The sequence below is a fragment of the Tachyglossus aculeatus genome, chromosome X2 (assembly GCF_015852505.1).
Source record: "Tachyglossus aculeatus isolate mTacAcu1 chromosome X2, mTacAcu1.pri, whole genome shotgun sequence".
NCBI classification, from domain to species: domain Eukaryota; kingdom Metazoa; phylum Chordata; class Mammalia; order Monotremata; family Tachyglossidae; genus Tachyglossus; species Tachyglossus aculeatus.
The window spans coordinates 209,560-338,759 of NC_052100.1; the positions used below are offsets into that span (position 1 = coordinate 209,560).

The 129,200-nt window shown below is 55.9% G+C and overlaps 5 protein-coding genes and 1 long non-coding RNA gene across 15 annotated transcripts; 3 read left to right on the forward strand and 3 right to left on the reverse strand.

The window, feature by feature from the left end:
• Window positions 1-3,777: 3,777 nt before the first annotated feature.
• Window positions 3,778-15,687, forward strand: DNAJC27 (DnaJ heat shock protein family (Hsp40) member C27). 3 transcript variants are annotated; one of them, XM_038770997.1, is made up of 8 exons: window positions 3,778-3,864; window positions 9,424-9,506; window positions 10,799-10,868; window positions 11,965-12,129; window positions 13,169-13,291; window positions 13,624-13,784; window positions 14,149-14,242; window positions 15,366-15,440. In XM_038770997.1, the coding sequence occupies exons 1-8, from the start codon at window positions 3,778-3,780 to the stop codon at window positions 15,369-15,371; spliced, it is 789 nt and encodes a 262-aa protein (XP_038626925.1). In that variant the 3' UTR covers window positions 15,372-15,440. The 3 variants fall into 3 exon arrangements, with proteins under 3 accessions (XP_038626925.1, XP_038626924.1, XP_038626923.1); XM_038770996.1 differs by lacking the exon at window positions 14,149-14,242 and having other exon boundaries at window positions 15,366-15,687; XM_038770995.1 differs by lacking the exon at window positions 15,366-15,440 and having other exon boundaries at window positions 14,149-14,303.
• Window positions 15,688-17,959: 2,272 nt separating this feature from the next.
• On the reverse strand, window positions 17,960-19,872 carry LOC119949277. Its single transcript, XR_005457184.1, has 2 exons — window positions 19,684-19,872; window positions 17,960-18,416 (listed from the first exon to the last, which is right to left on the reverse strand). It is a non-coding gene; the product is annotated as an uncharacterized LOC119949277 (long non-coding RNA).
• Window positions 19,873-28,036: 8,164 nt separating this feature from the next.
• Window positions 28,037-54,758, forward strand: ADCY3 (adenylate cyclase 3). Of its 3 annotated transcripts, none has more exons than XM_038770895.1 (22): window positions 28,037-28,067; window positions 28,343-29,121; window positions 42,497-42,646; window positions 45,996-46,126; window positions 46,415-46,526; window positions 46,868-46,995; window positions 47,093-47,251; window positions 47,438-47,609; window positions 47,750-47,878; window positions 48,377-48,519; window positions 48,677-48,838; window positions 49,025-49,112; window positions 50,661-50,777; window positions 50,948-51,195; window positions 51,380-51,448; window positions 51,767-51,848; window positions 52,299-52,457; window positions 52,631-52,777; window positions 53,283-53,402; window positions 53,523-53,646; window positions 53,737-53,861; window positions 54,115-54,758. In XM_038770895.1, exons 2-22 carry the CDS (start codon window positions 28,411-28,413, stop codon window positions 54,298-54,300), a joined length of 3,462 nt encoding a protein of 1,153 aa, XP_038626823.1. In that variant the 5' UTR covers window positions 28,037-28,067; window positions 28,343-28,410; the 3' UTR covers window positions 54,301-54,758. The 3 variants fall into 3 exon arrangements, with proteins under 3 accessions (XP_038626823.1, XP_038626824.1, XP_038626825.1); XM_038770896.1 differs by having other exon boundaries at window positions 51,383-51,448; XM_038770897.1 differs by lacking the exon at window positions 28,037-28,067 and having other exon boundaries at window positions 28,558-29,121; window positions 47,750-47,890.
• Window positions 54,704-61,249, reverse strand: CENPO (centromere protein O). The gene is given in 8 exon segments (XM_038770898.1): window positions 54,704-54,948; window positions 54,950-55,059; window positions 55,107-55,214; window positions 56,086-56,257; window positions 57,363-57,622; window positions 58,696-58,825; window positions 59,677-59,855; window positions 61,171-61,249. Coding segments are annotated over 8 exon segments (1,086 nt in total). The 5' UTR covers window positions 61,202-61,249; the 3' UTR covers window positions 54,704-54,852.
• A 1,891-nt stretch (window positions 61,250-63,140) lies between these two features.
• On the forward strand, window positions 63,141-69,845 carry PTRHD1 (peptidyl-tRNA hydrolase domain containing 1). Its single transcript, XM_038771542.1, has 2 exons — window positions 63,141-63,379; window positions 68,295-69,845. The coding sequence occupies exons 1-2, from the start codon at window positions 63,170-63,172 to the stop codon at window positions 68,463-68,465; spliced, it is 381 nt and encodes a 126-aa protein (XP_038627470.1). The 5' UTR covers window positions 63,141-63,169; the 3' UTR covers window positions 68,466-69,845.
• A 1,002-nt stretch (window positions 69,846-70,847) lies between these two features.
• NCOA1 (nuclear receptor coactivator 1) lies at window positions 70,848-119,485 on the reverse strand. 6 transcript variants are annotated; one of them, XM_038770844.1, is made up of 22 exons: window positions 119,305-119,485; window positions 109,708-109,821; window positions 94,653-94,758; window positions 93,483-93,649; window positions 92,244-92,341; window positions 89,557-89,734; window positions 89,082-89,273; window positions 88,468-88,563; window positions 87,039-87,179; window positions 86,075-86,222; window positions 84,163-85,489; window positions 82,405-82,585; window positions 81,247-81,376; window positions 79,732-79,900; window positions 78,664-78,993; window positions 78,159-78,260; window positions 77,468-77,861; window positions 74,691-74,841; window positions 74,410-74,578; window positions 74,006-74,092; window positions 71,362-71,416; window positions 71,195-71,281 (listed from the first exon to the last, which is right to left on the reverse strand). In XM_038770844.1, exons 3-21 carry the CDS (start codon window positions 94,739-94,741, stop codon window positions 71,372-71,374), a joined length of 4,194 nt encoding a protein of 1,397 aa, XP_038626772.1. In that variant the 5' UTR covers window positions 94,742-94,758; window positions 109,708-109,821; window positions 119,305-119,485; the 3' UTR covers window positions 71,195-71,281; window positions 71,362-71,371. The 6 variants fall into 6 exon arrangements, with proteins under 6 accessions (XP_038626767.1, XP_038626768.1, XP_038626769.1 ...); XM_038770839.1 differs by lacking the exon at window positions 71,362-71,416 and having other exon boundaries at window positions 70,848-71,281; XM_038770840.1 differs by lacking the exon at window positions 71,362-71,416 and having other exon boundaries at window positions 70,848-71,281; window positions 109,704-109,821.
• Between the last annotated feature and the right edge of the window lie 9,715 nt (window positions 119,486-129,200).

Here is a 129,200-nt window from a genome sequence, read left to right on the forward strand (position 1 = left end):
AGATTCTAATTCCGCCTCCACCACTTGTCTGCTGTGACCTTGGGCAAACCACTTCTCTGGGCCTCAGTGATCTAATCTGGAAAATGGGGATTGAGACTGTAAACCCCACGTGGGGCAGGGATTGGGTCCAACCTGATTTGCTTGTAACCACCCCAGCCCTTAGTATAGTGCCTGGCACACAGTAAGCATTTAAGAAATATCACTACTTTGAGTGCTTAGTACAGTGCTCTGCACACAGTAAGCACTCAATAAATACGATTGAATAATAATAATTGTGGTATTTGTTTAGCACTTACTATGTGCCAATCACAGTTCTAAGCGCTGGGGCGGATACAAGGTAATCAGGTTGTCCCATATGGGGTTCACAGTCTCAATCCCCATTTTATAGATGAGGTAACAGGCACAGAGAAGTGGTTTGCCCAAGGTCACAGCAGACAAGTGGCGGAGGCGGGATTAGAATCTACATCCTCTGGCTCCCAGGCCCACGCTCTTGCCACTAATAATAATAATTTTGGTATCTGTTAAGGGCTTATTATGTGCCAAGCACTGTTCTAAGCGCCGGGGTAAACCCAAGAGAATCAGGTTGTCCCACGTGGGGCTCGCAGTCTTAATTCCCCTTTTAGAGATGAGGGAACTGAGGCACAGAGACGTTGACTTGCCCAAAGTCACACAGCTGATAAGTGGCGGAGAATTAGAACCCACGACCTCTGACTCCCAAGCTAAGCCACAGGAGTATTCATTCAGTCATTCAATCATATTAATTAAGCGCTTACTGTGTGCAGAGCACTGTACTAAGCGCTTGGGAAGTACAAGTTGGCAACATACAGAGACGGTCCCTACCCAACAGCAGGCTCACAGTCTAGAGAAGCAGCGTGCCTCAGTGGAAAGAGCACGGGCTTTGGAGTCAGAGGTCATGGGTTCGAATCCCTGCTCCACCACATGTCTGGGTAGGGACTGTCTCTATATGTTGCCAGCTTGTACTTCCCAAGCACTTAGTACAGTGCTCTGCACACAGTAAGCGCACAATAAATACGATTGATTGATTGATGTCTGCTGTGTGACCTTGGGCAAGTCACTTCACTTCTCTGAGCCTCGGTTACCTCATCTGTAAAATGGGGATTAAGACTGTGAGCCCCACGTGGGACAACTTGATCCCATTGTATTCCCCCCCCCCAGCGCTTAGAACAGTGCTTTGCACATAGTAAGTGCTTAACAAATGCCATCATTATTATTATTATTATTAGAAGGGGGAGACAGACAACAAAACAAAACATATTAACAAAATAAAATAAATAGAATAAATATGTACAAATAAAATAGAGTAATAAATCCGTACAAACATATATACTGCGTGGCTCAGTGGAAAGAGCATGGGCTTGGGAGTCAGAGGTCATGGGTTCTAATCCCGGCTCCCCCACATGTCCGCTGTGTGACCTTGGGCAAGTCACTTCACTTCTCTGAGCCTCAGTTACCTCATCTGTAAAATGGGGATTAAGACTGTGAGCCCCGCGTGGGACAACTTGATCCCATTGTATTCCCCCCACCCCCGCGCTTCTAGACTGTGAGCCCACTGTTGGGTAGGGACTGTCTCTATGTGTTGCCAGCTTGTACTTCCCAAGCGCTTAGTCCAGTGCTTTGCACACAGTAAGCGCTCAAAACTGTGAGCCCACTATTGGGTAGGGACTGTCTCTATGTGTTGCCAACTTGTACTTCCCAAGCGTTTAGTCCAGTGCTCTGCACACAGTAAGCGCTCAATAAATACGATTGATGATGATGAATAAATACGATTGATTGATTGATTGATTTGAACAGTGCTTTGCACACAGTAAGTGCTTAACAAATGCCATCATCATTATTATTATTAGAAGGGGGAGACAGACAACAAAACATATTAACAAAATAAAATAAATATGTACAAATACAATAGAGTAATAAATCCGTACAAACATATAGACAGACTTTTAGACTGTGAGCCCACTCTTTTAGACTGTGAGCCCACTGTTGGGTAGGGACCGTCTCTATATGTTGCCAATTTGTACTTCCCAAGCGCTTAGTACAGTGCTCTGCACATAGTAAGCGCTCAATAAATACGATTGATGATGATGAGTAACTCTGCTTTCACCGTGACCCTGACATGAGATGACACCCAACGTGTATATTAAAGATTCTCTGGAAGTGTCTTTGCTGAATATTAATGCAGTTCTTAGTGGTGTGCTTCTGTTTATTTTCGTTTTACCTCCTCCAGGAGGCCTTCCCAGACTGAGCCCCTTCCTTCCTCTCCCCCTCGCCCCCTCTCCATCCCATCTTACCTCCTTCCCTTCCCCACAGAACCTGTATATATGTATATGTTTGCACATATTTATTACTCTATTTATTTATTTTACTTGTACATATCTATTCTATTCATTTTATTTTGTTAGTATGTTTGGTTTTGTTCTCTGTCTCCCCCTTTTAGACTGTGAGCCCACTGTTGGGTAGGGACTGTCTCTATATGTTGCCAATTTGTACTTCCCAAGCGCTTAGTACAGTGCTCTGCACATAGTAAGCGCTCAATAAATGCGACTGATGATGATGTACAGGTGCTGCGGGGAGGGGGAGGAGGCGGCCCTGGGGGCTGACGTCACGAGCCCCGCGGGCCCCTCTAGGCTGCGGGCGGCTCCTCCAGCCGAACTCTATGGCCCGCTCGGGAGACGAGGGGGGACGCCAGGCGCATGCGCGCCTCCGCCCCAGTCCTCATTCATTCAATCGTATTTATTGAGCGCTTACGGTGTGCAGAGCAGTGTACCAAGCGCTTGGGAAGTACAAGTTAGCAACATATAGAGCCAACAGTGGGCTCACAGTCTAGAAGGGGGAGACAGAGAACGAAACAAAACATATTAACAAAATAAAATAGATAGAATAAATATGTACAAATAAAATAAATACATAGAGTAATAAATGTGTAAAAACATATATACATATGTACAGGTGATCAGGGGTTTGCCTCTGGGGTGGAGGAAAATATCATCATCATCAATCGTATTTATTGAGCGCTTACTATGTGCAGAGCACTGTACTAAGCGCTTGGGAAGTACAAGTTGGCAACACATAGCGACAGTCCCTACCCAACAGTGGGCTCACAGTCTAAAAGGGGGAGACAGAGAACAAAACCAAACATACCAACAAAATAAAATAAATAGGATAGATATGTACAAGTAAAATAAATAAATAGAGTAATAAATATGTACAACCATATATACAGGTGCTGTGGGGAAGGGAAGGAGGTAAGATGGGGGGATGGAGGGGGGACGAGGGGGAGAGGAAGGAAGGGGCTCAGTCTGGGAAGGCCTCCTGGAGGAGGTGAGCTCTCAGCAGGGCCTTGAAGGGAGGAAGAGAGCTAGCTTGGCGGATGGGCAGAGGGAGGGCAAATAGGCAGTCCTTGGAGTTTACCAAATGTCCTGATCACATTTCTTTCATTCACTTTAGAAGCCCTGATTCTGAAAACTTTTGTCTCTTGGTTTTCCTGATAAATCCCAAATCTTTTCAAGGCAGGAGTTCTCATCTGTGAAGCTCAGGACTGAGCGCAGTTCTAGTCCTCGCGAGAGCTCCCGAGTCGGGGCGTCCCCGCGCGCGCACGGTGGCGCAACCGCCCGCCGCGGGGACCGTGGCGTGGCGGGGCGGAGGGTCGGGGGCCTGAGGGGCCGGGCCGGATCGGACCGGACAGGACCGGATCGGACAGGACCGGACCGGACCGGGCCGGAGCGGGGGCGTCGAGCCCCGCACAAGCCGACTGACCGCATGGAGCCCAACGCGCCGAAGCGGAGGGAGCCGCGAGGGGCCCTGCGCATCAAAGTCATCTCCATGGGCAACGCCGAAGTGGGCAAGGTGCGCGCGCATCCCGGAGGCGAGGGGGCGGGGCCCGGTCGCGTCATTCATTCATTCATTCATTCATTCATTCATTCATTCATTCATTCATTCAACCGTATTTATTAATCAATCAATCATATTTATTGAGCGCTTACTATGTGCAGAGCACTGTACTAAGCGCTTGGGAAGTACAAATTGGCAACATCTAGAGACAGTCCCTACCCAACAGTGGGCTCACAGTCTAAAAGGGGGAGACAGAGGACAAAACCAAACATACTAACAAAATAATAATAATAATGTTGGCATTTGTTAAGCGCTTACTATGTGCAAAGCACTGTTCTAAGCGCTGGGGGGGATACAAAGTGATCAGGTTGTCCCATGTGGGGTTCGCAGTCCTAATCCCCATTTTGCAGATGAGGTAGCTGAGGCTCAGCTATGTACAAGGCACTGTTCTAAGCGCTGGGGAGGATACAAAGTGATCAGGTTGTCCCATGTGGGGTTCGCAGTCTTAATCGCCATTTTACAGATGAGGGAACTGAGGCTCAGAGAAGTTAAGCGACTTGCCCAAGGTCACACAGCGGACATGTGGCGGAGTCGGGATTCGAACCCAGGACCTCTGACTCCAAAGCCCGGGCTCTTTCCACTGAGCCATGCTGCTTTATTGCGCGCTTACTATGTGCAGAGCACTGGACTAAGCGCTTGGGAAGTCCAAGTTGGCAACATAGAGAGGCGGTCCCTACCCAACAGTGGACTCACAGTCTAGAAGGGGGAGACAGAGAACAAAATAAAACATATTAACAAAATAAAATAAATAGAATAAATATGTACAAATAAAATAGAGTAATAAGTACGTACAAATATATACAGGTACTGTGCGGAGGTAATAATAATGGCATTTATTAAGCGCTTACTATGTGCATTCATTCAATTGTATTTATTGAGCGCTTACTGTGTGCAGTACTCCTCCCCCTCGCCATCCCCCCACCTTACCTCCTTCCCTTCCCCACAGCACCTGTATAGTAATAATAATAATAATGATGGCATTTGTCAAGCACTTACTATGTGCAAAGCACTGTTCTAAGCGCTGGGGGGATACAAGGTGATCAGGTTGTCCCATACGGGGCTCGCAGTCTTAATCTCCATTTTACAGATGAGGTAACTGAGGCCCAGAGAAGTTAAGTGATTTGCCCAAAGTCACACTGCTGACAAGTGGTGGAGCCGGAATTAGATATATATGTATATATATATATATATATATGTTTGTACGTGTTTATTACTCTATTTATTTTACTTGTACATATCTATTCTATTTATTTTATTTTGTTAGTATGTTTGGTTTTGTTCTCTGTCTCCCCCTTTTAGACTGTGAGCCCACCGCTGGGCAGGGACTGTCTCTGTATGTTGCCAACTTGGACTTCCCAAGCGCTTAGTACAGTGCTCTGCACACAGTAAGCGCTCAATAAATACGATTGATTAATTGATTGATTGATTAAGCGCTTACTGTGTGCATTCATTCATTCATTCACTTGTATTTTATTGAGCGCTTACAGTGTGCAGTACTCCTCCCCCTCTCCATCCCCCCGCCTTACCTCCTTCCCTTCCCCACAGCACCTGTATATATGTATATATGTTCGTACATATTTATTACTCTATTTATTTTACTTGTACATATCTATTCTATTTATTTTGTTAGTATGTTTGGTTTTGTTCTCTGTCTCCCCCTTTTAGACTGTGAGCCCACTGTTCGGTAGGGACCGTCTCTATATGTCACCAACTTGGACTTCCCAAGCGCTTAGTACAGTGCTGTGCACACAGTAAGCGCTCAATAAATACGATTGATTGATTGATTAAGCGCTTACTATGTGCATTCATTCATTCATTCAATTGTATTTATTGAGCGCTTACTGCGTGCAGTACTCCTCCCCCTCTCCATCCCCCTGCCTTACCTCTTTCCCTTCCCCACAGCACCTGTATATATGTATATATGTTTGTACATATTTATTACTCTATTTATTTTACTTGTACATATCTATTCTATTTATTTTATTTTGTTAATATGTTTGGTTTTGTTCTCTGTCTCCCCCTTCTAGACTGTGAGCCCACTGTTGGGTCGGGACCGCCTCTATATGTTGCCGACTTGTACTTCCCAAGCGCTTAGTGCAGTGCTCTGCACACAGTAAGTGCTCAATAAATACGATTGATTGCAGAGCACTGTACTAAGCGCTTGGGAAGTATAAGTCAGCAACATATAGAGACAGTCCCTACCCAACAACGGGCTCACAGTCTAGAAGGGGGAGACAGACAACAAAACAAAAGCCCCGGGGAGGTTACAAGGTGATAGAGAAGCAGCATGGCTCAGTGGAAAGAGCCCGGGCTTTGGAGTCAGAAGTCATGGGTTCAAATTCCGATTCCGCCAATTGTCAGCTCTGTGACTTTGGGCAAGTCACTTAACTTCTCTGTGCCTCAGTTACCTCATCTGTAAAATGGGGATTAAAATCGTGAACCCCCCCCCGTGGGACAACCTGATCACCTTGTAACCTCCCCAGCGCTTAGAACAGTGCTCTGCACATAGTAAGCGCTTAATAAATGCCATCATTAGTATTATTATTATCAGGTTGTCCCACAGGGGCCCCTGTGGAGAAGCAGCATGGCTCAGTGGAAAGAGCACGGGCTTTGGAGTCAGAGGACATGGGTTCAAATGCCGGCTCTGCCAACTGTCAGCTGTGTGACTTTGGGCAAGTCACTCAACTTCTCTGTGCCTCAGTTACCTCATCTGTAAAATGGGGATTAAGACTGTGAGCCCCACGTGGGACAACTTAATCCCCGTGGATAGAGCGCAGGACTGGGAGACAGAAGTACTTGGGTTCTAATCCTACCTCCAGCACTTGTCTGCTGTGTGACCTTGTGCAAGTCACTTCTTTCAGTCAATCGTATTTATTGAGCGCTTACTGTGTGCTGAGCACTGTACTAAGCACTTGGAAAGTACAATTCAGTAATAAAGAGAAACGATGCCTGCGCACATCAGACTTACAGTCTAGAAGGCGGGGGGGGGCTGCCATCAAACCAAGTAAACAAGCATATAGTAAATAGAATTATAAATATATAATAATAATAATGGCATTTGTTAAGCGCTTACTATGTGCGAAGCACTGTTCCAAGCGCTGGGGGGAGGAGATACAAGGTGATCAGGTTGTCCCATGTGGGGCTCACAGTCTTCATCTCCATTTTACAGATGAGGTGACTGAGGCCCAGAGAAGTTAGGTGACTTGCCCAAGGTCACACAGCTGACAAGTGGCAGAGCCGGGATTAGAACCTATGACCTCTGGCTCCCAAGCCCGGGCTCTTTCCACTGATCCATGCTGCTCAAAACAAGAAAACAGGCAACTTTTCTTATGAGTAAACTTCTCTTTCCCTCTCCCAGCCCCACAGCATTTATGTACATATCTGTAATTCTATTTATTTGTATTGATGACTGTCTCCCCTCCGTCTAGACTGTAAACTCGTTGTGGGCAGGGGATGACACTGTTTAGTGTTGTGCTGTAACTTCCAAAGAGCTTAATACAGTGCTCTGCTTATAGCAAATGCTCAATAAACACGATTGAATGAACTTCTCTGGGCCTCAATTGCCCCATTTGTAAAATGGGGATTGAGATTGTGAGCCCCACGTGGGACAGAGACTCTGTCCAACCCAATTTGCTTGTGCCTTCCCCAGCACCCACTACAGTGCCCAGCACATAGTAAGCGCACAACAAATACCACAATTATTATTATCATTATTGTTAATTCTGACTCTTCCATTTGTCTTCTTTGTGATCTTGGGCAAGTCACTTCACTTCTCTGTCCCTCAAGTTACCTCATCTACAAAATGGGGTTAACACCGTGAGACAGGGACTGAGTCCAGCCTGATTAGCTTGTGCCTTCCTCAGCGTTCAATACAGTGCCGGACACATAGTAAACCCTTAACTAATACCATAAAAATGGGCCAGGAGGCAGCCAAGTGGTAGCAGGAGCAATGCGGCAGACCAGGCCCCGGGAAAGTCGAGCAGAAGTCCAGTCCAAAGAGTTAGGGGCCGGGGGTGGCAGGGGGGGAGGACATAACTCTGCCTAACTTGCAGATAAGCACAGGTGGCTGAGGATGAACAGGAATAAATACACAAATACCAAGGCCGCCTGCTGCTGTTGTGGGGCTTTCTGTTTTATTTTTGAAGTGGTATTTGCTAGGGGCTTACTGTGTGTCAGGCACTGTGGATACATGCTAATCAGGTTGGACGCAGTCTCTGACCCACATAGGGTTTGTAGTCAATCCCCATTTCGCAGATCAGGTAACTGAGGCACAGAGAAATTAAGTGACTTGCTGGATGTCATTCAGCAGACAAGGGGTGGAGCCAGGTTTCGAACCCCAGTCCTTTTGACTCCCGCTAAGCCACGATGCTTTTTTCCTCCTTCTTGCTGCCCTCTCGCTTCAACCATTCCCCACACATTGGGATCCCAGCCCACACTAGCAGTGGGGGGTCAACTTCACCTTCTCAGGTGCTGCTGCACTTAAGTATAGCATCGTCTCTGGATGGGCAAGGTGTCCTAAAGATGTGCAGAGTGCTGTACCCCATGCCTGCCATGTGCAGAGCGCCGTGCTGGGTGCCTGCGGCAAGCAGAATGAGCCCTGACTTTTGAGCACTGGTTGTGTACAAGGTCCTGTCCCAGACGCTGCTGCATGCTTGGTGCAGATATTTTTTTTCTGGCTGAACAAACATCTTTGTTTGTTCAGAGAAGCAGCGTGGCTCAGTTGAAAAGAGCCCGGGCTTTGGAGTCAGAGTTCATGGGTTCAAATCCCGGCTCCGCCACTTGTCAGCTGTGTGACTTTGGGCAATCAATCAATCAATCAATCGTATTTATTGAGCGCTTACTGTGTGCAGAGCACTGTACTAAGTGCTTAGGAAGTACAAGTTGGCAACATATAGAGACAGTCCCTACCGAACAGTGGGCTCACAGTCTAAAAGGGGGAGACAGAGAACAAAACCAAACATACTAACAAAATAAAATAAATAGAATAGATATGTACAAGTAAAATAAATAGAGTAATAAATCTGTACAAACATATATACATATATACAGGTGCTGTGAGGCAGGGAAGGAGGTAAGATGAGGGGGATGGAGAGGGGGATGAGGGGGAGAGGAAGGAAGGAAAGGGCAAGTCACTTAACTTCTTTGTGCCTCAGTTACCTCCTCTGTAGAATGGGGATTAAGAGTGTGAACTCCCCATGGGACAACCTGATCACCTTGTAACCTCCCCAGTGCTTAGAACAGTGCTTTGTGCATAGTAAGCGCTTAATAAATGTCATTTATTATTATTATCTTCCAGGAGTGATGCCTTTAGTAGTCAGAGAAATGAGGGAACCATCTGGAACCCACTATCCCCAAGGTGGTATTTTCATCTATCAGTGGGTCAGGGAAAGCATTGCGTTGTCCGGTTTATCATTTCTCTATCAGTCTTGTGGTGAGCGGCCCAGACCCAGGCGCGCCGGACCCTCAGGTGTTTGAGCGTGTTGGGGCAGTTCACTCAGGCTGTTTCTCCTTCAGAGCTGCATCATAAAGCGGTACTGCGAGAAGAGGTTCGTCCCCAAATACCTGGCCACCATCGGGATCGACTACGGCGTCACAAAGTAAGTGTCCCAGGAGCCTGCCAGCGGCCCTGGGACTGCCTGTCCAGGGACACAAGGGGATGGGAGTAGAGAAGAGGGTGGGGCCTCCTGGGGATCCCAAGTTCTGCCCTCACCAGAAAAATTCACTTGGATGCTCCCCTTGGGGTGTGGGTGGAGGGGTGCAGATTTCAAACACACGTTGGGACGTTCCTTGGAATCCAGAATGTGGTGCGAAAGCTTCTACACCACGTGTGTGCCAACCATCCATCCCCAATCAGCCTTCTGCCAACCAGCCATCCATCCATCCATCCATCCATCCAACCAATCATCGAGCCGCCAACTGATTGTCCAACCATCCAGGAGCATTTACTGAGTGCCAGTATGTGCAGAGACCATAATATGTGCTCAGGAGAGTACGATAGAATTAGCAGACACAATCCCTGCCTTCAAGTAATTTACGATCTAGCAGAAGAGACAGAGACTAAAAGAAACTATAGAGAGAACGGAGTAATAGAACGTGTAAGACGTGGGCATAAGTGCTACGTGGGTGTCGTTAATTTATAAGTGCTTAGATGGTATGGGAGTTCTGAACTGAAGGTGGGAGCCTGGGGGAAGAAGTAGGGTTGGTCGATTAGAGATTAGGTCAGGCTAGTACACCTGGAGGAGATGTGATTTCAGAAGGGCCTTGGAAATAGGGAAAGCAGTGGACAGTGGATTAAATAAGAGGGAGAGACCTGGGTAGCCTGAAGCCAGTAGTGAGGAGTGGGAAAGAATGGGCAGGCTTTGGAAGTTTTTAGGAGGGAGGAGATGTGGGCATAATGATCTAAGGGCACCTTCCCCACTGACGCAGTGCTCCCCTGAGGGTTGACGCACTGTCTGTCTCCTAGCCACCACTGTTGACTGTGGGCTGGAGACTCCGGGAGGGGAAAGGAGTGGGTGGGCGGTGTGGGGAGGTGAGAGGCAGGGCATAGTGGGGCATGGCAGGGAGAGCAGTAGGTGGAGGGTGGACTGTTTCCTAATCTAGTTGAGTATGTGCCCTGGGCAGCACCAGGAATGGGCAAGGTCACCGTGTGCCCAGGGAAAGAGGAGCTTATGCCCTGAGTCAGGGCACTCTGCATCCAGATAGCAAAGCATGTACACACCCGACCTTGGGGCCAGTTCCACTTCCATTGCATCCTTTCTAAAGAAAGCCAGCCCGGTGCTCAGTGACCCTTCGGGGTCCGACAAGGGGTTTCCAGCGGTCCGGCGCCACGACCATCCTCTGGAGGCGGGGGGCAGCGCTCGCCCTTCAGGTCACCTGTTGTCCCTTTCAGGGTGCAAGTCCGAGACAGGGAGATCAAAGTGAACATCTTCGACATGGCCGGCCACCCCTTCTTCTATGAGGTGAGGGGTGTCGCCAAGGGGAGGACCCTCTTTGGCTGCCCAGTCATCATGGCACCGCGCGGGCACCTCATCCATTGAGTCGCCTCTCGGGTCACTGCCCCCTTGCCCCTAGCATGCCAACAGGGAGTTTGTTTTGTACCTGGGGCCTGCTGTTGTCTTGTAGAGGCACAGCTCCTCTCAGGAGAAATAGGAACTGTAGAAAACGGATGTTCTGAGTGCCCACTGAGGGCAGTGCTCTGTACCGAGAGCATGGGAAAGTGCAGCAGAAGCCCTGAACAAGGCCCCTGCCCACAGGGAACTTCCATTCTAATGGGGGAAACTGGCATAGAAATATTAACACGTGGAATATGTTTGTGTGTTTGTACGTGTGTGTTCATACCAAGAATGGGTATAAATAAATAAGTACCCAGGATATTGGGAATTAATCGGGGAAGATTTACTGGAGGAGGTGGGATTTCAGAGGGCCTGGAAGATGGGGAGAGCAACTGTTTGGCTGATTTGGGGGAGGAAGTTCTAGGCCCAGGACACAGTGGGAGCGAGGGAATAAAGGCGGGAAAGTCGAGAACTCGGTACAGTTACAAGTTTAGCTTGGGAGGAATGAGGAGAGCGGGTTGAGGAGCTGCTAGGTGAGACACCCCGTGCTCACCCCCAGATGGAAGCTATAGGCTCAGCCTCCCCTCTGAAAAGTCCTTGGGGGAGTGGGCCGAGGGGTCACCGAATGCCCCGCCATGAATCAGTAATGACCACGGGGTGGAAGAGGGTTGGTCTCTCTCCTCAATCCCCACCCTCTCTCAATACATGGTGGCCCAACTGCTGGTCAGCTGTGTCTCCTGCCCCCATCTGTGGACCCTTGGGGGACTGGGCAAACCCAGGCTCTGTTTGGCTAAGGAGAAACCACCTTCTTTTCCTCCTCTTCCCCCTCCTCAACCGGTGATCAGGAAGGGGATAGCTCGGGAAAGGGGCACCAGGGCCTTGAGCAGGGTGTGGGGCTGGAGTGATCTGACACCTCATGGGAAGTCTAGAACTCCTCACGGGACCTGAGGAGACACACGTGTTCCCCTCCTCATGGGGCCTGAGGACACACGTGTGTTCTCAGGTCCGCAACGAGTTTTACAAGGACACGCAGGGGGCCGTGCTGGTCTACGACGTGGGGCAGAAGGAGTCCTTTGATGCCCTGGAGTCGTGGCTGACGGAGATGAGGCAAGAACTAGGGCCCCACGGAAACATGGACAATGTCATCTTCACAGTCTGCGCCAACAAGGTACCGGGACTGGGTGACTGGAGTGGCCAGAGCCTTCAACATCATCACCGTCATCATTAGAACAATATCAGTAAAAATAATCACAGTATTTAATAAGGGCTTACTGTTGTCCAAACATGGTGCTCCCTTCAAAAATATCAGACCCAGTCCCTGCCCAACCTGGGACCCAGAGTCTAGGAGGGAGAGTAGGGATCTTTTCTCCATTCTGTGTAGGAAACTGAAGCCAAGAGGTTTTCTGGGTTTTTTCAAAGTGGTATATTGTTAAGCTCTTACTATGTGCCAGGCACTCTATTAAACGCCGGGGTTGATAAATCAGGTTGGGCCCAGTCCACGTTCCACATGAGGCTCACAGTCTTAATTCCCATTTTACAGATGAGATAATTGAAGCACAAAGAAGTGAAATGACTTGCCCAGGGTCCCACAGCAGACAAGTGGAGCTGGGATTAGAACCCAGGTTCTCGGACTCTTGGGCCCGTGCTCTTCCCACTAAGCAACTCTGCCTGAACCGGGACCGTGGCAGTGACACCACTGCTTTTTTTGCCGTGCCCAGCAGTTGAGCCAGAGCAGAAGTGGTCAAGTTCTTCACCCAGGGTTCCTACTGCCGCCTGGGGGCACGGCCCCCTCTCCTGCTCAGTGATTGCTGTGGGCCAGCTCCCTGGGGGGCACAGGCCCTCGCTCACCTTGCCCTCTGCCTGGCACTGCCGTGTCCCCTAGAGTCCACTGCAGGCCTCCTGGGCACCAACCAAGACAAGGGGACTAAAACCCCTGAAGGTGGGTCAGGTCCATTGGGTCTGGTACCGGTCTGCGAGCCAGAGTCCCCAGGGGCATGCCCAGGGCCAGGCTGGCGCTGTATGAGCTCGGGACCTGTTCAGGGCAGTGGCAACAGTGAGGTGTCCGTGTCGGCCTCGAGGGATTGAGGGTACCCAGGGGTGCTAGCCAAACTTGCCTTCCGGTCCGCACATCCCGCTTTGGGCTCAGGGCATGAGGAGGCATCCGGTGGCCTTTCATTAACTGCACTGGCTTCCCTGCTCTCCTTTAGATCGATGTCTCCAAGCACCGCTGCGTGGATGAGAACGAGGGCCGACTCTGGGCTGAGAGCCGGGGCTTCCTGTATTTCGAAACGTCTGCCCAGACCGGGGAGGGGATCGGTGATATGTTCCAGGTACCTGGGGACACCGGGGGACGGGCCGCGTGGGCTCAGTGTGAGATAATCCGTGGCCCTGAGCGGCTGGGCCTTGGCTGAGGACAGGTGTCTGGACCTGGAGTTTACTGCCAGTCACAGCCCGGTTCCCACCCAGCAATCCCAGCCTCTCAGCTGAAACAGCCCGTGGGGCGGGAAGGCCTGTGGTTGGGGGGCCCGGCCCCCATTGTAGATGCTGCTGCCCCCTTTGAGGGTGTGTGGGGGTGGGACCGGGTCTCCCCTTCTCCCGGATGGGCTCTCGGCAGCTGCCGCCAGAAGACCTAACCTGTTGGGGGGGCGGGAGGGTCCCACAGACATTTTTCAGCGCCATCGTAGACCTGTGTGACCACGGCGGGAAGCGGCCGCCAGCGAGCCTCAGCGTGGGCTTTAGCAAGGAGCAGGCGGACACCATCCGCAGGATCCGCGGCAGCAAGGACAGCTGGGACATGCTCGGGGTCAAGCCCGGGTCCAGCAGGTGGGCCGGCATGGGGACTTGGGAGGGAGTAGCTGGGGCCCCTGGGTGGGGTCCAGGGGGGCAGCCATTCCTCGCCAAACCGCAGGCGTCGGCCCCCAGTCTGGCCTGCCGGTGTACGGCGGGGGGCCCCCAGGGGACCAGTCACCTCCTCTTCCTCCTCCTGCACCAACTCCTGCTCCTGCATGGGTGAAACCCGGGCCCTCATCCACCCGTGGCAGGAGTGACACCCACCGTCTCCAGCCTTACCATCCTGGAGCAACAGGCCAGGACGGGGAAGGTATTGCCCCTGCCTGAGGGTGATGGGCTGTGCCCGGCCAAGGGCCAGCTTTGGCCTGACCAGGTCCCTCCTCCTGCCTGTCTGCAGGGACGAGGTGAACAGGGCCTACCGGAAGCTGGCCGTTCTGCTACACCCAGACAAGTGTGTGGCTCCCGGCAGTGAGGATGCCTTCAAAGCCGTGGTGAATGCCCGGACCTCCCTGCTGAAGAACATCAAATAGCGGGAGGCCGAGCGGGAGTTGGGGTGGGAATCGGGGGGTGGAGGGAGGGAAACCGGAGCCAGGAGCTAGGGAGGGATGGGGGTAGGGAGCGAGTTTCCCGGAGACTTGAGGTGGACCTGAGATTTTGGCCTGCGATGCCTGCCCGCCAGCCTCACTGAGCCGTGGTGGCCTTGAGCTGCGGCCCGAGGACGGATCACAGATGGGCTTCTGGTGCCCGGCTGGTGCCTCTCTGCATTTGGCAGCTGGAGCTCACATCCTTCCACCCATCTGTCCATCCATGTGTGTGCAGTGAGTGGGCTTTCCCCTGGGTTTGATGGTCAGTTTTATGGCGTGGGGACAATCGGGCTGGCCGCCTCTTGGCCGGGATCCAGATCCGTTCGGTGTTGAGCATCCTCGGGTCAGGCCTCCAGATAGCTGGCCGGCTCCCCGTGCTGGCACGGTCAAGCTGGACTCGTCCCCACCCCTTGTCTTAGGCTTGGCCCTGGGCGGGGTGCAGGAACTAGGCAGGGTCTGGAGAACAAGAGGGCCATGGAGACCAAGACCTGGACCGGGAGGGGTCTGGGGAGCACAGGGGCTGATTTGGGCCCAGTATTTGCCCAGGGCCAAGTCTGCTGACTGAAGCAGAGAGGATTCCTCTGTGGTGCCAAGTCTCTCACTTCTGTGCCATTTCCCTGCAGCGGGACCACCCGGCGGCAATGCCCCAGGGAAGGCACCGCTGCCAGGCCGACCCCTTCCAGGGTCTCTGCCCCCACTCCCCATCCCCTGCTCTGAGCCTCTTCCACCACCCTCACTTTCTCCTCCCCCCACGCCTCTGCCCATCTCAGCCCTGAAAATGGTTTGTTGGCATGGCAACAGGGGCTCTCTGCAGCCTCGGCCTCTGGCCACAGGAGCAACACCTCCATGCTGGCCAGCATCCAGGCCAAACCAAACCGTGGCCAAGCTGGAGCTGGAGACGAGGGAGGGGAGGCCTAGAGCAGCCCCACGGGCTGGGCCTGCTGCCCAGACCCCCACTGCCACCCGCCTGGACCCCCCCTCCTCTTTTCTGGCTGTTGCCTGTGTCAAGTCACCCTCTTCCCAATAACAGACCTGATGTGGAAGAGTGGGCTGAGTGCTTGTGGAATCATGTGCCCGCGAGCCTGGGCACCACCAAGCTGTCTGATGACAAGGAGTTAAGCCGCCTGCGCTGAGCTGGGTGAGGTGGATTCAAGCCACAAGAGCCAGATCGGGCAGACGGTCACATCGGATAGCCTCAGCACCCTGATCCAGCCGAGTCCGCGTGGAGTTTCCTGAGGATGGCCGGCACCTCTGCCCCTGGCTGAGAGGTCTGTGTGGTGTTATACATGGCCCTCCTTCCCTCCTGCCTTGCTGTGTACATGTCTTTCATTGAAATGAAAACGTTTAAACCACCAAGCGTAAACATGGGCTGCTTGCGTCCTTGCACAGCAGGGCGGTGCCGCCACAACAGAGAATTCAACTAGGGGTGGGGGTCTGGAGGGGAACCTCAGGTGAGGGGCCCAGCAAGCTCTGGGGTGTAATTGTGATATTTGCTAAAGCCTTACTATGGTGCCAAACACTGTACAAAGTTCTGGGGTAAGATACAAGATAATTAGAACTTGTCTGCTGTGTGACCTTGGTCAAGTCACTTTACTTCTCTGTGCCTCAGTTACCTCATCTGTAAAATGGGGATTGAGACTGAGCCCCACGTGGGAAAGGGACTTTGTCCAACCCGATTTGCTTGTATCCACCCCAGCACTTGGTACAGTAAGCGCTTACCAAACCACCATTATTGTTATGACAGATCCAAGGTCCCCAGTCGCCCCACCAGCCTGCCCAGACCTTGCCCTGCCCTCACTCACTGGCCACGTTTCTCGTGTGTCTGCCACGGGCCTGCTGCATGACCTCAAGACACAGGTGGTCTCTAGGCCTACCTATATCTTCTAAAGGGGGGAGGACGCTGCAGGCCCTGACCCTCTGGGTGACCCTTACCCACTCTTCCTCCCACCGTCCATCCCGGGGCAGTTGTAAGTTAGGGTGACAGGAGAGGGCCACTCACTTCTCCCCCCGTGGGGATCCGCCCGCTTCAACCTCCAGCCTGCAGCCCCAGGGTTGTGGCTCTGGGAAGTGATAACGGTAGTGGGATTTATTCAACGCGGGGCAGGGCACCCCCTGGATTCCAGAGGAGCTACCGGGGGGCGCCAGCTGCCAAATGACCGCCTCTGGCCCCGGCCTATGTGTCCAGCGGGCCGGCCAGGGTCCCGGCCCCAAAATCACTCCCCCCGGGCTCCCAGGCGGCCCGGCCGGGCACCAAGAGGCCGGGCCCTCCAGGGCCCTGGCCAACCACCGCCCCAGGTGGTTCTTCTCCCTTCTCCCTTCTCCCCTGACCTAGGGGGTCGGGTTGGTTTGAGTGGGCTGGGGGCAGCAGCGGGAGCTGGCAGGACGTATCCAATTTCCAGCATCCAGTTCTTGGGGCTAATGGAAGGGAGAGTCTGAGCTCTCCCAGCCTGACGGAAAAGGACAGTAATCGGGTCAATCAATCAATCTATCGGTGATATTTACAGTGCCTGCTATATACGGAAGGACATACCTTTCCCCTCCCCGACTCCATCAGTGCCTGAACATTGTTCACCTGAGAGGGCAGAAGACCCGAACAAGTGCCCAAGATGTGTGCGACCGTCCAAGGGATTCTCCCATAGGAAGGCACACTCACACTCGTGGCTGCTTTCTTGCCAGTGGCAGCGCCATCTCCACCAGCCGCCTGACTCTACTCACTCCACTCTTTTAATAGTAATAATTGTGGTTTATGTTAAATTCTTTCTGCGTCCTAGGCATTGTATTAAGCACTGGGGTAGACACGAGGTAATCAGGTCAGACGGGACCCCTGACTGAAATGGGGCTCAGAGTCTAAGGGGAGGAAGCAACATGGGCTAGTGGAAAGAGCACAGGCTTGTAAGCCAGAGGACCTGGGTTCTAATGTCAGCTCTGCCATTTATCTGTTCTGTGGCCTTGAGCAAGTCACATAACCTTTCGATGACTCAGTTACCTCATCTGTAAAATGGAGATTCGCTCCTGCTTAGACTGTGCCCAACTTGATTATCCTTTATCTACTCCAGCACTTAGTACAGTGCTTGGCATATAGTAACTGCTTAACAAATACCATTATTATTATTTCAGTCCCCATTTATGGATGAGGAAATTGAGGCACAGAGAAGTTAACAAGCAGTGTGGCATGGTGGAAAGAGCCCGGGCTTGGGAGTCAGAGGTCCCAGGTTCTAATCCCGGCTCTGATTAGAACCCAGGTCTACTGGCCTCCAGGCCCATGTGCTTTCACAAGGCTACATCACTTCTCACCTACTGTGTGAAGCACTGCATTAAGATTTGGGAAAGTAAAGCCGAGGTAAAAGGCCCAATCCCTACCCTTCAGGGGCTTACAGTCCAATAGGTCACCAGCCTCGAGGAGAAACTCCTCCGCAGTACAGTACAGCGCTCTGACCCCAAAGAGTGTTCAGTAAGGCCACTGATCTGCAGGGATGGCCTCCATCCGTCAATCAATCATATTTATTGAGTGCTTACTGTGTGCAGAGCACTGTACTAAGCGCTTGGGAGAGTGAAATATAACAGAGTTGATAGAACCATTCCCTGCCTACAGCGACTTTACAGTCTAGAGGAAGAGACAGACACTAAAATAAATAAATACTTTATGCATAAGTATATAAATGCTGTGGGACTGAGGGAGTGGTGAATAAAGGGAGCAAATTCAAGTGCAAAGGCAATGTAGAAGGGAGTCGAAGAAGAGGAAATGAGGGCAACAGTCAGAGAAGGCCTCTTGGAGGAGATATGCCTTTGGTAAGGCTTTGAAGGTGGGGAAGAGTCACTATCTCGGTCTTCCAAATGTGAATCTGGGCCGGGAAGGGGAGAGTCAGGAGTGTTGGAAGGTCCAAGATGGTTCACCAGAATAGTCAGAGATGGAGAGGGGAGAGTCAGAGGCGCTGGCCGATCCATTTCCAGCCACGAGGGTGGGTGTCCTGCAGGATTCTCCAAGCATCCTGGTGCCCTCGTTGGAGACAGAGTCCTGGGCTGGGGGGCTGGGAAGCTGAACCAGGCAGCGTCTTCCAGGACTAAGGGTTCTGTAGCAGTTCTGTAGTGGGCGAGGCAGACAAAGAGGATGGGGGGGGAGGGTGCTTCAGCTAGAGGGAAGAGCAAGAACAGCAGCTGGGATGGGCGGGAGGGCGGGTAGACTGGGCAGAGGTGGAGTGCGGGGTTCAGGCAGCTAGCAGACCACAGCTCCCCCAGTCTTCAAAGCCCTTCTGAAATCACATCGCCTCCAGGAAGTCTTCCCTGATTAATCGCTCAAATCTCCACCCTACATCCCCCAGCGACTGCCATTTGGCCCTTCCAAAGAAACTCCTCACCATTAGCTTTAAAACACTCAATCACTTTGGCCCCTCCTACCTTAGTAATCTCCCTGGTTTCCTACTACAACCCAGCCCGAATGCTTTGCTCCTCTAATGCCAACCTACTCCACTGTACTTCGTTCTCAACTATCTCACCACGGACCTCTCACCCACACCCTGTCTCTGTCCTGGAACGCCTCCTTCTTCATATCTGACACGGTCATTCACCCCACGTTCAAAGTCTTATTGAAGGCACATCTCCTCTAAGAGGCCTTCTCCAACTAAGCCCTCATTTCCTCTTTTCCCACTCCCTTCTGCATCACCCTTGAACTTGGATTTGCACTCTATAGCCCTCACTCACTCCACGGCACTTATGTGCATGTCCGTCATTTATTTATTTATACTACTGTCTGCCTCCCCGTCTAGACTGTGAGCTCGTTGTGAGCAGGGAACGTGTCTACCAACTCTGTTATACTGTACTCTCCCAAGCACCTAGTACAGAGATCTGCACACAGTAAGCGCTAAATAAATAAAATCGATTGATTGATTCCTCAACATCTGAGCACTTGTTATCTCACCCCAGTAGCACTTTGATACCTATTTTATGTCTGCTGTAGACTCTGTGGTCCGTACTGAACCATAGAGAAGCAGCGTGGCTCGGTGGAAAGAGCCCGGGCTTTGGAGTCAGAGGTCATGGGTTCAAATCCCGGCTCTGCCAATTGTCAGCTGTGTGACTTTGGGCCAGTCACTTAACTTCTCTGTGCCTCAGTTCCCTCATCTGTACAATGGGGATGAAGACTGTGAGCCCCCTGTGGGACAACCTGATTGCCTTGTAACCTCCCCAGCGCTTAGAACAGTGCTTTGCACATAGTAAGCGCTTATTATTATTGCTGGTAACCTTGGCATTATCCTCAACTCATCTTTCATTCCACCCCGCACGTACAGGCTGTTACCAAATCCCCTCATTCCTACCCTCTCAACTCGCCCTTTCCTCTCCAACCAAACGGTTACCTCGTTGATCCACGGCGCGTATCCTATGCCACCTTGAGTCCTGCATCGGCCTCCTCATTGACCTCCCTGCCTCCGGTCTCTCCCCTCTCCGGGCCTTACTTCGCCCTTCTGCCCGCATCATATTTGACGAAAGGACGTTCCCCACTCCTCCAAACCCTCCGGTGGCCGCGCATTCATCTCTGCATCGCGCGGAAACTTCTGGGTGCCCCCTCGGACCCCCGGGCTCCTCCCAGCCCCGTCCCCGAGGCCCGGCCCCGCGGGAGGGGGGGGGGGGGGGCCTGCGGCTCGCTTGTCAGCCTAGCAACGCTCCGTTCGGTCCTTAGCAACGGTGTTTGCGCAGCAGAGGCGGCCTCTGGGAGATGCCCAGCCCAAATGCTTAACCCTTCGATTGCCGCGACTCCCCACCGACCCCAGGGCTGTGCTCAGCTCAGTCCTTCCATCGCCCCGGGGGGAGAACGGTGGCGGGCGGCAAGGGAAGGGAAGGCCCAGCCTGGGGCTGCGGGCACTCACTCATTCATTCATTCATTCAATCGTATTTATTGAGCGCTTACTGTGTGCAGAGCACTGGACTAAGCGCTTGGGAAGTACAAGTTGGCAACATATAGAGCCGGTCCCTACCCAACAGTGGGCTCACAATCTAGAAGGGGGAGACGGAGAGCAAAACAAAACATATTAACCAAATAAAATAAATAGAATATGTACAGTCAATCCATCGATGATAATAATAATAATCTTGGCATTTATTAAGCGCTTACTATGTGCAAAGCACTGTTCTAAGCGCTGGGGAGTTTACAAGGTGATCAGATTGTCCACGTGGGGCTCACAGTCTTAGTCCCCATTTGGCAGATGAGGTAACTGAGGCACAGAGAAGTTAAATGACTGGCCCAAAGTCACAGAGCTGACAAGTGGCGGAGCCTGGATTTGAACCGATGACCTGTGACTCCAAAGCCCGGGCTCTTTCCATTGAGCCACGCTGCTTCCATATCGATGATATGTATTGAGCGCTTAGTGTACGCAATCAATCAATCAATCGTATTTATTGAGCGCTTACTGTGTGCAGAGCACTGTACTAAGCGCTTGGGAAGTACAAGTTGGCAACATATAGAGACAGTCCGTACCCAACAGTGGGCTCACAGTCTAAAAGTGAATGCAATCATTCGGGAAGCAGTGTGGCATAGTGGATAGAGCAGGAGCCTGGGAGTCAGAAGGTTGTGGGTTCTAATCCCGCTGCACAACTTGTCTGCTGTATGACCTTGGGCAAGTCACTTCGCTTCCCTATGCCTCAGTTACCTCATCTGTAAAATGGGGATTAAGACATTAAGCTTCATGGGGGACAGGGACTGTCCAACCCGATTTGCTTGTATCCACCGTAGCACTCAGTACAGTGCCTGCAATATAGTAAGCGCTTAACAAATACCATGGTTATTATTATTACAATGAGTTGGTAGACACATTCTCTGCCCGCAATGAGCTCACACAGTCTAGATGGGGAGACCGACATTAATATAAATACATAAATTACGGAGTTGTCCTCGCAGGCTCTGCCCCGTCTCTGGCTTCGGGGCACGTTGCGGGGGCCGGGTCACAGGGCAGAGGGCAGCCCCGAGAGGGGGGGAGGGATGTACTGTTGGCATGGCCCAGCGGAGAACGGCTGGGGAAGCCTCGGAGCCGACTGTATATATGTATATATGTTTGTACATATTTATTACTCTATTTATTTATTTATTTTACGTGTACATATCTATTCTATTTATTTTATTTTGTTAGTTTGGTTTTGTTCTCTGTCTCCCCCTTTTAGACTGTGAGCCCACTGTTGGGTAGGGACTGTCTCTAGATGTTAACAACTTGTACTTCTCAAGCGCGTAGTACAGTGCTCTGCACACAGTAAGCGCTCAATAAATACAATTGATTGATTGACTGACTCTGGGAAAGCGTGGGATAACGGACAATGAGCAGGAGAAGCCCCACCAGAAACCTAGTGGCCTGCCCGGTGTGGTCCCCCGGTGAACTCGGTGTCGGGGAGTGGCCCGGATCGGGGGTCTGGGGGCTTGTGACCTCCACAACAATTTCCGGATCCGCCTGCCCCCCGCCCCCTCCACTATAAAGCTGGTCTAAACGCTCGTCACATCAGCGTGGCTCAGTGGAAAGAGCACGGGCTTTGGTGTCAGGGGTCATGGGTTCGAATCCCGTCTCCGCCACTTGTCAGCTGTGTGGCTTGGGGCAAGTCACTTCACTTCTCTGTGCCTCTCAGTTCCCTCATCTGTAAAATGGGGATTAAGACTGTGAGCCCCCAGTGGGACAACCTGATCTCCTTGTAACCTCCCCAGCGCTTAGAACAGTGCTTTGCACATAGCAAGCGCTTAATAAATGCCATCATCATTAGTATTATTATCCCAGTTTGACTACTGCATCAGCCTCCTTGCTCATCTCTCTGTCTCCAGACCCTCCCCTCTCCAGTACAAACTTCACTTTGCTGCCAGAATCGCTTTTCTGGAACATCGTCTACACACCTCTCTTCGTCTTCAAAAACCTCCAGCGGTTGCCCTTTCCCCTCTGCATCGAGCAGAAACCCCTCGCTAACATTAAGGCACTCAAACCGTTCTCTCTCCCCCTTCCTTATCCACTTCCTTCTCCCACTATACTCCAGCTCGCACACTTCACTCCTCTCAAGCCGATCTACTCACTGTGCCTTGTTCTCATCCCGCCCACCTCCAACCCCCGGCTCACACACTCCCTCCTAATAATAATAATAATGGCATTTATTAAGCGCTTACTATGTGCAAAACACTGTTCTAAGCGCTGGGGAGGTTCCAAGGTGATCAGGTTGTCCCCCGGGGGGCTCACAGTCTTAATCCCCATTTCGCAGATGAGGGAACTGAGGGACAGAGAAGTTGAGTGATTTGCTCAAAGTCACACAGCTGACAATTGGCAGAGCCGGAATTTGAACCCATGACCTCTGACTCAAAAGCCCGTGCTCTTTCCACTGAGCCACGCTGCTTCTCATGCCTGGAACTCCCGCCCCTTTCATATCCAGCGCTTAGAACAGTGCTTTACACATAGTAAGCGCTTAATAAATGCCATCATCATCATTATTATTATATCCCAAGCGCTTAGTACAGTGCTCTGAACACAGTAAGGGCTTAACAAATACGATTGAATGAATGAATCAGTGAATGAATATCCAGTAGACCAGCTCTCCCTATTATCAAAGCCCAGCTAAAATCACATCCCCTCCTGCATTCCTTTCCCAGTTAATGGTTCTTCTCTCCAGATCATGTTCCCCTTTAACAAGCTCAGGACTTCTGCACAACTACGCACTTTTGCACTCCCAGCCACCCGTGGTGGTTCTGTACATCTCGATTTACACACATGACTATTTACTCACTAACTCATCTACATTCCCCTTTTTCTTTAAATGATTTTGCGACTGTCCCTCCTGCTAGGCTGTAAGCTTCTCGAGGCCAGGGATCTTGTCTACTAGTTAACACTAATAATAATTATTATGGTATTTGTTAAGCGCTTACTATGTGCCAAGTACTGTTCTAAGCGCTGGGATAGATACAAGGTAATCAGGTTGTCCCACGTGGGGTTCACAGTCTCAATCCCCATTTTACAGATGATAGAGATATAAGAGAAGGTAGTCCTCTTATACCCTCTTTAAATGCTTAGTACTAAACTCTGCACCCAGCTAGTGCTCCATAAATACTCTTGATTGATCGGTTGATTTTTTTTTTTAATGGCACCTGGTAAGCACGTACTGTGTGCCAGGCACTGTTCTTAGCGCTGGGGTAGATACAAGCTTATCAGGCTGGAAACAGTCTCTGTCCCACTGGAGGCTCGCAATCTTACTCTGCATTATACAGATGAGGTAACCGACATACTACTACTACCACCACTACTACTGATTACCTTGTATCTACCCCAGCGCTTAGAGCAGTGCTTGGCACATAGTAGGCGCTTAACAAATATCACAATTATTATTATTATTATTACTACTACTTCTCTGTTCCCTGCAAACGTGGAGGCATGATAAATAGCCATACTTTACAGCATGTTTTCCCTTTGCCTTACACGCTATCAATTGGGATTTATTCCAGAACCTCAGGAATAATAATGTGAAATTCCTTTTTATGTCATATATAGTTATGTTTAACATCTCTAAACTTCTGCTTAAAGCTTTGTTAAATACATTCAAAGCAAAACATCACCCTATTACCCAAATGAGGAGTTGTAGTTTGATTATGAGTTTTTGCAGGAGGCTTCAGAATTAGAAGCTCATTCTTCTGAGGAAGAGATTTGCCAGCTTTAGTGAAGCATTTACCAATTTAAATTGAACATCAGCCTTTTCCTTGTCTCTACAAAGAGCCCTGTAGCAGGCCAACTCCTTCTGAACCCCTCTTCACACCTCTAAACTCCTCTCTTCATGGGTCTTCTTCAGTCATATTTATAAATTCACCTGCTTTCTTTAAAATCGATGCAGATCAATACATACACATATCTAAATATTATATATTATAATTTATTTATTTATATTAATGTCTGTCTCCCCGTCCAGACTGTGAGTTCACTGTGGCCAGGGTATCTACCAACTCTGTTGTAATTTACTTTCCCAAATGATTAGTTCAGTGCTCTGCACACAGTAAACACTCAATAAATACCATTGATGAAAATCTTCTTTTTTGCCCAAATCACAGTTGTTATGGGAGAGACCATAACTTATTCACCTGTTGTGATATCTTCCAATCAATCAATCAATCAATCAATGGTATTTATCGGGTGCTTACAATGTGCAGAGCATTGTACTAAACTCTTGCATTGTACTCTCCCAAGCGCTAAGTGCTCTGCACACATTAAGAACTCAATAAATACCACGGATTGATGGATTGTTAAGTACAATGCAATAATGTTGCAGACACGATCCCTGCCCACAAGTTGCTTACAGTCTACAGGGGGAGACCCAGTTATGAAAATAACCTGCAAGCCAGGGAAGTAACAGAGTATAAGACTATATACATAAGTCCTCTGGGGGTGAAATGAACATCAAAATGATAGGGGTGTCTGCCACTTGTCTCTCTGTGGTCTTGAGCAAGTCACAACTTTCCTGTGCTTGTTCCCTCACCTGTAAAATAGGGATTCAATACCTGTTCTCCCTCCCACTTGGATTGTGAGCCCCATGTGGGACAGGTACTGTGCCCAACCTGATTATCTTATATTTACCCCAGCGCTTAGTACAGTGGTTGGCACATAGTGGGCGCTTAACAAATGCTATTCTTCTTCTTCTTCCATTCATTCAATCGTATTTATTGAGCACTTACTGTGCATACAGCACTGTACTAAGCGCTTGGAAAGTACAATTAAGCAACAAAGAGAGACAATCCCTGCCCACAATGGACTCACAATCTAGAAAGGCGAGACAGAAATCAAAACAAGGAAACAGGCATCAATAGCATCAATATAAATAAAAAGAATTAAAGGCATGTACACATCAAAATAAGTAAACAGGAATTAATATAAATAGAATTATAGATATGTACATATATACACAAGTGCTGTGGGGCGGCGAGGGAGGGTAGAGGAAAGGGAGCGAATCAGGGCAATGGGGAGGAGAGAGGGATCTGAGGAAAAGGGGGGCTTAACCTGGGAATTAGATTATGCAATTCCATAGGCAATGCAGAATGATGGAGAAATGGGGGGTGATTCAGTGAAGGCTTTCTGGAGGGGATATGATTTTAGTAGGTCTTTGAAGATGGGGAGAATGGTGATCTGTCAGATATCAATCAATCATATTTACTGACACACTGAGCGCAGAGCATTGTACTAAGCTCTTGGAGAGTATAATACAATAGGATTAGTAGAAAGGATCCTTGCCCTCAAGGGACTTAAACACTAGTGGGGGAAATAGACATTAAAATACATTAATTTACAATAAATTAAAAAAATTAATTAAATTTAATTAATTAATTAGACTGTGTCCAATCCAAAAAGCATGTATCTACCCCAGCACTTAGTTCAGTGCCTGACACATAGTAAGTGCTTAACAAATACCATAAAAAAATTAGAACTAGGGGAAGCAGCAAAGTATAAGCCTATGCACAAAAATGCTACAGTATCAAAGTACTTAAGGGGTACAGGTCCAAGTGCACAGAGGACTCAGAAGGGAGGGTAAATGAGGGTGGGAAAGGAGAGGTTAGAGGACATGAAGGGGGAGGGAATTTGAAGTAGGAGGGAGGGCCTAAACCGGGGGTTAATTGTGAGCAAGAGAGACGAGATCGAGATTAGTACCTCATTGTGGGTAGGGAGTGTGTCTATTTTTCTATCGTACTCTCCCAAGAACTTAGTACACTGCTCTGCTCACAGTAGGTGCTCAGTAAACACAATTGATCAGTAAGTACTCAATAAATACTTCTGATCGATCGATCAAGACAAAGTAAGTCGGTTGATGTTAAAAGAGTGAAGTGTTTGGGCAGAGTTGTGATTAATCAGTCAATCAATCGATTGTATTTATTGTATTGTAGTTGGAAAGAGCAAAGATAAGTAGGAGGGTGAGAGGTATCAAACCTTAAAATATACTTTATCTCTCTCTCTCTCTCTCTCTCTCTCTCACACACACACACACACACACACACACACACACACACACACACACACACACACACACACTAGACTGTAGGATCCCTGAGGGCAGGGACTTTGGTCTACTAATTCTATTGTGTTTTCCGTAGCATCTAGGAGAATACTGTGCTCACTATAAGGATCCAATAAATACAAACAGACCATCTGGGGGTCAGTCAGTCAGTCAGTCAGACAGACAGACAGGCGGATTGAGGGGAAAGTCAGTCAGACGGAGAGGTGGTCTGGGGGAAGTCAGTCAGATGGGAAGCAGCGTGGCTCAGTGGAAAGAGCCCGGGCTTTGGAGTCAGAGGTCAGGGGTTCAAGTCCCGGCTCCGCCAATTGTCAGCTGTGTGACTTTGGGCAAGTCACTGAGCTTCTCTGGGCCTCAGTTACCTCAACTGTAAAATGGGGATTAAGACTGTGAGCCCCCTGTGGGACAACCTGATTACCTTGTATCCCCCCAGCGCTTAGAACAGTGCTTTGCACATAGTAAGCGCTTAATAAATACCATTATTATTATTATTATTATGGACAGGCGGTCTGAGGGGAAGTCAGTCAGACGGACAGGCGATGTGGAGGAAAGTCAGTCAGACGGACAGCTGGTCTGAGGGGAAAGTCAGACAGACAGACGGGCGGATTGAGGGGAAAGTCAGCCAAATGGACAGGCGGTCTGGGGGGAAAGTCAGTCAGACGGACAGACGATATGGAGGAGAGTCAGTCAGACAGACTGGCGATCTGAGGGGAAAGTCAGTCAGACGAACAGGCGGTCTGAGGAGAAAGTCTGTCAGACGGACAGGCGGTCTGAGCCGGACAGGCGATGTGGAGGAAAGTCAGTCAGACGGCCAGGCCGTGTCGGGGGAAAGTCAGTCAGACGGGCAGGCGATCTGAGGGGAAAAAGTCAGTCAGACGGGCAGGCAGGGGGCCTGGGGGGGAATCGGTCGGCCAGGCAGTTAATCAATCAATCAATCAATCGTATTTATTGAGCGCTTACTGTGCGCAGAGCACTGGACTAAGCGCTTGGGAAGTACAAGTCGGCAACACATAGAGACAGTCCCTACCCAATAGCGGGCTCACAGTCTAGAAGGGGGAGACAGAGAACAAAGCCAAACATACTGACAAAATAAAATAGAATAGATATGTACAAGATAAATAAATAAATAAATAGAGTAACAAATATGTACAAACATATATACATCTATACAGGTGCTGTGGGGAAGGGAAGGAGGTAAGATGTGGGGAATGGAGAGGGGGACGATGGGGAGAGGAAGGAAGGGGCTCAGTCTGGGAAGGCCTCCTGGAGGAGGGGAGCTCTCAGTAGGGCCTTGAAGGGAGGAAGAGAGCTGGATGGGCGGATGGGCAGTCGGTGCGGAGGTCAGTGTTCCGGGCAGACAGATGGCCGGCGGGCCCGGCAGCCTCCAGCGGGGCCGGGGCCGGGGCCGGGGCGGTCGGGGTTTCCCCTTGGTCCTTGGTCCCTGGTCCCTCCCCGGAGAAGGCCCCGCCCCGCCCCGGGGGCCCCGGAGGCCCCGCCCCCGCCGGGGGCCCCCGCCGGGGGGCCGGGCCGGGCCGGGCCGGGCGCGGGAGCGCGAGTCCCCGCTGTTGTCCCCGTCGGGCGGCCGGTTAGGGGGCTCCCAGGGCCGGGCCCCCGGCGGGCGCTAGGCGGCTCCGGCTCCGGTCCCCCGGCCGCCCCCTACCCCTCCATCTCCTCCTCCCCCTCCCTCTCCTCTTCCTCCTCCTCCTCCTCCTCCTCCTCTTCGCCACCGCCGCCGCCTTAGGTAAGCAGGGCTCGGGGCCGGGACTGCTCCCCCCCGCGCCCCCCACCGCATCCCATTTCCGACCGGGGATGAGGGGGCTGCGGGCGGGCCGGGGCCCGGGCCGGGCCGGGTGCGGGGCGAGGGGAAGCGCCAGGGGCCCGGAGACCCCCGACCCCTGCGGGGGCGGCTCCGGCCCCCCTCCCCTCCATCTGCCCGCGGGCGCAGTGGTCCAGCAGGCCGGGCTGTGGCCCCCCCTCCACCTTCCAAGTTTCAGCCCCGCGCTTTCCTCCCCTTAGGCAGGTCCCGAGGGACCCCGGAGTCCGGAGCTCCCCGCCGGAGGGGCCGAGGGGGCCTCCGCCCCGGGATGTCGCCGCCCCGCGCCTTCCCGGAGCCCGAGTATTCGGCCGAGTACTCGGTCAGCCTGCCCTCCGACGCGGAGCGGGCCGGGGCCGGGGCCGGGGCCGGGGCCGGGGCCGGGGCCGGGGCCGCCGGCTCCGCCCGGCCCCACGAGGTCACCGCCCGCGGCTCGGGCCCCTGCCGCTGCCTGCCGCGCTTCCTGCGGCTCACCTTCGTCCCCGCCTCCCTGGAGCACCTCTACCAGACCTACTTCAAGCGGCAGCGCCACGAGACCCTGCTGGTGCTGGGCATCTTCGCCGTCCTCTTCGACTGCTTCGTCCTGGTCACGTGCGCCGCGGTCTTCTCCCCCGACAAGGTGGCCCCCATCGCCGTGGCGGGCGGGGGGCTGCTGCTGGCCGCCTTGCTGCTGGGCCTGTGCCGGCGGGGGCTCCGCGGCGCCGGCGGCGCCCGCCGGGCCGTCCCCTACCTGCTGTGGCTGCTCATCGTCGCCCAGATATTCTGCTACCTGGGCCTCGCCTTCTTCCGCGCCCAGGCGGCCAGCGACACGGTGGGCTGGCTGGCTTTCTTCGTCTTCTCCTCCTTCATCACGCTGCCCCTTGGGCTGACGCCCCTGCTGCTGGTCTCCGGGGCCTCCTGCGCCGTCCACACCTTGGTCCTGGGTGTCACCGTCGCGCAGCGGCGGCGAGAGCGGCTGGACTGGGCCTACCTGCTGAGAGAGGTGAGCCGGGGCGGTCGCAGAGTGGGCCGCGGTCCGGTGGCGAGACTCGGGTCGGGCCCCCCCGGAGCGCTCCGAGGTGCCGGGCGCCCATCCCACTTAGGCTCTTGCTTCCGTTGCCCCTTGCTTCCGGCTTTTCCCCGGGCAGGTGGGCTTCTTGGCCTCCTGACACTGCTGTGTGAACACCGCCTGTAACTGACCACCGTCACCCATGCCTTCGCCCCGGGCGTGCCCTCCCAGGACCATTCCGTGAACGTTCCACTATAGGTGTACCAAAAGCCAAAGCCACCGGTGGTAACGAGCAGCGTGGCTCAGTGGAAAGAGCGCGAGCTTGGGAGTCGGAGGCCGTGGGTTTGAATCCCGGCCCCACCGCTTGTCAGCTGTGTGACCTTGGGCAAGCCACTTAACTTGTCTGTGCCTCAGTTACCTCATCTGTAAAATGGGAATGAAGACCGTGAGCCCCATGTGGGACAGCCTGATTACCCTGTATCTACCCCAGCGCTTAGAACAGTGCTTGGCACATAGTAAGCGCCTAACAAATACCAATGTTATTATTATCCATCCGCAGGTGCATGTGGGAAGCAGCGTGGCTCAGTGGAAAGAGCCCGGGCTTTGGAGTCAGAGGGCATAGGTTCGAATCCCGGCTCCACCACATGTCTGCTGTGTGACCTTGGGCAAGTCACTTCACTTCTCTGAGCCTCAGTTCCCTCATCTGGAAAATGGGGATGAAGACTGTGAGCCCCCCGTGGGACAACCTCATCACCTTGTCACCTCCCCAGCGCTTAGAACAGTGCTTTGCACATAGTAAGCGCTTAATAAATCCCATCATTATTATTACTATTATTATTATTATTATTATTATTATGTGGGTCTGAAACACCGGGGCATGCGGGTACAGCACAGTGCCGGGCACCGACGGCGAGTGTGGCATTGACCCCGTCCCCTGAGAACAGCAATTGGGAGTCAAAGACCCAGAGCCTGCCCTCAAGGGGCTCCCGGATGTCACCCCCTGGGCTGGGAGAGAAGCCAGGGGATGATTTGGGGCCTCCTTTCTGTCCTGGGGCTTTTCTGCTCCTGTGCCCTTAGTCAATCCATCATGTTTATTGAGCTCTTACTGTGTGCAAGGCACTGTAATAATAATAATAATAATAATGGCATTTATTAAGCGCTTACTATGTGCAAAACACTGTTTTAAGCACTGGGGAGGTACAAGATGATCAGGTTGTCCCACGGGGGGCTCACAGTCTTAATCCCCTTTTTACAGATGAGGTAGCTGAGGCACAGAGAAGTTAAGTGATTTGCCCAAAGTCACACAGCTGACAATTGGCGGAGCCGGGATTCGAACCCATGACCTCTGACTCCAAAGCCTGTGCTCTTTCCACTGAGCCACACTGCTTCTCTATACTGTACTGCTCTACTAAGCACTTGAGAGAGTACAGTATAGCAGAGCTCATAGACACGTTCCCTGTCCACAGCGAGCTTCCAGTCTACAGGGACTGACCCTCAGGCCTGACTTTTCCAATAGCATCGATGTCCAAGCCGGGAGCCCCAAGCTGCACCTCCCCTGGGGCCTCCTCCAGGCTCCATCCAACTGGCCTCCTTCCCTCCCTGGCTCTTTCTCTTCCTCTCTCCTTCTCTCCCTAACTCCTTCACTGTCTCTCTCCTTCCCTCCCTCCCTCCCTTCCTCCCTCCCTTCCTGTCTTCCTCCCTGCCTCCATCCCTCCCTGCCTCCCTGTGCTGCAGGATAATGATTGGCCTCTGGGGCCCCTGTTTGGGTTAATGAGTCAGTGTTTGTAAGGCCTGCGTGAGCTGTTCAAAACAGGGGCCCTCCTGGGTCCTCCTCTGAAGCCCTGCTGCACTTCCCCCCCCACCCCCCACCCTTGCACTGGGCAGAGAGGGCCGGGGCCATCAGCGGTGGGGAAGGAGGACCAGAGGGAGGGAATGAGGGATCAAGAAGGATCAGGGAGGACTGCAGCGTCTTTTGAGCCTGTCGTGCCCCCCACTGGATTGGGACGTCCCACCCCGCCCAGCCACATGCCCTCCTCGTGTGTACACACTCACGGTCTCTGTAGCTGTACAGGAACTTCCTCCTTTGGCCTGTAAGCCCCCTGAGGACAAGGCTGGGCCTCTTGCTGCTGTTGTATTCTGCCAGGTGCCCAGTGCCCTGAATAAATACCCCTGACGATTGATCCCATGGGAAGTTGTTTGGGCTGGGACTGTTGCCAAGATTTGGGGGTGGAGGTGGAGAGGCGGCCCGGAAGGGAGATGGGCTGGGCCGAGAGGGATTGAAAACCGGAATGGCCAGGCCTCGGGCTTCTCCCTGGTGGAGGGGGATTCAGGCAGGAGAGGACTCAGGGAGGCTGCCCCTTTGGCGGAGATGGGCATGAGCAGAACAGGACAGAGGGTCCTGCTCCTATAGACGGGAAGCATTCCGTTAATTCTGGAGGGCTGGAAGGGTCATCTTGTCTAGCCCCCAGGCTGCGGGCAGGGTGCCCTTGACCACTCCTCCGGGGAAGATGACTCTACAGTTCTCTCTGCTGTTTGCTCCCTGCCCAGATGCTTCTCCCAAGGCCTATCGTGCCCCTCCGGCTCTGCGCTCTGGCAGGATGCCCCTCAGCCTTCTCTTCCCCACACAGGAGAGCCCTGGCTTTGTGCCCACCTCATGGGGGTGGAAAGGGACAGGGGGTGGTGGCAGGGGGCCTTTCCTGATCCTCAGTTACCTGCCTTGGACCCCCAAGACCCCTTTGCTCCCCATCCTGAACCTCAGCGCCCGACTCATGTGTCGCACCTGTTGAGCGAAGGCCCGAGCGGGCCCCTCCCCATCCCACCACAGATGTGATGGGGCCCCTCTGAGGTGGGAATCGGGCTGGCGATGGGCCAGGGTCCTGAACAGTGGTCCGGCAGCCATGGGAGGCCCAGGAAGGGAAGGGACCGTGGATCTGAAGTCAGGCTTTGGCCAGTGGGAGGCTCCCGAGGGATGGTCAGTGTCCCAGGCTCATCACTGTGGGGACGCCGGCTCGGCCTCGGGGTCACCCCCAGCCCACTCCTGCTGGTCCTGCGCTCCCTCCCTCTGCTAGCCCCCACCAGGTCCTCTCTGCTCCTCCCACGCTCAACTCTTAATTGTGCCTCGCTCTCCCCTCTCCTGCTCAGTCTCTCGGCTCCCGCCTTTCCTCCGGCCTGCATCTCCCTCCCCTCCAAATCTGCCAAAATCCCCTTCCTCCCCACCCGCCTCCACAGTCTCCTGTGTCCCTCTGGGCCACACTGGGGGAGGACAGAGTCAGGAGGGGCAACTCAGCTTGCAGGGGCCGGGGGAGGCAGTGAGGGGGTGGGGGGAGCTGGGCATGGCCCAACCTGTGCTGCACAGAGTTGGAGTTGGGCGAAGGAGGCTTTGATCCCAAGCTGGGCGCAACCAGGAGGCAACTGAGAAGGGCAATGGGGGTTGAAGAAGCGGCGGCAGGCCGGGGAGCCAAGGAGCTGGGAGAGGTGAGGTGAGTTGAGGAGAGGAGAGCACATGGCTCTCAATAAATCAATATGATTGACCGATTGATTTCCTGAGGCAGGCCGAACACTGGGATGCCTCAACTAGGCCTGGCTGGGGGGACCCCTAGAGTTGGGTCACCCAGAGGAGGTGGGCATGAATCCTCGCAGTCTCTGAGCGCTCTGGAAGGGCTGAAGGCCGACTGCCATGGCCTGGTCCGGGCGGTAAAGCAAAGTTCTCCCCCAACCCCAGTGCTTCGGGGCCGAAACCCAGGCCCACCTGGGTTTCCGCCTGCCCGCCCACCCTGGGGGCTCCAGAAGGGATGATCCAGGGGCTGGGCTGACAGCTGCAGGGGGCTTCACCAAATCCCTCAGGCTGAGGTGGGGAGGGACCCCTGGCCCACCCCCAGGCCAGGCTGGCCCCAGCATCTGGTGGTTCAGGCAGGAGACTGGAGAGGGTTTCCCCAGTATCTGACTAGCTGCCTGCACTGGACCCTGTCTCCGGGTCTGCCTGGGCTCCCTTCAGCGCCTCCCCACGCCCCTCCCTCCTCCCTCCCCCCATACCCCAGCCCTGGGAAAAGAGAAATCAACAAAGGTCATCCATCCCAGACCGTGAGAGAGGGCTTGGGGACGGGTGGGTCGGCGGGTGGGGGCAGCAGCAGAAGGGCTCAGGCAACCGGAAATCCTTTGCCCTAAGGGACCCAGAAGTATCTTGCCCTTTGCTGGAGAAGGAGGGGAGAGGAGGAAGGGGGTGGGTGGGGGTAGGTGGCGAGCCCTCCCAGCAGGCCACTGAGCCGTCTTGTGCTGGTCCCCTGAGGCCACCCCCTGCCCCTGGGAAGGTGGGCTTCTCGGAAGACAGGAAGCAGGAGGTTCCAGGGGGGTGAGTTTGGAGGGATTTTGTCGGTCCCCCCCTGCTCTGACCCGTAAAGGGTCACACTGCCTGAATGGGGGTTACCATGGCAACAGAGTAAGTGGTTAAAAATAGTTGAGTTGGGAACTGGTGAGGGGACTGTCCCGTCCCCCCCCAGGGGAATCTCCCCTGGAGCCAGTCAGGGTTCCCTCTCCCACCAGGCCATGGCCCTTTCCTGGCAACTCTGAGTCAAGCCCTGGCCCTGCCAAGTTGGGGAGGGGCTGGGTGGGCAGCGTCGTGACTAGGGGTGCCATTCCAGCAACCTCAGTCGGGGCAGCGTGGGGGTAACTGGACCAGGGGGAACAGAACCCGCAGCCACCCGCCCTCCCCGCTGACCAGCAACCAAGAGCAGCAGCAGCGATCGGGCCCGTGGCCTGCAGCAGGTTGGGGCTACACAGCCGAGGAGGATGGGGCAGGTCTGGAGTCCGTCCTACTGCAGGCAAAGCTGGGCTGGGGGCCTGCGGTGGGAAGGGCCGGTCTAAGGTCCCGCTGCAAGTAGGGCTGGACTGTGCGCCTGAAGCGGGCAGGGCAAAGCGGAGCTGGGCGCCCGCCACGGTTCGAGTCCCCCTCCAAGGTTCTCGGAAACAAGTGGTCAGAGTCAAAGATGCAGGCAGGGACTCCCAGTTTCACTGGGGACATCAGAGATCGCACATGGCCAAATCAATCAATCAGTCAATCAATCGTATTTATTTAGCGCTTACTGTGTGCAGAGCACTGTACTAAGCGCTTGGGAAGTACAAGTTGGCAACACATAGAGACAGTCCCTACCCAACAGTGGGCTCACAGTCTAGAAGGGGGAGACAGAGAACAAAACCAAACATACTAACAAAATAAAATAAATAGAATAGATATGTACAAGACAAGTAAGATAGATAAATAAATAAATAAATGGAGTAATAAATATGTACAAACATATATACATATATACAGGTGCTGTGGGGAAGGGAAGGAGGTAAGATGGAGGGGATGGAGAGAGGGACGAGGGGGAGAGGAAGGAAGGGGCTCAGTCTGGGAAGGCCTCCTGGAGGAGATGAGCTCTGTGGCAAGGAGAAGGGGAAGACCAGAGGCCTACTGGAACACTAATAATAATTATCATGGTATTTGTGAAGCATTTACTACGTGCCAAGCACCATTCTAAGCACTGGTGAGGTAGATAAAAGATAACCGCTCGGACACAGCTCCTCTTCAACGTGGGGCTCATGCGTATTAAATCCCCATTTAACAGATGGGGAAACTGAGGCCCAGAGAAGTTCTGTGACTTGTCCAGGGTCACACAGCAGGCAAGTGGAGGAGCTGGAATTAGACCCCTGGATACAGTGGCTACCAGGTCCACCCTGGGTACATTGCTTGCCAGCAGGCCACTAACAAATGATAGGTGGGTGGGGCCGGTGGGCCTGGTCCCCGCTTGGCCAGGACACCCCCAGAGGTCCCTAAAGTGGCAGAAGCTTCAGGGGAGACCTCCCTCCTCCGGTCCCACCCAGGAGGTGAGGGGGACAGAGCCCTGTTAAGCCATTACATGTTGGGTAGGGACCGTCTCTATATGTTGCCAACTTGTACTTCCCAAGCGCTTAGTACAGTGCTCTGCACACAGTAAGCGCTCAATAAATACGATTGATTGATTGATTACACCGGGTGTCTGGCCGGCAGCCCGTTTTCCAGGACCGTAGTGCCCGGTGAGGGATCCAGCTCTGCCCTTGATCCCAGGGATCCCGACAGGACGCTGAGGTCCGTAAGGTGCTGGGAGAGCCCTGCCAAGACGAGCCTAGCAGTGAGGCGTGAACGTGAGATCTTAGTATTGGTGCCCGCCCCTGGCAAGGAGGCAGCCTGCCGTTCACCGACATCGGCCCACACATGGATTCTTTGAGCGCAGCTGCTGGCCGCTCAGCTTGGTTCTCTGCCACTGGCCCGCCCGTCCACTCCTCCCTGAGCCACGGAGCTGATCCTGGTGGGCGAGCGGGGAATTCTGTTCCCCAGATCCCACCCCACCCACACAAAGGGAACCCAGTGTAATAATACTAATAACGGTTGTGGCATTTGTTAAGCACTTATTATGTGCCAAGCACTGTCTTAAGTACTAGAGTGGATACAATCCAATCAGATTGGAGTCAGTCCCTGTCCCACATGGGGGCTCACAACCCAACGGGGAGGGAGAATAGCTATTTAATCCCCATTTTATAGATGAGGTAACACACCCAGAGATGTTAAGTGTCTTGACCACGGTCACGCTGCAAGCTAGGGGTGGAGCCAAGGACTAAAACACAGGTCTCATCTCCCAGTGCTGGGCTATTTCCAATAGGCCATGTTGCTGTTTTTCCATTGGAGCTGGACTACGGCAGGTTCAGAACTTCAGAACAAGCATCAGGAATCGCTTCTTCCCCCAGCGGGGGTGAGCGCAGGGAATCCTTTCCCAAAAGGTGCCATGCAGCTGGGATCACCAGCAGATTCCAGAAGGGTTGGGGAGATCCATGGATGAACATCCATGCTGGGTCATTGGAGGGTAAATTAGGGACAGAGAGGGGAGAGTCAGGGATGTGAGGTGGTCCATGCCGGGTCACTGGGGAAGAGTCAGGGATGTAGGATGGTCTGTGCTGGGTCACTGGGGAAGTCAGGGATATGGGAAGGGATGAGGGATGGTCTGCGCTGGGTCACTGGGGGAGAGTGGTGGATGGAGAGGGGAGAGTCAGGGGTGTGGGATGGTCCATCCTTAACTATGAAGGTGGATGTCCAAGAGGGCAGCCAGCACCCGGTTTCTTCCGACATCCCATTGCTACTGGTGGAAACTGAGTCCGGGGTGGGTGGGCCGTGGGGCTGGCCAGTAACAGCCTGGGGCCCGGTCTCCATGGAACAATGTGGGTCCGGGCCTCGGAATTTGCTTCCAAGACTGAAGGAATGGAGGGTGTCGTTCCCTCCCATAGCTGAGCTAATTCTGAGCCAGATGCTGGTGGCCTGTACGCAAAGACCCACTGCCCCAAAGAGGCCCACTGCCCCACGGACTGGTGGTGCAATCCTGCCCCAGAGAGTCCTCAGGCCGTAGTGGGGGGTCGTGACCCCCTGCCCAGATGCAGGGGCAGTGGGAGAGGGAAGGAGTCCGCTCTGCCCTTACATCCCCAGGATTTCCAGGGTCTTGGATGTCTGGGTGTGAGCCGGGCTGGGGGCTGGGGTGGGCTTGGACTGAGAGTGAGGCAGTTGGTTGCCTCTTTTCTTGGCAGGTGCCCCCATCCCCTCTCTTGACCTGTTGCTTTCCCGTAGCCTCCCAGCAATTTCCCTGCAGCCTCTCTGCAGCCTCCCTGCAGCCTCCCTGCCCCTTGCTCTCACAGGGCCAGAGAACTGTCTCTGGGGCTCTTCCAGAACATCCAAACAAGTTTTAATGATGATAGTTTTGATACAGCCTCCCTTGGGCCACATCTCTGATGAAGCCAAGCATGTGCAAGCAGGCACCAGGGGAGAACAGATCAGAAATCAAGGCCTGGAGAGTCCCATGCCCCTGATTGTCCCACCCCTCTACCTTGGATCACCCCACATCTCTAACTCTCCCCTTCCTACCTCTGACTTCTCCACAGTGGCGTAGCACAGACCATCCAACACCCCTGATTCTCCCTTCTCCATCCTTTCGTCTCCACCGGAGACCCAGAGCAGACCATCCCACACCCCTGACAATCCCCTCCCAACCCCTGAGTCTCCCCGCAGTGACCCAGCATGGACGGCCGTCCATGGATCTGTCCAAACCCTTTTGAACCTGCCAGGGTTCCCGGCTGTCCAGCTCCTGGTGCAACGGATTCCCTATGCTCATCCCCGCTGGGGGAAGAAGTGTTGTCTTCTTGTTCAGCCCTCTCCAGCTTCAGTTTATAAATAACTATTGTCTATTATTTCTATACTAAAGTAGTTCATGAATATCATTTGACTAGTAAATGAAAGAACTTATTTTGATGACCCTTTTTGTATTTCGACAGACTTTTACCTCTGTCCCCCGCATTAGAGTGTAAGCTCCTTGTGAGCAGGGAACAGTTTACTAACTTGTTGTTTTGTACTTCTGAGGCGCTCAATAAATCGTATTACCACGATGGGTCTAGGGGGTGCCTTCCACCCTGGTTGCGGGAAGAGTTCTGGGGACTAGCAAGCCTGTGCCTGCCTTGTCCATCTCTTTATTTTATTTCATTTTTTTAGTTTTTATGGTATTTAAGTGCTTACTCTGTCTAGATAAGGAGTTTATCAAGTTGGACACAGTCCCTATTCCACATGAGGCTCAAAATCTAAATTGCAGCGAAGAGGATTTAATCCCCATTTTACAGATGAGGTAACTGGTGGCCTGAGCAGTTAAGTGACTTGCCCAAGATCACCCAGCAGACAAGTGAGGGATTCAGGATTAGAACTCAGGTCCTCTGATTCCCAGGCCCCTTTCTCTTTCCACTAGGCCGCGCTGCTTCTCCTTCTGCAAGCCCCAACCCTGCCCCTGCCAGCCTGGCTCTGCCCCCTCATTGTGATCTTGCTGGGAAGCCATTTGGCCCCTGACAAGCTTCTAGTTCACCGTGGCACTGCTCTGCCCCTTCGGAGTGGCGGTGAGCTGGTGTCGCGGGCGGGCAGGAGGGCAGGATTTGTAGCGGGGCAGGGCTGGGGGGTGGTTGGTTCTTGACCCGGATCCGGCGGCAGGCCTGTAGGACAGGGTCGAGGACTCCACCGGACCCTTCGCCCGACCACCCGCCCCCAGAATCCGATCCTCCTTCTCTGCGTCTTAGGCGATTCAGGCGGTTAAGGGCCTGAGCCTGGGGCTGGATCGCAGGGGCAGCTGGGCAGTGCAGGGTTGGGTGAGCCGTGGTGGGCAGGGCAGTGTAAGCCAAGGGCAGGGGGCAGGAGTGCTGAGCTGGGCAAGCAGGTGGTGGTGGACGGCTGAAAACTAGGCCATGGGAAATGAGAGGGGTCGGGGGAAGAGTTTCCCAGGGTGGCTGAGGGCCCCCGGGTGTATGGTGGCATGCCCTCCCTGTGGACCGGTACCAGGCCCGGCTCGGGGCTGAGCAGGGCACAGCTGGTGACCTGCTGGAAGCGAGCGAGGGAGGGAATCCCAAGCTTCACGTGCTGCCCGCTCCCGCTGTGACCGCCCGAAGCTCACTCCCTTCCCCCGCCCCCATCGCAGGCTGACTGCATCGCAGAGTCTGAGCTGGAACCCCCGGCCACGCACCGCACCTACCCTTTCTCCTAGGGGACCCTGAGAGTGGAGTGGAGGGGGTGAGCTCGGGCCTACACTCTGCCGGCGGGCTGGGGAGGGCGGGTCACGGGCCGCAGAGTAAAGCGTCCTACCAACACCGTAACCACAGTAGCAGTGGTGTTAGTACACACTGAGCACCCTCTGGGGGTAGTGCAGTCAATGTGTCAATGGTATTTATTGAGCACTCGGTGTACGCAGAGCATCGTACTGAGCTTTTTGGGAAGAGTACAGTGCAACACAGTTGGTAGACAAGTTGCCTGCCCATAATGAACTTACAGTCTAGAGGGGGAGGCAGACATTAATATAAACAATTTATAAACATGTCCACAGTGCTGCGGGGCTGAGAGTGTGGTAAATACCAAGTGCCCAAAGGGTACAGATCCCTGGTGTACCAGATGGAGCCTGGGCCTGGAGTCAGAAGGTCATGGGTTCTAATCCCAGCTCTGCCACTTGTCTACTGTGTGACCTTGGGCAAGTCACTTAGCTTTTCTGGGTCTTGGTTACCCGATCTGTAAAATGAGGTTTGAGACTGTGAGCCCCAAGTGGGACAGGGGGCTGTGTCCAACCCGATTTGCTTGGATCCACCCCCAGTGCTTAGTACAGTGCCTGCCACGTAGTAAGTGTTTAACACATACCACCACAGTCCCGGAGCATAGACGAAGCAGAAGGAAGAGGGAGTCAGGGAAAAGAGTGCTTAATCAGAGAAGGGCTCTTGGAGGAGATGTGACCTTAATAAGGCTTTGAAGGTTTGAACAGGAATGGGAGGAGAGAGATGGGGAGATAGCTGCATGGTGCGGTGGGGTCAAGAGAAGGCTTTTTAGGGTAGGGGAATTGTGTTCCAAAGTGGTGACTGTGAGCCCACTCTTTTATACTGTGAGCCCACTGTTGCGTAGGGACTGTCTCTATATGTTGCCAACTTGTACTTCCCAAGCGCTTAGTACAGTGCTCTTCACACAGTAAGCGCTCAATAAATACGATTGATTGATTGATTGATTGGTGAAGAAGGAGCCATCTGAGAGGGAGCAGTTGGAAATGGCTGTTAGGGAGGGGAGAAGAGTGGGTATCAGTGAAGGGATGGGGTCAGAAGCATTTGGTGGAGGGGGTAGATTTTGAAAGCGGATGGGAGACCTCCAGAGATGGCTGGGAAAGATGAGAGTGTTTGTTGAAGAGGGAGAGAGCTGGGGAGATGAAGGGAGTTTATGCTCGATGGTTTCAATTTTGTTAAAGTAGTTGGCAGGGTCATCCGGGGTGAGAGAGGAGAGTGTGAAAAAGTCGGGAATCATTGGTGAGGGCAATAGGTAATGGAGTCGACCCAGGAGTAGTGATGTTGCTGGGGCTGTCGGGGAAGAGGGCAGAGTTAAAACGGGGTGGGGGGGGGATTAATTTAAAGGGGCCAAACTTATGCCAAGAGCACTCTGCAGCCTGGGCCCAGGAGCCGAGAAAGCCTTCCGAAGAGGGCATGCCGGGATGGGGACTGGCAGCCCAAAGTCAACGGCGGGGGGAGGGTGTGGAGTTCGGTTGAGAGGGGCGAATTGAGGGTGTGGATGTGTGCTCTGTCTCTTTTGCCCACTCCTCTACCTCCCGCCCCCTCACTGTGCCAGCCCCTCAGGGCTCAGTCCTGGGTTCCTGTCTAGTCTCCATCTACACCTGCTCCCTTGGAGAACTCATTTGCTTCCGTGGCTTCAACCACCGTTTTCATTCATTCATTCAATCGTATTTATTGAGCACTTACTGTGTGCAAAGCACTGTACTAAGCACTTGGGAGAGTACAGTACAACAACGGACACATTCCCTGCCCACAGTGAGCTCACAGATTAGAGGGGAAGACAGACATTAATATACATAAATAAATAAATAAATCTAGGTGGATGATTCCCAAATCTACCTTTCCAGCCCTGTCGTCTCCTCCTCTGCAGAGGAGGAGAGGACATAAATAAATAAATAAATAATGCATATTTCCTCTTACCTTCAGGACATCTCCGCTTGGATGTCCCGCTAACACCTCAAACTTAACCTGTCCAAAGCAGAACTCCTCATCTTCACTCTCAAAACCTGTCCTCTCCCAGACTTCCTCCTCACCACAAGCAACACCACCATCTTCCCTGTCTCCCAAGCCTGTAACCTTGGTATTATCCTCAGCTCATCGCTCTCATTTGAGTCACATATTTAATCTGTCACCAAATCCTGTTCTACCTTCACAACACTTTTGGAATGTGCCCCTTAGTCTCTTCTTCTCAAATGTTACCACACTGATCCAAGGACATATCGTATCCCTCTTCGACTACTGCATCGGCCTCCTCGCTGACCTCTCTGCCTCCTGTCTCTCCTCACTCTTGTCCATGCTTCACTCTGCTACCCAGATCATTTTTCTATATTTCATCCAATCATATTTATTAAGCGCTTACTATGTGCAGAGCACTGTACTAAGTGCTTGGGAAAGTACAATACAACAGCAAAACTGTTCAGTCTATGCCTTCCCCAGTCCTCCAGGGCCTCCAATGGTTGCCCACCCACCTCCACATCAAATAGAAACTCCTTACTGTCCACTTTAAGGCACTTAATCAGCTTTCACTCAGGCAGGTATTTGTTAGGTGATGACTCTGTGCCAGGCACTGAACTAAGCACTGGGGTAGATACATATTAATCACGTTGGACACAGTCCCTGACCCACTTTGGGCTAACGATCTTAATCCCCATTTTTCAGATGAGGTAACTGAGGCCCAGAGAAGTTAAGTGACTTGCCCAAAGTCACACAGCAGACAAGTGGTGGAGCGGGGATTAGAACCCAGGTCCTTCTGATTCCCAGGCCTGTGCGCTATCCACTAGGCCAAGCTGCTCCTCACTGATCTCCTGCTTCCACTCAACTTTGCTTCTCTAATGCCACCCTACTCACTGTACCATCATCTTGTCTGTCTCGCCACCGACCCCTTGCCCACATCCTACTTCTGGCCTGGATCTCCCTCCCCCTTCATACCTGACAGACCACCACTCTCCTGAAAGACCTTCCCTGAGTAAGCCCTCATCTCTCCTCTTCACCCCTCTAAGTATTTGCCCTCCCTTCCGAGTTCTCTATGCAACTGGATCAGAATCCCTTAAGCTCTTGATATTCACCCCACCCCCAGCCCCATAGCACTTATGTCCGTATCCTTATACTCTCCCATTTCCCCTGTCTGTAATTTATTTTTAATGCCCATCTCCCCCTCTAGTCGGTAAGCTCCTTGTAGGCAGGGATCATGTCAACCAACTATTGAACTCTCCCAGGCAGTACTATTCTCTGTATACAATAAGTGCTCAATAAACACCATTGATTGATTAAAGAAAGGCGCCGTTTGGAAAGGCGTCCAAATGGGGCATGGTGGCCTAGGATAAACAGAAGAGGCTAAGAGAGCAGAGCTTTGTGAGCAGGGAGAGGACCCTATTGCGGGGAGGGGGTGTAGGAGAGGAGGAGGAGAAAAAGCCCCCTCAGTCAGAAAAGCTGAGGAGGGGCTGGGGGCCGGGGAGCGCGATACATGAAGGCAACTAGCAGTGTCGAGGGTGGCATAGGTGGATGATGTGGGTTTCAAAAGAGAAAGTGAAAGGTGGAAGGGGTGGAAGGGTGGCAACTTTCCCTGCCGACAAAGAGCTTCCACTGGTGGTGTGGTCTAACTGGTGCCCCGGGCTGGCTCCCGGCCGGGGGCGTGGACTGGTTCCCTTCAACCCACTGAGGCCCCGCAGCCCTGGCTCGCGCCCACTTGCTCTCTCTGGGCGTGGGACTTCCCTGCTGCCCTTCCCTGTCTCTCCTACCGCTCCAGGTCCTGGCCAATGTGGTCGTCTACCTCTGCGCCATCGCCCTGGGCATCATGTCCTACTACATGGCTGACCGCAAGCACCGCAAGGCCTTTCTGGAGGCTCGCCAGTCCCTCGAGGTCAAGATCAACCTGGAGGAACAGGGGCAACAGCAGGTAAAGGCCCCCAGCCAGGGGCCACAAACCACCTGGGCATGGGGGCGATGGGAGCTCCGGGTCCCCGACCCCACCTGCCTTGTCCTTCATTTGCTGCTCTTTCTGTCCCTGGATCCCTCCCCACTGTGCCCTATCACCCTGATGCTGGCTAACTCCCCCTCCCAGAGCCCTCACCTCTCGTGGCAACACGATGGCCACTTTTGCTAAGTTTTCTCCCTGGGTCCATCCACGGCCTGGGACAGGGAGGGGTAGGGCCCACCGTGGGGCTGGCTGGGAAGTGGTCGGAGGAGGAGCCAAGAGGGCTTGTTGACCCTCTACCCTGAGCCGCCCTCCTGTTGCCCTTCCTGCCCACATTCACCCACCTGGACCAGGAGAAGGGTCCACGGTGGCTGAGGTCTGTGCCTTGCTACCAGTTTCCAAGGCAACCTGGGTCAGCAAGTCCAGGGCCCCCCGACACCCGCCCCCATTCCCGAGATTTGGAAATCTGGATTTTGTTTGAGGCACAGAGAGGGAGAGTGACCAGCCCGAGACCACACAGCTAGGAAGCAGGGCTGGGCAAGGGTCTGGCAGGTCGTGTATGTCATCCTCTAGACTGTGAGGGACCGTCTCTATATGTTGCCAACTTGTACTTCCCAAGCGCTAAGTACAGTGCTGTGCACGCAGTAAGTGCTCAATAAATACGATTGAATGAATGAATGAATGAGTCCTCCCCCAGCTGTGAACTGTGACGCCCCCCAACCCTGGGTGGGTATTTGTGGTATTTGTTAAGCGCTTACTGTGTGCCAGGCCCCATGCTAAGTGCTGGGGTAGGTACAAATGAATCGGGTCGGACACAGTTCCTGTCCCACAGGGCTCACAGTCTTCACCCCCATTGAATAGATGAGGGAGCGGAGGCCCAGAGAAGCGAAGTGACTTGCCCCAGCTCACACAGCAGACAAGTCACGAAGCCGGCATTAGAACCCAGGTCCTTCCGCCACCCAGACCCGTGCGCTCTCCATCAGGCCGAGCTGCCCCACCCGATCCGCGCCGCCAAAGGCCCGCGGGCGGGGAGCGGGGGGCGGGGGGCGGGGGGCCGGGGCCCACGCATTTGGGGTCGGGCCCGGCGAGGCCCGGCCGCCGTTTCCCTGGAGCCGGAGGGAGCGGGAGGCGGGAGGCGGGAGGCGGGAGGCGGGCGGCGGGCGCGGCTCAGCCGGCCTGGGCCCCGCCCCCGGCCGGTCCACGAGGATGCCCGTTGCTAGGCATCCGCGGCGGAGCCGGGAACAACGCGCCGCTGACTCACGGGGACCCCTCGTCCCCCGCCCGGCGGGGGCGCTGGGTCTGCGGGAACTGGGGGAGGGGAAAAGGAAGGGGAAGCCGCCCCGGGACCCCCGGCCCCGGGACCCCCGGCCCCTCCCGCCAGCTGTTGGCGCGGCCGGCACGCCACGGCCACGGCCACGGGCCGAGGGGTGCTTTTCCGGCTGCTTTGGACCCCTCGTCGTCATGGCGACAAGAGGGCCTGTGCCGTTAGGTTTCCCTTCAGCCACCCTCCCCCTGCAACGGCTACGCCTCCCACTAGCGCTTAACAAGTACCATAATTATTATTGTTGACCCTTTTTCAGGGCCTCAGTTTCCCCATCCCTCCACAGATCTCCCACGTTCCCCTCAAGGGGCAGCGGCGGGGGGTGAGGGGGTGACGGGTTGGGGACAGAGCCGTCCGTCCATCTGTCCATCCAGGGGTCTGGGGGAGAGAGAGAGAGAGAGAGAGAGAGAGTGTGTGTGTGTGTGTGTGTCTGTCTGTCTGTCTGTCTGTCTGTCTGTACTGGCCCGGCCCTGAGCCAGGAGGGGAGCAGGGTACCGACCAGCTGGGGCCTCAGCAACAACACATGCTAGGCACACAGGCACACGTGTAGGCCCACATGGGCAGGCATATGCAGGCACAGCCCGCCTCCATGCACCACCGACAGGCCCCTTCCATGCCTACAGGGACTGGCATGTATCCATTGCATGCATAGAAAAGCAGCATGGCTCAGTGGAAAGAGCACGGGCTTTGGAGTCAGAGGTCATGGGTTCAAATCCCGGTTCTGCCAATTGCCAGCCATGTGACTTTGGGCAAGTCACTTAACTTCTCTGTGCCTCAGTTACCTCATCTGTAAAATGGGGATTGACTGTTAGCACCCCGTGGGACAACCTGATCACCTTGTAACCTCCCCAGCGCTTAGAACAGTGTTTTGCATATAACATAGTAAGCGCTTAATAAATGCTATCGTTATTATAAACTCGTGCACACGCGTGGGCTCTCTCCCATCCCCGTTGTGCCCTGTCCACCGGGGACCAGCAGCCCCATGGTCCACTGAGTCCCTGCCCATGCCAGCCATACTGCCGACCGAAAAACCCCCTCGGGGTCCCGGCAGCCTTAGGCCAGCATCCCGCTCTCCTTGCCTGGCCCTGCCCTGGTCTGGATCCATGCCCACCAGGGCGGGGTTGGGCATTTGTCCTCTCATATCACAGGAACGCACAGGCCCAGAGGGGCTTGTATGGCCCTCCCCCTATGGATCTCCCCCCTTAACCTCCCTGGAGGTCTCACCATTGCACACAAGTTAGTTGTGGGCCAGGAACGGGCCACTCCCATTATTCTGTACTTTCCAGGCGCCTGGTCCGGCGGGCGCTCAGTAAAAGCTCCCGCTACCAGATTCCGCTCCCCGAGAGAGTGCGGCCGTGGAAACAACCAACCCGCCCACGGCCCGGGAAATAGAGGAGCCAGGCAGATAGTGGGCCAGAGTCACTGCCCACCTCCCACGCCTCGGCCGCCTCCTCGTTCCCCCCGCATCGGCAGCCGAGCCTCCCCCCGAACCCCAACGTGTGGTCCATGGGTCTGGCCTGTGGGCCCCTGGTTCACGCGGCCATTCATTCATTCATTCATTCAATCGTATTTATTGAGGGCTTACTGTACTAAGCGCTTGGGAAGTACAAGTTGGCAACATCTAGAGACGGTCCCTACCCAACGACGGGCTCACAGTCTAGAAGGGGGAGACAGACAACAAAACAAAACGTGTGGACAGGTGTCAGTTCGTCAGAACAAATAGAATTAAAGCTAAATGCACACGATTAGCAAAATAAATGGAATAGTAAATATGTACAAGTAAAATAATAGAGTAATATGTACAAACATATATGCAGATGCTGTGGGGAGGGGACGGAGGTAGGGCTGGGGGGATGGGGGGAGGAGAGACCAGTACTGGACCCCCTCCCCAAGGCCCCAGGCTCTCTCCCCTCACCCCGGGCTGACCCCCTCACCCGACTGTAGGCTGAGTCCCCCCCCCCGCCCCAGGCCTGAACCACCTCCCCCCGGCTGAGCCCGCTCCTGTTCCAGGAAAGCCTGATGCTGTCCATCCTGCCCAAGCACGTGGCAGACGAGATGCTGAAGGACATGAAGAGGGATAAGACGCAGCAGGAGCTGCAGCAGTTCAACACCATGTACATGTACCGACACGAGAACGTCAGGTACCGCCGCTCTGGAGACCCCCACCCCCCACTCTTCCCCCTCCTTCCTGGAGCCTCCGGGGCCACCCCCTGGAACCTGCCCCTCTCACCGAGTGGGAGAGCCTTGCGCTCTCTCGCTCCCTCCCTGTGACCCACTTCCCAGCGGGGAGGGTGGGGGGGGGGGGCAGGAGGGGGGCTGCGAGCCCGGGCGAGGGAGGAGGGGGCTGCTCGGAGAGAGGGTCAGGGGTCCAGGCAAGGGTCCCTCCCCCTCGCAGCTGATGTCATCCTATTGCCTTCCCTGGGGCCCAGCATCCTGTTTGCGGACATCGTGGGCTTCACGCAGCTGTCTTCCACCTGCAGCGCCCAGGAACTGGTCAAGCTGCTCAATGAGTTGTTTGCCCGTTTCGATAAGCTGGCGGCCGTGAGTGACTCCGAGCCCCCCGACCCCCCAACCCGCCCCAACCGCCGGCCCCCCCGGCGGGGACCGGACTCACGGCTGGCCCTGCCCGGGGTCCTGGGGATTAGCCGCAAAACCTCCCGAGGCCTCGGTGTCCCCTGCCGCCTGCTCCCTCGTCGCCGTGCCCACCAGTCCCCCCCGGGTCGTCGCCTTGTGGGGCGGGGCGGGGGGGGCACCGAGGGCAGGAATCCGGGACACTTGGATGGGCAAGGCTGCCCCTGTCCGGACTCCGTTTCCCAGTATCTCGCCGGTGGCCCCCGTGGGGGAGGGTGTGAGCCTTAGCTGGCTGCCCCGCCCGCCCCCAGAAATACCACCAGCTGCGGATCAAGATCTTGGGCGATTGTTACTATTGCATCTGTGGGCTCCCAGACTACCGAGAGGACCACGCCGTCTGCTCCATCCTCATGGGGCTCGCCATGGTGGACGCTATCTCGTACGGGCACGGAGCGGGACGGGCCCGGGGGCGGCGGGGCGAGCGGGGGGCCGCGGGCCGTTGGAGCTGTGTGTTCCCTCCTCCCCGCGGCCAGCAGGTATGTGCGGGAGAAGACGCAGACCGGGGTGGACATGCGAGTCGGGGTGCACACGGGCACGGTGCTGGGCGGCGTGCTGGGGCAGAAACGCTGGCAGTACGACGTCTGGTCCACAGACGTTACCGTCGCCAACAAGATGGAAGCCGGGGGCATCCCGGGGTGAGTCTCCCGGGAGCCGAGCGCCAGCCACTTGGCGGGGGGATGAGGAGGCGGCGGACCTGCCCGGGCCCACCCCGAGTGGGGCACGGTGGGGAGGGACTCGGCCCCCCCCCCCGGTTGGCACCGGCGGGGGCGGGGGCGGGGGGGGGGCACCGGTGGGCTAGCGCCAGCCTGTGGGTGCCCCAGGCGGGTACACATCTCCCAGAGCACCCTGGACTGCCTGAAGGGAGAGTTCGAGGTGGAGCCGGGCAACGGGGGCAGCCGGTGCGACTATCTGGAGGATAAGGGGATCGTCACCTACCTCATCTGCGCGTCCGGGCCCGCCCAGCTGCAGGCCAGGAGCGGCGTCAACGGTGTGGTGAGGGACCGGCCGGGCCCGGGGCGGGTGGGGGGCGGATGGGGGCTGGGGGGCGGATGGGGGCCGGCGGGGGCCCCCGCTCCCACCGACCTCTGACTCGGGGTTCTTTGCCCCGTCCCCCGGCGGCCTGGCGGGGCCAGAATGTAGCGCTGCCATCCTCGCTGCCCAGCTCCCCGGCCCCGTTCGACGCCACGGAAGCCAAGGAGCAGAACGGGAACGTCAACACCACCTGTTCCAGCCCCCAGAAGCGGGAGGAGCTAGATGCCCAAGTGAGCGCTGAGGTGGGGACGGGCACGGAGGGGGAGGCCACTTCCCTACCCCCAACTGGGGGACGGGACACCCCCCCCCAACACACACACACACACTCACACACTATACTGGATGAGGGACAACCGGAGGAGGACATGTGATTCCTCGCCTCAGCGGGCTGCCAGTCCGTCCAGGGCACAGGAAAGGACTGGGGACACGCAGACACACACACACCCTCCCTCTCTGCTGTACGCTGGGGAATGGCAGAGAACAGTTATGGTCCCAAAGTGACCACTCTCCCTTCAGACCACCAGCCAGGGGGAATGGACAGTGGACACCCCGGGGGCCCTCTGGTCAGGGGCTGAGGGTAGCCCTCGGGCCTAGGGGCTCCTGGCCCCCCGGTCTGGGAGTTCGGGGGCACTAGGAATGGCCCAGGGTGAATTCAGTTGACCCTCAGGGGACAGTTTCCTCCGCAGCCCCCGTTCTCCTGGCCTCTGACCCTTGACCCTCCCCCGCAGGTGGTTAAGCCTTCCTTCCCCAATCCCCGTCGGCGCCTGCGCCTGCGAGACTTGGCCGAGAGGGTGGTCGACGCCTCAGAGGACGAAAACGAGCTTAATCAGCTGCTCAACGATGCTCTCCTGGAGCGGGAGTTGGCACAGGGGTGGGTGGGTCATTCGGGACCACTCCAGGCCCCGCTGCCTCTTCCCGCTCCGTGAGAGGTCGGATGGGCCCAGGGAGTGTGGTCCCTGAAAGGCTGTGGGGGTGGGAGGGGACCCGCTGGGAGTGGTTCCTGACTGGCCAGACTGTCCCTCCGGCAGGGCAAAGGACAGGACCACCTTCCTGCTGTCCATGCGCTTCATGGATCCGGAGCTGGAGACCCGCTACTCTGTGGAGAAAGAGAAGCAGAGTGGGGCTGCGTTCAGCTGCTCCTGCGTGGTTCTCCTCTGCACGGCCCTCATCTGGGCCCTCCTGGACCCTGGGTGAGGACCCCGCTGGCTCTGCCCCAGCGCCATGGGAGCCTGGGCGGGGCGCTACCATGGCTGGGTGCAGGTTGCCTGCTTCTGGCACGCTGTGGGGCCGGCCCCAGCCGAAATCCGGGCTGCGGGCCCGGGTGGGACCACTCCAGAGACAAGTCCCCTGACCCCCCCCCCCATCTCACCCCCCAGGCTGATGGCCAATTACGTGACCTTCGTGGTGGGGGAGGGCCTCCTGCTGATCCTGACCGTGTGTTCCCTGGCGTCCATCTTCCCCCGGGTAAGTCCTCCTCTGAGCTCTTGCAGAACGGATGGTCCAGCCCAAAGGTGGTGGCATTGCCTCCCACACAGTGTGTGTGTATGTGTGTGTGTGGGGGGGGCAGCGGGACTTTGGTCCCCAGATTGGGCCCCTGCCCCATCCAGCCCGGGACTCTGTCTCCAGGCGGGACACCAGTGCACCGAAAGGAACTATGAGCCGGGCACCCTTCTGGTAACCTGCCTGATGGTTGGAGATGGGCACGTCGCCCCTGACTCTTCCCTTTTCCATCCCCAACTCTCCCCTGTGACCCAGCATGGACCGTCCAGCACCCCTTGACTCTCCCTTCTCATTCTCTGACTCTCCCCAAGCACAGGCCAACCAACACTCCTGACTCTCCCTTCTCCAACCCTGACTCCCCCACTGACCAAGCATGGACCATCCAACATCCCTGGCTCTCCTTTCTCCATCCTCAACTCTCCCTAGACTAAGCTCATTGTGGACAGGGAACGTGTTTTCCAACTCTGTTTTATTGCACTCTCCCAAGTGCGTACTACAGTGCTCTTGCTCACAGTAAATACTCAAAAAATATGATTGACTGATCTCCCCGTGTCCCAACATAGACTGTCCCCCACCCCTGACTCTCCCAGTGACCTAGCACAGATCGTCACACAGCCCTGACTCTCCCCTCTCCATCCCTGACTCTCCCCCGGTGACTCAGAATAGACCATTCCACACCCCTGACTCTTTCCCAAGTGACCCAGCATGGACCCTCCAACACCACTGACTCTCTCTGCTCCATCCCCTCTAGATTGTTAACTCACTGTGGGCAGGAAATGTTTATTGTTCCGTTGTACTCTCCCAAGTACTTGTTACAGTGCTGTGCACAGAGCAAGCACTCAATAAATATGACTGACTGACTGAATGAATGAATCCAGTGACCTTTAGGCCACAGCTCCTGTTGGCAATGAGGGATGGGGGAGCTGAAGCCTTCCATCCCGCCCACGGCCCCTCTTGGGGTCCCCAACCAGTAGCCGCTCCCTTCCCTTGAGCTATGCCTAGACCTCCTGGGACCTGGCAAGACTGTAAGTCTCTTGAGGGCAGGGAACTGTTTTTTGTAATTGTACCAAACTTTCCAGGCATTTAGTACAGTGCTCTGCATAGAGTAAGTGCTCCATAAATGCCATTGATGGATGAAGGCAGCGCCCTTGCTGAAGCAGCTGCAGCAGACCAGTTCCTGCTGGGACATTGGGCAGTGGGCAGTGGACAGGACTTAATCTCTTCCTACTGCCTGGACGCCCCCTCCCCCCCCCGCAATCTAACTGTGACCCAGGCTGCCCTGCTTCCCTCCTTTCTTATTCTCTCCCCTTCCCAAGAGTGCATGGGTGGAGGAGTTGCAGGGTGGGGAGGAGGATGGGGACAGCCCCTGGGGCTGTTTTTAGAGCAGGGGCAGGACTCTGGGCCCTTTCCCCCTAGCCTCCATCCCCCGCCCCCGCCAGCTTACTGCCTGGGGGGGTGGGGGCGATGGGCATGTCCTTGGGTTCATCTCTCCCCAAACACCTCCCTTTCCAGGTGTTCTCCAAGAAGCTGGTGGCCTTCTCCACCTGGATCGACAGGACACGCTGGGCCAGGAACACTTGGGCCGTGGCGGCCATCATCATCCTCATCATGGCCGACCTCGTGGACATGGTGAGCCCCCACCGTGGTTTGGGGGGGAGCGAGCACCCTCACCCCCCCCCCCCATCCCCAAGCCCCACGCCCGATCTCCCTCTCCCAGAGCTGGACACCGGGCAGGCTCCGGGCCGGTGGGCTTGGGCGAGAGGGCGTGCTGCCGCCCTCACCTCTGCCTGTGCCCCCAGCTCAGCTGCCTGCACTGCTCCGGGGATCCCGGCAACTGGACGGCGGCAGGCGGCTGTGCCGCCAACCCCAAATACTCCAGCTACGTCGCCATCCTGACCCTGATCGCCATCGTCATGCTGGTGCAGGTCAGCCACATGGTCAAGCTCACCCTCATGCTGCTGCTCTTGGGGGGCGTGGGCGTGGTCAACATCTACGCCTGGCACCCCGCCTTCGACCAGTACGACCGCCAGCAATTCCAGGAGCACGAGTAAGCCCACCCCCAGCACGGGCACTGCCAGGCGGGTGGAGGGGCAGGAGAGTCCGGGGCCAACAGAAGGACGGGGGCGGTGGTGCGCGGAATCATATGGGGCCGGAGGGTTGTGGGTCTCATCATCTGGCCCAGTTGTGCCCCCCAACCTCGCGGACCCCTGACCGGCCGGCGCCTGCCCCAGCAGCTCGCCCCACCTCGTCAGCCCGGAGAATCGGGTGCCGTTTCCCGACCTGCTCAACGGCACCAGCAGGTGAGGGTTCCCACCCCAGGTGGCAATGCCGGCCGGACGGGGGTGGCGAGGTCACTGGGGGTCAGCTCTCCCGTTCTCCCAACCAGGGAAGGCTTCCTGGGACGGGGGGGGGTGGCAATTGGGGTGACCCAGAACAGGACACCTCAGGGGGAGGGGCTGGCCGAGATGTGCCAAGGGAAATATGAAGGGGAGGCAGGGGACAGGGAAGAGGGAGGAGGGGCTGCCCGACTGTCCCCACCGGGGTCCCCCGGAGAGGGAGCAGGGAAGGGAAGGGGAGGAGAAAAAGGAAAGAGCTGACCTGCCTGCCCCCCGCCTCAGCCTGCCCCTGGTCCCTTCCAAGTACTCGATGACAGCGATGCTCTTCGTCATGATGCTGAGTTTTTACTATTTCTCTCGCCATGTGAGTCTCCCACCCAATCCCGGCCCCGACTCCCATCTCTTCCCTCTATTTCCGTAGCCCGAAATACGGGGGCGGGGGCGGGGGCGGGGGCGGGGGCGGCTGTTCTCCTCCCTGCCGCCCCGGGGCGCTGCTGAGCCCTGGGAACGGAGCGCGGCGGCCCGGGGCCAGGGCTCGGGCGCCACCGCGTGGCACATCGCCGCAGCTGCAGGGACCCTGCCCGTCGACCGCGTTGGGAGCCCGGGGGACCAATCAATCATCAATCGTATTTATTGAGCGCTTACTGTGTGCAGAGCACTGTGCTAAGCGCTTGGGAAGTACAAGTTGGCAACATATAGAGACGGTCCCTACCCAACAGTGGGCTCACCCGGGAGGGAACCCGGGGCCGGGAGGGGCTCCTGAGATCCCAGCCCGAAGTGAGCGGGGCGGGGGGCGTCCCGCCGGGGCGCGCAGGTGGAGAAGCTGGCGCGGACGCTGTTCCTGTGGAAGATGGAGGTGCACGACCAGAAGGAGCGCGTCTACGAGATGCGGCGCTGGAACGAGGCCCTGGTCACCAACATGCTGCCGGAGCACGTGGCCCGCCACTTCCTGGGCTCCAAGAAGAGGGATGAGGTGACGATCCCCCCACCGAGGGCCGGGCACAGATCCGGTCCCGCGGGGGTGGCGGGCGGCTCCCGTGCTCACCGACACAAGCCGGGGTCTCCTGGCGTCGACAAGAGCGCCAGAATTTCCCGCAGCCCCCCGGGACCTTCTCATTCTCGCTCCCGTGCCCCCCGCCCCCGCAGGAATTGTACAGTCAGACCTACGACGAGATTGGGGTCATGTTCGCTTCGCTGCCCAACTTCGCCGACTTCTACACGGAGGAGAGCATCAACAACGGCGGCATCGAGTGCCTGCGCTTCCTCAATGAGATCATCTCTGACTTTGACTCCGTGAGTGCCCCCCGACCTCCGGGGCTGAGGCCGAGAGAAGCGGGTGATGTCCTAGGACACCCTGGGGCAGGAAAGAGATCCCCCCCCAAAGCCACCTCAGAATCCCAGGCCCTGACCCACCCTCCTCACTCAGCGGGCACTGAGTGTTCACTCTATGCACTGCTATACTGCACTGCGGTGTAGCTTAGTGGAAAGAACACGGGCCTGACAGTCAGAGGTAATGGGTTCTAATCCCAGCTGCATCACTTGTCGGCTGTGTGACTTTGGGCAAGTCACCAAGGTTGCAGACTTCTGAGACGGAGGGCAGAGTGGTTTTGTCGATGCACGTGGGAAAGCTGGGTGGTGGGGAGGAATTGGTAGGCATTTGGTGATGGACATGCTCAGTTTGAGGGGCTGGTGGGACACCAAGTAGAGATTGTAGAGTCGGGGCGGGGCGGGTGGTGGCAAGTGAAACATGTAACCTTCCTGGGAGAGGCCCGGCTAACGGTACCTCACCCCGGCCCAGCTCCTAGACAACCCCCAGTTCCGGATCATCACCAAGATCAAGACCATCGGCAGCACCTACATGGCCGCATCCGGGGTCACCCCAGAGGCCAACACCAATGGCTTTACCAGCGCCAGCAAGGTATGACCCGGTGCTGCAATCCATGGACAGTGTGAGCCACACTGGTGGTGGCTGGGGTTGGGTGCGGGGGGGCCCTCAGTGCACAGCAGCAACCTGACCGTCCACCCCCGCCGGCCCCAGGAGGACCAGTCGGACAAGGAGCGCTGGCAGCACCTGGCCGACCTGGCCGACTTTGCCCTGGCCATGAAGGACACGCTGACCAACATCAACAACCAGTCTTTCAACAACTTCATGCTGAGAATTGGTGAGGTCCAGCGCAGCCGGGCGCAGGGCGGGGGGCGGGGCTTGGGGGTGAGACAGCTGGCTCCACCCAGCCCCTTCCCCACCCCTACAGGTATGAACAAAGGCGGGGTTCTGGCGGGGGTCATCGGCGCCCGCAAGCCCCACTACGATATCTGGGGGAACACGGTTAATGTGGCCAGCAGGATGGAGTCCACCGGGGTCATGGGCAACATCCAGGTGGGTGTCGGGGCCGGGCTGCCCTTCCTTTCTCCAACAGGCCCCGCTCCTCGGACCCCATCACCCCGTGGGTAAAAGCAGCAGCATTCCTCGAGGGTCGTTTGGTGCGCTGCCCCGACCTAGGTGCGGGGGCGGCCAGAGGCCACCACGGACCCTGCTCCCCCACCGCAACCCGACGGCCACACCTGCCACACGCGTGTGCCGTCCTTGTCCTCCCCGTGCCCCGACACGGCTCGGACGCTCTTCCCCGCAGGTGGTGGAGGAGACGCAGGACATCCTCCGGACGTACGGCTTCCGCTTTGTGCGACGCGGTCGCGTCTTCGTCAAGGGCAAAGGGGAGCTGCTGACCTTCTTCCTCAAGGGGCGGGAGAAGGTGGCCCCTTTCCCCAACGGCAGCTCCTCCGTCACCCTGCCGCACCAGGTGGTCGACTGCTCCTGAAGGCACCGCGCCCCACGCTCACGCCCCCACGCTCTGCACCAAGGAGCTGAGACCAAGTCTCGTGCTGCTGTTGCCGCTGCCGTCGCCTCTTAGTTGCAGCTGCCCCCCTCTCCTCTCCCCGCCCCACCCACCCCCTTTCCTGGAGGAGGGAGCTGGAGGCTGCCACTCGCCCAACCCCCGCCTGCCCTCTCGCCCCAGGGCGGTGTGGCGCGGGGCAGCCGGGGAAGGACGCGGGGCAGCTCTATCTGCTGCCGGACCGGGTCAGGCCGAGCCTGTGGTCCCCGCAGTCGGCATGTGGGAAGGCCGGGGACCGTGGGGGTCGGCTGGCTGCCGGGGCTCGGGCCCGGCCCGGCTCCCACCGGCCGACGCAGGAGGAGAGCGCGTGTGCAATACTTCCTTTCACTTGGAGAAAAAATAACTGTGTATTTCAAGAAAAAAATATATTCTATCTACAAACAGATTCTCCCACATTTCATTTCTCACGGCTCACCACGAGCGCATCATCCGCCGGCCCCTGTCGCCACTTGAGAAGAGCTGACTGGGTGACTGGATTCAAATCTCGACCCGAGCGCGTGTGGCGTGCTCTCCCTTGGGCCCGGGGAAGGGAGGGCAGGGCACCCCGCAGCCGGCTGTCTCCCCGCTGGATCCCCCTCCCCATCCAGCCCCCGGGCCCCAGGTTTTTAAGCAGGAGCCCGGAAGATGGGCCGTCTTGGGGGCCGAGGCCCGGGATCGCTTCCGAGACCCCTTCCAGCCTTCCCCCTGGGAGGAGACCGTAGGTGGGCGTCGGCGCAGTCAGGCCTGGACGCCGTCCAAGCCCAGGCCGGATAAGGTGGCGAAGGCTCGGTGCAGAGGCTCCTGCCGGAACTGGGCCACGTGGGCCGCTCGCTGCTCCTCTCTCAGGGCAGAGGGGGTTCCTGGTCCAAAAGAGGCAGTGGTCATCAGGGTGGCCCCGGGAGCCGGGTGTGCCGTTGCCCACGGAGCGGGGCCGAGGGGTTGGGGCCGAGTGGCATCCCTACCCGTGGGCCTGGCCGGAGCTTGGCTGGAACCCGTGCTACAGGAGTCATGGGACGCAGAAGCATTCGCCAAAGCAGCTTGACCCCACTCACCTCACCTCACCTGGCCTGGCCCACCCTCTCCATGGGCAAAGCCTAGAGTTAGCTACGCAGGGACCGTCTCTATATGCCGCCGACTTGTACTTCCCAAGCGCTTAGTACAGTGCTCGGCACACAGTAAGTGCTCAATAAAGACGACAATGAATGAATAATAATAATTATGGTATTTGTGAAGCACTTACTATGTTGCAGGCACTGTACTAACTGCTGGGCGGATACAGCAAATTGGGTTGGGCACAGTCCTTGTCCCAAGTGGGGCTGCTCACAGTCTCAGTCCTTCTTTTATAGATGAGGTAACTGAGGCCCAGAAGAGTGAAGTGACTTGCCCGAGGTCACACAGCAGATAAGTGGCAGAGCTGGGACTCCCAGACAAATGCTCTACCCACTATGCCATTCTGCATGGTTTGACATCTGTAGGTGACTGGACTGGGATGGTGGGGTCCCAGGAGATCACAGGAGTCTCTGTCTCTCGATGTCTCTCTCTCTCTCCCTCCCCTCCCCACCCGGGTGGAACCCACAGCCCGGCTCAGGTGATCGTGCCCAAGATCAGGCAGCTGCCGGGCAGGGGGACGCGACGCAGGAAGGGCGTTGGCCCTGGGGAGAGCTGTGTCGGGACCGGACCGGACCGGCCTGATCCCTCCCCGGCCCGTCGGCCGCCCCGGCGGGCTCCTACCTTGCACCGTGACAGTGACGTCAGTGGGCAGGCTCCAGGTGGGGTCCGCGTAGGCCAGCTTGGCGGCGAAGTGGAAGGACTGCCCCTCCTGCTCCAGGTGGTAGGTGAAGGACAGCAGGTTGCAGGCCGAGTTCCTCTGCATCGGGCCAGTCAGGCAGGCGGCGAACCTGCTCTGTGGGGCACGTGGGGGCAAGCGGGATGGGAGGCCAGTTACCCTGACGGTGACCACGACAGACACCAAGGCACCAGTGCGTAGCAACTCAACCTCTGCCTCTAAGGCACTGGTGTCCATTTTCTCCCGATCCTTGGCACTCGGGTAGGCAGCGGTAATCGATCGAGCGGGCAGTCATTTAGTCTGATCCTAAACCGGCAGGGTACAGCCCTGGGAAACTCACAGCCTGGGCTCTGTGGAGGGAAGCTGGAGGGAACGGAGCAGGCTGGGAGAGGGATTTGCCGGTGGGGGGACAGGATCTGTGGGGAGAAACTGGGGAGGCGGCTGGCCTTTCTGGCCCAACCCTGCACTCTCCGGGGTCACCTCGGCCCCCAGCCCTCCTGGACCTCGCCAGAGCCGCAGCAATGGTATTCGGGGAGCACTTGGGAAAATTCCCCACATCACCTTCGAGCTCAGTTCACCCGCTGCTCCCGCGGCTGGCTCTCCTCCGGCAGTTCAGCCGTGACCCATTCTCGCCTCTCCCATTTCCGTCCCCTCACTCAAGCTGTTCTCCTGGCCCGGAACTCTCTCCCCCACCAATCTGACCACAGCTTGCCCCAAGTTCAAAGCCTCCCCGACTCCCGATTCCTCCAACAAGCCCTCTCCAATTAACTCTCAAAGTCCTGATGCGTAGCAACTCAACCTCTGCCTCTAAGGCCCTGGTGTCCATTTTCTCCCGATCCTCGGCACTCGGGTGGGCAGGGATAATCGATCGAGCGGGCAGTCATTTACTCTGATCCTTCCTCGTGTTCAGACTCCTATGTCTGTCACCTCGCTGCAGTAGCTGCTCATTGTGGGCAGGGATCGTGTCCCTACAGGGCTTGTACGGCAGTTTCCCCGGCGCTCGGGACGGAGCACCAGCCCCAGAGGGCATTCAGTACATAAGGCTCTGTGGCCGCTAGCCCTATGGGTGGGGGCTGAGGGAGTCTGTGCCCAGCAGTCAGCGGAGTAGAGTTCCCACCCCACCACCTCCAGTCCCTGCACCGCCACTGGGCTGGGATGGACTGGGAAGGTCGGGGCCCGGGGCCCCCCGTGTCGGGTTCTCCCTGAGCCCCATCCCGGGTACCTGGAACTGGTCGGCCTGATACTTCCTGCTGGCGTAGGCGTTGAGGTGCCGAGAGAGACAGAAGAGGAAGCCCCGCATGTCTGCCCGCAGGTAGCGGGCGGCGAGCTGCTCCAGGGGGATGAACGGGGGGATCGAGTGGCGGCGGATGCGCGGAGGGTCCCGGCCCACCAGGTCCACGTAGTAGCGGTCTAGGAGGGTGCCCTCGAAGGCCGTGCCGATGTACAAGCAGGCCCCGGGCTTGGTCTGCTTCCCGCTGATTCCTGTGGCGGAGGGAGCCGGCCCCGGTGGGGCGCCCTGCCTGTGAGGCTGATGGACGGCGTGGCTCGGGAGAGGCCGGGGCTGGCGGCTGCTGCCGGGGCGGTGGGGAGTCCTGGCCCCTTTGCCCCCATCCAGGGGCAGAGACGTTCCAGCCGACTGGGAGAGATGCACCCTCGGAACGAACTTTGGGGAGATGGCTCGGGGCAGAGAAGCAGCGTGGGCTCAGTGGAAAGAGCACAGGCTTGGGAGTCCGGGGTCATGGGTTCAAATTCCGGCTCCACTGTCAGCTGTGTGACTGAGCAAGTCACTTAACATCTCTGTGCCTCAGTTACCTCATCTGTAAAATGGGGATTGAGACTGAGCGCCCTACGTGGGACAACCTGATCACCTTCTATCCTTCCCAGCGCTTAGAACAGTGCTTTGCACATGGTAAGCGCTTAACAAATGCCATCATTATTATCACTATTAGAATGGCAGGGATGGCAGATGGGGCACTGGAAGTTGCTTACTTCCTAACTGACCTTTCAACCCTTCCTTCTGACCTCCCCTCAGCTCGACTCCTGCCCTGTGATCGGCTGAGCTCCAGCTCATTTCAGCTGGGTGGGTCACTCCCTGGACAACTGCCAGGTCAGCAAGATGACCTCCGCCCTCCGGGGGTCAGGAATGCCCACAGCCTAGCTGGCGGACCTGTTGCCTATGACCGACTGCCTCACGCAGCCTCTGCTCCCACAGAGGTCCGAAGGAGACAGTGACTGGATTAAGTCCAACGGCCATCCCTAGACACCACTGAGCGTGGAGGCGATGGGGCCCAGTGTCTCCAGGCTGTTCTGGGGCCAGAGTCCCAAACTCTTTCCCTGCCTCAGCCACTAGGAAAGCATAGGGCAGACCAGGGGCAAGCCAGGCCTTGACTTCCCTGAGGCCTATCTCAGCCTGGGAGTTCCCGGATTCAGCCATCTGGATTCCCCGACCCAACTTGTGGGGCCCCAGGGATCGCCCCAGGGGGTCGGCTAAGACTGGAGGAGGAGGAGGGGGGCGGTGCCCAGAGGGTACTGTTGGGGCGCAGCAGTGGCGCTACCTGTCCAGCGAAAGGCCTCCAGGACGGCTTGGGTGTGTTCCAGTCGCATCTCCAGAAGTGCCTTCTCAGTCAGCTCCCTCGACGGGGTGGGATCCAGGCTCCGGCTGGAGGCTCCGGCCCGCGGAAGCCGCTGTCAGTGAGGGAGAGGGATCAGGGCGGGCAGGGTCCCGGACCAGCTCGGGGACTGAAGGTGGCCACCGCGCCCTACTCCTCCCGTGCCAGCCGGTGGCAGATGGGCCGGGAGGCCCAGGGCGGGACGCGGAGCAGAAGCGGGGCCCCATGGAGTGGGGGTCCAGTGCCTGGCTCCGTGTCAGGCAGACAGGGAAGCAGCCAACCTGGGCCCCAGCAGGGACTACTTTGCTGAGCAGGCTGGAGAGGGGAGGAGAAGGGAGGGGAGAGAAGTCGAGCCACTCAGACCCTGGGAGACCCTCCGGGCCGCATTACCCTGCTCATGCCAACGGCTGCCCCAGCACCCCGCTGCCATCAGGGTGGGGGCGGGTCCCGATTATCCCACAGTAGGTGGCACCCCCCCAGGCCCTGAGACCCTCCCCTCTCTGTTCTCTGGGGCCTGGCTCCTCCACGGAGCAGGCACAGCCCCGAGCCGGGCAGCGGGGGAACCTCTCCCGGCTGTAGCGCTCAGGGGCCCGGGGCCTCCAGACCCCACCCCGCCCCTGCCAGCAGTGTTGTGGGAGGAGGCCGACGGGAGGGATCCGGGGCCCACCCCAACAATGGCCCTGAGGAGCCACAGAGCCTCTCCCTCCTGCACGGCGCTCGGCCAGCGGGCGGGGGACGGGGGTCACTGAGCCCGGCTGCCTGGGCCCTCCTGGACCGTTGGCATGAAGTAGGGAAGGCAGGTGGTGCCAGCTCTCCCCTGGGTAATGTCCGGGGGCACTGCCACACTACGATGCCAGCACGGGGAGCCGAGGGCCCGGTCAGCAGCCGGTCTCGACGCGGGTCCCGAGGCTGATCCGGGCCACTCACCTGGGTGCGCCGCGCCTTGGCCTTGGCCCTGAGCTCGTCCCTCTGGCGTTTCAGGTCCCGGATCTTGGCGCTCAGCACTTCGAGGCGCTCCTGCTGCCGGCGCTGAGTCTCCCGGGCCTCTTGCTGGCGGGCCAGCCCGACCGCACGGGCCTCCAACGTTTCCAGGTGAGATAACACACCTGGGAGAAGGGGGGCAGGGGGAACGGGAGGTTGGGGGGAGTGGGCGGGATGGGGGGAAGAGCAAACTCAGCTCAAACAGCACCCGGGGCAGAGAGAGAGGAATGGCTCCCACACCATCCTCTCCCCCAGCTTTTTTTTAAAAAATGGTATTTGTTAAGTGCTTACCATGTGCCAGGCACTGTACTAAACATTGGGGTAGAAGGGTAGATCTCATCAAGCTCATCAAGTTGGACACAGTCCATGTCACAGTCTTCTAATCCTAGCTCTGCCACATGTCTGCTGTGTGACCACGGGCAAATCACTTAACTTCTCTGTGATTCAGTTATCCCACTTGCAAAATAGGGATTAGATCCTACTCCCTCCTAGACTGTGACTCCCAAGTGGGACAGGGCCTGTCCCCCAACTAATTAACCTGTATCTACTCCAATTCTTGGCATAGTGCTTGGCACACAGTAAATGCTTAGTAAGTCCCGTAATTATCATCATTATTACCTCTCCTCATTCCTCTCCTCTAACATCAACCTAACCCTGTCGTCTCCCCCTCCCTCCTGCCTGGAACTCCCTAACCCTTCCTTCACAAATGACAGACCACCACTGCCCCCCAACTCCAAAACCCTACTAAAATCACCCCACCTCCAGGATGCCTTCCCTAACTAACTTTTCACCTCCCTAACCTATTCTCCCTCCCTACATAACCCCGCAAGCACTTATTCGTTCTTTCAATTGTATTTATTGAGCGCTAACTGTGTGCAGAGCACTGTACTAAGCGCTTGGAAAGTACAATTTGGCAACAGATAGAGTCCCTACCCAACAACGGGTTCACAGCCTGGAAGGGGGAGACAGACAAAACAAAACAAGGTACCCACCTTAACAAAACTTAGACACCCACCCCCCATCTCCAGCACTTTCAAAACACTATAGACTAAGTGTATAGAGGTGGACGCTTAGATTGAGAGTCCCATGAGAGACAGGGACTGTGTCGGACATGCTTATCTTCGTCTCCCCCCATCTTACCTCCTTCCCTTCCCCACAGCACCTGTATATATGGATATATGTTTGGACATATTTATTACTCTATTTATTTATTTTACTTGTACCTATCTATTCTATTTATTTTATTTTGTTAGTATGTTTGGTTTTGTTCTCTGTCCCCCCCTTTCAGACTGTGAGCCCACTGTTGGGTAGGGACTGTCTCTAGATGTTGTCAATTTGTACTTCCCAAGCGCTTAGTACAGTGCTCTGCACACAGTAAGCGCTCAATAAAGACGATTGATTGATTGATTGATTGACTGAGGGGGCGGCCCCGGGACTCACCGTCCCGCAGGAAGGCGGTCACCGGCTCCATCTCCCCGCCCGGACCGGACCGGACCGGACCGGACCGGATCGGAGCGGATCGGACCGGACTCTGGCGCCCGGCCCAACCGCCGCCTCAGCCGTCTTCGACGCGGGCGTGCGTGCGCGCGCCGTCCCGACGTGCCCCGCGGGTCGTTCCGTACAACGACATGGCGGCGCCCCCGTCCGTACACCCACCGCCATGGCGGCGCCCAGTTCCGCCCTCCCGTGACTGAGGGGGCGGGCCCAGGCGCGGCGGCTCCGGGACTCACCGTCCCGCAGGAAGGCGCTCACGGGCTCCATCTCCCGGATCGGACCGGACCGCCGCCGCCGCCGCCTCAGCCGTCTTCGACGCTGGACTACTTCCCGTCTGGACTACTGCGTCAGCCTTCTCTCTGATCTCCCATCCTCCCCACCTCAATCCATACTTCATGCTGCTGCCCGGATTATCTTTGTCCAGAAACGCTCTGGGCATATTACTCCCCTCCTCAAAAACCTCCAATGGCTACCAATCAATCTGCGCATCAGGCAGAAACTCCTCACCCTGGGCTTCCAGGCTGTCCATCCATCCCCTGGCCCCCTCCTACCTCACCTCCCTTCTGTCCTTCTCCAGCCCGGCCCGCACCCTCCGCTCCTCCGCCGCTCATCTCCTCACTGTACCTCGCTCTCGCCTGTCCCGCCATCGACCCCGGGCTTGGAATGCCCTCCCTCTGCCCACCCGCCAAGCTCGCTCTCTTCCTCCCTTCAAGGCCCTACTGAGAGCTCCCCTCCTCCAGGGACCGTCTCTATATGTTGCCAACTTGCACTTCCCAAGCGCTTAGTACAGCGCTCTGCGCGTAGTAAGCACTCAATAAATACGATTGATGATGATGGGTAGGGACCGTCTCTATATGTTGCCAACTTGTACTTCCCAAGCGCTTAGTACAGTGCTGTGCACATAGTAAGCGCTCAATTAATACGATTGATAATGACGGGTAGGGACTGTCTATGTTGCCAATTTGTACTTCCCAAGTGCTCAGTACAGCGCTCTGCGCGTAGTAAGCGCTCAATAAATACGATTGATGATGACGGGTAGGGACTGTCTCTCTATGTTGCCAATTTGTACTTCCCAAGCGCTTAGTACAGCGCTTTGCGCGTAGTAAGCGCTCAATAAATACGATTGATGATGACGGGTAGGGACTGTCTCTCTATGTTGCCAATTTGTACTTCCCAAGCGCTCAGTACAGTGCCCTGCGCGTAGTAAGCGCTCAATAAACACGATTGATGATGACGGGTAGGGACTGTCTCTCTATGTTGCCAATTTGTACTTCCCAAGCGCTTAGTACAGCGCCCTGCGCATAGTAAGCGCTCAATAAATACGATTGATGATGATGGGTAGGGACTGTCTCTCTATGTTGCCAATTTGTACTTCCCAAGCGCTCAGTACAGTGCCCTGCGCGTAGTAAGCGCTCAATAAATACGATTGATGATGATGAGGGGTAGGGACTGTCTCTCTATGTTGCCAATTTGTACTTCCCAAGCGCTCAGTACAGTGCCCTGCGCGTAGTAAGCGCTCAATAAATACGATTGATGATGATGGGTAGGGACTGTCTCTCTATGTTGCCAATTTGTACTTCCCAAGCGCTCAGTACAGCGCCCTGCGCGTAGTAAGCGCTCAATAAATACGATTGATGATGTTGGGTAGGGACTGTCTACGTTGCCAACTTGGACTTCCCAAGCGCTTAAGGCAGTGCTCCGCGCGTAGTAGGCGCTCAACGAATGCGATTGATGACGATGATGATGACGCGGGCGGGCGGGCGTGCGCGCGCCGTGGCGCCGTGCCCCGCGGGCCGTTCCGTACAACGACATGGCGGCGCCCACTTCCGCCCTCCCGGCGCGCCCCGCGGCGGCCCCTCCCTCCCTCCCTCCCTCCCCCTCTCCTTCCCTCCCTCCCTCCCTCCGTCCCCCGGTCGGTCGGTGGGTCGGTGGGTCTGTCGGCGGGATGTCGGTGCCGCGCGCGGGCCCCCGGGTGCTGGTGCAGTACGTGGTGCTCCGCGGGGACCTGTCGCGGGCGCCGCTGTCGTGGCCGCTGGGCGCCCTGGTGGCGCAGGCCTGTCACGCGGCCACGGCCGCCCTGCACGTCTACCGCGCCCACCCGGACACCGCCGCCTACCTCGGGGACCTGGGCTCCATGCGCAAGGTCGTGCTCGAGGTAGGGACCGGGGACCGGGACCGTTTGGGGGGGTCGGGGCGGCGCGCCAGAACCGGCAGAAGTGGCCCGGCGGCAAGAGCAAGCGGACTTCGCAGTCGGAGGGCCCGAGTTCGAATCCCGCTTCTCAGCCGCGTGCCCTCACTCCTCTGGGCCTCGTCTGGAAAATGGGGGTGAAGACCGTGAGCCCCCCCCCCCCCCCGTGGGACAACCCCATCCCCTTGCATCCACCCCCGGCGCTTAATAAGTGCCGTTATTATGACATGTTACCAACTTGGACTTCCCAAGCGCTTAGTCCAGTGCTCTGCACACAGTAAGCGCTCAATCAATACGATCGATGACGATCTGGAAAATGGGGATGAAGACCGTGGGCCCCCTGGGGGACAACCTGGTATCCCCCCCCCCCCCCCAGCGCTTAGAACAGTGCCTTGCACATAGTAAGCGCTTAGTAAGTGCCATTATTATTATTATTATTACTATGCGCAGAGCTCTGTTCTGAGCGCTGGGGAGGGGGGGACACACACAAGGTGATCGGGTTGTCCCACGTGGGGCTCACCGTGTTAATCCCCATTTTACAGAGGAGGTCACTGAGGCCCAGAGAAGTGAAGTCAATCAATCAGTCGTATTTATGGAGCGCTTACTGTGTGCAGGGCACTGGACTAAGCGCCTGGGAAGTCCAAGTTGGCAACATAGAGAGACGGTCCCCACCCAGCAGTGGGCTCACAGTCTAAAAGTGAGCGCTGGGGGGGGGCGGGGGACACACACAAGGTGATAGGGTTGTCCCACGTGGGGCTCACCGTCCTAATCCCCATTTTACAGATGAGGTCACTGAGGCCCAGAGAAGTCAAGTCAATCACTCAGTCGTATTTATTGAGCGCTTACTGTGTGCGGGGCACTGGACTAAGCGCTTGGGAAGTACAGGTTGGCAACATAGAGAGACGGTCCCCACCCAGCAGTGGGCTCGCAGTCTAGAAGGGGCTCACAGTCTAAAACTGAAGTAAATACCACTGATTGGATTGATTGCTGTGTGCGGAGCAAGCTTTATTTTGTGAGTATGTTTGGTTTTGTTCTCCGTCTCCCCCTTTTAGACTGTGAGCCCACTGTTGGGTAGGGACTGTCTCTGTATGTTGCCAACTTGTACTTCCCAAGCGCTTAGTACAGTGCTGTGCACACGGTAAGCGCTCCATAAATACGATTGATTGATTGATTGAAGTGACTTGCCCAAGGTCACACAGCAGACACGTGGCAGAGCTGGGATTAGAACCCATGACCCCCGGCTCCCAAACCCGCGCTCTTTCCGCTGAGCCCTTCAAGGCCCTACTGAGAGCTCCCCTCCTCCAGGAGGCCTTCCCAGACTGAGCCCCTTCCTTCCTCCCCCCCATCCCCCTCTCCATCCCCCCATCTTACCTCCTTCCCTTCCCCACAGCACCTGCATAGATGTAGATATGTTTGTACATATTTATTACTCCTCTATTTATTTTACTTGTACTTATCTATTCTGTTTATTTTGTTCGTATGTTTGGTTTTGTTCTCTGTCTCCCCCTTTTAGACTGTGAGCCCACTGTTGGGAAGGGACCGTCTCTATATGTTGCCAACTTGGACTTCCCAAGCGCTTAGTACAGTGCTCTGCACACAGTGAGCGCTCAATAAATACGATTGTTTGATTGTGAGCCCGCTGTTGGGTAGGGACTGTCTCTATATGTTGCCAACTTGGACTTCCCAAGCGCTTATTACAGTGCTCTGCACAAAGTAAGCGCTCAATACGATTGATTGATTGAGCCACGCTACTTCGCATTCAGTCAATCCTGTTCGTTGGGCGCCTGCCGTGTGCCGAGCACTGTACTAAGCGCTTGCAAAGTACAGTTCAGCAACAAAGATAGACATCAAAACAAGTAAACGGGCGTCAATGGCATCAATATAAATAAATGGAATTAGAAGTGGTGGGGGGCGGAGGGGAGGGGGATTTCAGGGGTCCCGGCCCCGGGGGAACCCAGCTTGGGTTGGAAACAGCAGGAGCAGCATGGTCTAGTGGATAGACTACGGGCCAGCGAGTCAGAAGGTCATGGGTTCTAATTCTGCCTCCATCACTGGTCTGCTCTGTGGCCTTGGGCAAATCACTTCACCTCTTTGGGCCTCAGGGACCTCATCTGTAACATGGAGGTTGAGATTGTGAGCCCCACGTGGGAGAAGGAGTGCCACCCCGATTTGCTTGTATCCACCTCAGCTTTAGTAGTAATAATAATAATGATAGCATTTATTAACCGCTTACTATGTGCAAATCACTGTTCTAAGCGCTGTGGGGTTCCAAGGTGATCAGGTTGTCCCACGGGGGGCTCACAGTCTTCATCCCCATTTTACAGATGAAGGAACTGAGGCCCAGAGAAGTGAAGTGACTTGCCCAAAGTCACACAGCTTTAGTACAGTGCCTTGCACCTAATAAGCGCTTAAGGATGATGATGATGGCATTTATTAAGCGCTTACTATGTGCAAAACACAAATCCCATGATTATTATTCATTCGTTCAGTGGTGTTAAGCGCTTAGTACAGTGCTCTGCACACAGTAAGCGCTCAATAAATACGATTGGTTGATTTACTGAGCGCTTACTGTGTGCAGAGCACTGTACTAAGCGCTTGGGAAGTACAAGTCGGCAAAATATAGAGACAGGCCCGACCCAGTAACGGACTTACAGCCTAGAAGGGGGAGGCAGACAACAAAACAAAACAAAACATATTATTATTGAACTGACGCCTAGCTCCTGCCCGGAACCTGAACGCTCAAAACAGCGTGACCCAGATCCCAAGTTGCGCCCCATTCATTCATTCGTATTTATTGAGCGCTTACTGTGTGCAGAGCACTGTACTAAGCGCTTGGGAAGTACAAGCCGGCCCCATGAAACATAGCTGCCTGGGCTTGCGGGAGAAGCAGCGTGGCTAAGTGGAAAGAGCACGGACTTGGGAGTCATAGGTTGTGGGTTCTAATCCCCCCTCCACCACTTTCATTCATTCATCCATTCAATCGTATTTATTAAGCGCTTACTGTGTGCAGAGCACTGTACTAAGCGCTTGGGAAGTACAAATCGGCAACATATAAAGCCGGTCCCTACCCAACAACGGGCTCACAGTTTAGAGGGGCCGTACATATATGCCAGTATCACGTAACCAAAGCAATCGTGCATATAACTGGAAAAGAATAAAAACCATCTTAATTTAATGGCTTCTGCAGTGATAAACAGTTTTTAGCTGAATCACAGGGACAGATGTCTTAAAAATAATTTGAGAGCATTTGGAATTTTCAGTTTCAGTAGATTCTCAGATCACCCATGAGCAGCAAAAGGTGAACTGCCCTTTAAAAATGGCTTTAAATGAAACACAGAGATAACCAAGAGCGAGAATTGCAGCAGCAACTCAAAAAACGATACAGAACTAGTTCTAAAGAAATAGCCGCCGGCCAGTACAAATAATCTGAGGTGCAAAACCAAAAATAAAATCTAAAAGTTTAAAACGTCAGCCGTGTGACTCCGGGCAAGTCGCTTCACTTCTCTGTGCCTCAGTTACCTCATCTGTAAAATGGGGATGAAGACGGTGAGCCCCAAGTGGGACAACCTAATGACTCTGTATCTATCCCAGCGCTTAGGACAGTGCTTGGCACATAGTAAGCGCTTAACAAATACCAACGTTTTTAGACTGTGAGCCCACTGTTGGGTAGGGACCTGTATATATGTATATATGTTTGTACATATTTATTACTTTATTTATTTTACTTGTACATATCTATTCTATTTATTTTATTTTGTTAGTATGTTTGGTTTTGTTCTCTGTCTCCCCCTTTTAGACTGTGAGCCCACTGTTGGGTAGGGGGCTGTCTCTATATGTTGCCAACTTGTACTTCCCAAGCGCTTAGTACAGTGCTCTGCACACAGTAAGCGCTCAATAAATACGATTGATTGATTGATTGATTAGGGACTATCTCTACATGTTGCCAACCTGTACTTCCCAAGCGCTTAGTACAGTGCTCTGCACACAGTAAGCGCTCAATAAATACGATTGATTGATTATTATGACTGTGGGGCTTTACTGCGTCTACCCCAGTGCTTAGTGCAGAATAATGCAGTTAACACGTAATAATCATAACAATAAATGCTAATTGCATGTGTTAAGTGTTTGCTAAGTGCTGTGGTAGATATAAACTAGTCAGGTTGCACAGTCTCTGTTCCACATGGCGCTCACAGTCCCAAGCCCCATTTTACAGGTGAGGTAACAGACTCAGAGAAGTGAAGCGACTTGCCCAAGGTCCCACAGCAGACAAGTGGCGGAGCCAGGACTGGAACCCAGGTCCTTCTTACTCTCAGACCCATGCTCTACCCCCTAGGCACACCGCTTCTCAGGGTTAAAGAGAGGGAGGGAGGGAAGGAGGGATCAATCAATCAATCAATCGTATTTATTGAGCGCTTACTGTGTGCAGAGCACTGTACTAAGCGCTTGGGAAGTACAAGTTGGCAACATCTAGAGACAGTCCCTACCCAACAGTGGGCTCACAGTCTAAAAGGGGGAGACGGAACAAGACCAAACATACTAACAAAATAAAATAAATAGAATAGATATGTACAAGTAAAATAAATAGAGTAATAAATCTGTACATACATACATATATACAGGTGCTGTGGGGAAGGGAAGGAGGTAAGATGGGGGGATGGAGTGGGGGACGAGGGGGAGAGGAAGGAAGGGGCTCAGTGTGGGAAGGCCTCCTGGAGGAGGTGAGCTCTCAGTAGGGCCTTGAAGGGAGGAAGAGAGCTAGCTTGGCGGATGGGCAGAGGGAGGGCATTCCAGGCCCGGGGGATGACGTGGGCCGGCGGTCGATGGCGGGACAGGCGAGAACGAGGTACGATGATGGTCAGTGTCCTCCCCGTCCCTCCCGCAGATTCCGGATGAGGCGGCCCTGAAGGCCCTGGCCACACACCTGCAGCAGGAGAGCGTCGACCACACGCTGTGGCTGGAGCAGCCCGAGAATACGCCCACCTGCCTCGCCCTCCGACCCTACCCCAAGGACGAGGTGAACTCCCACCTCAGGAAGCTCAAGTTGCTCAAGTGACACCGGTGGGCTGACCTGAGGGACCCCCGGCTGCCTGCCCTGCCCCGCCCCCCCACCCCATCTCCAGATGCCGTCCACCCTCCCCCGGCCCTGGCCGGCCAGCTCCCCTCTCCGGCTGGTGGCTCCAGGGGCATCGGCCAATAAACCGCCCTCCACCCCCACAGCGGGCAGAGCCGAGTCAACAGCGGCTCCTCCTCTCCCCCCGTCACCAGGCAGCTGGGGTGGAGCCTGCCCCAACTTCTGGTGTCCCCAGTGTGACTGCTTCTAATTCTTGTCCCAACTTTCCTGGGAGGGCAAATGGGGCTACCCCCGCCCCTTTGCCCGGCTCAGTCAGGCTGGCGGTGCCCAAGAGGGTCGGGGGGGGGGGGGGTTGCCCAGAGTGCGAGAGGACCAACCTGGCATAGGGTTCAGTCCGGACAGGATGCTACGTTCTGACGTTATCACTTAGACCCATCCAACCAAGAACCCACTGAGGAGGGTGGGCATGGACATGGGGCCGGTTGCAGGGCCCTTGATTCCATGACCGCCTGGCCAGGCTACCCTACCCCATCGCCTGCCCGACTCAGGCAAATACTCACTGATGTAGCAGAGGCAGCAGGGCTCAGCCGGTAGTAGTCTTGGGCTAGACTGGTCCCGAGGGAGGCAGAGCCTTGTGACAAGTTGACTGAAGAAGGGGTCCCGGTGTTGGAGGTGAGGGGAGCAGGAAGAGCCGCGGGGGGGTGGGCTTCACACATTTACAGATGGGTAAACTGAGGCAGCTGCCCAACACCGGCTGGGGAGGAGGTGGTGGTTTAGGTATCCGAGAGCGGATGATGGCTGGCAAAAAGACCCAAGTAGCAACTCCTCACTCGGCTGAACTCTTGACCCCCTGACCCAAATGAAGAAGTCCACCGGGCTATTTGACCAGGCCCAGACCAGGGGTGGTTACTGGGGCCTCAACCACGGTTCTCTGGCCCCCTATTTAGAGAGCAACCAGTGGCGATGGATAGTTTTAGAAATCGGCCAGTGGGGATGGATGGTTTCTCTTAGCAGGATCTGGGCCGGAAACAACCAGGCACTTGCCTCTTTGGAGTGTAAGCACCTCGATAGCAACTTCATGTCTTCTACTGCCATCACGGGTCCTCAAATGTCTGATACAGTGCCCTGCACACCGTAGAACCACAACAAAACCCCTTACATACAGTAGGCTCCCACGTATGCAAGAAGCAGCCAGTACAGTGCCGTTGGTGACAATAAAATAACGACGTGACATTTTCACTGATAAATGTTGACGTCACCTGGACGTTTGCTCCCTCTCTGCCTCCTCCAGCCCAGCAGGTCTGGTCCAGGGAACCTCTCCTTACCCTTATAATAATGATAATAATAAACTCATAATGGGCAGGGAACGTGTCCGCTGATTCTGTTGTACTCTCCCAAGCGCTTAGAACAGTGTTGTCTAGTAAGCGCTCAATAAATGCCATCTATTGATTGCAATTTAAGCACCTACTGTCTGCCCAGTAGGTAGACAAGGTCCTCAGGTTGGTCCCTCTCCCTCGTGGAGGTCCCAGATTAGGCGGGGGCGATGGGTGTGCATCGGGATTCTGGGCCGGCCGGCGGCTGCCCCCCAACCAGACTTTCATGCCTGAGCGGCAACTGGTCCCCTCTGAAGTCGAGCCTCAGGCGCGGGCCTTGCTGAGGGAGGGGAAGGCCGCCTTTCCCCCGTCCCCAGACCACTGGGAGTTTAGCTCCAACCTGTTGGCTGGCAAGGAAGGGCCTGGAGACTGGTCCTAGGGGGAGGCCGAGCGTGCAGGCCCCCTGCCACCCGTCCTCGCGATGGGGAAAGGACTCGGATCCGTGGTGCCCTCTGACCCCACCCAGGCTGCGCCCAGCAGAGAAGGGGACCGCAGGGTGCAGACAGAAGGACAGACGGGCTGGGGTGGTCGAGGCTGGAGGGGGATTACAGAACTGCCACCTGCCTGGGGCGGACGTTGGCCAGACTGGCCGGGTTTCCTCGGGCCCCAGCCAGGCGGGCAGAGGTCCTGAGAACGCCGCCACCACCCTGGACCGATGCAGTGCGGAAAAGCCCCGTGTGGGGTCACGGCATGGAAGCAGCGGAAATCGGCACTGAAAGAAAGAAGACGGCCTGATCGTAGAAGTGACTTTTATTTTAAATAAGTCGAGCTACCTCAGCTGTTAACACAATAAAAGCAGGAAGAACCGACTGCTGATTTTGCCATATTTAATCAGAAAATCGTATCTACAATCGGGCGGACTCTGGCTCGCCCTCCCCACCCCCTCCCCACCCCCCGTCCCCGGGCCGGGCGTTAGGGGCCTCGGACCGGGAGCCCCGGCTCCGCTTCCGGCGACCGGGGTAGACTGAGCCCCCTCCCCACCCACCCCCGACCGTCACGAGAAAAAGCTGATTGTCCGCGCGAAGCGCCCCCGGGGCCCAACCCCGGAGGGCAGTGCCGGTGGCCAGCTCGGCCCCCGGGTGCCCGGGCCGGGCGCGACCGCCGTCTTGGGCGGCGCACGGGCCGAGGGCCCAGGCGTCCGGTCCCCAGCCGGCCCCTCCTCGCTCCAGAGCCCGGGGCCCGGGCAACGGCCACAGGCGGAGGCCCCGAGTCCACGGAGGAGACGGACCTCTACCCTCGCCGGGATTGAGTGCCGCTCGCCCGGCGTCCCCGTGGCTACTACTCGGTCAGCAGCTGCTGCAGCAGGCTCTTCTGGACCTGGGACGACGGGGGGCCCAGGGGCGCGGCCTGGCCGAGGTGGTACGGCTCCCCCCCCACCACGTTCACCGTGCACTGGACGTCCGCAAACACCTGGACCTGCTGCATCTGCGGAGACACAGACGCGTGGGGTCAGCGAGCGGCCAGGCATCCCCGGAGAGGCACGACTGCGTCAAGTGGAAACTCACTAGAGCTCCTCTAGTCTGTAGCCAGCACACAGAAGAGCTCTTCTGTCTTCTTGCCCTACAAAAAGAAAACTGATGCATTCACTGTGCTCCGTCACGCTCCCACGCTCTGTCATGCTCCCACGCTGGTCCACGCGCTCACACACTCTTCCTCAGGCGCTCCCGGGTTCCCACGCTCGCTCACGGGCTCACGCTCTCAGGCTCTCACACCCTCTCTCCCGGGCCTCTCGGTGGACGTGCCCGTCGGGGCCCTTGCTTGGCGCGAGGGGGCCGCCCCGTGGGGGCACAGGCTGGAACCGACTGGGCGCCGCTGAGGCATCCTGTGCCCGGTGGGTCGGACCCGCGGCCCCCATGGGATGCAGAACGAAGGCTCCTGGCCAGCGCCGGGAGGAAGACCATATGCACCGGGCCCCGGCGGCCAACCTAAAGGGCCGGTCATGCACCCCGGCATCTCTTGCTCTGCGCCAAGAAGGAATGTCTCTCCTTTGGGACCCCCAGGCTGCGCCCCACCATCCCCCGGAGAGGCCTCCAGAGCCACCACTCTTCCCTCACTCCAGGCCCATTCCCCATCCTCTGCACACCCGGAGACTGGCATCCACACTGTAGCCCCTTCTGCCTGGCAGGATGCCATCATATGAGGCTGGCGCAGTAAAGAGACACACATACCCAAAAGGCAAGGAGAGTGAGGGTTGGGGCCACAGCCGGGCACAGAAACCCCTTGGGCCAGGCCCTGGTTTGCCCAAGGCCAATCACCTGATGAGAGGGGGCCGGCCTCCTGGCAGCGGAGGGAATGATGTCTCTGCCTCCGTCATCGCCACCCCAGAGTTTAGTTTAGTTAGGGTGCACAGGAGGGGGGGGTGGTGGTTGCTTGGGACCATATCAGTTCTGGGTGTGGCCAGCGGGAGCCCTATGGGGCTTGGCTCAGCCTTAGCGGGTGCCAGCCCTGGCTGGGATGACAGAGCCACCACTCGGGGTGGTGCCGGACCTGGCAACTGGGCCGCTGAGTGGGGTGGGGTCACTGGGAAGGGCAACTGGGCCATTGGGGAGGTGCCTGGCATAGCCAAAAGACCACCATGGTGGCACAGGGCGTGGCAACAGGGGTAAAATCACGGTCACCTAAGGGGCTCCAGATATGACGACAGGCACGACATTGGCACCGCCCAAGTGGTGCAGGCAGGGCATCAGGACCACGGAGGTGGTTCTGGGCATGATGATAGGGCCACGCAGGCGGTACCGTGGGTGATGTCTAGGCCATTTTGGCAACTCAACATGGGTACAGGACCCCTGGGGTGGCACCCAGAGTGACCAGAAGCCCACTAAGGGGACACCAGGCACGATGTCAGGGGCAGTGCTGGGCAGGCGCGACATCGGGACCACCAGGGTGGCGCAGGGCACGTCACGGTCACTGGAGTGGTGCTGGGGGTGATGTCAGGGCCACCTGGGTGGCAGAGATGTGACATCAAGACCACCGCGGTGGCTCCAGGTGGGACATCAAGACCACTGGGGTGACTCCTCGTGTGATATCAGGACCACCGAGGAGACGCTGTCACCAAGTCCCTGCTGACCATGAAGGCTCACTCGATCTTTCCCTAAACCCACAGGGCCTCCACCGTCGGGTCTCACCCCCATCCCGGGGAAAAGCCAAACCCCGGAGTCCTGAATCCCAGCCCTTGCCCAACTCCAAGTTCTTTCTCACTGATTTTCTTTGTTCTGGCCCTTCCTCCCCAGGGAATCTGGGCATCTTGGCTGAGTGCGCATCTGTCGGTACACTCCGTCAGCTGTAAACTCCTTGTGGGCAGGAGTCTTGTCTACCGACTCTGTTGGACTGTATTTTCCCAAGCACTTAGTACAGCGCTCTGCACGCAATAAGCACCCAATAAATACCACTGATTGACTGAGGTGTGTGTGAGGACGTGTATTTTCAAGCTTGCATGCGAGCGTGAACACGTGCGAAGGAAGGTGGCCCGGCCCTTCTTGCTGAGCCATCTGCTCCGTGGGAGGGGTGGGTCTGTCCGTTCTCCATTTTTCCCACCATTGCATCCCCTCCCCGCAGGGCTCCGGGGTGGCAGTAACCACCCCCGCCCCTGAAAGGTCAAGGGCACCGGGAAACGGTCCAGACGCAGGCGTGTCCCCTGGGACCAATGATCCATCTGGAGACAACCAGTAGCAGCGTGAAAAGCATCGTGGCCTAGTGGGTACAGCACGGGCCTGGATAGAGTCACAAGGACCTGGGTTCTACTTCTGGCTCTGCTGCTTGTCTGCTGTGTGACCTTGGGCAAGTCACTTCATTTCTCTGTGCCTCAGTAACCTCATCTGTAAAAGGGGGATTAAGATTGTGAACCCTCCGTGGGACCCTTTTAGACTGTGAGCCCACTGTTGGGTAGGGACTGTCTCTATATGTTGCCAATTTGTACTTCCCAAGTGCTTAGTACAGTGCTCTGCACATAGTAAGTGCTCAATAAATACTATTGATTGATTCATTGACTGACAGGGAGTGTCCAATCTGATTACCTTCTATCTACCCCAGCGCTTAAAACAGTGCCTGGCACATAGTAAGCACTTGAACACCATTTTCAAAAACAAAGGAAAAAAACCTCAGTGACCCCCACCTGGGCCGGGGCGCCCCGGCCCCCAACATCTTACTGACCTGGGCCCCATCCGGGTCTGCTTTGAGAAGGTCGGAGGGCAGCTGGCTGCAGTACAGACTTCCGGGCATCAGCGTGGGGTCTGCCACCTGCCAGGAAATTCCGGCCTGTTCAGGGCCGCTTCATCGGGGTTCCGGGGCCCCGGGACACCGGAGCCCTCCTGCCCCAGGTCCCCACCCACCCCCGTGACTCCCAGTTCTCCTGCCGCATGTCCCCGTCTCTCCGGCCCCGTTTCCCAGGTCCCGGGCCCCCATGCCAGGAGGACTTTTCCAGGGACTTCAGCGGGAAGACGGAGGGGGTTAGGGTCGACGTGTCTGTTATTCCCGGGGACAGCGGGCAGTCCACCGGGGACGGCGGGAGGGCGGCCTGGCGTGTGCGGAGCCGGGGAGGGGCCCCGAGCACTGACCTGCTCGGCACACACGGCGGCGGCGGCGGCGTTCAGCCCGGACAGCGAGCCCATCTGCACGTGGCCGTTGACGGGGTTCAGGGCCTGGACGCCGGGGCCGGCCATGGCCACCGTTATGCTCATGTTGTTGTACAGGGCCTGCTGGCTGGCCGCGGCCTGGCCGAACATGCTGCGTGCGAGCCCACGGGGGGAGAAGCAAGGGGACTGGTTAGTCCCGGCCCCCCAGCCGCCGCCGCCGCCCCCGGCCCCTCGGTCCGCCGTCCCCGGCCGGCCCCACTTACTTGCTCGCTCCCAGTGCTCCCTGCTGCCAGGGCTTCACATCAGGGGACTGGTATCCGGGGCTGGGCTGGGCGGCAGCCATCTGCGGAGACCCCGTGGGGCTGCCGGGGCTGAGCGCGGGGGCGAAACCGGCCTCTCCCGGCTGCCCCATCCCTGCAGGGAGGCAACCCACCTCAGTCCCACTACCCCTCCCCTGACCCGGACGGAGTCCGGTCGGGGTCGGGAGTCGGGCTCTGCGGCCCCCTGCCCCTCTCGATTCCAGGTCTGGGCAAGGAGCTGGCCCCGGCCCAGTGCCTGCTCCCCAGAGCAGGCGTCCCTGGGGCTGGCACTGACCCGGGGCCTGCCGCCACCCCTGTGGGCAGGGAATGTGTCTGTTCATTGTTATACTGTCCTCTCCCAAGCACTTAGTACAGTGCTCTGCACACAGTAAGCGCTCAATAAATATGACTGAATGAATGGGTGAAATACAGGCTCTCCTGCTACCGCACAGTGGCTACCTTCTCAGAAGGACCCTGACTAGGACTACTATCTCAATGGGAAGTGAGGAGGAGGAGGGTCGGGGATCATTGAAAGGATCTAATGATCACTAGAAGCAGCGCGGCTCAGTGGAAAGAGCACAGCCTTCGGAGTCAGAGTTCATGGGATCTAATCCTGGCTCAGCCACATGTCTGCTGTGTGACCCTGGGCAGGTCACTTGACTTCTCTGAGCCTGTTACCTCATCTGTAAAATGGGGATTAAGACCGTGAGCCTCACGTGGGACAACCTGATCACCTTGTATCCCCCCCAGCGCTTAGAACAGTGCTTTGCACATAGTAAGCGCTTAACAAATGCCATCATTATTATTATTACTATTATTGAATAGTCCCTCGCTTCTCTCACACTGGGAAAAATTCAAGATGGTCGTGAGATTCAAGCAGGCTGCATTGTCTGACCCTTCCTCTGATGTGGCTCTCTGGTCACCGGCACCTCATGGGGGACCCATTTGCAACTGCCTCAAGTCAACTGTTATAAACAATGCATTTTAGTTTCTCACAGTTTCCCCTCAATCCCCAGTTTTTAAGGAGGGAATAAAAGATTATTTTTGCAAGCACACATGTGGCGCCTGCTCGCATAAGAGGATGAGAGTGCGTACATAATGCAGATCCACATTTGCAGGGAAGGGAGTTTCTTCACTATAACGGGTGAAGGCCAGGGTAGGAAGAGTCGGGGAGGGTGATTTATTCACTGAGCGTATACTGTATGCCACACCTGAGACTGCAAAAGAAGGGGTGTAGTCCCAAGTGTCCTCTTCCCCTCCTTTTCTCCTATTTCTTTCTGCCCCCTTTTTTGCTAGACCTGATTTTCCTCTGATCCCATCTAACAGCCCCTTCCCTCTCCTGTTTTGGGGTTGCAAATGATATGCAAAGTGGGGCAATTATGTGAGTAATGCAGTAGTTGCAAGTGGTTCCCTTGAAAATGCTAATGGACTACTGGTAAGCAGGCCCCAGGGTCCTGCTCCTTGGACTGGAACAAGTTGGAGCAGACTTTCCAGTGCATCCGCTCTCGCTGCTGTCAGCAGTACGGAGACTCATTCCCTGTTGCTCCCCTACACTCGGTCCGCATCATCACGCTCTGCCACCTGCCGTGCAGGCTGGCACTAATGCCGGGACCAGACTGGACCGCAGAGCGACTCATTGGAGCCGGACCGGTACCGTTCAGGCCTGGGGATGGGGATGCTGTGGGCTCTCAGCTCCCTCAAATCCTATCCACTTTCATGCCATCCCCAGCCATGAAGGGCTACAGCGGCAGCTTGGGGAGGTCTATGGGTACGTGCCCGGGACCAGTGGAGCTCTCCAGCCCCGCCTCTGCTTTCCCCCCAACCCCCACAATGCCATGGGGATGGCGTGGAAGCTGGGCTAGGTTCCATGACAATTCCCTCTGCCCCCGGTCAGTGCCAGTGGCCGGCCCCTGCCCCTGTTCCTCTCCACCCCTCAGGTGGTGCCAGGGTCCAGCCTGTGACTGGTGTCCCTACCCCCTCCTTAATTCTGGGTGCCAGTACTAAGACTACAGCCAGCCTCTGCTCCCTTCTCACCCCCGGGTAGTGCCTACAGCCAGCCTCTGCTCCCTTCCCTTCTGAAGCGATTAGCCCAAGGTCATGCAGCAGACGAGTGGCGGAGCCGGGATTAGAATCCAGGTCTTTCTGACTCCCAAACCCGGGCTCTGCCCACTAGGCCACACTGCTTCTTCTCCTTTGCCCTCTTCTTCACCTGTATATCTGTATATATGTATGTACATATTTATTACTCTATCTTGTACATATCTATTCTATTTATTTTATTTTGTTAGCACGTTTGGTTTTGTTCTCTGTCTCCCCCTTCTAGACCGTGAGCCCGCTGTTGGGTAGGGACTGTCTCTATGTGTTGCCGACTTGTACTTCCCAAGCGCTTAGTACAGTGCTCTGCACACACTAAGCGCTCAATAAATACAATTGATTGATTGATTGATTCTCACCCCCGGGTAGTGCCAGTACTAAGACTACAGCCAGCCTCTGCTCCCTTCTCACCCCCGGGTAGTGCCAGTACCCAGCCGGTGGGTGCCCCCTGCTATTTCCCACCCCAGGGTGGTGCCCGTGATGGCCTTTGCCCCTCCCTACCCCTCAGGTGGTGCTAGTGCCCAGCCTGTGACAGAGCCCAGAACCCCTCCCCTACAGCCAGTAGTTTCAGTGCCCACCTTGTGACTGGGCTTCCCCTGCCCACCCATGGCCCGGCTTTCCCCGCCTGCCCACCCCAAGGGGCCTACCTGAACCTGCATACTGGAAGACATTCTGCTGCGTCTGGGGGCTCATCCCAGCTCCGAACTGGCCGCCCATCATGGCTCTGCTGCCCACACCGCCACGGCTGACCAGGGCAGCCTCGGGGCCCGGGGGGAGAGGGGAGAAGGGGCTGGACGAGCTGGGCGGGGTCCCGGGGTTCGTACCATAACTCGGGGGGTAAGGGAACTGGTGCGGGGAGGGCTGCGCCAGGCGGGCGGCCCCCATCTGGGCCGACATCCCAGGGGCGGTGGGCGGGAGGCTGCCCGCAAAGCTGTGTTGGCGCATGAGCATGGCTCGCTGCTGCAGGAGCTGGCGCTGCCGGTGCTGCTGGCTGTACAGCTCCCGCTGGCGCTGGGCCAGCATCTGCGCATTCAGGGGAGGCTGCGGAGGGGAGTGGAAGGGGGGGATGGGCCTGTCAGAGGCCTGGAGACCCCCGCCCGCTGTCTGTCTGGACTCTAAGCGGCACCCATGCCGGCGGTCAGGCGTGGCACTGGGGCATGGCTTGGCGCTCAAGTGCACTGGGCATAAGATGGCCCTGCTGGTCCCCATCCCCTCCTCCCTCCAAAACTGGGCACTACTGAACTGCCCCTAAGCCCAGGGCACTTCCCAGCAGGAGGCCACCGTGGGCACCGCCCACTGACAGGGGCCCCAGGGACCCGCCAGAGGCTGCAGCGTTACCTGCGAGGCCATCTGCTGCAGCATACCAGACCGCACGGCGATGCCCACGGGCGCAGACGCTGCGAACTGGCTGAAAAGAGCTTGTCGGTTCTGGTGCATCAGCTGGGTCGAGATAGGCCGGGGGAGGGAACAGTGAGCCGGGCGGACCTTCCCCTCCCACATCCCCCCACGGCCCCCGACCCCGGGGCCAGTTCCCCACCAGCCTCTGGAGAAGCTGGGATGGGACAGGTGGGAAATTGGGACAGGTGGACGAGTACAGGTGGGACTCACCCTGGGACAGGGCCCACCCCCCCATCCCACCCTTCGGGTCAGGGTCAAAGGACCAGAGCTGGGGTGGGGGCAGCGGCAATGGGTGCAAGTGTGCGCTGACAGGCATGTGTACACAGGTTCAGTGCTTGGCAATCGTTACCATTATTATTATTATTATTACTGTTACGTGTGTGCGGGCGTGTGTCCCCAGAGGCACTGAGAAGCCCCAAAGCCCCCAACGGCCCCCCGGTCTCACCTGCTGTTGCCCCTGCAGCCGTTGCTGCAGCTGAAGGCGCAACTGGTTGGAAGCGGTGGGGGCCCGGCTCCCAGGGGGCCGCGGCTGCAACCCCATGGCGGTGGGGAAGGCACCACGGGGGGCAGGGCCCTGGCCGGGCCCTGGCCCAAAGGTGGGCTTCTGCCTTGACAGGCCTTGGAAGGCGGCGGCGGCGGCGGCAGCGGCGGCGGCGGGGGAGGCCGATGACGGGTAGGGCTGGGCATACATGCCGGGCTTTGGGTCCAGCAGTGCAGGCTGGGGGGCCGGAGGGGGCTGGAATCCCTCGCCCAGGACCTCGACGCCTCCTCCCTGCTGGACCAGAGCCACAATGAGCATCCGCAGTCCCACCCCCCACCTCCCCAGCATGGCCGACTCCCCCATCCGCTGCTCTGGTGCCCGGTCCACAGCAGTCACGGATCCCGGTGGGAGGCCTGGGTCCCTGAGGCGATGGAGAGGGGAGAGTCAGGGCTGTGGGATGGGCCGTGTTGGGTCCCTGGGGGAGAATTGGGGATGGGAAGGGAAAAGCCAGGGAGTTGGATACTCTGTCCTGAGTCAGGTGGGGAGAGTCACGGATGGAGAGGAGGGAGTTGGGGATTTCGAACAGTCCGTGTTGGATTACCGGGGGAGAGTCAGGGATGGAGAGAGACTTGGGTGTCGGATGGTCCATGCTGAGTCACTGGGAGGAAGTCAGAGAAAGATGGAGAGAGGCAGGCGAGTTGGACAGTCTGTCCCTAATCATGAGGAGGGTACTGAGGAGGTCAATCGGCACACGGCTCTTCCCAAGGCCTCGGTGCCACTGTCAGAGACGGAGGTCGGGTCCCACAGACGGCACTACCACTTGGATGCTCGCACTCTATGACTGAGGGTAAACTAGGGACCCTGGACTTGGAGATGCTTTGGCCCCCCAGAATGGCTCCTTGCAGCGGGGCCCAGTTCACCCAGCCTGGCCAGGGCAGCCTGAAGCGAGAGAGGACCGGAGCCCCGGGCCCCCAGGCCCATCCCATCGTCCTGACCTGGGGCCTGCCCCCGCTCACTGACCAGAGCCCATACCTGCACCAGCTTGTCGATGCCCAGCGCGCGGTCCAGCTCGGCCAACTCCGTCTCATCCTGGCCGCTCAGAAAGGCCACCAGCTGCTCCAGGAGGGCCTTCTCATCGTTGCGACCCTCTGCCGTCGTAGGGGGGCACAGTAGCTCGTCCAGCTGGGAGCCGAGGCACGGGCTGAGGGCAGAGAGACGAGGCCAGTCAGCGGGCGCCCCTGGCCGGGGACTGAGAGCCGACCCCCTCAGCGCCTCCGCGGCCACTTCCCCAAACCCTGGCCTTCTCAGCGGCGGCAGTGGCCGTCTGCACTCTGCTGCTGGCCCTGGGGGCGCTGGGAGGGTGGGAAGCCGCTGGGGGTGGGCCAGGAGGAGCAGGGAGGGGAGAGGCATCTCCTCCAGCCTCCAGGACATCCCACTGGCACCTAAAGCTCAACATGTCCAGAAGCTGAACTTCCTGTCTTCCCTCCCAAATCCTCCCCCCGACCAAATTTCCCATAGCAGTTGTCACCATCACCCTCCGCCCCTTCCAGCCTCTCAAGCCCTGAATCATGGTATGATCTGAGATTCCTTTCAACCTCTACATCCAGTCAGTCACCAAATCCTGCTGATCTACCTTCACAGCATCTCCAGAAATCGCTCCTTTCTCTCCACTGCCACTGCGCAGGTCCAAGCACTTATGATATCCCACCTTGACTACTACAGTAGCCTCCTGGCTGACCTCCATGCCTCCAGCCTCTCCAGTCCACACTTCCTGCTGCCTGGATCATTTTCCTGCACATCTCCCCGCTCCTCAATACCCCACCCACCCAATGGTTATGCATTCCTCTCGGCAGCAAACAGATCATCTGCTCTGAGGCATTCGGTCAGCTCTCTCCTGCTACATATTCTCCTCGCTCCTCAGCTGCTAGGCCCCAGGTTTCCCGCTTCTTCCTCTCCAGCCCAACAACTGGGCCTCATTCCTTGTCCCGCCCACTGCTGACCACTTGCTCACATCCACCGTCCTTTCCGGGACTCCTTCCATCTTCAAAGCCCTTCTGAATTCCTCCTCCCCTTCCAGGAGGTGTCCCCGATTGATCCCCTTCCAGTTTCATCGCAGCCCCTCAGCCCTCATTTATCACCTTATGATTTGTCATTTATTGGACCCCCTCGGGCTGTTCTTTTCAACTACACTCATATCCTCACAGTCATTTAGTAGAAGCAGTAACTGTTCTTACTAAGCTCTTACTGTAGGAAGAGCACTACACCGAGCACTGAGAAAAAATACACAGGTGAGTGTTAGACTCAGTCCCTGGTTCTCGAGGGGCTTAACTATCGTTGGGTAGGTAGCTCAAGAGTGCTTTTGTCTTCCAAGTTTGTGTGGCTCTTCTGATGGAGCGGGGTGGGGGGGGGCAGAGAGAGGAAAGGGAGACAGGAGGAGGCAGAGTGAGTGGGGGAGGCAGGAGAACAAGCGAGGATGGGAAGGGGCAGACAGACAGACTGACAGAGGTGGCTGGAGCAACGACCCATCAAGAGCCACGCAGGACTTACTCCTCTGGTTTAGCGGGTGGTCCCCCCCGGGCCACGGAGCTCAGCGCGTTGTCCGCCCATGGGAGCGGGTCACCTGCCCCTGGCTGCCCACTCTGGAGATCGGTGCTCCCCAAGTCTGGGTCCGGCAACCCTAACCAAAGAAGAGGCCGGGCAGGGGAGGGGCGAGGATTAGGCGGAGTGTCCAAAACCTCACCGCCTACCCCTCCCCATCCAAGCCACCCATGGGGACCCTCGGGACGGAAGAGGCCGACAGCCAGCGTCCGCGCCAGCGTCAGGGTTCAGGCAGAGCGACTGCTGTCCCTGGGCCCCTGGAGAGGGGGAGGGCCTCCGAAAGACCACCCACTTGAGGTGGTGGGGCGGGGGGGGGGGGGGGGGGGAGAGAGTAGGAGAGAAAGAAAAGGGTAGACGGAAGAAGGGAAAGGTGGGTAGGGGGGAGAGATCGAATGAGGAGATGTGAGAAGTGACAAGGAGAGAGGAGGGAGAGAGGGCAGAGAGGTCCAAAAGGGGACAGTGGGATGAGAGGAAGAGAGTTGAGGGGGAGAGGGGGAGGGAGGAATGGGGAGACAGGGAGAGAGGAAAGAGATGAGAGGGAGACTGAAGAGTAGTGAGAGGGAAAGAGGGTTGAAAGGGAGAGAGGTGAGGGGACTGAGGAAGAGAACAGAGATGAAAGGGAAAGAAGAAAGGAGTGAAGGAGAGAAAGAGGTGAGAAGAAGAGGAGTGAGGAATGAGAGGAAAAGAAGAGGTAAGGGGATAAAAGTGAGATGGAAAGAGGTAAGGTGAAGGGTGAGGAAAAGTGAGGTGAAAGGGAGAGGAGTGAAGGGAGAAAGAGGTGAAGGGTGAGAAGTGAAGTGATGGGGAGCCTAACCTCCGCCCTCTGCCCCTTCCCACAGCCTAAACTCCACTCACTGCCCCCTCCCCACACTCAACTCCACTCTCTGCTCTCTCCCCACAGCCTAAACTCCACCCACACGATCTCCTCCCTATAGCCTAAACTCTACCTTCTGCCCCCCTCATAGCCTAAAAATCCACCCTTTGCCCCCCTCCTCAGCCCCCACCCACTCCTCAGCCCCCAAACCTGCCTACTCTCCACCTCCCTCAGCCCAAGGTCCAACCTGACCCTATCCCAAGCCCCAAGCCTCCCCACCATCGCCCTCGTACTCTTTATCCCGGTGAACAGCCTGGCGGAGGGGGGCTGGAGAGGGGTTGGCACCATCTCCGGTTTGACGGTCACCCCAGGCGCACTGCCTTCCGTCCGGTCCGACCCACATAAGCCCGGCAGCTGTACCGCCTTCTCCAGCGCTGGCAATAACTGGTCTAACTGCTCCAGGTCAGTGGTGAACTGAGGAGGGAATCCGAGGTCAAAGGTCACCTGCTGCTCCGTTGACGGCAGCCGCCCCTCCAAACATTTCGGCCCTGGTGGAGCTGGGCAGGAGGGAGCGACTGCAGGCAGCAGCCTGGACCGCTGGGCATGACAGGGGTTGCCGTTCTGGGCTCTCAGGGGGTGGGGGCTGTGGGAATGTGCTGTCCCATGGTCCTATAGTAGTAATAATAATAATAATAATAAGGGCATTTGTTAAGCGCTTACTATGTGCCAGGCACTGCACTGAATGCTGGAGGTATACATGTCAGAAGCGGGATTCGAACACCCGCCTGCAGAGGAGACTGCGACCTGAAGGCAGGGTCTTAGACCACTCGGCCATCCTGACGCCTCAACCCAAACAAGGAAGCAGTATGTTTGGTTTTGTTCTCTGTCTTCCCCTTTTAGACTGTAAGCCCACTGTTGGGTAGGGACCGTCTCTATATGTTGCCAACTTGTACTTCCCAAGCGCTTAGTACAGTGCTCTGCACACAGTAAGCGCTCAATAAATACGATTGATGATGATGATGATGAATGGCTGGAATGGGCAACTGCCAAGAGCATCAGTGGGTAACTAAAGTTGCTGAGAATATCTAAGATGCACAAGAAGGGACTCTGCCTCCAGTGATCCAGCACAAACCCATCCAACACCCCTGCGCCTCTACCCCGGTGACCCAGCGTGAACCGTCCAACACCCCTGCCCCTTCCCCAGTGACTCAGCACGGACCACCCTTTCCCTCAAACTCTCCCCACCAGGGCCAAGCTCTGCTTGTGGGTGGTTCTCTAAGGGCTGTGGGGGCAAAGCTGCCGTGTCTGTTCCACCTGCTGCCCTCCACTGCGGTCCTCACGCGGCTTGGGTGCTGCAACCCACGATCCAGAAGGAGTTCTCCTGTCCTGGGGCACCCATGGGGCTGAACTCCTAGCTATGGCCCCGGTCTCCATCCCTGCCGTCAGACCCTAAGCCTTCTGCCAGCCTGAGCCCAACCCCGACTGGCACAGGAACGGTGCCAAGGCCGTGCCCTCGCCAAGTGCGAGGTAGCTGGAGGCCGATGGCAAGAGTGCTCCCCAGGGAGCAACGGCACAGGGCCGGCCCGGGTGGCGGCTTCCAGAATGGCCCACCTACCCTGGGTGTGGGGAGCCCGGGACCCACCGGGAACTCAGGAGATCCTTGGCCTTCCGGGCTGCTCACAGCGGTCAGGGGCCACAATCGGGCCAGTGAGCCAACAGCCACTCAGTCCCGGCCGGAACCACCCAACTACCGGCCACCCAGGGCCCAGGACCACAGGCTTGCTGTGGCCAGCAATGCACCAGTTTCCCCAGTTCCACTGCAGGGTGCCTGATCTCGGGGGCTCCCGGCCTCCCACTGCGTGAGGTGGTTTGTGGGCCAAAGACTTCCAGGCCGACCACCCAAACCAGTTCGGTCGCGGGCACGATCACTGGGCCCCGTGGCGCCAAAGGCGGCCACCCCTAGAGAGCCCGGGCCCGAGGCTAGACGGAGCCGGGCTGCCACTGCTCAGGGCGCAGGGCAGCTGCCCCGGGGCGGCCAAGACCCCACTCACCCGGCCCTGGGGCCCCAGCCGCGCCTCATCCGGGGAGGGCGGGGTGCCAGGCTCCGCCCGCTCCAGGTTGACCTCGACGTCGTCCAGGCTGAGCGGGCCGGGGGCGGCCCCGGTCTTCTCGTTCTTATCCAGGAGGTAGCGCAGCAGCTGGTGATCCTTCTGGTCCTTCTTCCTGGCCCCCTCCTGCTCCGCCCTGCCAGCTGGGAGCCCCGGGGGGCCGCTGTCCCTGCGCTCTGGCTCGGGGGGCGGGGAGCTGATGTCCGACGGGCTCCCCTCCTGCAACAGCCGGTGGAGGATCTTGTGCCGCTCGGTCAGGGAGCTGTGCGAGGAGGGGCAGGCGCCGGAGGAGCCAGAGGAGCCGGAGAGCGCCCCTGGGCAGGATGAGGCGTCCCGGCAGCCGGACCCGGGGTCCGCATCCGCGGGGAGCAGCCGCTGTTCAGCCGTGTTGGCCGGGAGCTGCCCAGGGCGGTGGCCGCCGCCCTGGGAACCCTTGCCATCCCTCTCCGAGCGCCGGTGATCCCCTCGGACTCCGCCGGGCAGCATGCCCGCGTCCGGCGCCTGGCCCTCTCCGGGGCTGTCGGTGGCCGGCATCATCTCGCTCAGGAGGGAGGCCACCTCCTTGCCGTCCCTGGGCTCAGTCTTGCCGCCCAGCCGGCCGGGAGTTCCCAAGGGTCCCTGGGGGGCCGGGGGGCCTGGGGAGCCCTGAGAGCCAGGCGGCCGCAGGACGGGAGGGGCGGGGGCGAAGCCGGCGGGGTGGCCGGGCCCCTCGCAGACCCCCTGCAGGGTGGTGCCTGGGCTGGGTGCGTATGGCCGGTGGGCACCGGGACAGGCACCGCTGGCCCCACCGACGGGGGACCCCAGGGAGGGCAGGGAGGGTGGGGAGAAAGGGTTCCCCGGCACCCTGGGCCGGGCCAGCAGTCCTGGGCTCATCTGTCGCCTGGGAGATGCAAACTGTGTTGGGGGGAGGCTGGCGGGGCTGCCCAGGGGGGATCCGCTGAGGCCCAGAGCCGGGCTGGTGCCAGGGGTGGAGGAGGCCAGCCCGGCGGAGGAGGCCAGCCCGGTGGCTGGGGCCTGGCTGCCCAGCAGACACCCAAAGTTACTTTGGCTGGGGCTCGAGCTGCTGCCGCCACTGCTGCCACTACTGCTGCCTGGTGGGGGGCCGGGCGGGGGGCCGGGGGCCGGCGGCTGGCTGCTGGCGGCGGGGGGAAGGGCGGAGGCCAGTGCTAGGCCTGGCGCAGGAGACAGGGCAGGGTGCCCTGTGGGATTCACTCGGGGAAGGGCCAGGCCAGAGCTGGGGCTTTCTGGAGGAGAAAGTGCACTGGGGTCCCTGCAGGAGAGGAGCGGAAGAAGAGACAGAGAGAGACAGAGGCAGAGACAGACAGAGAGAGAGAGAGAGACAGGGCTCAAACACCTGCTTGTCAACAATCCTTGTGCGAATTGAGCTACAGGTCGGTCAGGGGAGCTGGGACAAGCCCTGTGCTGGCCAAAAGAGGCCTGACAGCAGCGGTGGGCCGGGGATGTGCCAGGGAGCCATTGGGCATGGACAGTTGTTCATCCAGGAATCAGCTGGCTCGTTGGGCCTGGAGGTGTGGGGGAGGGGGCCAAGAGCTAGGAAGGCCTGGGCCTTCCCCTAGCCCAAAACCAGAGGCCTGAGTCCCTGCCTGACCCCATTTGGGCCCCAAGCCTCCAGAAAGCCCAGAAAGAGCAGGAAGGGCCGGGGTGGAGGGGTCCCAGCCCGCCCCGGCTGGCAGGCAGTGAAAAAGGGCGTCCAGTGAGGACCGTCGGCTGGGAGGCTGGGGATGACACCCGCTGACAAGGGGGCCATGAGGTGTGGACGACGTGGCCAGGGGAGGACTGGGTGGGGCGGGGCTGTGGTGTACGTGGCTTGGGGGGCTGGTGGAGGGGTGCCTACCTGTCGACGATATGGATGCCCATGATGAAGGGCTGGGCGTCTGGGCTCTGCGGGTAGCACAGTTTGCACTTGGTGCGGGCGCTGAGCACTGTGCCGTCACTCAGGGAGAAGCGGTACGGGGGGCTGAAGGCTGCGCCGCGGGTCATCACTGCACCGACAGAGCGACGACACCCGCTCGGACCCCGCCGCAACCCCGTCTCCGGGGGCCCGGCCCGGGCTCCCGTCGCCTCCCCGGCCGGGTCCCACCCAACCCACCGGGAACAGAGCCCCGCACAGCTAAAGACGTTGTGGACACCCGAAATCCAGGCTGGGCAGGCCAGCAGGGAGTTGGGGGAGAATCAGGGTAAAACCCCAACTTCCTGAGGACAAGGCACCATGACCCAGGCCCAGGTTCCGAGGGCCGCCCAGAGCTCTGGAGGGAGACCCATCCTGAGGCGGGCAGACGTCACTGTGCACTGGGAATGGGGAGCTCACCAGGAGGAGTCTTTTTAGACTGTGAGCCCACTGTTGGGTAGGGACTGTCTCTATATGTTGCCAACTTGTACCTCCCAAGCACTTAGTACAGTGCTCTGCACACAGTAAGCGCTCAATAAATACGATTGATTGATTAATTGATTGAGGAACATCTGGCGGGCCTTCTCCGTCCTCCCCGGTAGCCAGACAGCGTCGGGGGGCCCCTAAGCCACGGACTCTGGGCCTCAAGAAACCTCAGATCGGTATGCTGGACACATGGGGACTCTGGGGCCTACGGGAGGGGACAATGATCATCCCACTCTGAAGGCCGGAGCTTGGAAGGGCAGACGGGACGACACGTACCATTGACCCGGTTTAGGGGGCGGTGAGGAGGGCCCGAGGCCGCACCACCCGAAACGTCCGCCGGGCATCTTCCCACCCGCCTGGTCGTGCTCCAGCACCTGCTGTGCCCCCATCACCCCCTGCCAGGCACAAGGTGAGAGAGTTTTACCTTCCTGAAACAGCTGCCGGGCGTAGGACGGCTCCCTCCCATGTGGCTGGAAGAAAGCGTAGATGCATTTCCGCACCAGATCCTCCCAGCCTGTCCGGCCCGCGGCCCGCAGAGAGCTCGTGTCGATGGAGATGATTTTACCTGGGTGGACAGAGAAGCAGCCGAGGTTGGGCTGGACGATGGGGAGAAGCAGCAGAGGCCTGGGCGGGAGGGGGGAAGCGGCTAAGATAGCGGGGAAGGAGGCCAGTAAAGCTAGGGTAGAGAGGAGGTGGGCAAGCCGGGGGTGGGTAGAGGGGTGGGGTTGGGGGGAGGCTGAGCCAGGAGGGGAAGGAGAAGAGAAGGCTGAGTCCCTGAGGGTCCCTCCGGGCCTGCGGCGGCAGCTAGGCAGAAGCCATGCCCCCGCAACTTTCAGAGACCGTGATTTCAGAGCACTTCAGAGAAGTGCTGGGGTGGATACGAGCAGATCAGGTTGGACACAGTCCCTGTCCACGTGGGGCTCACAGTCTCCATCTCCAGTTTACAGATAAGGAAACTGAGGCCCAGAGAAGTGAAGCGACTTGCCCAAGGTCACAGAGCAGATAAATGGCAGAGGTGGGATAAGAACCCATGACCTTCTGACTCACCAGCCCGTGCTCTAGCTACAACTCACGCTTCTCCTCAGCAGGAGCAGATGCAGGAGCCTGACTGTGGTGCGACACAAGCTTGGACCAAGCAGGGGCTGGCTGGGTGGAGAGGGAATCTGACAGGGATTGGGAGAAATGGCAGGACTTGGCAGCTGATGTGAGAGGTGGCGGGAAGTGAGGCATCGAGAGGGACCCCAAGGGTGCAGCTCCTGGGGCACGGGGAGTGGTGGGTCTCGGATGGAGACGGGCAAGCGGGGCGGGAGGACAAGGGTTCGGGTTGGACATGCTCAGCTGGAGGCATTGGCGGGGGAGCGCCACGTGGAGCTGCCCCGGAAGCAGGAGAAGCTACGGACGGGAGGCCCGGGCTGGAGAGGCAGGGTGAGGAGGTGGTGGCAGGGGACTCCCCGAAAGAGCAGGTATAGAGGGAGAAGCAGGGGGATCCAGCACAGAGCCTAATACAGTGCTGGACACACCTAAGCACTCGATAAACACCTCTGATTAACTGACACCTACTGCACGGGAGGGTGCCTCCCCAAAAGAGAGGGTGTAGAAGAAGAGTGGGAACCCCTAATGGAGCCTGGGGAGCTGCCCACAGAGCGGAGTCTAATCTAGTCCGGGGCCTCCACTGCAGGCTCAAACCACGCCGTCAGGCAAGGGGATGAAGAGGGGTTCGGGGGCCTGGAGCAAGCGGTTGCCTCGTGGTGTGGCTGGGTTCAGGCCCGGCCTTCGGGCCTCCGCCGTTACGGCCTCCGCCCCGAGGAGTCCCCCAGTAGGAACCCCCCGCGCCACGCCCCACCTCGCCATACCTGTCGTGTCTTGTTTGGTCATGAAGGACTCGGACCCTGGGACGGCGGGGGGTCGCGGGAAGCGCCGGGCGATGCAGATCAAACAGGACTGGAAATCTGTCCAGAACCGCCGAGCATTGGGAGGGAAGTGGTGAGGCGGGGACCCCTCGCCCTGCCCTGCAGGAACCCCCACCCCAGCTCTAAAGCCCGGCCTCTAGCCCCCACCCTAGCTCCTGGCCCCCGGCCTCCCCCCACCTAACTGCAAGGGGTGGGGGAGTGAGTGACCCCTCTAGACTGTAAGCTCACTGTGGGCATGGAATGTGTCTGTTTATTGTTGTACTGTACTCTCCCAAACGCTTAGTACAGTGCTCTGCACATGGTAAGCACTCAATAAATACGACTGAATGAATGACTCCCTCCTACATCTTCCTGATGGATGCAGGAGGTACTGCCCGAGTCACTGTCCCCATGGGAAGGGAGGGGCACTGGGGACCCCTGAGGCGGGAGGGGAGGGGCATGAAGGAGACACCCCACACACAAATCCAGACACACCCTCTGGGCGGCCCCTGAGATTCGGTGGCCTGGGGGTCAACCCGAGGGGGATCCCGGGACGCCGACCAACCCGCTGGCCGTACCTTCGGCCTCCTCTGTGATAGACTTGGGCTGGGAGACCGTGAAGCACTGCATCATCTCGTAGCGCTGACTTCTGGCCTCGGCGCCGTCCGTGCCATCCGCCCCCTGTCCGCCCGGGCCCCGCAGCAGCATCCGGCAGTTGAAGGTGTGGCCGCTGCGGCGAGGGGCCTCCTGGGGCCACGGCACGCCGTTCACTGCGGGGGAGAAGACGTCACTGCAGGGCCCTAGCCCCTCCCAGGACCCAGGGGAGCGCCCATTGTCGGGCCCGGGCTGGGCGCAACCCGTCTCTGCCCATCGCCCAGTACCAGGTCAGCTCGGGCGGCAGCGGCTGGAACAGCCCATCGAGTCCCAGCCAGGAGTCCCCGCGCTCCCGCTGCCCACCTGCCCTGGGGCTTTCTATGAAGGACAGCGAGGGGTTCCGGTGGGGCAGTCCCAAGGGGGTGGGATTGGGGAGGGCCGGACGGAGCTAGTTGTTACCTAGAGATTTGGGCAGCAGGTTTTTGATGAACTCGGCATGGTCGCCCACATGCAGGACGCTGTAGACGCTAGTGTTCATCAGCTCCTCCTGCTTGTAGCCCAGGTAGACAGTCACGTTCTCGGACACAAACACGATTCTCCCCTCTCGGTTCACCACGAAGAAAAACCCGTCCAGGGCCTGAGAGACCCCGGGTCCATGGGAGGGAGGGAAGCGCGGGGATGGGGATCGGGGAGGGGAGAGAGAGAGAAGAGAAAGGACCCCAGCATGAGCCTCACCCTGGGGTGGGACCAGAATTCCCCTGCAGCTTGCCACGATGTGGGATGACTTTCCAGCAGGAACGGCTGGAGTTGGGGGGAGGGGGGTGTTTATGGTATTTGTGAAGCACTTATTATAGTGTAAGTACTACACATACTAAGCGCTGAGGTAGATACAGGCAAATCAGGTTGGACACAGCCAATATCCCATATGGAGCCCTCAGTCTTCATCCCCATTTTACAAATGAGGTAACTAAGGCCCAGAGAAGTGAAATGGCTTGCCCAAGATCACCCAGCAGACAAGTGGCGGAGCTGGGATTAGAACCAAGGTCCTCTGACTCCCAGGACCGGGCTCTATCCATTAGGCCATACTGCTTCTACCTCCTTCTGATAATGGGGAGGATTCTGCCCGCCTGCTTCTTCCTCCACCCACCACCCACTTCCCCCTGTCTCAATCAATCAGTGGTATTTATTGAACCCTAACTGTGTGCTACTAAAGACCTGGGCGAGCACAATGCAAAAGAATAGAAAGAGACGACCCCAGCCCGCAAGGAGCTTACAGGCTGGAGTGGGAGGAAGACAAAAAAATAAATTACAGAAGGCTATGAATGTAAGTGCTGTGGGGTTGGGGGAGGGGTGAATATCCAAGTGCTTAGGAGGAAGAAACATAAGTGCGTAGGTAATGCAGAAGGGAGGGCTAAGATAGACAAGTTAGGACTTAGTTGGCGAAGACCTCACAAAGGAGATGTGATTTTAGAAGGACTTTAAAGATGAGGAGATGTGGTCTGCCAGAGATCAGTGGGGAGGGCATTCCAGGCCAGAGGGAGGACGTGAGGGAGGGGTCAGGAGTGAAGAAGACGAGACTGAGGTACAGGGAATAGGCTGGCGATAGCAGAGTGAAGTGTGTGGGCTGGGAAGTAGTAGGAAATCAGCGGGGTGAGGGAGGAGGGGGAGAGCCAATTGAGTGCAGATTGAGTGCGGAGGTGGCTAGGCAACCACTGGAGGTTTTTTGAGGAGAAGTAAGACGTGGGCTGAACAGATTGTAGAAAAATGAAAGCTGCAGCCGAGTGGAATATGGACTGGAGAGGGGAGTCGGGAGAGAAAGGAGGCAGGGAGGTCGGTGAGGAAGCTGTGGCAATAGTTAAGATCAAAGTACAGTAAGCAGACTGGTGTTGGTGAAGTGTGCGGGCTGCTCTGGAGTCAGAAATCAGCAAGGTACAGTAAGGCAGAGAGGTGAGTGTTTTAAAGCTGATGGTAAGGAGTTTCTCTTTAATGTGTACATAGATGGGCAACCATTGGAGGTTCCTGAGCAGGGAAACATGGACTGAACTCCTTTTAGAAAAATCATCAGGGCAGCAGAGTGAAGACTGGAGCGGGGAATAGTCGGGTGGCAGGGAGGCAAGCTAGGAGGCTGATGCAGTAACCAGGACGTGAAACAATGTTTGGGTCAACGTGGTAGCAGTTTGGGATAGAGAGGAAAGGTGGATTTTAGCAATGTTGTGACAGTAGAACCAACAGCACTTGCTGAGAGACTGAAAGTGTAGGTTGAATAAGAGAGATATATGGAGGAAAATGCAAAGGTTACAGGTTTGTAAGATGGGAGGATAGTGGGGTTGTCCACGGTGATAGGAAAGATGGGGGAGGACAGGATTTGGGTGGGAAAATGAGTTCTTTTTTGGACCTGCAAAGTTGGAGGTAGAGAAATGTCCTGAAAGCAGAAAGAAATGCAGGAGAGAGGTCGGGGCCCAAGAGGTAGATTTGGAAGTCATCAGCGTAGAGATGGGAGTTGAAGCCATGGGATCACCTGAGTTCTCCAAGACAGTGGGTGTGGACAGAGCCTAGAAAGAGACGCAGAACTGAGCTCTGAGGGGCTCACACAGTTAGAGGGTGGGAGGTGGAGGAGCCCGCAAAAGAGACTAAGGGGCAGCCAGAGAAACAGGAGGAGAACTAGGAGTGGACAGTGTCACTGAAATCGAGGTTAGGTAATGTTTCCGGGAGAATGGGGTGGTCCATGGCGTTAAAAGCAACTGACAGATCAAGGAGAATAAGGAGGGAGTAGAGGCCATCGGATTTAGCCAGGCAGAGGACATTAGTGACCTTGGAGAAGGCAGTTTCTGTGAGGTGGAAGGGGTGGAAGCCAGACTGAAGGGGTCAAGGAGAGAACTGGAAGAAAGGAAGCGAAAGCAGCAGATGTAAACAACTCGCTCAAGGATTTGGGAAGGAATGGTAGGAGGGAGATTGGACGACAAATGGAAGGAGTCTTGGGTTCCCTTCCCCCATCAATGCCCACCTCTCCCTGCCTCTGCCCCGGTCCCCTGCCTCCCCCCGTGCACCATGGCTGTCCGAGAGAAGGCCCAGGGCCATCGGCCAAACAATCCGTCGATGGTAGGTGGCAGGCAGGCCAGCCAAGCAGGGAGGCAGGCCCCCCCTACCTCCAGGAGGAGCGGCCCCAGGGACTCCTTCTCGATCACCCCTTGGCTGCTGGAGGAGATGTCTGACTTCTGGACGTCATCATCCGCCGCTGCTTTCTCTGCAAAGGATGAGGGAGAACCGGTCACTCACCAAAGGCCAGTGCTTTTCCACCTGCGGACTTCGAGGTTTGGCCTGCCAGGCCCTGCCGTGGGGCCCCATAGACTTGGCACACGTGCTGAATGCCCCCGGTCGGAGCCTGACCACCGTTCTGCGTGACCCCAGCCTCTCCCCAACCGCAGCCCTGGCCTCCGTGGGGTCCAAGGCAGCAGGGGTCCCCAAGTGGGAGCCAATGACTGGGGTGGGGCGAGGGAGAATTGACCAGAGGCCTCACAGACTGAAAAAGCTGTCGAGGAGGGTTCCCACATTCTTGGAACCAAAGAAATACATCTGGAGAGGACCACCCCCAACACTGGACCCCCAGCAGGATCACAGTGGGCAGGGACCCTTCGGGGTGTGAATGGCCTGGGCAACGTGGATTAGGCAGAATGGCCATAGACAGTTGCGTGAAGAGAGCCACGGACAGTGTGAAGACAACCCAGAGCTCTCCAACTCGAGCCCTCTGTGCCCAGCTGCCGTCCCCCGCCCCCCCGCCCCACAACTCGCCCCCCTCAGATCCCTGGGCCGAGCGGGCAGCCCCACTCGGTGTACCCCCCGCCCCCCTCTCTGGTTCCAGGGAGCCCATCTCTGGCTTCCCAGGAGGAGAGGGAAGAGATCAGTCTTCCCAGGCTTGTTCAGAGTCGGGATGGGAGTGAGGAGTTGGGCTCCTTGGCTCCAGAAACCAAAGGGAATTGGGTAAAGGGACACGGATCCTCCAGCCCACCCCTGCTCTTGGAGCAGGTGCACTAAAAAACGCTCCTCCAGGACTAGGCCCCGACAAAGCTGGGGGACAATGGCATCACTCCGCCAGCCCTCCTGGAATTCTCTCTCCCACAAACTGGTTTTCTCTCCCTGGAGGCAATCCAAGGAGAGGGCTCGGGGGCTCATCGAGGGCCCTGACGGCTATGGGCAATGGTGACAACACACAATGGCAAACAGTGCCACCCTAAGCTCGGATGTTGGTCTCAGGGGCCACCGTGGGCCCACCCACCGGCCTATCCGGTCACAAGTGAGGAGGGATGGGAAGTCCCGGGAGGATGGGCCCAGGAGGCCCAGCAGATGCCTAGAATCAGGCAGAGGCGGGAGGCTCCGTCGGCCATTACCTTGCTCCCTCCTCCTCATCTGCTGGATCTGGCCGACCGTCTTCCTCAGAATCTCGCATTTGTCTGGCTTGACGCTCAGACTATCGATGTCCCCTAGGTTGGCCGACAGCAGCTCCGCCAGTTCTTCCAGGTATTTGTTCTCCTGCTCCCGGCGCCGTTTCTCCGGGCTGCGAGGCCAGGATTCCCATCAGTGCCAGGTGGCACCACCCACCTCACCCGAGCCCATTCACCAGGAGGATCAAGATGCGGGGTGGGAAAGGGAACGCGGTGAGGCCTGACACGGCCCAGATCCCTCTCGACCCTGGTCACCCTGGCCAGACTGGACTACCAGGGTGGGCCTGGCCTGGCTGGAGCCAACCCAGGCCTGTAGCAGGCCGGGCCTTCCAAGTCCAAGAGGCACAGAAACTAGCAGGCTCTCACCTGGCAAGAGGGCCTGACTCCCCGGGCACCAGCAATACCTGCACCGGGTAGCCTGAAGAAGCTGGGCAGTGGCAAGTCATCGGGCAATTAGGGATGGGGGCAGCAGCAAAGGGAACCTGGAACCAGGCCCATGGCTCTCCCTGAAGCCCCTCTAAGCTCCCCGATCCAGCTATCCAGCCAACATCCTCCTGCAGGTCCAAACTGCCCACAAGCCACAGCCCTGCGTTCCTGGGGAGGCCATCAATGAGCCTGGGACAGCCAGCCCGTGGAGATGGGACGGAGACCCCCACTCCCACCACGATCGCAACAGGACACGGGAGAAGCCACGAGTTGGCCCAAGCCCTGGGGACCCTAATAGCCACTCTGCCCCAACTATGTCTGGCCCAGGGCTGGGGTTCCTACCGGGGAGGGGGTGAGACCAGGGCTGGGGGTGGTGGAAGGGAGTCCCTATGGGAAGATATAGCCATTCTCTGAAGCGGAGGGAGGGACACCCACCTGAGGAAAGCCTGGTGGGGTGGGGTAATCCAGATCCTCCACCCTCCCACCTCCTCTGGGCCACTACGGGCCGGGCTGGCCCTACTGCCAACTACGTACCACCCAATCGATACCACCCCGGGGCCACCTGGACCTACTCTGGAACCCAGCCTGGAATGTTGGGGGCCAGACCTGGGGACCGAGGGGGGCCGGGGCTGGGGGGGGAGCGGGGGAGATGGGGAGTGCTGGCAGCGGCGGTGAGGTCCTGGCACCAACCTGGACCCCAGCGTGTCACATGGGGAGCCTTTCCTCTTGCGGGAGTCAGGGTTGGCAGGGTCCGTGGGGCTGTCCCCAAGGCCACTCATGTTGAGCTGTTTCTCGCCTGCGAAGAAGGGACACAAACCAAAGGAGCCCAAGTTGGCGCCTCCTCCCCCAGCTCCCGTGACGTACAACTCTAGCGCCTCATTCTGGGTCTCAGCAGAGAACTCCGGGAGGGTCCGTAGGCTGGTGGTGCCCCAGTGACCCAGCATGGACCAACCAACACCCCTGACACTCCCCTCTCCATCCCTGACTCTCCCTCAGTGACCCAGCACGGGCCAACCAATACCCGTGACTCTTCCCTCTCCTTCCCTGATTGTCCCCCAGGGACCCAGCCTGGACCATCCCACACTCCTGACTGCCCTCCCTCTCTCTCTCCCTCTCTCCCTACCTTTCCCTCCAGTGAAACCCTGAGGGTAGGGCGGACTGTCCCGGAAATGGTGCTGCTGGTGGTTTTGCAGGAACAATCAATCCACTCTAGTTATTTACTGAGCACTTATTGTGTAGGGAGCACTGTTTTAAGCCCTTGAGAGAGGACAAAACAATAGAGTAGATAATGATAATGATGGTGTTTGTTAAGTGCTTACTATGTGTCAAACACTATTTAAACTGCTGGGGCAGATACAAGTTAGGTCCCAGTCCCTGTCTCATATGGGGCTGCTCATGGGGCTTAGACCATGGTCTAAGTAAGAAGGCAAACAGGTATTGACTCCCCATTTTACAGATGAGGAAACAGACACAATGAAGTGACTTGGCCAAGGTTATACAGCAAGCAACTAGCAGAGCTGAGATTAGAACCCAGGTCTTCTGACTTCCAAACCTGTGCTCTTTCCACTAGGCCCTGCTGTGGACACAAACCCTGCCCACAAGTAGCTTACGGACCAAACGGGGAGACGGACATTCAAATAAACTACAGGTGGCTATGCCCACTAAGAGCTTGGGGCTGGGGTGAATATCTGTTTGCTTAAGGAGCACAGACCCAAGTTCATGGGCAATGTAGAAGGGAGGGTGACTAGGGGACGGGAAGACAAACAGGGGAAGGAAGGCCTTTTGAAGCATATGTGATTTTAGTACGGCTTTGAAGGTGGGGAGAGTGGTGGTCTGTTGGCTATGAAAAGGGTTAGATGTGGACAAGGGGGCTTCTGGAGAGAAAGATGAGGCTGAGGTACCATAAGCAGACTGGGGTTAGAGGAATGAAGAGTGTGGGTTACTCTCCTCCCATTACACCCCAGCTCCCACTCTCCCAAATATCTTCTCACTGTGCCTCACTCTCAACTCTCCCACCTTTGACCCCCCCTTTCATCCCATTCTTCCTCCTGCCTAAAAGTCCTTCCCCTACTTCAAATTCTTCCCCTCAGAGAAGCAGCAGGCCTAGTGGATAGACCACGGGACTGGGAGTCAGAAGGCCCTGGGTTCTAGTCCTAGCTCCGTGACCTTGGGCAAGTCAATTCACTTCTCTGTGCCTCAGTTATCTGAGGAGATAATGACTGTGAGCCCCATGTGGGACAGAGGATGTATCCTATTGCAATTTATTTGTATCCACCCCAGTGCTTACTACTAATAATAATTGTGGTATTTGTTGAGCCCTTACTATGTGCCAGGCGCTGTACTAAACACTGGGGTGGATACAAGCAAATCGGGTTGGACACAGTCCCTATCCCGAGTGGGGCTCACAGTTTCGATTCCCATTTTGCAGATGAGGTAACTGAGGCCCACAGAAGTGAAGTCACTTGCCCAAGGTTACACAGCAGACAAGTGGTGGAACAGGGAGAAGTAGCGTGGCTTAGTGGAAGGAGCATGGGCTTGGGAGTCAGAGGTCTTGGGTTCTAATCCTGACTCCACCACTTGTCAGCTGAGTGACTCTGGGCAAGTCACTTAAATTCTCTGTGCCTCAGTGACCTCATCAGTAAAATGGGAATTAAGAGTGTGAGTCCCAAGTGGAACAACCTGATTACTTTGTATCTCCCCCAGCGCTTAGGACAGTACTTTGCACACAGCAAGCACTTAAATACCATTATTATTATTAGTAGTAGTATTATTAAAAATAATAATAATAATAATAACTCATGACTCCAACTTGTACTTCCCAAGCGCTTAGTACAGTGCTCTGCACACAGTAAGTGCCCAATAAATACGATTGATGATGATGATGATCAATCAATCATATTTATTGAGCGCTTACTATGTGCAGAGCACTGTACTAAGCGCTTGGGAAGTACAAATTGGCAACATATAGAGACAGTCCCTACCCAACATTGGGCTCACAGTCTAAAAGGGGGAGACAGAGAAAAAAAAACCAAACATACTAACAAAATAAAATAAATAGAATAGATATGTACAAGTAAAATAAATAAATAAATAGAGTAATAAATATGTACAAACATATATACATATATACAGGTATATGATGATGATGATGACCTTCTGGCTCCCAGCCCCGGGCTTTATCCACTATGCCATCCTGCTTCCCCTTACTAATGTGCTCAGCACAGAGTTAAGTGCTTAACAAAGATCACAATTGTAATTATTATTCAAATCTGACAGACAGCCACGCTCTCCATTTTCAAACGTCTTCCCTAGTTCTGGCTCCTCCAGGAGCCCCCTCCCCCTCCCCGACATACACACTTTTCTTCTCCCCAGATTGCATCCTGCTTACTCTCCTCTCAGCCCTTTTGCCCCCATAACCTCCCCTGCCCTCTGGATCACATGGGTGGGTCCACTCCCTCATTCAAGCCCTTCTTTCCCGGTCCTTTAGTGATTTCAATGCCCTCCCCTCCCCCAAGCTAGATGAGCACCTCCTTCGGGGCAAGGTTCACGACTCCTCCTCCTCCTCCCGCCACTGTACTCTCCTGGGCGCTCAGTACAGTTGGCTGCCCACCACTGAGGCTCTGCACATACTGGTGCCCAGAAGACTCTCTTCCCAGCTCAGGCTTTCAGGGTTCCCTGGGCTTAAAAGCAGGAAGGCCAGCCGGGGAAGCGAGGAGTCCCCAGGGCCTGGAAAGGCCACGCGGACCCCGGGGGAAGCCTGAAGACGGTCGATTCCACCTTCGTGGCAACGCCCGGCCCTACGGGAGAGTCGGGGCACAGTCTCTCGCCCCCCACACGGTTGCCACAGTAGCGGGGCGTGAGGCAGTGAGCCGCCCCCCAAGCCTCGGCCCCCTAGCCAGTCTCCAGCCCCCGCCGGCCGGTGCCCGGACTGAGACGGGGCACTGAGAGGGGTTAATGGGTCACATCCCTGGGTGGAAGCAATGAACCGCCATGCACCAAGCTGCCAATCCAAAGCCCCTCCCTCTACCCTCCCCTTCCCGGGTACGGACAGGCCAGGCTACCAGAGGCACACTTTGCTCTTCTCATGCCACCCTACTGACTGCAGAGTAGAGTGGCCAGCTGACCAGGGCCCCAACCCAAGCCACTGGCACCAGTGGGCCAGAAGGCCAGGGGCCAGGGCTTTACCTTGTAACACATGGAGCTGGTCTTCCACCTGGCATCCGAGCCCAGGAGCTCCCCTCCCTTCCTCCCTCCCGCCCGCCTGCCAGCCAGCCAGCCAGCCGGCCGGGGCCAGCGGTGTCTGCAGAGGGAGGATGAGGCTCCTTGCCAAACCCATCCGGATAGTTCTAGACTACGCTACTAACTGCTCTCCAAGGTCACTACGCCAACAGGGAACTTCTCCGAAAGAAGCTGATGCAAGGGGCAGGGGCCGAGCACAGCACAAGCAGCAGAAGGGCACAGCAGAGCGGAGCAGAGCATGAGCAACGGAGCACGAGCGGAGCAGACCCAAGCACAAGCAGAGAGAGCATTAGCAGAGAAGGAGCGGAGCAGAACATTCAATCGCATTTATTGAGTGCTTACTGTGCGCAGAGCACTGTACTGAGTGCTTGGGAGAGTACAATGCAACCATAAACAAACACATTCACATTCCCTGCCCACAATGAGCTTACAGAACAGAGCAGGAGGAGAGCTGGGCTGGGCAGGACAAGGAAGAATTACTAACCAGGGGCCGGGGGGAGGGGGCAGGGATGGTGAGAAGAGCAGAGAGAAGGACAGGGGAAGATAGAGGGCAGCGGGAGCCAAGGAGAGGGGCCTCGAGGGGAGAGTAGGAAGCAGTTCCATTTTCCTCAGTGGATCATGCTCGTACCCGGCCCGAGTGCTTGGCACATAGTAAGTGCGTAAATACCACAATAAATATTATTATTATCATTCTGCTCTCCGAGACACAAAGCCCAACAGGGGAGAGGCTCCCCCGGCCCACCCCCGGCTTCCTGCCCCGGGATGGCGATGCCAGTGGGTGGCCAGAGACGGGCAGAGCTGCTGCCCAGCACCCAACCCGGACTGTCCCAGGCTCAGCCAGAGCCTTTTCTGGCAGGAAAAACCCACCAGAAGTAATAATAATAATAATAATGGCAGGTAGTGGCAGGAAGGGCGGCGGGGGTGGGGGTGGGGTGATGGCCCATCTCACCTGGCCTCGGAGCCGGCCCGCTGGCCGCGGAGGATTCTGGTGAGCGGAACCGCCGCAGGGAGCCGTCTCCGGTCCGCCCCACTCTGCCAAAAGTGGTGGCGGCAGAGTCTCGGTCTGCTCCCCACGATCCCGGCAGGCAACCGACTGGCGGGTACCAGGGCGGAGCATCGAGAGCTGACTCCTCTCCGGGGAACCCAGGCCACCCGGCAACCAGCCTCCAATTAGACTGTTTGTGGCCCACATGCAACATCCCGGGCCTGCAGCCCCCCCGCCCTCCCCCCCACCACACACAACCCCCTCTGCAGCCCCCGCCACAGCCGCCCCGAGCCCCAGAAGCCTCTCCATTCCCCAGGGTCCCGGCGAGCCGGTGGGAGGGATCCACCCTTCAGCCCACTGCCAGACACTTCACTCGCTGCTTTACCAGTTGATCGATCCTTGGGATTTACTGAGTGCTAAATGTGTGCGGAGCACTGTACTAAGCACTTGGGAAGTACAATGCAACAGAGTTGGTAGATACGTTCCCTGTCCACAAGGAGCTGACAGTTTAGAGGGAGAGATAGGCCTTAATGTAAATAAAAAATTACAGATATGTATGTGAGTGCTGAGAGCGAGGTAAACAGCAAGTGCCCGAAGGGCCCAAGTCCAAGTGCAAGGGAGATGCAGAAGGGAGAGGAAGAAGGGGAAAGGAAAGCTTCACCGTTTTTTCCATTGACCATTTCTTTCCACTGACCATTTCAGGACAGTTTGGTCCTTTTGCTCTGCCCTTCCCCTCCCCCTCCCCTCCACCTGCCCGTCCTCTCCGGCCCCTCACAGGGCAGGCAGATGAGCTGGGGGAGCCCCCGTTCCGGAATCCGGCCGCAGGCGGTGAGGGGGGTCCCTCGTACCCGGGCCGCATCCCTGCTCACACCCCAAGCTAGGGCTCTCCATCTTGGGTGTCGTGGGGGCAGGGGATGGGGGCTGGTGGCATCAATCAATCAATCAATCGTATTTATTGAGCGCTTACTGTGTGCAGAGCACTGTACTAAGCGCTTGGGAAGTACAAGTTGGCAACATATAGAGACAGTCCCTACCCAACAGTGGGCTCACAGTCCACATCGAGCCTGCTGGCCAAAGAGACCGCCCGCCTGCGGGCTGGGAGGAGCTCCACAACACAGCCACAATCAATCAATCAATCAATCAATCAATGGTATTTATTGTGCTCTGTGTGCAGAGCACTGGACTAAGTGCTTGGGAGAGGATGATAAAACAGAGTTGGTAGATAAGTTCCCTGCCCACAACGGGCTTACAGTCTAGAGGGGAAGACAGACATTAATATAAATAAATCCATTACAGATATGTTCATAAGTGGTCTGGGGCCAAAGGGAAGAGAGCACAAGCTATCCTGGGCACAGGGCACTGTACTGAGTGCCACCCCAGGTCTCTGCTAGGTGGAGAGTACCACTGTCCTGGGCACAGGGCTCTATGCTGAGCGGAGAAGCAGCATGGCATAGAGGATAGTGCACAGGCCAGGCAGTCAGAAGGTCATGGGTTCTAATCCTGGCTCTGCCACTTGTCTGTTGTGTGACCTCGGGCAAATCACTTCACGTCTCTGGACTTCAGTTCCCTCATCTGTAAAACGGGGGTTGAGATTAAGCCCCCGTAGGATAGGGACGGTGTCCAACCCGATTTGCTTATATCTGCCCAAGCACTTAGTGCAGTGCCTGGCACAGTTAGTGCTTAAGAAATACCACAATTATTATTATTTTAAGTAATAATCCTAGGCCCTGAGTGGCACATATTCATTCATTCATTCAATCGTATTTATTGAACGCTTACTGTGTGCACAGCACTGCGCTAAGCACTTGGAAAGTACAATTCATTCATTCATTCAATCGTATTTATTGAGCGCTTACTGTGTGCAGAGCACTGTACTAAGCACTTGGGAGGTACAAGTTGGTAACATATAGAGACGGTCCCTACCCAACAGCGGGCTCACAGTCTAGAAGGCGGAGACAGACAACAAAACAAAACAAGTAGACGGGGTCAATATCATCAAAACAGATAAACAGAATTATAGGTGTATACACATCATTAATAAAATAGAGTAATAAATATGTACAAATATACACAAGTGCTGTGGGGCGGGGAAAGGGGTAGGGCAGAGGGAGGGAATGGGGGTGATGGGGAGAGGAGGAAAAATGGGGGGGCTCAGTTTGGGAAGGCCTCCTGGAGGAGGTGAGCTCTCAGTAGGGCTTTTTGAAAGGAAGAAGGGAGTTAGTTTGGCAGATGTGTGGAGGGAGGGCATTAGGCTCAGAGATAAGACGCGGGCCAGGGGCCAATGGCGCGACAGGCGAGAACGAGGCACAGTGAGGAGGTTAGCGGCAGAGGAGCGGAGGGTGCGGGCTGGGCTGTGGAAGGAGAGAAGGGAGGTGAGGTAGGAGGGGGCGAGGTGGTGGAGAGCTTTGAAGCCAATAGCGAGGAGTTTTTGCTTCATACAAAGGTTGATAGGCAACCGCTGGAGATTTTTGAGGAGGGGAGTGACATGCCCAGAGCGTTTCTGTACAAAAATAATCCAGGCAGCAGAGTGAAGTATAGCCTGAAGCGTGGAGAGACAGGAGGTTGGGAGATCAGAAAGGAGGCTGATGCAGTAACCCAGTCGGGATTGGATGAGAGATTGGACCAACAAGGTAGCGGTCTGAATGGAGGAAAGGGCGGATCTTGGCGATGTTGTGAAGATGAGACCCGCGGGTTTTGGTGACGGATTGGATGTGTGGGGTGAATGAGAGAGCGGAGTCAAGCGTGACACCAAGGATGCGGGCTTGTGAGATGGGAAAGATGGTAGTGCCGTCCACAGTGACAGGAAAGTCAGGGAGAGGACAGGGTTTGGGAGGGAAGATAAGAAAACTCCTCACTCTCAGCTTCAAGGCTGTCCATCACCTCGCCCCCTCCTACCACACCTCCCTTCTTTCCTACTACAGCCCAGCCCGCACCCTCTGCTCCTCTGCTGCCACTAACCTCCTCACTGGGCCACGTTCTCACTTGTCCCGCCGTCGACCCCCGGCCCACATCCTCCCCCTGGCCTGGAATGCCCTCCCTCTGCACATCTGCCAAGCTAGCTCTCTTCCTCCCTTCAAAGCCCTACTGAGAGCTCACCTCCTCCAGGAGGCCTTCCCAGACTGAGCCCCCTCCTTCCTCTCCCCCTCCCCCCCCACCCTACCTCCTTCCTCTCCCCGCAGCACCTGTATACATCTGTACATACACATATATATGTATATATATACACATACATATAGGTGTATATATACATATATGTATATATATGTTTGTACTGATTTATTATTCTATTTTACTTGTACATATTTACTATCCTATTTATTTTGTTAATGATGTGCATCTAGCTTTACTTCTATTTATTCTGATGACTCGACACCTGTCCACATGCTTTGTTTTGTGGTCTGTCTCCCCCTTCTAGACTGTGAGCCCATTGTTGGGTAGGGACCGTCTCTATATGTTGCCAACTTGTACTTCCCAAGCGCTTAGTACAGTGCTCTGTACACAGTAAGCGCTCAATACCTACGATTGAATGAATGAATAAGGAGTTCAGTCTTGGACATATCGAGTATTAGATGGCGGGCAGGCATCCAGATAATAAATAATAATAATAATAATAAATAATGGCATTTATTAAATGCCATCCAGATGGCGATGTCCTAAAGGCAAGAGGAGATATGAGCCTGGAAGGAGGGAGAGAGTACAGTGCTCTGCACATAGTAAGCGCTCAATAAATACGATTGATTGATTGATTGATTGAGAGAGAGCAGGGGCAGAGATGTAGATTTGGGTGTCATCAGCGTAGAGATGACAGTTGAAGCCGTGGGAGCAAATGAGTTCACCAAGGGAGAGAGTATAGATGGAGAACAGAAGGGGACCAAGAACTGACCCTCGAGGAATCCCTACAGTAAGGGGATGGGAGGGGGAGGAGGAGCCCACGAAGGAGACTGAGAATGTCCGGCCAGAGGGATAAGAGGAGAACCGGGAGAGGACGGAGTCCTTGAAGCCAACGTTGGATAATGTGTTGAGGAGAAGGGGATGATCCACAGTGTCAAAAGCAGCTGAAAGGTCGAGGAGGATTAGGTTAGAGTAGGAGCCACTGGATTTGGCACTGGTGACCTTTGAGAGGGCAGTTTCGGTGGCATATAGGGGACGGAAGCCAGATTGGAGGGGGTCAAGGAAAGAGTTGGAGTTGAGGAATTCGAGGCAGCAAGTGTAGACGACTCATTCTAGGACTTTGGAAAGGAAGGGTAGGAGGGAGATAAGGCGGTAACTGAAAAGGGCAGTGGGATCAAGAGGGTTTTTTTTTAAGATGGGGGAGACGTGGGCATGTTTGAAGGCAGAGGGGAAGAAACCATTCCCTCTACCTGGCCACCGTCACCATCATTCTCGAATGCCTACCGAGGGCTACGCTATCAGCCGCTGCAGGCTGCGATGGCGCTTGGGCACCTCTGATGGGAGAGAGTGACCCCCCCCCCCCGCCCAATCTAACAGAGGGCACACGGGTAAAAACTCACATACAGAGGGCAGATACCAAAGAAGAAAACAAAAGAAAGCAATTAAATGGGTGAATAAACAACGGGCCCCAAGGGTGCCCTGATGGCTGACGGGATGACAAGAGCAGGAGGCAGGGGAAGTGGGGGCCCCGCCGGGAGGAGAGAGAGACCTCCCCTCCAGGCCTTAGGGACCCTCCCCCTCCACCACAACCACCACTAACCAACGGGCCAGATCCTTAGCGGCAACCTGGTTCATTAAGAATTGGGGATCTGGGAAGGAGCTGCAGTTTTCCTGGGAGAGGGGTCTCTCCCAGCCCCTTCCTAAGTCTCCCCCAACGCCCCTCCCGCCCCCGGGCCCCACACCTCTCCCTCAGCAAGAGTTCACCATGAGGGCACAGAAGCCGAGCCAAAAGAGCAGGAATAAGTTCAAACATCAGGTGGAAAATGAGGTACTGCCTGGGGTGCCGGCTAATGTACAGTCATTCAATCATATTTATTGAGTGCTTACTGTGTGCAGAGCACAGGACTAAGCGCTTGAAGCCACTGCTGGGGCATCATCATCATCAATCGTATTTATTGAGTCCTTACTGTGTGCAGAGCACTGTACTAAGCGCTTGGGAAGTCCAAGTTGGCAACATACAGAGACAGTCCCTACCCAACAGTGGGCTCACAGTCTAAAAGGGGGAGACAGAGAACAAAACCAAACATACTAACAAAAAAAATAAATAGAATAGATATGTACAAGTAAAATAAATAGAGTAACAAATATGTACAAACATATATACATATATACAGGGGGCAGAACTGGCGCCCCCTGTGGTCCAGAACTAATTTACAATCAATCAATCATATTTATTGAGCGCTTACTGTGTGCAGAGCACTGTACTAAATGCTTGGGAAGTACAAGTTGGCAACATACAGAGACAGTCATCATCATCATCAATCGTATTTATTGAGCGCTTACTGTGTGCAGAGCACTGTACTAAGCGCAGTCCCTACCCAACAGTGGGCTCACAGTCTAAAATAATTTACAGCCATTGATTGCAGCGTGCCCAGCGTTCCCTGTAGCCGAGGGCTAATTTAAATACACTGATTGGGGCGGCATTGGCACCTCCTGTGGTCGAGAGCCAATTTACCGCCCCTCTTATAATAGTAGTAATGATGGCACTTGTTAAGTGCATACTATGTGCCAAGCACTGTTCTAAGCGCTGGGGTGGATATAAGGTAATCAGGTTGCCCCACGTGGGGCTCACAGTCTTAATCCCCATTTTCCGGATGAGGTAACTGAGGCACTGAGAAGTTAAGTGACTTGCCCAGTCACACAGCTGACAAGTGGCAGAGCTGAGATTAGAACCCATGACCTCTGACTCCCAAGCCCGCGCTCCTTCCACTAGGCCATGCTGCATCTCTCGACTGTCAGCTCGTTGTGGGCAGGAAATGTGTCTGTTTATTGTTGTACTGCGCTCTCCCAAGCGTTTAGTACAGTGCTCTGCACACAGTAAGCGCTCAATGAATATAACTGTCAGACTGGGGCACGACCGGAGTCCCCTTGGGGTGGAAAGCTAATTTGTGGCCACGGATGAGGGAGGTTTAGGCAGCCCAGTGTGGACGCAGCACTGTAGTCCCACGAGGGGTGGGCCTTGGGGGCCACTGTGGTCTCCGCCCGGCAGGGAGGCAGGACCGTTCACTACCAGGCACGTGCATGACAATAATAATAATAATAATAATGATGGCATTTATTAAGCGCTTACTATGTGCAAAGCACTGTTCTAAGTGCTGGGGAGGTTACAAGGTGATCAGGTTGTCCCACGTGGGGCTCACAGTCTCAATCCCCATTTTACAGATGAGGAAACTGAGGCCCAGAGAAGTTAAGTATAACCATACTTCATGCTGCTGCCCGGATTATCTTTGTCCAGAAACGCTCTGGGCATATTACTCCCCTCCTCAAAAATCTCCAGTGGCTACCAATCAATCCGCGCATCAGGCAGAAGCTCCTCACCCTGGGCTTCAAGGCTGCCCATCCCCTCGCCCCCTCCTACCTCACCTCCCTTCTCTCCTTCTACTGCCCAGCCCGCAACCTCCACTCCTCCACCGCTAATCTCCTCACTGTACCTCGTTCTCGCCTGTCCCGCCGTCGACCCCCGGCCCACATCATCCCCCGGGCCTGGAATGCCCTCCCTCTGCCCATCCGCCAAGCTAGCTCTCTTCCTCCCTTCAAGGCCCTGCTGAGAGCTCACCTCCTCCAGGAGGCCTTCCCAGACTGAGCCCCTTCTTTCCTCTCCCCCTCTTCCCCCTCTCCATCCCCCCGTCTTACCTCCTTCCCTTCCCCACAGCACCTGTATATATGTATATATGGTTGTACATATTTATTACTCTATTTATTTATTTATTTATTTATTATACTTGTACATTTCTATCCTATTTATTTTATTCTGTTGGTATGTTTGGTTTTGTTCTCTGTCTCCCCCTTTTAGACTGTGAGCCCACTGTTGGGTAGGGACTGTCTCTATGTGTTGCCAATTTGTACTTCCCAAGCGCTTAGTACAGTGCTCTGCACATAGTAAGGACTCAATAAATACGATTGATTGATTAAGTGACTTGCCCAAAGTCACACAGCTGACAATTGGCGGAGCTGGGGTTTGAACCCATGACCTCTGACTCCAAAGCCCGTGCTCTGACAAGCAGCGTGGCCTACTGGAAAGGGCATGGGCCCAGGACTGAGAGGACCTGGGTTCCAACTGTGGCTCTGCCACATACCTGCCGTGTGACCTTGGGCAAATTCAACCGTATCCCTGTGTCGTTTGTTCCCAATCCGCTGGGGCCCGAGCAGTGGCCATTTTCTTTTCTTCCCTGCAGTGGGATCAGGGTGCAGCTGCCTGACCCCCAGGTGACAGAGGCCCAGGTTCACTTTAAAGGCCGCCTGCCTTCACACCTACTCAGCACCCGCTTTCTCCTACCAACCTAATCAGTCTACTCCTAATCACTGGCCTTTTCACTCTCCAGGCCTCAAGGACAATTCAACCATCTCCTCGGGGCATCACTGGGATTAAGTAGTTATGGCTGTCCTTCACGTGAACAACTTCTCCGACCCCACCGTGACCCTTCCCTGTCGTCCTGACCTAGCACCACCCTTCGTCCCCCTCCCCCTGGGTGGGTCCCCGCTCCCTGTCTCCCCAACTTGGAAGAGTACAATACAGAGTGGCATTCCCTACCACTTCCCAAAGTCCCATTCCAGGCCCTGGGCAGAGCTGGATTTTCCCGGCGTCCCGGCCCACCTTGGCCAGCCGACAACCGGGAGTGCGCAGGGCAGCGACTGGCTCAACGGCCGGGAGCACAGGGTCCAGTGGCCCGGACAAAGCCCGGGCGGGTGCAGCGTAGTGGCCCAGCTAAAGCCCGGGAGCGTGTGGTGCGGTGCCCCTCCCGCCCCGACTCGATGGCTGGTGCAGGAACCCGTTGGACGAGGAAATCTGATAATAGTAATTGTGGAGCTTGTTAGACCCATCCCATTTCCACACGAGAAGGACGAGGAAAATCGAGAGATGTTTTCCAAAAATTAAATCTGCAGTTTTAGGGCAGGGAGGGGGGATGGTTTAACCCAAATTTTGAAAACGATCTCGGGGGGCGGGGGTGGGGGGTTTAAGTGGGTTAAATGGGGGAGAACGGTACAGCCCCCTCACCTGGTTACGCTCCAGGCCGCGGGAGGCACCGCCCACCTCCCCGCCCCATACCAATTCCAGTGGTCAGCGGGGAGGTCCGAGTCGAGGATGAAACGTGGCAAGGACTTCCACGGGGGCTTGGCCGTGGTCAGTGAGCAATGGTTGCATCGAGACTGGAGGGAGGAGTTGGGGGACACACACCCAGTCCCCACCGTCCGGACCGGCGGTGCCCGCAGAGCTCTGGGTGAGTGAGCCCTACAGGGCAGAAGGACCCGTCGTGCTGGGGACTTGAAGGCCGGACCTGCCTAAGGCATCGCCCCGGGTGACCCAAGAGTCCTGAGCTGAGCTTGCGCCAGCAAGCGGATCCCGCCAGAGCCAGGGCAACACAACAGCACCCTGGAAACCCCTCCCCGACCCGGGAGACCATCCCTCCTTCCCCCAATCCCAGAGACCCCGACAACCCCAACCCCAAAGACCCGAGCTAGGGCACCAGTCGGATGGATTCAGGGCAAACTGAGAACAATGGAGCCGGTACCAAAAGCAATCGTTCAGAACAGCCTGGGGGGCGGCGGAGGAGGGGGTGGGGGGGAAGGGAGGGGGAGGGCAGGCGGCAGACGCCTCTGTCTCCATGGTTACGGGAGCTCACGGCTAAACCAAGGCAGGAAAAAACAGTGCGGTGGATGTGCCGGGTGCCTAGAACGGCACCCGGCTCTCTGCACATGAGGGGCCCCCCGGGGAGCCGCAGGTACCCGGTGAGACCCTGGCACGGCCCTCTGTCCTCAGCAGGCCCCTGGTCCAGGCCCAGTTCAAGGGATGGGGGAAGAGGGGAGCACCATGCCTACCCGGGTCCACGAGAGCGGGCGAAGCCCACCGTGGGCAGTCCTGGGAGGGCACTAACTGGCGGGTGGAGGGCAGCCTGACTCGACACCGCCCGCAAGTAGCTGAGGTCGCAACAGCTGCAAAGCAGACAGGGTCGAGAACCTCAGCCAGAATCTTATTACGCCTAATGAATGTCTGGTTCATCTCCCTCAGCACCGGGGACTACCCACTGACCGGCCACCGGGGCCACTCCTCAAACCGCGGAGCCCAAAGCCAACCAGCGGCGGAAGAGGAGGAGGGTGGCAGGGGCGGCAGCACGGGGGTACTGGCACCCATCGCCCTGATTTTCCGTGGGGAGGATACTAGAGGCTCCGGGAACTCCACCTCTCAGTGACCCAATGAAAACCATCCCTGGCGGGCATTGGCACCACGGCCCCACCAGGGAGGAGGAAAGAGCTGCTGACAGGGACGCAATGTACCCGCCACCGGAGTAGGGACGTCCAGGAGGGACCTTACTGAGCACCCTGGGGAACAGGCACCACGGCCTTACTGGAAAAAATGTGGGCCATCGACTCAGAGGGCCTGGGTTGTAATCCCGGCTCCGGCGCCGCCTGCCTGCATCTTGGTGACCTTGGACAGTTCACTTCACTTTTCTGGGCTTCGGTTCTCGCAACTGTCAAATGGGGATTCGATCCCCGTACTCTCTCCTACTTGGACCGTGAGCCCCTCGTGGGACAGCGTCTGTATCCAACCTGAAGATCCTGTATCTACCCCGGAGTTTAGCACAGTAATTACGCTCCATCATGAAGTCCAGCAGAGGCCCAAGCCATACTCCCCTCAACGAGGGACTTCCGCTCTGGTGGGGAAGCAGATACCAACAGATTTCCTGGTGGGCCGGAGGGCCCGGAGAGCGGATAGCCCCGCCACTCCCACCGAATCAGCCAGGGGCCAAAGCCATGGCCAATGATCAACATGCACCTTCTCCTCAGTGGGGGCCGAGCTGGGTTGGGGCTGAGCTTCACCTGACCTCCTTGACAGAAGGCTCTGCAGAGAATGTGAAAAGCGCTGAATGGGAGGAGATGAGGGGAGAGAAGAGGAGAGGAAAGAGGAGAGCAGGGGAGGGAAAAGGGAGGGGAGAGGAGAAGGGACAGGAGGGGAGAAAGGAGAGGACAAGAGAAAGGAGAGGCGAGGAGAAGGGATGGGAGAGAGAAGGGAAAGGAGGGGAGAAAGGAGAGATGGGAAGGGAGAGAAAAGGGATGGGAGAGAAGGGAGAGGATAAGAGAATGGAGAGAAAGGAGAAGGGAAAAGATAGAAGAAGGGGACACGAGAGGAGAAGAAAGGTGAGAATGGAAAGGAGCTGAGAGGAGAGAGAAAGAGGGTGGGGCCCCCACCCAGAACATCCACATTCTCTGCCGGGTACCACCGCCGGGGCCAGGCCACAAAGCAATACCCATCCCCGCTCCAACCCTCAGCCCTTCAACCTGAACGGCACACCTAAGGCCCCGAACCCCGAGACACCCGGAGTTTCCCAGAGGACAGACTGGCATCTCACCTACCGGGCCTGGGGCGGGGGGAGGGCAGGCGGCGGCCCTCACCCCCGGAAGCCGAGGTCCACCCTGCGCTGGCCGCCGTGGACGGGTCCCGTCAACACGCCATCGAGCGAGACGGTCCTGCAGAGGGAAAGAGTCCGAGAATCAGCAGGTCCCGATGTGACCAGGGGCCGGACGGCTGTAATTACCTCCTGCCCCTGCCCCAGAATCCGGTCAGAGAAAATGGGCACATCCCCGCTTCTCCCGCCAGTGACCAGACCCAGGCCACTGAGCGAGGCTCAGCGACATCCGGTGGTGTTACGCCCATTTCCCAGCGGGAGGGATCGCTGCATTTCTGGGGCACGGGGCAGGCCTATTGCTCTGGGCCGCACCGTGAGCCAGGGAGACCGCGTGCCAAGGCCAGCTGAGGATGCCAACCTGGTCGGCCCGCCCTCTGCGGAACGAAGCCAGGGTTGGTATGGCCCTTCCCAACTGTCCAGTGGAGCTCCGGTCCGATGCCCTGTAAGCTCCTGGAGGGCAGGGATCTTGGCTTCAGAATGGACAGCATCAGCCCAAGAGCTCCATACAGCGCTCCACATCTGGTGGGCATTGTCTATGCCCCTGACTGAGCAAGCGGGTGGCTGCGTACCTCGTTCTCGCCTGTCCCGCCATCGACCCCCGGCCCACGTCATCCCCCGGGCCTGGAATGGCCTCCCTCTGCCCATCCACCAAGCTAGCTCTCTTCCTCCCTTCAAGGCCCTGCTGAGAGCTCCCCTCCTCCAGGAGGCCTTCCCACACTGAGCCCCTTCCTTCCTCTCCCCCTCATCCCCCCTCCATCCCCCCCGTCTTACCTCCTTCCCTTCCCCACAGCACCTGTATATATGTATATATGGTTGTACATATTTATTACTCTATTTATTTATTTATTTATTTTACTTGTACATATCTATCCTATTTATTTTATTTTGTTAGTATGTTTGGTTTTGTTCTCTGTCTCCCCCTTTTAGACTGTGAGCCCACTGTTGGGTAGGGACTATCTCTATATGTTGCCAATTTGTACTTCCCAAGCGCTTAGTACAGTGCTCTGCACATAGTAAGCGCTCAATAAATACAATTGATGATGATGATGATGCGGCGGCCAGGAGAATTGTGTAGGAGCCGTGACTCTCTGCAGATGGATGCCACCCTGAGTCAGGCCCAGCTCCCCACCGCCGCCTCCCAGGCCCCTTATAATAATAATAATAATAATAATAATAATAATAATAATAATAATAATAATAATAAGGATGGCATTTGTTAAGCGCTTACTATGTGCCGAGCACTGTTCTAAGCGCTGGGATAGATACAAGGTTATCAAGTTGTCCCACATGGGGCTCACAGTCTTAGTCCCCATTTTACAGATGAGGGAACTGAGGCACAGAGAAGTGACTTACCCAAAGTCACACAGCTGACAAACGGCAGAGCCGGGATTCGAACCCACGCCCTCTGACTCCCAAGCCCATGCTCTTTCCACTAAGCCACCCTTATGGCCAGGACCAGGAGGCCTTCCCAGACTGAGCCCCTTCCTTCCTCTCCCCCTCGTCCCCCTCTCCATTCCCCCCATCTTACCTCCTTCCCTTCCCCACAGCACCTGTATATATGTATATATGTTTGTACATATTTATTACTCTATGTACTTATTCATTTTACTTGTACATATCTACGCTATTTTATTTTGTTAGTATGTTTGGTTTTGTTCTCTGTCTCCCCCTTTTAGACTGTGAGCCCACTGTTGGGTAGGGACTGTCTCTATATGTTGCCAATTTGTACTTCCCAAGCGCTTAGTACAGTGCTCTGCACACAGTAAGCGCCCAATTAATACGATTGATGATGATGATGATGATGACCAGTCTCCCCCTCTCTCCATTTCAGGCCCCGCTGGTGGCATGGACTATCTCCCCCTCTATACTATAAGCTCGCTGTGGGCAGGGAATGTATCTGTTATATTGTTCTACTGGACTCTTCCCCCGAGCAGTTGGTACAGGGCTCTCTGCACACAGTAAGTGCTCAATAAGTCCAATTCACTGACTGACAGTGAAAAATAGCCAGGAAAACCTTAACCCGGCCAGCGCTGGGGGAGGCAACGGCTCCACCCAGGGAGGCGGAGCTGCTGGTCCAGCCTCTTCCCCCTACCTCCATCGCTGCTGGACAGATGGGCAGACGGGCAGAAGGGCAGAGGGGAGAGGACGGGCGAGGTGCTGGCTCCGGCCTGGGTGAGGACTCAAGGGGCGGCTCAGTGCTTTGATGTGTCTGTTCTATCGTCCTCTCTCAAGCGCTTAGAACAGTGCTCTGCACATAGTAAGCGCTCAATATGATTGACTGGGAAGGGAGGGCCAAGAAGGGGTGGTGGGACCCTGGGCGGGGCCGGCCATCGGGGGTGGGACGATCTGATGCCCAGGAGGTGGAGGTGGCACCGCAGGCCGTATCTGAACGAGGAGGGAGGGCCAAGCGTGGCTCAGTGGAAAGAGCCCGGGCTTCGGAGTCAGAGGTCACGGGTTCGAATCCCTGCTCCACCAGAAGTCTGCTGTGTGACCTTGGGCAAGTCACTTAACTTCTCTGAGCCTCAGTTACCTCATCTGTAAAAATGGGGATTAAGACTGTGAGCCCCACGTGGGACAACTTGATCACACTGTATCCCCCCCCCAGCGCTTAGAACAGTGCTTTGCACATAGTAAGCGCTTAACAAATGCCTTAAAAAAAAAAGGCCCCGGGCAGGGTGGGATCAGGCTGGGTGGGGCGGGAGGAGAGAAAGGGGGGTGTTTTTTGCAGGACAGGTCTGCTAATTCTCCTGTACTGTACTCTGTCAAGCTCAGAACAGTGCTCTGCACATTGTAAGTGCTAATAAATACCACGGATTGATTGGCTGATTGATTGATTGGTAGCTCCTGGAAAGGGCTGCGGCAGAGGGGGCCAGGGCCCTGCTTGGAGGACTCCCCCCGCCCCGGCTCTGGGCAACTCTGCTGAAAAGGTCACATCCGTTGAACCGCCCCGGCCCTCGGTCGCTACCTGACCAAAGCCTGGACCCCCCGCGCTTTCCATAACGGAGGTGGTGACAGGGTTAAATGGAAAACTCACTGACCCCGGTGCCCCTGAAGCAAGCGAGGTGGGAAGCCGAGCGGGGCCGAGGAGGGCAGTGCCACGGACACAGACGCCCGCCCCCGGCCCAGCCCGTGGCGATGAGCAGCCCAAAGCTCTCCAGACTCGCAGGGCCGAAGCTCTGGCTTCGCCCCCAAAACTCAAACCGGATGCTTCACTGCCATCTTTTCACCCATGTGGGAAGAAAGAGCTTGTTGTCTGTCTTCCCCACCTCTCTCTCGCCGCCTCATCGCCCCGGTCCCACGCGTCACGGGCGGCGTCTCTTCCGAGCACCGCTATGTCCACGTCCCCTGCACCTCCCCAGCCCCCAACGACCCCCGGGGCTGGGGTCTCGGCCGGACCCTCCCTTCCCTTTACTCTCCACAAGGACAAGTCCCCAAACCCTTCCTCTCATCCCCCCCACCCCCAAACCCTGGCAGCTGCCCAATCAACAGCCCGGCCCCAGCGCCTACCGCGGACACGGCACTGGACTGGGGGGCTCGTGACGGGATAACAGAGCCGGCCGACACGATTCCTGTCCTCGACGAGTTTCCAGTCTGGCCGGGACCTGGTGCCCCGCCTTCCTCCTCCACGCCCTGGCGGCCCTGACCCACCGGCCTCCGTCTTGTGTACCTTGGGGGTGACCCACTGAACCAACCCCAAGAGGCCATTCCCATTTGTTTATCATTTTGAAAGTTCTTAATATGGAGGTCAGAAAGGTCAGAGGTGATTAGAGGCCTGGCTGCCTTCTCTTACAGGTTCCCCAGCCCTGGCAAGCCACCCCGAGCCCCTTCAGTCCTCATCAGCCCGGCCTCCCCATACTTCCCTGCACCATGGTCAAAAGAGAACCTCTACTGACCACTTCCATCCACCCCCGTCCCTGGCCTCCTATAGAAATCCTCCGCTGGCCAGGCCCCACATCCCTGAGCCTCCAATATACACTCTCTCTACTGACCACGTCCATCTACCCCACCGTAAACCCCCTCCGTTGACCTCGTCCTGTCCACCTATAAACCTTCCCGGCTGACTGTGTCTCTTCACCCCCTGACTCTGGCCCTCCTATAAAGACCCTCCGCTGACCGTGGTGGAGCAGCGGCAGGGCAGTAAAGTTACGGATGAGGGCGAGGGCCAGAGAGGGTCGGAAGTCCACCCCGGGTTTGGGAAGTGCTGGGACAGGTCCCCGCCTCGAGGGCGGACCCCTTCACCCGGTGACCCCGCCGGCCCTCGGCCCTTCCTCGGGCACGTGCCGGCCTGGGGGTCCTGGACTCACACGGGCGGGTGGGCAGCAGTCCAGGATGACCTGAGGAAGGCGGGCCTAGCGTCCACCAGAGAGGCGAGGTTGCCGCGGTGACACAGGAGTCATCCCCGGCCCCGGGCCGCCAAATAGTCAAAGTGGGACATGTCATACACCCACGACACTGTCACCGTGACCCAATTCCGAGCACCCGAGGGGAGCCGCCAGGGGAGCCCTGTGGGCTCAAACGAGTGGCAGCTCCTGGCTCGGTTTCTCAGCTTGAACACCGGGCGCGGGTGGGGGAGGAGCCACGGGGCCCAAGGAAGAGAGAATACAAAGCACAGCCCACCGGAGGGGCTGTGGGTGAGCCGTCCGGCCAGGCGGGCACCCGGGGGCCGCGGTCCACCGGTGTCCATAAATGTCTCTCTCGGCCACCCCCGCACGGCCCAGCCCCCGATACCGACCGCGGCTGGGCTGGCCCAGGGCACGGTGACACTCATGGACCGTGGCTCTCCGGGAATACGGGAGCACGTAGGGAGCGGGGGAACACCAGACCACGAAAGGAATGGGGAAGCGCTGGAGCACATAAGGTGCTCAATGGGGTGCACCAGAGCATGGGAGCATTTAGGGAGTAGGAGAGCAGGGAGCGCAGAGCCGTCAGGGCCAGGCCCAGAGGGGCCGCAGAGGGGGCGGTGGGGTTAATTGTGAAGGGGTGCGATGTTTGCGGAAGCCAAATAAACCTTCCATCTCACCCCACCCTGACCCCCCAGTGCCAGGGCCCTCCCAAACTGCCACTTCCTTGCCTCCCTCCCTCCTCTCCTAATTAATTACGGTATTTATTAATTAAGGTCTTTCTTTAGCGCTTACTACGTGCCAAGCACCGTACTTCAGCTGTGGGGAGGAAAACAAGCAAATCGGGTAGGACACAGTCCCTGTCCCACATGGGGCTCACACTCTTAATCTCCGTTTTCCAGCTGAGGTAACTGGGGCACTGAAAAGTGAAGTGACTTGCCAAAGGTCACACAGCAGGCAAGTGGCAGATCCAGCATTAGAACCCATGACCTTCTGACTTTCAGGTCTGTGCTCTATCCATTACACCACGCTGCTTCCCTCCTTGGGCCTCCCTCCTCCTCCTCCTCCTCCCCTCTCCGGGCCTCCTCTCCCCTCCCCCCTCCTCGGGCCCCAGCACCCAGATTACCAGCTACAGTCCCGGGCAAAGCCAGATCCGCTGGAGGCCCAGGGCACAGTTCAACCTCCCCGCCAGCATCACCGCGATAATCATCTGCCAGTCAAGCCGAAGGGTGCTCATACTTGGCATCCGGGCCCTCATTTCGCCCTCACCCTGGCCACAAACCGGAGAAAGTCAGGGATGGTCAGGCGAGGAAATCAAGGCCCGGAGAGGTCCGGCGGCTTGGCCGAGGTCACAGTGGGCCAGGGCCGGGACCGTTCTAGACTGTGAGCCCGCTGTTGGATAGCGATTGTCTCTTATCTGTTGCCGAACTGTACTTTCCAAGCGCTTAGTACAGTGCTCTGCACACTGGAAACGCTCAATAAATACGATTGATTGAATGAATGAATCACAAGGGCCTCCTGACTCCCGGCCTCCCTAGAATCAAAGCAGAGGTGGGTGGTTTTTGACGTTCCCCTCGAGGTGGAGGTAACCCAGAAAGGTGTTCGGGGAGACGGCCGGGGTGGGGGGGGTCCCGGTCCAACCTGACATCACGACCTGACATTTCTAGACTGTGAGCCCGCTGTTGGGTAGGGACTGTCTCTGTATGTTGCCAACATGTACTTCCCAAGCGCTTAGTACAGTGATCTGCACACAGTAAGCGCTCAATAAATATGATTGATTGATTGACCCCTGCCTGGCCGCGTCCTGAGGCCCCAGCTAGGGCCAGACCACGTTTGGAACTGCCCGCCTGTCCCCGTGGCCGGAGGCCCACCGCCAGGTCCCGCTGCCCACCGGAACCCCCTGACCAGGCCCCCCGATCTTCATCCGATACCCCAACCGGGCCCACCTGCATCCTCCGGCCCGGGACCCCAAGGCCGCCCTGCCAACCGTGGACCGCTGCCCCGGCCGCAGCCCCACCGCCCCTCAGCCTGCGGTGAGCCCCTGGCCAGACCCAAACGGACCTGCCGTGGGGCCCGGCTTGCCCTGCCCTCCTCTCCCCGCCCCCGGGGAAACAGCTCGACTGGGCAGACGTCCACAACCCCCTGCCCCGACCCCACAACACACATCCACACAATCATCAGCACAGGGTGGGCCCACCTTGAACATCACACGGAGGGCAGCAAGGGCGGCGGGGCCGGGGCCGCAGCCCACTGTTGGGTAGGGACTGTCTCTATATGATGCCTACTTGTACTTCCCAAGCGCTTAGTACAGTGCTCTGCACACAGTAAGCGCTCAATAAATATGATCGATTGATTGATTGAGGGGACGGACGAGCGGAGGGGCAGCTCGCCACCGGCCCACCTCGCTTGGGACGTTTCCCACCCAGACGGTGGCCGGATTTGAGGTCCCTCCCTTCACCTGGGACCCCCACCCACCCATCCACCCCCGGTCTGCCCTTCTCCTCTCACTGGGGGGGCCCCCCATCCCTGGACTGCCCCGCCCCCGTCACCGAGGACCCCCGCCACCGTACTTCCCAAGCGCTTAGTACAGTGCTCTGCACACAGTAAGCGCTCGATAAATACGATTGATTGATTGATTGACTGGGTGGCGAGCCCCCACCCCTGGCCCGGGGCTTTCCTGGGGCTGTGAGGTCCGGCCGGGAATAGGGCCTGCTCTTTTCCAGGACACCTGCTCCCCCAGCTCCAGGCTGGCCCTCCCCTCCCTCCCTCCTTTCCAGGACGGGCCTGGCCTTCCCTGCAGTCCTCCTCCCTGCAGTCCTCCTCCCTGCAGTCCTCCTCCCTGCAGTCCTCCGGGGGCCCTGCGGGAGGGGAGCCGGGAGGAGGGGGCGGGAGCGGCGAGCCAGAAAGTCCCCTGCTCAGCAAAAAGCTGATCCCTCGCACGAGAAAACGGGGTGCAGCGATGAGGAGGGGGTGCAGCCGTGGGGGGGGGGGGGGGTGATGATGAGGCCTGGACCTGCCCAGGCACGGTGGGTAACCAACCCACCATCCGAGGACCGCCTTTCCGGGAGCCCTCCCCCCAGGCATCGAAGATGGGGAGGGGGGAGTCAATCAATCAATCGTATTTATTGAGCGCTTACTGAGTGTAGAGCACTGTACTAAGCGCTTGGGAAGTCCAAGTTGGCAACATACAGAGACATTAGACTGTAAGCCCACTGTTGGGCAGGGACTGTCTCTAGATGTTGCCAACTTGGACTTCCCAAGCGCTTAGTACAGTGCTCTGCACACAGTAGGGGCTCAATAAATACGATTGATTGATTGATTGACAGTCCCTACCCAACAGTGGGCTCACAGTCTAGAAGGGGGAGTCGGGGCTGTCTGTCGCTCTCTTCCTCCCTCCAAGGCCCTACTGAGAGCTCCCCTCCTCCAGGAGGCCTTCCCACACTGAGCCCCTTCCTTCCTCTCCCCCTTGTCCCCCTCTCCATCCCCCCCATCTTACCTCCTTCCCATCCCCACAGCACTTGTATATATGTATATAAGTTAGTATGTATTTATTATTCTATTTATTTTATTTGTACATATTTATTCTATTTATGTTAATATGTTTTGTCTTCTTGTCTGTCTCCCTCTTCTAGACTGTGAGCCCACTGTTGGGTAGGGACCGTCTCTAGACGTTGCCATCATCGTCATCATCATCAGTCGTATTTATTGAGCGCTTACTGTGTGCAGAGCACTGTACTAAGCGCTTGGGAAGTCCAAGTTGGCAACACATAGAGACAGTCCCTACCCAACAGTGGGCTCACGGTCTAAAAGGGCCAACTTGTACTTCCCAAGCGCTTAGCCCAGTGCTCTGCACACAGTGAGCGCTCAATAAATACGACTGATTGATTGATCTTACTTGTACATATCTATTCTATTTATTTTATTCTGTTAGTATGTTTGGTTTTGTTCTCTGTCTCCCCCTTTTAGACTGTGAGCCCGCTGTTGGGTAGGGACTGTCTCTAGATGTGGCCAACTTGTACTTCCCAAGCGCTTAGCGCAGTGCTCGGCACACAGTGAGCGCTCAATAAATACGATTGATTGATTGATTTTACTTGTACCTATCTATTCTATTTATTTTATTTTGTGAGTATGTTTGGTTTTGTTCTCTGTCTCCCCCGTTTAGACTGCGAGCCCGCTGTTGGGTAGGGGCTGTCTCTAGATGTGGCCAACTTGTACTTCCCAAGCGCTTAGCGCAGTGCTCTGCACACAGTGAGCGCTCAATAAATACGATTGATTGATTTTACTTGTACATATCTATTCTATTTATTTTATTAGTATGTTTGGTTTTGTTGTCTGTCTCCCCCTTCTAGACTGTGAGCCTGCTGTTGGGTAGGGACCATCTCCAGATGTTGTCAACTTGTACTTCCCCAGCGCTTAGTGCAGTGCTCTGCACACAGTGAGCGCTCAATACGATTGATTGATTATTGATCGATTTTACTTGTACCTATCTATTCTATTTATTTTATTACGTTAGTCTGTTTGGTTTTGTTGTCTGTCTCCCCCTTTTAGACTGCGAGCCCGCTGTTGGGTAGGGACCGTCTCTCTATGGGGCCAACTTGGACTTCCCCAGCGCTTAGCGCAGTGCTCTGCACACAGTGAGCGCTCAATAAATACGATTGATTGATTTTACTTGTACATATCTATTCTATTTATTTTATTTTGTTAATCTGTTTGGTTTTGTTCTCTGCCTCCCCCTTCTAGACTGTGAGCCCGCTGCTGGGTAGGGACCGTGTCTCTATGGTGCCAACTTGGACTTCCCCAGCGCTTAGCGCAGTGCTCTGCACACAGTGAGCGCTCAATACGACTGATTGATTATTGATCATTTTACTTGTACATATCTACTCTATTTTATTATGTTAGTCTGTTCGGTTTTGTTCTCTGTCTCCCCCTTTTAGACTGCGAGCCCGCTGTTGGGTAGGGACCGTCTCTCTATGGGGCCAACTTGGACTTCCCCAGCGCTTAGCGCAGTGCTCTGCACACAGTGAGCGCTCAATACGATTGACTGATTGATTGATGGGCGGGGCGCCCCCTGCGCAGCTGCTGCCCCGTGACAGCTGCGCCCCCCGGGGGGGGGGAGGGGCCGAAGGGGGACGTGGAAACCGCCGCCGCCCCCCCAGGACCCCCCCGGGGCCGGGGCCGGGGCCGGGGCCGGGGCCCCCGCTCACCTGCCGCCGCGTTGACAGCCGCCGGGAACGGACGCCGGAGCGGGGGGGGAGACCCGGCGGAGCAGAACCGGGGAGGCCGCGCCTGTCGGGGTGTGTGTGTGTGTGCGTGTGTGTGTGTGTGTGGTGTGTGTGTGTGCGTGTGGCTCCCGCGGCCCGAGGACCGCCGCCTCAGCCGCTCCGCGCAGCCGCCGCCGCCGCCATGTTCTCCTCAACGCCGCCGCCGCCGCCCCTCCCCCCACCCCGGCCCCGCGGTGACGTCACCGCGCGCACGCGCCCCCGTCCCTCCCCCCCGCGGCCGCTAGGGGGCAGGACGTCCCCTCGCCTTTTGGCGCCCCCTGCCGGCCCCCCCCCCCCCCCCCCTCCATCAATCGATCGATCGCTCAATCGTCTTCATTGAGCGCTCGCTGCGTGCAGAGCACTGCGCTAAGCGCTGGGGAAGGACAGGTTGGCCACATCTAGAGACGGTCCCTACCCTACAGCGGGCTCACGGTCTAAAAGGGGGGAGACGGAGAACAGAACCAAACGCACTAACAAAATAAAATAAATAGAATAGATATGCACAAGTAAAATAAATAAATAAATAAATAAATAGAGTAATAAATATGTACAAACATATATACATATATACAGGTGTATTGTATATATATGTGTGTGTACATATATACATATATATGTATATATACATATATGTGTATATACATGTATACATATATACATATATATGCACATATGTATATATACATATATGTGCATATATACATACATATATGCACATATATGTATATGCATATGTATGCACATATATGCATGTATGTATGTGTGCATGCTTGCATATATACATATATACATGCATATGTGCATATATGCATATATGCATGCATATGTACATATATATGCATATATATCATCATCATCATCAATTGTATTTATTGAGCGCTTACTGTGTGCAGAGCACTGCACTAAGCGCTTGGGAAGGACAAGTTGGCAACATCTAGAGACGGTCCCTACCCAACAGCGGGCTCACGGTCTAAAAGGGGGAGACAGAGAACAAAACCAAACATACTAACAAAATAAAATAAATAGAATAGATATATACAGGTAAAATAAATAAATAAATGAATAAATAGAGTGATAAATATGTACAAACATATAGACATATATAAAGGTGTATTGTATATACATACATATATATGCATATATACATATATATGCATGCATATATACATACATATCATCATCAATCGTATTTATTGAGCGCTTACTGTGTGCAGAGCACTGGACTGAGCGCTTGGAAAGTACAAGTTGGCAACATCTACAGACAGTCCCTACCCAACAGTGGGCTCACAGTCTAAAAGGGGGGAGACGGAGAACAAAACCAAACATACTAACAAAATAAAATAAATAGAATAGATAGGTACAGGTAAAATAAATAAATAAATAAATAAATAAATAGAGTAACAAATATGTACAAACGTATATACATATATACAGGTGCTGTGGGGAAGGGAAAGAGGTAAGATGCGGCGGATGGAGAGGGGGACGAGGGGGAGAGGAAGGAAGGGGCTGAGTGTGGGAAGGCCTCCTGGAGGAGGTGAGCTCTCAGTAGGGCCTTGAAGGGAGGAAGAGAGCTGGATGGGCGGATGGGCAGAGGGAGGGCGTTTTGGCGCCCCCTGCCGGCCCCCCCTCAATCAATCAATCAATCAATCAATCGTCTTTATTGAGCGTTCACTGTGTGCAGAGCACTGGACTAAGCGCTCGGGAAGTACAAGTTGGCAACATATAGAGACGGTCCCTACCCCACAGTGGGCTCACAATCTAAAAGGGGGGAGACGGTGAACAAAACCAAACATACTAACAAAATAAAATAAATAGAATAGATAGGTACAAGATAAATAAATAGAGTAATAAATATGTACAAACATATATACATATATACAGGTGTATTGTATATATATACATATATGTGTGTACACATATACATATATGTATATATACATTTAATACATATATACACATATACATATATATGCATATATGTATATATACATACACATATATACATATATACATGCATATATACATATATATCATCATCAATTGTATTTATTGAACACTCACTGCATGCAGAGCACTGTACTAAGCGCTTGGGAAGGACAAGTTGGCAACATCTACAGACGGTCCCTACCCAACAGCGGGCTCACGGTCTAAAGGGGGGAGACGGAGAACAAAACCAAACATACTAACAAAATAAAAGAAATAGAATAGATAGGTACAGGTAAAATAAATAAATAAATAAATAGAGTAATAAATATGTAAAAACATATATACATATATACAGGTGTATTGTATATATATGCATATATATGTACATATATAAACACATATGTATATGTGTGTATATATGCATATACATGCGCATATATACATACATGCATATAAGTGTATGTATATACGTATATATACATACATATATACATACATCATCATCATCAATCGTATTTATTGAGCGCTTACTGTGTGCAGAGCACTGGACTAAGCGCTTGGGAAGTACAAGTTGGCAACATATAGAGACAGTCCCTACCCAATTGCTCATCCCACTGAGCCACGCTGCTTCCCATAGCCCCTTAACCCGAACCCAACCCGAATCGCCCCCCGAACCCTGACCCGAAGAGGAGCAGCGTGGCTTCGGTGGAAAGAGCCCGGGCTTGGGAGAGTCAGAGGTCGTGGGTTCGAATCCCGCTCCACCAATTGTCAGCTGGGTGACTTTGGCCAAGTCGCTTCACTTCTCTGGGCCTCAGTTCCCTCCTCCATAAAACAGGGCCTAAGACTGTGAGCCCCACTTGGGACAATCTGATTACCTTGTATCCCCCCAGCGCTTAGAACAGTGCTTTGCACAAGTCGCTTCAATCAATCAATCAATCGTATTTATTGAGCGCTTACTGTGTGCAGAGCACTGTACTAAGCGCTTGGGAAGTACAAGTTGGCAACACATAGAGACGGTCCCTACCCAACAGTGGGCTTCACTTCTCTGGACCTCAGTTCCCTCCTCTGTAAAATGGGGCTTAAGATTGTGAGCCCCACCTGGGACAATCTGATTACCTTGTATCCCCCCAGCGCTTAGAATAGTGCTTTGCACATAGTGAGCGCTTAACAAAAACCAAAATTTTTATTATTATTATTCTCTGGGCCTTAGTGACCTCATCTGTAAAATGGGGATGAAGACTGTGAGCCCCGCGTGGGACAAGCTGATCACCTTGTAACTACCCCTTCAAATCAATCAATCAATCAATCAATCGTATTTATTGAGTGCTTACTGTGTGCAGAGCGCTGTACTAAGGGCTTGGGAAGTACAAGGTGGCAACACATAGAGACGGTCCCTACCCAACAGTGGGCTCACAGTCTAGAAGGAGGAGACAGAGAACAAAACCAAACATATTAACAAAATAAAATAAATAGAATAGATATGTACAAGTAAAATAAATAGAGTAATAAATATGTACAAACATATACACATATATACAGGTGCTGTGGGGAAGGGAAGGAGATAAGGTGGGCTTAAGCCTGTGAGCCCCACGTGGGACAATCTGATTACCTTGTATCCCCCCCAGTGCTTAGAACAGTGCTTTGCACATAGTGAGCGCTTAACAAAAACCAAAATTATTATTATTATTTTTCTCTGGGCCTCAGTGACCTCATCTGTAAAACGGGGATGAAGACTGTGAGCCCCGCATGGGACAAGCTGATCACCTTGTATCTGCCCCTTCAAAGCCCTACTGAGAGCTCACCTCCTCCAGGAGGCCTTCCCTCCTTCCTCTCCCCCTCCTCCCTTTCCCCATCCCCCCAGCTTACCTCCTTCCCCTCCCCACAGCACCTGTATATATGTAGATATGTTTGTACGCATTTATTACTCTATTTATTTCATTCATACATATTTATTCTATTTATTTTGTTAATATGTTTTGTTTTGTTGTCTGTCTCCCCCTTCTAGACTGTGAGCCCGCTGTTGGGTAGGGACCGTCTCTTTATGTTGCCAACTTGTACGTCCCAAGCGCTTAGTCCAGTACTCTGCACACAGTAAGTGCTCAATAAATACGATTGAATGAATGAATGAATACCCCGGCGCTTAGAACAGTCTTTGCACATAGTAAGCGCTTAACAAATACCATCATTATTACTATTATTAACTCCCAACCAACCTGAACAAGTCCCCTCCCCCACAGCACCTGTATATATGTATATACGTTTGTACAGATTTATTACTCTATTTATTTTACTTGTACATATTTACTAGTCTATTTATTTTATTTTGTTAATATGTTTTGTTTTGTCGTCTGTCTCCCCCTTCTAGACTGTGAGCCCGCTGTTGGGTAGGGACCGTCTCTAGCTGTTGCCAGCTTGTACTTCCCAAGCGCTTAGTACAGTGCTCTGCGCACAGTAAGCGCTCAATAAATACGACTGAATGAATCTCCTTCACCACCACCCAAATCCTGACACAATCCAAACTACCGCCTGAACCACCACCCTCATTATCAATAATAATAATAATAATAAACGTGGTCTCTGTTAAGCACTTACGATGTGCCAGGGACTGTACTAAGCGCTGGGATGGATACAAGCAAATCCGGTTGGACACAGTCCCCGTTCCACGGGGGGCTCACAGTCTCAATCCCCATTTTCCAGATGGGTGCACTGAGGGCCCAGGGAAACAAAGTGACTTGCCCAAGGTCACACAGCCGACAGGGGGTGGAGCCGGGATTAGAACCCATGACCTTCTGACTCTCCAGTCCACTCTCTATCCATTAGGCCGTGCTGCCACCACTCAAACCCTGATCCAACCCAAGCTATGACCGTCACCATCGTCCTCAGCCTGACCCAACCCGAACCACCAACCTCACCCGGACCTTAATCCTGAATCATCATCGTCATCAATCGGATTAATTGAGCGCTTACTGTGTGCAGAGCACTGTACTAAGCGCTTGGGAACTACAAGTTGGCAACACATAGAGACAGTCCCTACCCAAAAGTGGGCTCACAGAATCAAACCCCACCACAGCTCTCACCATCAACATCACCCTCACCCTCACCCAATCCTCACCATCGCACTTACCCAGCCCCCAACCCTCAATCAATCAATCGCATTTATTGAGCGCTTCCTGTGTGCAGAGCACTGTACTAAGCGCTTGGGAACTACAAGTTGGCAACATATAGAGACAGTCCCTACCCAACAGTGGGCTCACCACAGCTCTCACCATCAACATCACCCTCACCCTCACCCAATCCTCACCATCGCACTTACCCAGCCCCCAACCCTCAATCGATCAATCAATCGTATTTATTGAGCGCTTAATGTGTGCAGAGCACTGTACTAAGCGCTTGGGAAGTCCAAGTTGGCAACATATAGAGACAGTCCCTACCCAACAGTGGGCTCACAGTCTAACACCCCCTCACCCTGACCCAACCCTCACCAGTCTCACCTCCGACCCATAGCCCAACCCAAACCGAATCCCCGTTCAGACCCTAACCACCACCCTAACCCTAACTCTTCCACTGGAAGCCCTTTGTATGCAGAGCACTGTGTACTAGCACTTGGGGGTAAACCACAGCATTACGAGACATGCTTACGGTCTAGCAGGGGAAACAGACATTAAAATAATTTACAGATAGGAGGAAGGAACAAGGAGGAGATATGTACGTGAAGCAGGGACTATGTCCAGTCCAGTTTTACTGGACAGTAATAATAATAATCATGGTATTTTTGTTAAGCACGTACCCTGTGCCAGACACTATATAAGCGCGGGGGTGGATAGAAGCAAATCTGGTTGCACACAGTCCCCATCCCACACGGGGCTCACACTCTCAATCCCCATTTTGCAGGTGAGGTCACTGAGGCACAGAGAAGTGAAGTGACTTACCCAAGGTCACAGGGCAGACAACCTGTATATATGTTTGTACATATTTATTACTCTATTTATTTATTTTACTTGCACATATCTATTCTATTTATTTTATTTTGTTAGTATGTTTGGTTTTGTTCTCTGTTTCCCCCTTTTAGACTGTGAGCCCAATGTTGGGTAGGGACTGTCTCTGTATGTTGCCAATTTGTACTTCCCAAGCGCTTAGTACAGTGCTCTGCACATAGTAAGCGCTCAATAAATACGATTGATGATGAAGTGGCAGGGCTGGGATTTGAACCCATGACCTTCTGACTCTCAGGCCCCAGGCTCTATCCATTATGTCATGCTGCTGCCCATCTACCCTAGGGCTTAGTTCAGTACTTGGTAAGCGCATAACAAATACCACAATTATTATTAGTATGAGTTACTGGCTATGGAAATCAATGTGTATGAGAGTGTTCAGGTGGTTGTGAGTATGTAATAAGGATATTTAGCAAATATTTACTCGACGCCAAGCACTACGCTGTGTGCTGGAGTTGATACAAAATCATCAGATCGGACCCAGGTCCTGACCCGCATGGGGATCACAGCCTGAGAGAGAGGGAGAACCGGTGGTTTATGCCCATTTCACAGATGAGGAACCTGAGGCACATTGACGTTATGTGCCTTGCCCAAGGTCACACAGAAAATGGCAAATAGCAGGTGAGGGAGAGGCAATGTGGCCTAGTGGTAAGGGCTGAGAGTCAGGAGACCCAGGTTTTAATCCCGAATCTTCCAGTTGCCTACTGTGTGACCTTAGGCAAATCACTTAACTTTTCCGTGCCTCAGTTTCTCACCTGTAAAATGGGGCTAAAGTACCTATTCTCCTCCTTTTTTGTGGTATTTGTTGAGCACTAACTGTGCATCACACATTGTTTTAAGTGCTGGGGTAGATACAAATTAATCAGGTTGGACATAGTCCCTGGCTTTCCATTCATTCATTCATTCAATCGTATTTATTGAGCGCTTACTGTGTGCAGAGCACTGTACGAAGCGCTTGGGAAGTACAAGTTGGCAACATATAGAGACGGACCCTACCCAACAACGGGCTCACAGTCTAGGGGGGGGGCGGGAGACTAGGTATTGAATTCTCATCTTGCAGATGAGGAAACTGAGGCCCAAAGACATTAAGTGACTTGCCCAAGGTCACACAGCAAGCAGTTGGCAGAGCTGGGCTTAGAACGAGGTCCTTCTGATGCCCAGCCCTGTGTTCTGTCCGCGGGACCACGCTGCTTCTCCTTTTAGATGGCTAGCCCCCCGTGAGTCAGGGATTGCACCCAATCTGATTACCCCAACTCTCCCCCCGTGCTTGTCACATAGTGAGGGCTAAATAAATACCATTGTTATGATTATAATAGCATTATTAAAAACCAGATCTATGGTCGGGCAGATTTCAAATGTGAGGAAGTTCCAAGCAGCGTGGCTCAGTGGGAAGAGCCCGGGCTTCGGAGTCAGAGGTCATGGGTTCGAATGCCAGCTCCACCACAAGTCAGCTGTGTGACCTTGGGCAAGCCACTTAACTTCTCTGAGCCTCAGTTACACCATCTGTAAAAATGGGGATTAGGACTGTGAGCCCTACGTGGACAACTTGATCACATTGTATCCCCCCAGCGCTTAGAACAGTGCTGTGCACGTAGTAAGCGCTTAACAAATGCCATGATTATTATTATTATTATTATTATTGCAAGCAGAGGGGCCGGAAGGGCGAAGAATGCACGCTGGGGTGGGCCGTAGAGGGAGAAGCCTTACCCCCAATCCCACCCTCAATCTCCACACCCCACTTCGCTCCATGGTGCCCTTCACATGGCCGCAGGGTTCTGGCCCCTGGCACCACGACGGCCCATGATGTCCTCTCGGAGATCTCAGAGCCTCTGTAAGCTCTCTCCCCTTTCCGCCCCCCATTTCTCCTCAAACGTCTCTTGCTACCCCCCGGCTTGCACGCTTCATTCCTCCCAAGCCGACTGACTCACTCTGCCTTGTTCTTGTCTCCTTCAATCCCTTACTCACGTCCTCCTTCCGGCCTGGGACTCCCTCCCCCTTCAGTCTCATCCATCAGTCTGCAGCTCTCCCAAAAGCCTCCTGACAGCCCATCTCCTCCAGGAAGCCTTCCCTTATTCATTAGAGAAGCAGTGTGGCTTAGTGGAAAGAGTCCGGGCTTGGGTTCTAATTCCTACTCCACCACTTGTCAGCTGTGTGACTTTGGGCAAGTCGCTTCATTTCTCTGTGCTTCAGTTACCTCATCTGTAGAATGGGGATTAAGACTGTGAGCCCCACGTGGGACAACCTGATCACCTTTATCTATTCCAGCACTTAGAACAAATTATTACTTTTTATTTATTTATTTATTTTACTTGTACATATCTATTCTATTTATTTTATTAGTATGTTTGGTTTTGGTCTCCCCCTTTTAGACTGTGAGCCCACTGTTGGGTAGGGACTGTCTCTATATGTTGCCAACTTGTACTTCCCAAGCGCTTAGTACAGTGCTCTGCACACAGTAAGTGCTCAATAAATATGACTGATGATGATGAACAGTGCTTGGCACATGGTAAGTGCTTAACAAATACCATCATTATTTTATTATTATTATTATTCACAAATAGCACACAGTTGCGTAAACTCCATGTATTGCCTTATGTCCTATTCTCAGTAGTGATATTTAATTTATGTAATGTACTTATTTATATAAAGGTCTGTCTCCTCCTCTAGACTGGAAGCTTGTTGTGGGCAGGGAATGTGTCTGTCATATTGTTATATTGTCCTCTCCCAAGCACTTAGTACAATGCTCTGCACACAGTAAGCACTCAATAAATATGATTGACTGACTGATATAGAAGTACATTGATTTGTATATCCAGTTAGCTATTTCATCTTGCTATCTTGTCCAACTACCTCCCATACTTATTCTTGTTCCTTCTCCTCCCACTCCTCCTCCCACTATGTTTGATCACTTCTTTCTTCCAGTTAGGGTGGAAGCTCCCTGGGGGTCAGGAATGTGTCTCTTTTGTGAAGCAGCGGAGGCTCAGTGGAAAGAGCCCGGGCTTTGGAGTTGAGGTCATGGGTTCAAATCCCGACTCTGCCAATTGTCAGCTGTGTGACTTTGGGCAAGTCACTTAACTTCTCTGTGTCTCAGTCTCTGTAAAATGGGGATGAAGACTGTGAGCCCCCTGTGGGACAACCTGGTCACCTTGTATCCTCCCCAGCGCTTAGAACAGTGCTTTGCACATAGTAAGCGCTCCATAAATGCCATCGTCATCATCTTGTGCCTCTAACTGCACTGCTCCAAATGCTCAGTAGAATGCACCACCCCCAATGGGTGCTCAGCAAATACTGTTGATTGACTGATTGAACTTTTCCGTGGGACCAAGCCTCGTTGGTTATTCTTGACCAGAGACGCCATCCGCCTCTCCATCAACAATAATAATAATAATAATAATAACAATAAATTGTGGTATTTGTTAAGCACATACTACGTGCCAAGCACTGTACTAAGCTCCGGGGTAGGTACAAGATAACAGGGTTGGACACAGTTCCTGACCCACTTAATCCCCATTTTGTAGGTAAGGAAACTGAGGGACAGAGAAGTGAAGTGATTTGCCCAAGGTTACAGAGCAGACAAGTGGGGGGGTGGGGGCCGATCCATCTCTCTATCCATCCTCCTCTCCGCCATCCTCCTCTCCACCATCCACCTCTCTATCCATCCTCTCCTCTTCCAACCGCCTCTCTATCCATCCTCCTCTGCACTATCCTCCTCTCATCATCATCATCATCATCATCAATCGTATTTATTGAGCGCTTACTATGTGCAGAGCACTGTACTAAGCGCTTGGGAAGTACAAATTGGCAACATATAGAGACGGTCCCTACCCAACAGTGGGCTCACAGTCTAAAAGGGGGAGACAGAAAACAAAACCAAACCTACTAACAAAATAAAATAAATAGAATAGATATGTACAAATTAAA

Bases quoted from the DNA above. Each gene is read 5' to 3' on its own strand.
- NCOA1 (XM_038770839.1), bottom strand. From the start codon at position 94,741: ATGAGTGGCCTTGGGGACAGCCCCACGGACCCTGCCAACCCTGACTCC. The intron at 87,180-88,467 runs GTATGGCGAGGT...CTGTCCACCCAG, and splicing joins GACCAAACAAGACACGACAG to GTAAAATCATCTCCATCGAC. The intron at 74,093-74,409 runs GTCAGTGCTCGG...ATTTCCTGGCAG, and splicing joins CCGCCGTGTGTGCCGAGCAG to GTGGCAGACCCCACGCTGAT.
- ADCY3 (XM_038770895.1), top strand. From the start codon at position 28,411: ATGTCGCCGCCCCGCGCCTTCCCGGAGCCCGAGTATTCGGCCGAGTAC. The intron at 51,449-51,766 runs GTGAGGGTTCCC...CCCCCGCCTCAG, and splicing joins CTGCTCAACGGCACCAGCAG to CCTGCCCCTGGTCCCTTCCA. The intron at 53,403-53,522 runs GTATGACCCGGT...CGCCGGCCCCAG, and splicing joins GCTTTACCAGCGCCAGCAAG to GAGGACCAGTCGGACAAGGA.
- DNAJC27 (XM_038770995.1), top strand. From the start codon at position 3,778: ATGGAGCCCAACGCGCCGAAGCGGAGGGAGCCGCGAGGGGCCCTGCGC. The intron at 3,865-9,423 runs GTGCGCGCGCAT...TTTCTCCTTCAG, and splicing joins GCAACGCCGAAGTGGGCAAG to AGCTGCATCATAAAGCGGTA. The intron at 13,292-13,623 runs GTACCTGGGGAC...AGGGTCCCACAG, and splicing joins GGATCGGTGATATGTTCCAG to ACATTTTTCAGCGCCATCGT.
- PTRHD1 (XM_038771542.1), top strand. From the start codon at position 63,170: ATGTCGGTGCCGCGCGCGGGCCCCCGGGTGCTGGTGCAGTACGTGGTG. The intron at 63,380-68,294 runs GTAGGGACCGGG...TCCCTCCCGCAG, and splicing joins TGCGCAAGGTCGTGCTCGAG to ATTCCGGATGAGGCGGCCCT.